This window comes from Aquarana catesbeiana, linkage group LG02 (genome assembly GCF_042186555.1).
Source record: "Aquarana catesbeiana isolate 2022-GZ linkage group LG02, ASM4218655v1, whole genome shotgun sequence".
NCBI lineage: Eukaryota > Metazoa > Chordata > Amphibia > Anura > Ranidae > Aquarana > Aquarana catesbeiana.
Genome location: NC_133325.1, coordinates 554,876,279 through 555,020,457, shown reverse-complemented (window position 1 = coordinate 555,020,457; position 144,179 = coordinate 554,876,279). Strand labels below are relative to the sequence as shown.

The window sequence follows — 144,179 nt, the reverse complement described above, 5'->3', positions numbered from 1 at the left end:
TGGTTGCTAGGAACGCCCTGCATCCTAGCAACTAATCAACTGCTGGTTAACTTTAAAAGTTAACTCAAGCAGCTCCCGCTCCTGCAATCCATCCAGAAGTGTGCTGCCTCCTGACAGCGGTGGAGACTGAAGGAAAGAATCGGCTCCTAAATGAAGTGACTTGGTCCGGATCCAGGTCACGGTCTGCCATTTAGTGGGTCTTTTTAACTTTCCAGGAAAAGGCCAATACTAAGTTTCCTTCACAACAACTAAGTCATCTTCCCTCCATTTCCCAGATACACTATTTCATGGGAAGAATGTATTTATTTTATTTTTATTTATTGCAGGAGTCAATGTTAACTGATTAGCTAATGTTTGATAGCTGACTTCTTAGCCCAAATAAACTCAGGAATATCAGATCCCTGACATCTTTTACTGACAGCTATACTGTATGTACACAGTCACCATACTCACTCAAATCCCCTTCTCTTCACAACATTCTATTTGCCTTTAGTAAATTTATGGGTTAATAAATCAGTCCCAATGGGTGAAATGTATCAGAAATTAATGTTGCTTTCCTGCAACATGGTAGTGGTTGAATTAATTCAGGCGAGGCTCGAGATTTGGATGTGTCAGAAGCAGTGCTTCTGCTTGCTCTGACTTAAAATTTTAGGTTTACGGTTACAGATTTTTACTTTTTATTTTATTTTTAAACTTGAAATTAAGACTCCATGCACACTAGCTTAAAAAAACGCCAATGTTCTTGGCAGAAAAACAAAAACAGATTTTGAGCATTTTTGTACTAGCGTTTAGGAGCATTTAACGTTTTTTTCTGCAAGAAAAACACTTTCAAAAAACGCAAAACAGAAGGTTTTTTTTTGTGCCTCTAAACTCTGAGCTTAAAAAATGCCTCTAGACTACCTAATGTGCATGGACACATAGGATAATATTCGTTGCTTCTACAGGCAAAACGCTAAACTCCTCTAGGAGCAGCCTTTTTTTAAAGTGGTTCTAAAGGCAGAATCTTTTGTGTGCAGAAGCCCCCCTAACACTTACCTGAGCCCATCTTGATCCAGCGATGCTGCAAGAGAGACTCGACTGTCTGGGACACACACAGTGGGGGCGGGGTTAAACCACAGCTCCGTGTCTGAATGGACACACAAAACTGCGGCTCAGCTCGGTTGCCCCCATTGCAAGCTGCTTGTTGTGAGGGCACTCAACAGGAGGGAGGGACCCAAGAAGAGGAGGATCTGGGGTGCTCTGTGCAAAACCACTGCACAGAGCAGGTAAGTATAACATGTTTGTTATGTTTAAATAAAACAAAACAAGACTTTAGTATCACTTTAAGCTAGTGTGCATGTAGCCTAAGTCTAGATTTGTGGAAAGGATACAGAGGGCCTGATTTCATATACAGTCTATATATTTTCATCATTTAGACAGAAAGGAGAGGAGGAAAAAAACAGACAGAGAGAGAGAAGAAAAAAAACATTTTAACTGAGAGAAGACAACCACTTAACATTGAGAATATGAACCAAGAAAATCTGAAGTAAGTAACTATACTTTCAAAGTATCACTATACCAACAAAAACATACATTTTGATGTTTGTATTAAAATAAGTTATCAATTCCTCCCACAATCATGTTAACCTATGTCAAAAGGAGCACAGATTAAGCCACCGTCTGGCTTCAATATTTTATGATGACCACTAATGGAGATCTGTGGATCTCCTTTTGCTGTAGTCGAGTTGTAAACTCTACAGAAGGCTTTGTTGTGATATAATGTCTCTGTGGCACACCACACATATGTGCCATGTGTTTATGGGAGAATTTTGTATTGTAAGAAAGAGGAGGACATTGCACCACTAACACTGACAACCAAAAAGCAATTTGTTGTGTTGCAGCTTACCAATTCTTAGATGTGTAAGGGTCCTTTCACATGGGACGGATCCGTGATGATCCGCCCCGTGAATATCCGCTTGCTCAGTGGGGATGGCTCAGTTGATCCCAGCTGAGCCGGCGGATGATAGGGCGGTCCCTACACTGTACAGGGACCGCCCTGTCAGATCTCCCCTCTCCCCTATGGGGGGATCGGATGAACACGGACCCTCTGTCTGTGTTCATCCGATCTGCTCTGCAGACGGATAGAAAAATAGGATTTTCCTCCGTCTGCAGAATCGGACCATAGCTGACACCCGCTATCCCATAGGGATATCCGAAAACGGATGGCTGAAATACGGACATACTGTCCGCACATGTGAAAGGGGCCATAGTTTTGTTTTTTTAGGCTTTCTTTCTTTTATTTTCACCTGGTGATCTTTGCAGTAAGTCGAATGTTTTTCAAAAGAACAAGTTTTGTTGCAAATATATCAGTTGTGTTTAGACAAAGCACATTTACCTCTTACAGGAGTGCTAACAATGATCAGTTTTATTTATTAATTTAAAACCTTTTTCCCAAAAGAAAAAAAAAATCTGTTGCTGTAATTGCTTGTAGAACTGCAGTGTTAGCTAGAGTCTGGCTTAAATTTGATAGTGTATTTATATTCGCTTGTACTTACACTCCCCACCCCCCAGACTGACATGCTGCTGTTCCAAGGTGCCCCTGTGCTCCTTCATCCAGAGTGGGGGAGCTCTAATACAGGAGGTGTGTTACTGGCTAGATAACTAGGTGAAAACAGAGTGAAAAAGCTGAAAAAAAAATTAATGCAGCCAGCACATCTAATGATTGGTAAGCTGCAATATATTGATTTTTTTTTTTTAATTTTGGGTTTAATACCACTTTAACTGTATAAATGCTGGTGTTAACCTCCCTGGCAGTATTCCCGAGTCTGGCTCGGGGTGGAATTTCAGAACCAAATGCGGTAACCCCAAGCCAGACTCGGGATCTCATCGCAGGATCCAGGAAGAGCTTACTTACCTTGTCCCCTGGATCCTGCGATGTCTCCCCGCAATGTGAGCGGCTCGTCCTTCGCTTGATTCATCATGGAGCCGAGCTCCGTTCCCTGCAAGCGTTGCGACGCACGGTGACGGAGTACGGCGCCAAATTCAAAAAGTGAAACACACACAATACATACAGTATACTGTAATCTTACAGATTACATTACTGTATGAAATTATTTCACCTCCCTTTTGTCCCTGGTGGTCTGTCCAGTGCCCTGCATGCAGTTTTATATTATAAAAACTGTTCTTTCTGCCTGGAAACTGGAGATTGTCCATAGCAACCAAAACCGTCCCTTTACATCAAAAGTGGTTTCAGAGCAGCTAGAAAACAGCGATAATAAATTAGAATCACTCGCAGAATTGAGCGATAGTGATTTGTGTGGAGATCCGTCATCAAACACTGAAAAGTAATGACAGCGACAATTCTGCAACTGAGCAAATTTCAGTGTTTTTGATTTGATTACATTATTGAATCATTTTTATTATTATTATATTATTATTTGGTATAATTATTTATAGTTATTTATTATATCATAATGTATGATTTCGTGTTTCAAACTTTATCATACCCGAGATGTCTACTAGACTCTTGTTTGGACAGATTTAAGTGAGTTATTCCTAAGAATTACAGGCCTACAATATAAAACGCCAAATTTCCATGCAAAATAATTGTACCGCTTTCAGCATCAAAAATATGAAATAATCATACCGCCAGGGAGGTTAATATTCAGGAAAGGACACGGTACTAAACTTAACACATGAAATGCTCTGCATTTGTTTGTGATCTTTAATGCATAATGAGACAACTGAAGGTAGGTCAATGCAACAGGAAAGTTATAGAAAAGAAAGAGGAACCTATAACAGAACTCACATTATAGTGCATGAAAAGAGAACTACTAAGCTGGATTAAAGAAGTTCTTTCCAACACCACCAGAATTGAGGACTGTGTAGTGATTAAGACCTTTTGCTACTAGCTGTGTTGAGAGAACCTAGTTAGTAGACCTGCTATTTTATATGTCTATTGAATTGTCTACGTTTCAAAGCAGCAACTTCCCTAATATCTGGTCCAGTTGAACATGGCTGATCTCAGGTAATTGCTTTAAACTACCCTTAATTTTTATCATAGTAGTCAATGAGTTTAACTGGAAGTTAATAGACTGAGGTCTGTAAATCACTTAACACTGCCCCTCCCCCCCTCCTCCAGTGGAGTTTGGTGGAGACACTCTTCATTAAAGTGGAACACTTGTCAGAATATTAAGTCCTGCTAGATCCTTTCATGCTGGCCCCTGCAGGTATAACTTTGTAAAACATTAAACATAAATGCCTATACTGTTTAAAATCCAGTAATACCCTGTCTCACCCTGCTCTGCACATGCTCAGGTGCTCTCCTTTTTTGGCATTGTGTCAAAAATCAGAGTCACTAAATGCTGATCTGCTGACAGCCTAAAGATTTACTGCTTTTCAGGGGCTTTGGGCTTCAGCAAAATGGCAGCCACTGGCAAAAAGAAACAGGAGTGATGCTGTAAGCAATTTACAGCACACACTAATTTTGGTAGCATAATTATTATTGTGGAATGTATTTTCCTTGCTAAAAAAACTTTATTTTGCATCAAGTTGTTATGGGTAAAGTTCTGTTTTAAGGTAGTACAGTATATAATGATGTATGGCAACCCAGAGCAATACCCTAGAAAATGATTACTTAATGGCTATTGTGGGCCAATTCATAGTACACATTGTTATATTTGCATATCTTAAAAGACATGCATATATTCTGTAGATAGCACCATATGAGCTGCCATTTCTACCAGCAGGAGGAAGAAATAATAGCTTACACTTGGTTCATTATTTTGCTAACTTTTAAGATGGTTTTATAAATAGACCAGTGGTATTAACATGTAGTACAAAGGGTCAAACTTGACATTTGTGTGAAATATCACCTGACATTAAAATGTGATGAGGAGGGTAACTACCTTATGAAATTTGAGTACTGTTGCAGTAGGGCTATATGTTAGAGGGGATCCTTTATGATACAAGTGCAGATTATGAGACATGGACATATACAGCTGATCTAGTATACTTCAAGTTTGTCGTTATATAATCATGTGGTTTCAAGGCAAAAAAAGGCCATGGAGTCATAATTAAAGTGTGTACTGACCCAATCAGATAGTTTCTGTAAATAGCTGACTTGAGTTGTTTGCAATGCTCTTAGTAAAGGTATATAAAACACTTGGTGATCATGTCAGTTTCTGTAGTATATGACCTTCCTTAAATAAGCTGACAAACATAACCACAGGCTCTTGATGCTGTGGTAGCACCAGGGCTTTTTTTCAGTGGGAACGCAGTTCCGCACCTCCAGCACTGAATGTATGTACTGGCAAGGGGTGCTGGAAGGTCTATTGTTGCTGGCTGCTGGGGTATCTATTGTCACTGATGGGGATCTGTTTTTGTGTGGTGGGTCTATTGTTGCTGGGTAAATCTACTGTTGCTGGTGGGGGGGGGTCTTATCTTGCTGGGGAGGTCAATTGTTGCTGGGTGAGATCTACTGTTGAGGGAGAGGTCTATTGTTGCTGACTGCTGGGGGGTCTATTGTTGCTGGGGTGTTTTTTGTTGTGGGGGTTCCATTGTTGCTGGGATGGTACTTTGTTGTGGGGGTCCATTGTTGCTGGGGAAAGCAATTTATTGTGTGGGGAATCTGTTGTTTCTGGGGTGGAGTCTATTGTTTCTGGGGTGGAGTCTATTGTTTCTGGGGTGGAGTCTATTGTTGCTGGGGTGGAGTCTATTGTTGTTCATTGCAAGGGATCTGTTTTACTATCTTTCTTGTTTTCATTAACAAATTTCATAGAAATTACTGAGCAGCAAAAACTACTTGGTTCTGTATTCTCTGAAAGGTGCTGTACTGGGAGGTGGGTAGATGGTGGAGAGAGACTGAGCAAGGGATGGTGCTCAGAGACGGGTAGGGGGCGGAGACGAAGGGTAACTCGGAAGGGTAGAGTTCCTGTACTTATTCCCTGAGAACAAAGCCCTGGGTAGAGCTGTAATCCTCCCTTGTTCTCTCCTGCATAGGGAATACTGGATGTTGTGCTTAGGCACAACTTGCCTGCAAGGTGTTACTAGCAGTGGGAATTATTAAAAGCCTGGGACATAAAGTCCTGAACCTGACAGTGATGTGACAAGCACTTCAAATCTGCTATGGATTTCACCACCCTACAGCCCTGGCCCTGCAGACTAAAAGGCATTTTATTGTGATTTCACTTATGAAAAGTAATACTCATAGCTCCCAACTGTCCCTGATTTGGAACAGAGAGGTTGATTTACTAAAGAGCAGAGTAAGGGCTCTTTCACACGGATGATCCGTATGTCCGTTTTTCATCCTTCCGTTTTCGGATGAAAAACGGACATACGTGTATCCCTATGGAATAGCGGATGTCAGCGGATGAACGTCCGCTGACATCCGACCCACTCCGATCCAAAAAAGTGTAACAGAGGAAAACCCTACTTTTCCATCCGTTTTCGAATCGGATCGGGTGACGATGGACTCTACGGTCCATCATCATCCGATCCCCCATAGGGGAGAGCGGCGCCCTGTCATCTTCCTGCTCAGCAGGGATCGGCGGAGCGATCCCCGCTAAGCAAGCGGGTGTTCACGGGGAGTATCATCACTGATCCGCCCCGTGTGAAAGAGCCCTAAATGAGATAAAGCTTCACTTTGCAAAGAGTACCCAATCACGTGCAAGGAAGATAAAAAAAACAGCATTTTTGCTTGCACATGATTGGATGATGGAAGTCAGCAGAGCTTCTGCTCTTTACTAAGCTTTGGAGCAACTGCACTTGCAGAGTTGCAAAGTGCACAGTCTTTTTGCCTTTAGTAAATCAATCCCAAAGTCCCTCTGTCCCTCCTACCTCCTCATTTGTCCCTCATTTTGGTCTGATCAATATACACTCAAAAAAAAATTAAGAAACACTTTGATAACACATCAGATCTCAATGGGGGAAAATATCATGCTGGGTATCTATACTGATATGGACTGGGTAATGTGTTAGGAACGAAAGGATGCCACATCGTTTGCAGGTTGATAATTTTCATTTCCATCAGAGGGCTGAATTCAAAGACACCCTGAAAATCAAAGAGAAAAAACAATGCTGCAGGCCAGTCCATTTTGCTGAAATTTCATTGCAGCAACTCAAAATGATACTTAGTAGTTTGTATAGCCCCCACGTGCTTGTATGCATGCCTGACAATGTTGGGGCATGCTCCTAATGAGTCGGATGGTGTCCTGGGATATTTCCTACAAAAAGAAAAGAAGGAAAAGGGGGCGCACCGACCTAGTGCATTACCACTGATAGCGTTTATTAAAAAAAAGGTAAAACAGCAAATGAATACTCACAAACGAGCATGAATGACAAGCATGAACATTAACTGCAGGTGCGCAGTAACAGACATCAGAAAGAAACCGGGACCTTCTTTCTGATGTCTGTTACTGCGCACCTGCAGCTAATGTTCATGCTTGTCATTCATGCTCGTTTGTGAGTATTCATTTGCTGTTTTACCTTTTTTTTAATAAACGCTATCAGTGGTAATGCACTAGGTCGGTGCGCCCTCTTTTCCTTCTTTTCTTTTTGTAGCCCATGAATACCCAATATTCTGAAGAGGGCTGCAAGACGGCAGATACCACTGAAGCATTCTGGCCTTACCACACATTGAGGGTCTAGATACCCGAGCGCAGGAGAGATTTTTTTCTGGGATATTTCCTCCCAGATCTGGACCAGGGCATCACTGAGATCCTGAACAGATTGAAGTGCAACCTGGTGGTGTTGAATGTACTGAAACACAATGTCCCAGAGGTGTTCTATTGGATTTAGGTCAGGAGAGTGTGGGGGCCATTCAATGGTATCAATTCCTTTATCCTCCAGGAACTGGCTGCATACTCTCGCCACATGAGGCCGGGCATTGTCATGCACCAGGAGGAACCCAGGAGGAATTACTCACTTGCTCTTAGTTTCAGTCAATTCCCTCTCCCTGCTCAGTGTTCTCAGTCTGGACTCACAGTGCCTCCAGTAATGGCTCTCCTGACATGGGGACAATGTTTGCACATCTCACTAAAGGGACAGTTCGTCCCCTTTCACTGGACTGACCTGGCTGACTTTCTCCTCCATTCCAGTTTCTTCCTCCCGACATGGATCTGCTTAGAGGAATGGGCGGAGCTGCTGCACCAGTCAATGAATGCTCACTCAGGCACAGTTTACATGACTGTTTGTTTCCTGTAGCTATAAACGGCGAGCAGCATGCAGAGTACGGCGCCCCCCCCCCTCCCAGAGTACTGCTTTCAGCTCCACTCCATGCAAAGAATGGAGCTGCCGACATTACTTCCGGTTTTCGTCTATTACACGAAACCCGGAAGTAACCTCGAAATTGAAACCACAATGCTCCCGTCAGTAGTGATTCTACGAGCGGAAGCTAATCGGCGCTTTCGATTGCACCGCAAAGCGGGTTAAGAGCATGCAAATGAAGAGCCACGTCTGCAATCTCGTGATTGCATTGACATGGCGCTTCCCATAGTGCACTTTTTTGGAATGTTTTATTTTCTTAAAGGGGCCGTTTTTAATTTTAATTTTTTTTTTTTTTGGTGACTACAGGGGGGGGGGGGGGGGGGGTAGCGCCCAGGTGCCCCCTATGGATGGGCTGCCACTGGCTTATACAGTATCTCACATAAGTGAGTACACCCCTCACATTTTTGTAAATACTTTATTATATATTTTCATGTGACAACATTGAAGAAATGACACTTTGCTACAATGTAAAGTAGTAAGTGTACAGCTTGTAAATTTTCTTTCCTCTCAAAATAACTCAACACACAGCCATTAATGTCTAAACCACTGGCAACAAAAGTGAGTACACCCCTAAATGAACATGTCCAAACTAGGCCCAAAGTGTCAATATTTTGTGTGGCCACCATTATTTTCCAGCACTTCCTTAACCCTCTTGGGCATGGAGTTCACCAGAGCTTCACAGCTTGCCACTGGAGTCCTCTTCCACTCCTCCATGATAACATCACTGAGCTCGTGGATGTTAGAGACCTTGCGCTCCTCCACCTTCCGTTTGAGGATGCCCCACAGATGCTTAATAGAGTTTAGGTCTGGAGATATGCTTGGACAGTCCATCACCTTTACCCTCAGCTTCTTTAGAAGTGGCAGAGGTTGTCTTAGAGGTGTGTTTGGGGTCCTTATCATGTTAGGATACTGCCCTGTGGCCCAGTGTCCGAATGGGAGGAGATCATGCTCTGCTTCAGTATGTCACAGTACATGTTGGCATTCATGGTTCCCTCAATGAACTGTAGTTCCTCAGTGCTGGCAGCACTCATTCAGCCCCAGACCATGACACTCCCACCACCATGCTTGACTGTAGGCAAGACATACTTGTCTTTGTACTCCTCACCTAGTTGCCGCCACACACGCTTGACACCATTTGAACCAAATAAGTTTATCTTGGTATCATCAGATTACAGGACATGGTTCCAGTAATCCATGTCCTTAGTCTACTTGTCTTCAGTAAACTGTTTGCGGGCATTCTTGTGCATTATCTTTAGAAGAGGCTTCCTTCTGGGACAACAGCCATGCAGACCAATTTGATGCAGTGTGTGGTGTATGGTCCGAGCACTGACAGGCTGACCCCCCCACCCCTTCAACTTCTGGAGCAATGTTGGCAGCACTCATATGTCTATTTACCAAAGACAACCTCTGTATATGACCCTGAGCATGTGCACTCAACTTCTTTGGTTGACCGTGGCGAGGCCTGTTCTGAGTGGAACCTGTCCTGTTAAACCACTGTATGGTCTTGGCCACCATGCTGCAGCTTAGTTTCAGGGTCTTGGCAATCTTCTTATAGCCCAGGGCCATCTTTTTATAGAGCAACAATTCTTTTTTTCAAATCCTCAGAGCGTTCTTTGCCATGAGGTGCCATGTAGACCTACCAGCGACCAGTATGAGAGAGTGAGAGCGATAACACCAAATTTAACACACCTGCTCCTCATTCACACCTGAGACCTTGTAACACTAACGAGTCACATGACACCAGGGAGGGAAAATGGTAATTGGGCCCAATTTGGACATTTTCATTTAGGGGTGTACTCACTTTTGTTGCCAGCAGTTTAGATATTAATGGTTGTATGTTGAGTTATTTTGAGGGGACAGCAAACTTATGCTGTTATAAAAGCTGTACACTCAATACTTTACATTGTAGCAAAGTGTCATTTCTTGTCACATGAAAAGATATAATAAAATATTTACAAAAATGCAAGGGGTGTACTCACTTTTGTGAGATACTGTAAGTGTCCCTCTTTCCCATTTCAGAAAGTTGGGAGGGATTGAATATTAATATGAATATTATCACATTAACTGATAGAAAACAACTTCCTGTATCACAATGAATTTAGTGTGAAACGTGTTTATAAGTTGTAACAACATATACAATTTCCATGTTTCAGCATAATTCATACAGTCCATTACAATCATATTTGTGTAGAATGATGAAAATTCACTCATCACCACCCACCAACACAGGCTTAATCACATGTTATATTCTTATTTTTTTACATAGAGCACAAGCTCAGTCTCTATATGACCGGATATATCAACTGGAGGCTGAGAAATTTGACCTTCAAGAGAAATTCAAACTGCAGAAATATGAGGTAAGCTCTGTATTTGCAAAATCCTATAAACCAAATAATAGTAATATTTGACTCATAGAATCCTACGAAGTGTAAGGGTGTTTATTATTACATAGTTACATACTAGGCGAGGTTGAATAAAGACACAAGTCCATCAAGCCCAACCTATGTGTGTGATTTTATGTTGGTATTACATTGTATATCCCTGTATGTTGTGGTTGTTCAGGTGCTTATCTAATAGTTTTTTGAAATTATCGATGCTCCCCACTGAAACAACCGCCTGTGGAAGAGAATTCCACATCCTTACCGCTCTTAAAGTAAAGAACCCTCTATGCACTTTAAGGTTAAACGGCTTTTCTTCTAGTTTTAGTGAATGGCCACGTGTCTTATTAAATTCCCTTTCACTGAAAAGTTTTATCCCTATTGTGGGGTCACCAGTATGGTATTTGTACATTGAAATCATATCCCCTCTCTTAAGCGTCTCTTCTCCAGAGAGAACAAGTTCAGTGTTCGTAACCTTTCCTCATAACTAATGTCATCCAGCCCCTTTATTAGTTTTGTTGCCCTTCTCTGGACTCTCCCCAGTTTCCAGCACATCCTTCCTGAGGACTGGTGCACAGAACTGGACAGCATACTCTAAATGCGGCCAGACCAGAGTCTTCTAGAGTGGAAGAATTATCGTTTTATCTCTGGAGTTAATCCCCTTTTTAATGCGTGCCAATATTCTGTTTGCTTTGCTTGCAGCAGCTTGCCGTTGCTGAGACTGTGATCTACTAGGACCCCCAGATCCTTTTACATCTTAGATTCCCCCAGAGGTTCTCCCCCCAATCAGCAGATTACATTCATATTTTTGCCACCCAAATGCATTATTTTCCATTTTTCTACATTAAACCTCATTTGCCATGTAGTTGCCCATCCCACTAATTTGTTCAGATCTTCTTGCAAGGTTTCCACATCCAGCGAAGAAGTTATTGCCCTGCTTAGCTTAGTATCGTCCGCAAGTACAGAGATTGAGCTGTTTATCCCATCCTCCAGGTCATTTATGAATAAATTAAATAGGATTGGTCCCAGGATAGAACCCTGGGGGACCCCACTTTCCACCCTGGACCATTCTGAGTACCCCCCATTTATCACTACCCTCTGAACTCGCCCCTGTAGCCAATTTTCAATAGATTGGTTTGGCAAGAATGATTCTTCATGAATCCATGCTGATTACTGCTAATGATACTGTTGTCATTACTAAAATCTAGTACATAGTCCCTTATCATCCCCTTCAAGAGCTTGCATATAATTGATGTTAGGCTAACTGGTCTGTAATTCCCAGGGATGTATCTTGGCCCTTTTTTAAATATTGGTGATACATTGGGTTTTCTCCAATCAGCTGGTACCATTACAGTCAGTACACTGTTTGTAAAAATTAGAAACAATGGTCTGGCAATTACTTCACTGAGTTCCTTAAGGTTCTCTGTTAGCCATGAGGGTGCTTCCTGTGATGTGTCATGAGGATAAACATTGCAGTTTTGGTTACAGAAGCCCCCCCGATTCCCTTGTGAAGGCTGAGGAGAAGGATAAATTCAATACCTCTCCATCCTTAGTAACTAGATTCCCTTCATAATTCTTTATGGGACCAATGTGATCTGACCTCCCTTTCTTACTATTTATGTACTTAAAGAATTTCTTGGATTTTTTTTTACTCTATCTAAACAAATCTTTTTCCTTCTGCAGATTAATGTTTTGATAAATCGAGTCACTGACCACCAGAAACAGAAACTGTAAGCAATTTTAAGTTAAATTTTTAAATACTAAAATAAATTCATATACAGTATATGTATGTATATGTATGTAATGTATATATATTGAATATATTCAGTATTGTTTCATGTACAAACCGTATGTGTTGCTGACATATTACACATCACTTAACATGGTATACAGAATTATTTGCAGTGTACATTGAAACCTGGTTTCTGTGGTTCCTATACACCCGAGGCAAATTTTATCATATGCCATTTAGCCTTTTTGTTGTAGCTTAACTGTTTTCACAACTAGAATAAGCCAATGCAAATATTGGGAAAGCATGCAAACTCTATGTAGAAAATATCCTGATAAAATTCAAACCCAAGACAACAGTACTAATCAATAAACCACTTTGTTGTAGTGGTTACATGAAAACAAGCTTTTGAATTATCAGTTCACTGCACCATATTTAAAGCAGCACTCAGACATAACATGCAGATCAATTTTCTCTACTGTACAATTCATACATTTATACATCCCAGATACTACAGCTTGTGCTGTTATTTCAGCTTGCTGTAGCTATAAGAGATATGGCTCTCATACATGGAGAAAATGGGGCCATTTATTCACCTGTCCTCTCCTCTTGGTCATTTGCAGCTCTTCATGTGTTCTGTAAATGGGTCACAGATTACACAGTGTTCTGTAGTTTCTGAACCATTCAGCCAAAGTGGCCTATTGTCATGGTTATGCAATAGAGTTTTGTCTGTCAGCCTACCTACCAGTGTTCATCTCTAGAGACCGTGTATTGGAAGGGGTTTGGTCCTGAGGAGAGGTCGTGGATCAAGGCTTCTGAGGTCTTTGCACCTCGTCTGTTGAGGAAGTTTCATTTGAAGTTCCCCTCTAAACCTGGTCCCAGGCGGGGAAGGGGGAGGCCTCGTAAGAGGGGGGGTACTGTGATGGTTATGCAATAGAGTTTTGTTTGTCAGCTTACCTGTCTCCATGTGTTCATCTCTAGACCAGCTGACTGCTTTTATAATCTTTCCTCTAGCATGGCTCCACCCCAGCTCCTATCAGAGAACTCTATAACATCTGCACTGCAGGTCAGCCCTACTGATCAACCTTGAGTGTTCTCAACTATTCCTGTCTGCTCGTGACCCTGACCTTTGGCATGTCCCCGACTATCCCTGTTTGCCCGTGACCCTGAACCTTGGCGTGAACTCTGTTGTCCTTGTCTGCTTGTGGCCCCAAACTCTGTTGTCCTTGCCTTCCTTACCACCCTGACTCCCATCCGCAGCAGTCAGCCAGTGCACTCCTGATCCCAACGGTGTGCATCTGTCACCTAGCCTTAAGGTGACCTGACAGTTTGATCAGCCATGGATCCGGCTGATGTGCTGCTTCCTGCAGATGATCCATTGCAGGGCATAGTTCGCAGACTTGAGACCCAGAAATCTAATCAGACTCGGGTGATGCGATTCCTTCAAGATCTAGCTTCCCGCTTCGAGCAGCTCCAGGCCTCCTTGGGAAACCCGAACCTGCAGCCTCAAGTACAATCAGCAGCTGCACCTATCGCACCAATCGCAGCCACACATTCATATTTACTGCCAGCTCCGTCCCATTTCTCAGTTTCTTCAGCGGCTAGTGCTCTTTTATGTCTTCGCCAAGAATCTTGTTCAGTGGGACAATATGCGCTTCAGTTCCGTATCCTCACAGCTGAATTGAGCTGGAACAATGAGCCCCTGGTCGCAACCTTTTTACATGGCCTCTCTGACCGAGTGAAGGACAAATTAGCAGGAAGAGCCATCCCCGCCGGTCTGGACGATGTAATTTCCTTGTGCAATCAGATTGACGTTCGTTTCCAGGAGAGGTCCCTAGAAAAAAAAGACGCCAGCACCCCCTAGGTCCTAGTCAGCCAGAACTCTTCCCCCGTCGCCCTGTGGAGCATCCTCTGCCTGCTGAGGAACCTGTTCAGCACCAGACTAACCCCCGAAGAACGTGCTAGACGCAGAACTCTGGGCTTGTGTCTTTATTGTGGGGGCAAGGGTCATTTTCGTGACTCCTGCTCGCTTCGTCCGTGAAACGCTTGGGTCTAATACATTTGGAAGGTGGAGTATTGGACCCAGAAACATCACCTTCTCGACTTCTTCTTTCAGTGTTCCTCCATGTAGGCCCTTCTCTCCAATCGGTCCTAGCATATCTGGACTCCGGGGCTGCCGGAAATTTTATGGACTGGAGAACTGCTTCTTCTATGAAACTTACCCTTTCTCCCCTCACTACACCACTGATAGTCTCGGCAATTGATGGTACTGTGTTCAAAGGGGGCCCTATTCGTTTCCAGAGGCTACCTATTAGGATGTCGGTAGGGATACTCCACCAGGAGTGAATTTCCTTCCTCATTCTACCCAAGGCCTCTACCCCCCATTGTATTGAGCCTTTATTGACTACAGCTTCACTCTCCACATGTGGACTGGGTCTCTGGGCAGAGCCTGGCTTGGGGTCCTTTGTGTTTCTTGTCCTGTCTTCTCAAGGTGGCCCCCAAGGAGAGACTTTACATTGCTACCACATCCAAATCTTCTGATCTTCCCATGGCATACAGGGATTACCGGGATGTGTTCTGTAAGAAGTCTGCAGAGGTGTTTTCTCCCCACAGATCTTTTGACTGTGCCATTGACCTTGTCCCTGGAGCAACTCTGCCCAGGGGTCGTACCTACCCTCTGTCCATTCCAGAGACCCAGGCCATGTCTGAGTATGTCACCGAGAATCTGGAGAGAGGTTTCATCCAGAAATCCTCGTCGCTTGCAGGAGAAGGGTTCTTTTTCGCTGCCAAAAAGGATGGTACCCTCAGAAAAAAACCCCAAAAAACGATACCCCTTACCTCTAATATCTGAGCTATTCGACAGGTTGAAGGGGGCTTTAATTTCCACCAAGTTGGAGCTCAGAGGTGCATATAATCTCATTAGAATACGGGAAGGTGACGAATGGAAGACTGCGTTTAACACTAGGGACGGGCAATACGAATACCTGGTTATGCCTTTTGGTTTGTGTAATGCTCCAGCTGTGTTCCAGAACTTTGTCAATTAAATCTTCAGGGATCTACTGCACCAGTTTGTTGTCATCTATCTGGATGACATTCTCATCTTTTCCGAAAATCTGCTTGCTCACAGAAACCATGTCCGCACCGTACTTCAGCGCCTTAGAGAGAATAATCTCTATGCCAAGCTGGAGAAATGTTCCTTTGAATGTCCTGAGGTCCTATTTCTGGGATGTTTTGTTTCTAGTTTGGGTCTTCGCATGGATCCCAGAAAGGTCTCGGCCATTACCAACTGGTCCCTTCCTGCTAGCCAAAAGGCCACACAGCACTTTCTTGGCTTCACAAATTATTATAGGCAGTTCATAAGCAATTACTCTTCCATTGCCACGCCTATTATCGCTTTGACCAAGAAGGGTGCGAATGCCAAAGACTGGCCTCCCGAGGCTGTCTCTGTGTTTCACGATCTGAAACAGGCCTTTATTTCTGGACCTCTCTTGAGAAAACCAAATCCTGGGGACCCATTTTTTATTGAAGTAGACGCTTTTTCGATGGGGGTGGGAGCTGTGCTTCTTCAGTTCTTTGATAAGAGACGTCAAAAATGTGCGTTCTTCTCCAAAAAATTTTCTCAGGCAGAGAGAACTTATACCATTGGTGATCTGGAACTTCTCACAATTAAATTGGCTTTGGAAGAGTGCCGTCATCTCTTGGAGGGTTCCCCTCACTCCATAACGATCTTTACTGATCACATGAATCTACAATACCTACAGAATGCTAAATGTCTGAACCCCAGACAGGCCAGGTGGAGTCTCTTCTTTTTTCGTTTTAAATTCATTATTACGTACAAACCTGGTTCCTGCAACGGTTGGGCTGATGCGCTCTCTAGGTCATTTGCCACTTTGGACGAGGCATCTACCCCTGATCCTGAGCCGATCATTCCGACCTCATGCATTGTTGCCCATTCTACCACCCTGGAATCAAAAATTCCTCCTGGCAAGACCTTTGTTCCCACAGAACTAAGAGCTAAGATCCTTTGTTGGGAACATGATTCCAAGGTGGCAGGTCATGCTGGGTTCCTCCGATCCTTCCAGCTCTACTGGTGGCCTAATCTCCGCTCGGATGTTAAAGATTATGTTAAGGCTTGTCATGTTTGTGCTCAGTCTAAATCTTCCACACAAGCCCCTGCTGGTTTTCTCATGCCCTTGCCCATTCCTAAGGAGCCCTGGTCTCACATCACCATGGATTTTATCACCGATCTTCCACTGTCGGAGAATAATACGGCCATTTGGGTGGTAATCGATCGGTTCTCCAAGATGGCTCATTTTGTTCCTCTTCCTAGTCTCCCTTCTGCCCCTGTCTTGGTTCCCATGTTTGTATGAGAGATTTTCCGCCTTCATGGTGTTTCTTTCCATGTCGTTTCGGACAGGGGTGTTCAGTTTACGTCACGTTTTTGGAGAGCCTTTTGCAAATCCCTCAACATTACCTTGGATTTTACCTCTTCTTACCATCCCCAATCCAATGGCCAGACAGAGGGTTAATCAGGCGTTGGAGGTCTTTCTCCATACCTTGGTCTCAGCTCATCACGATGATTGGGCATCACTTCTCCCGTGGGCATAGTTCTCCCACAATAATCATGTCAACGTCAGTTCTCAGAAAACACCCTTTGTCACTGTTTATGGAAGACATCCTCAACTTCCTCTTTCTATGACCTGTTCTTCCGACATTCCAGCCTTGGCTACTGTTCAGGAATCATTCAATTCCACGTGGGCTGACGTTCATGATTCCTGAAAGCTGTCAACAAATTCAAGAGTTTTGCTGACCATCGCAGGTGTAAGCCGCCTTCTCTTCAGCCAGGAGACAAAGTCTGGCTCTCCACCAGGAACATCAGACTCCGGGTTCCTTCTCTCAAATTTGCCCCAAGATTCATTGGTCCATACACCATAACTTCTAAACTGAATCCGGTTTGTTTCAAGCTCCAGATTCCCAAAAGCCTCAAAATCTCTAACTCCTTCCATGTTGCCCTTTTGAAGCCTTTAGTCCTCAATAAGTTCTCTCGTTCTCTCTCTACCGCAGCGCCGGTCTCTGAGGATAATCAGGAGTACGAAGTTAGCCAAATTTAGGATTTTCTACTCTGTAGAGGCATTCTCCAGTACCTCGTGTATTGGAAGGGGTTTGGTCCTGAGGAGAGGTCGTGGATCAAGGCTTCTGAGGTCTTTGCACCTCGTCTGTTGAGGAAGATTCATTTGAAGTTCCCCTCTAAACCTGGTCCCAGGCGGGGAAGGGGGAGGCCTCGTAAGAGGGGGGGTACTGTGATGGTTATGCAATAGAGTTTTGTTTGTCAGCTTACCTGTCTCCATGTGTTCATCTCTAGACCAGCTGACTGCTTTTATAATCTCTCCTCTAGCATGGCTCCACCCCAGCTCCTATCTGAGAACTCTATATTAACCTCTGCACTGCAGGCCAGCCCTGCTGATCAAACTTTGTGTGTTTTGGCTTCCTGTTTCCTGCCTGCCGTGTGCTCTACGTTCGTTTCTGTTACCGACCTTGGCATGTTCTCAACTATTCCTGTCTGCTCGCGACCCTGACCTTTGGCGTGTCCCCGACTATCCCTGTTTGCCTGTGACCCTGAACCTTGGCGTGAACTCTGTTGTCCTTGTCTGCTTGTGGCCCTGACCTTGGCTTATTTCCTTACTATCCCTATCCTCCTGTTGCCTACTGTGGGTGTAGGCTGGGGAACCCTGGGGGTCGCGACCTGGAGCCAGTTGCAGCCCAGTCCATCCTCACCACTAGAGGCTCTGGTGAACACCTGCTGACTCTTAGACTCCGCGCCCCAGGGAATCTTACACTCTAACCCCGGTGGGATCCATGTTGGTGTTCCAGTGGCCCTGCCTTCCTTACCACCCTGACTCCCATCCGCAGCAGTCAGCTGTAGGGTCCACTACCTTGTGGTGCACTCCTGATCCCAACGGTGTGCATCTGTCACCTAGCCTCAAGGTGAACTGACACTTGTTGATTAGTGCTGGGGTCTCGAGTTTGATTTGGCGTTACTGCAGTTGCTGAAAATAGGTATCCAACATATACAAATGTATGAATTGTACAGTAACGAAAACTGACTTGACACCATCCACATGCAGCTTAACTCTTCAATAAGGCACAAAAGTTGACTCCATTGCAAGGAATGGAGGATTTTTTTCCATTCTTTGGAAGTGTAAGAAATCAATGGCTTTCCTAAGCCCCATCTCTGTGCATTACTAACACTGACTGATGAAACCTTTGAAGAAATAGTGAGAGTCTAGCTAAGACTAAGCTAACTAGCACTGAACAGGAAGGGAGGATAGAGGAAGATACCAAAATTACATGAGTAAACAAGTTTCAGTGGCCCAAAACCACTACTAGATGTCAGCCTAGTACAGAAAAATGATCACATTATGCAGTTCAATGCAAGACATAAAAATACACTAAAGTAGGCTAAACGGCTTACTTTTTTAGCCTTATTTGAACTTTCCCATAGAGACACTTCATTCATGTCTCTGCACAGCAGCATGGTGTGTTGTGCTGCTGTGAAATGTAATGCCATCCAGTGTGCTGCAGAAAAATGCAGGCATGCTGCATTTCTTCACACTACACCACACCACTAGATATGGGCCAAATGACCCCCTGTGCGGTTCGCGCCAGAACTTTCGAACATCTTGAAAATTCAGAGCCGAATAACAAACCCCATTAAAGTCTATGGGACCTGAACTGGAAAAATCAAAAGTGCCCAACTGCCCATTTTGAGGGCTTAGGTGCAAGTTATTGGGCATACAAAGGGTATGGGAGTCCGGGTACTGCCCTGGGGGACATGTATCAATGAAAGTTTGTAAAAAAACATTTTTTAAATGAGCATTGATTTACTGATGCTTAAAGTGAGATAATAAAAATAAAAAATTCCTTTAAATATAGTGCCTGGGGGGGGTCCCCCTTAGTCTGCCTGTAAAGTGGTGCATCTGTACCATGTATAAAACCTGCTGCAGCAAAAAATGAAATTTAAAAACCAAAAAAAAATTGACATTTTCCCTGCAAGCTTTCTTTATTTTATAAACAACAGCTTGGGGAGCCAGTCTATATGATGAGGCCACAATTTAGTGCACTCGGAACAAGATTAGAGATTTTTTGGATAAATTCTGGTCTCTGTTTCGCAGACTTTGGATAGAAGAAAAATTGGGCTTTGGGTGTTGGCAGATTGGGTGTTGGCAGACCCTTCACACCGTAACCCTCTTAATGAAAGCAAGAATTGGACTTCCTGTCAAAAATTTAAATGCTAAGCACCTGTCAAACAGGTGCGGAAAAATTGGTCCTTGGGTGTTACTTGTGCTCATGAAACCTATACCAAAAAGGACGCGCACTTGTATCTGACACAAAACTTCCAGCAGCACTAAATGTCCCTTTGGAAAGCAAACTGAATGCAGGGCAACCCAGCAGCACAACTGCATACTGGCCAAGTTCTGGCCAGTGGTCTATTCTCATGACCCAGTAACCCAGTGGATCATCAACTGGAAAGCTCTCCATATCTGTTTTCGCCCCTAGATAATCTCCCACCATATGATGCAGACGCTGTCAATAGGATGCGGAAGCCCTGGGTGCCGAGGACTAAGAAAATTTTAAAATGCATTACAAAGGCAGCCCCCTTCTCCACCTCTCCTCTCTTGACCAACAGAAGCCTCAAAACAAGCATTTCCATGAGGCTATAACCTAGCAGAGTCTGGAAAGGCATTACGTAAGCTCCTCTTTAAGGTGTCCTCAAGATATTTCATCCTCTGCTCCATCTGTGAGGACGGGATGAGTTCTGAGACTTTCCCCTTGTAATGATGGCCAAGAAGGGTTGCCAACCAATAGTGATCTTGATCCTTGATGCTAAATTCTCGGGTCCTTTCGCAGACTTTGAAGAATGAAGGAGCCTATGCACTGTAAGTTTGTGGATGCATGAGAAGCAGAGTCCTTGGGGTCAATGAGGATTACAGTATCTGGAACTGCCTCCTCCCAGCCACGTACAACTCCCAAGGGTTCTGGGGAAGGAAAACCATCTCTTAAGGTTTGGCATATAACTTCCTGTGCTTCAATGTCTACAAAACTGCCATAATACTCCTCTTCTTCCTTTTGTGTGTTCTGTGATGTTGCAAGAATGGTGTCTGCATAAAGCGAGCCTTTGGTGGAGGAAAGGAAGTCCTCCTCCCCCCCCCCCGCTCTGCCACAAGTGTTCTGTCCATAATGCCACGCAGAGTCTGCTCCAGCAGGAACACAAACAGGGATTGTGGCACTGATGCATGCATGCATTGTCATTGCTCACCATCCTTGTCGCCTCCTGAAATAGTGACAGTACAGTGCATGCATCCTTTATCAGTAGCCAATGGCATGGGGAAAAAAAGCCGAGCTGGCCTGAGACTGTTGTTGTGCCATACTGACACAGGTACTATTTGATGGCCCTCTGCTGCATGTGCAGCCGCTGCAGCATTGCCAAAGTTGAGTTCCACCTGGTAGGCATGTCACAAATCAGGCGATTTATGGGCAGGTGGAATTCCCGCTGAATTTCAGCCAACCGAGCACTGGCTGTGTATGACTGCCTGAAATGGCTACAGACTCTTCTGGTCTGCTACCCTGGGTACCTGTTTAAGAAATGCTGCACCACCAAATTGAGGACATGTGCCAGCCCTGGCACATGTGTCAACTTTTCCTGTCTAAGGGCCGACAGGATGTTAGTACCATTATCGCACACCACCATTCCTGGGTCCAGGTGGGGTGAACCACCTCTGGGCCTGCACCTGCAGAGCTGAAAGAATCTTTGCCCTTGCGTGGCTCCTGTTCCCTAGACAGACCAGCTGAAGCACTGCATCTTTTAGACTGGCTCGTTGAATAGCCCCTTGAACGCTTAGGGGGTAACTGGTGGTTCATAGGACTATTCAGCAGAGGAGGGCATAGAAGAGGGGGTGGGGCTGACAAATCTCGCATTACCACCAGCTGTACAGAGACATAGCAGGAAAACAAGCTGCTGCATTGAGCCCTGCCCTGCATCCTTCTGAGTTGCAAGCAGCGTTACCCAGTGTACTGTGAACAAAACATAGCATCCCTGACTATGGTTGCTGGACCATGTGTCAGCAATAATGTGGACCTTGCAGCTGACTGCCTTGTCCAACAATGCCACAACATTGCCTTTTACGTGATGGTACAGAGCTGAAATGGCTTTACGTGCAGAGAAATAGCAACTGGGAACCTGCCATTGTGGTACAGCACATTCTCCAAAATCACAGAAGGGGGCAGAATCCACCAGATGGAAAGGCAGGAGTTGTAAAGCCAGCAGCTTTGACAAGCTTGAATTTAGACGCTGGGCATGTGGGTGGCAGTGACTGTATTTTTTTTTGCTGCAACAGCTGGGGCAAAGAAATATGCCTGCTACAGTCTACAGCTGGTGGTTTGCTGCTGGCAGGTGTGCTGCAAGGACCTGTGACACCCTTCGCTATACCATCATCTCTGTCAGTGGAGACTGCTAAGAGGTCATGAGATTTGCTTAACTATTTGTGTGGCTTTCACGTGCACTTGCCAACGTGCTGAGTGGTGGAAGGTTAAATGCCTTGTCAAGCACGTGGTACCCAAATTGCTGGTGTTTTTGCCATGCTTAAAGTTTGGAAATTGCAACAGTGCAGTCGGCTGCACATGTGCAAAAAAAAGGCCCAGACAGCTGAGCTGTGGAAAGTGGGCCGGGAGATAACAGCTCCACAATGAGATGGAATAGGGTGGCTGACCACCACCTCCTCTGCATGCTGTGGCTGGATAGCATGGGCAACATGACTAAACAGAGGAAATGGTGCGATGCCTGAGGACAGACCACGTCCACCTTTGCCTGTGGACACAGACGCTGCTGGCCCCCTCACAGTGTCATGGGAACGTCTTCCCCTCCTTGTTGGCCTCCCAGACATGATGGAGGGGGCTTATTACTGAAATGTAATAGAGAAGGGGAAATGTGTACTTGGATGCACTTTATTCAATGGAAAGTGGTGTTTGGTGCACTTTAACTTGAATACTCACTCACAGACACACTTCACTGAGACAATACAATATACTGAAGCAAAACTGCACTGATGCACTTCAATATACTGCAGTAAAACTGCACTGACGCACTTCAATATACTGACATAAAAGTGCACTAAGGCACTTCAATATACTGCAGTAAATGTGCACTAACGCACCTCAATATACTGCAATAAACGTGCACTAGCGCACGTCAATATATTGCAGTAAACATGCACTAACACACCTCAATATATTGCAGTAAACCTAACCTGAAAAACTAAACTGACACTAAAGTAAAAATGAATGGTCATACTATAGTCATCATTACTTTCTCCAATCATGGCTCTGACAGTGTTCTGTGCCCTGATTGGGCAAATCATTCATTGTTTCAGCCAATCAGAGTTTCTAATGCACTGTGGGGCACGCAATGCATTGTGGGGCGCTCAGCAGACTGAACAATTCAGGTGTTCACTGAACCGGTTCGCCCCGAATTTATGCTCAGGCCGAATTGTTCGCTTATAACTACACACCACACATCACACCAGCATTGTGGTTTCCAGGGGCCCTAGGGCACAGTGTGAACAAGCCCTTAGAGTCTTTGCTGTGATTTTGGGGGATCTTTAGGAAATACTTCACATTAAGAAAAAGACTTTACTTAAAAAAAAATTCACATTAAAAGCAACTAGAGAGATCAGGGGTGGCCTGTTTAATGCTCTTCTACTGCTTGTTAAGCATATGCAAATCATTTAAAACCTAACTTCAGGTTTTAGAGAAGTTAAAATTGTTTGGACCAAGCTGGTCCAAACAAACTACTTCATGAACAGATGCAGAGGCTGTGTGTGCTATATAAACGGTATGTAGCATCAGCTACATACAGTATACAGCACTGTGTTTCAGCAGCGGGATGGGAATTTCCTGTCTGGCTCCTGTAACAAAACATTTACAGGAGGCTTCGTATTTTCTGAATGAATACAGGGTTTCCCCTGATTGGATGAGGTGGACAGCCTGGCAGATGACATGACAATCTCCTGTATTCATTCATAGAATACAAAGCTTACTGTGAATGGTTGGGCAGTACACAGCCTGACTGAATTTTGGCCCAGGAACAGAACTGAAAGTTCCTGTCCCACTGCTGGAACTCAGTGCTGTATAATGTATGTACACAACTCCTGCATCTCTTGGAAAAAGAAACAAAGCTGGATGGCCGCATTCCAATGCAATCGCCTTTACACAGCTAACACATTTCACACCGGAACTGGTTAATCATAGCTATGATTAAGCACCAGTTCTGGTGTGAAACGCATTAGCTGTGTCTGTTAGTTCATCACTATTTGCTGTTGATGTTCTGCTTTTATTACACGGAATAGAGGGCATTGCATTAGAGTGGGGCCACCCAGCTTTGTTTCTTTTTCAATGTTCCTGTTGCAAACAGGGCCGGTACCCACCTTATTGCAGAGGCAGCTGAATAACGAGAAAGGTGATTGTCCTGAAGCGTTGTGTTTCTTTACTCCTGCATCTCTTAGTGAGGGAAATCGTTTGCTTGGAACATCCTGCTCCAAATGAGTTATTTAAAGTGTTTAAAAAACAAAAGGTTGTATTTTTTATTAAATAACAAACATGTTATACTTACCTGCTCTGTGCAATGGTTGTGCACAGAGTATCCCTGATCCTTTTCTCTTTGGGTCCCCCGCCAATGATCCTGGCTCCTTCCCTCGGCCGAGCAACCCCAATAGCAAGCCTCTGGCTATGGAGGCACTCAAGCAGGCTCACTCCTGAGCCGTGCTCCTGTAAATGCACAGGCACATTGCTGGATTGAGATGAGGCTCAGGTAAGTATAAGAGGAGCTTGGGGGGGGGGTAGCTGCACCCAGAATGTTTTTTTACCTTAATGCATAGAATGCATTAAAGCGGAGTTCCACCCAAAAGTGGAACTTCCGCTCATTTGTCTCCCCCCCCCCTCTGGTGCCACATTTGGCACCTTTCGGAGGGGAGTGGGGAGCGGATACCTGATACCCCTTTCACACTGAGGCGCTTTTCAGGCATTTTAGCGCCTGTAAAGCACCTCTCATGCCTCCCTATTGTGAAAGCCCAAGTGCTTTCACACTGGGGCTGTGTGCTTGGAGGACGGGAAAAAAGTCCTGCAAGCTGCATCTTTGGGGTTGTTTGGGAGCGATGTATACACCGCTCCCAAAATGCCCTGCCCATTGAAATGAATAGGCAGCGCTGCCAAAGTGCCTGCAAAGCGCTTCGGCAGAGCCGCAAAATGGGCGCTTTTAACCCTTTCTTTGACCGCTAGCGCGGGTTATAAGTACCCTGCTAGCGGGTGAAAGCGATACTAAAACAACGGTGCGCTTTATCACTAAAGCACCCTGCCCCAGTATGAAGGTAGCCTAAAAGTCAGCAGCTACAGTATGTGTAGCTGCTGGCTTTTAATTTTTGCAGGGGTGGGCGGACCTCCGCTTTAAGGTTAACCTTCTGCCTTTAGAACCACTTTAAACTTTCCTAAAACCTGGAGTTGGACTTTAATGTCCATGGACTTTCATTTTTTCTTTTTCCTAGTTGACTGTAAACTTTCTTTAACTTATTTCTAATTTGTGTGACAAAAATGGATTACAATTCGATTTTTGCAAAATAAACACCTCTCTCTCTCTTTTTTTTTCTTACTGTCTCTAAACTGTCTTTTATTTTACCTTTTTTCTCTCCACCTATGTTCTTATCCTCCCCTATCTCCTTGTTTCTTTTTTTAACATGGCTGCTCCCAACAGTAAAAGGTAAGTTGTTTCCATTGTTAAATTAGTTACTTGAATTTAGTTAAAATTTACATAAATTACTGGTTAATGTGTAAAATAAAAGACTGTTAATGGAGCATTTTTGAATTATTACTGTTATTAGATACCTGTTAATAAAACAATTTACTTTAAGCTGATTTCCTTATGGGTTGAAGCCCATTTGAAAGTAAAAAAAAGAAAATTGTGATTAGAGAAGGGGCATGTGAATATTACACAATCTCCCCTTGTCCAACCATAGAACTCCTTGTATTCTTTAGAAAGAATACAAGATGTTTTCTTGATGGAGGAGCTGTACAGCGAGCGACCCTCTGTGATTGCTGTGCAGTGTCACCTCCAGAGCAGCACCGTCATAGACTGCATGTAAGCACAGTCTCTTACCTGCCATTCAGTTGCAGAAAAGAATCACTGTTATATATATGTGGAAGTAGCAGTTTCTTTGTGGTGATCCAAAATGCCTAATGCTGGGCCAGAGCAAAAGGGGTGCACTCAGTGTTGCTAATTGAAGAGCTCTATCTCTGATTCAGTAGAGGACATATTGGATGCTGCAGGGAGACTGCTGCTTTCATACATATGCTCTACCTCCTGTTTAGTAGGACTGCACAATAAACAGTAGCAGTGCCTTATTAGCCCTTCAACCTTAGTGCAAGTCTATCAAAAAGGTTTTGTTCAAATAAAAACAATAGACACTCTGCAGTCATTAATCCCTTCTTGCCCCTTCCCGGTGGCCCGTTAACTGGATCTTAACGCCGGGAGGTGGGACAAACTTCTCTGTCATATAATTACTGTGATTGGCTGTGTAACTGAAAATGTTATAAAATGCATCAACCACTGCCACAACATGAACTGTAAACAGCATTTAAATATAACATTCTTTAGGTTTAAGTTTAACAATAGAAGCAGTACATAGAAATTAAACATGGCAGGGATTATTTTTTGTGGAAGGGGCAGGGATTGGGAAAAAATATTATCAGAGAATCATGGGATTTTTCATTAGTAACCTTTCTTTCTGGAAGTATGTAGATTAGGATTTCTGACTTCTATGTGATTTCCTAATCTGTGTACTTGTTCTGGGTCATTAAACCAAGGAATTTCATATGTGATGTCAGCATTTTTGATCATGGGGTATTGGATGACTGGTAATCAATTTTACTGAGGACACTCAAAGCTGCAATACATATATATTTTAGATAAAATTACTCTCTAACAACTACCTGAAATTTGTTTGTTTATCTGAGACATTAGTCTGACTTATTCCATCCTGGCGGCATTTGTGTACTTCTGACTTTGAATGAACATGAACTTAATTACGTCTTTTCAATTGGTTATATTTGGTCAGTGTTAGGTTTGAGAGCACAAATATCTCCTTACTGGGCTATGTCTGAATGATGGGTCCAGATTATATCCTGATAATGTCTAATGTATATATGATACAAGAGAAGAATATTAAGAATTATATTGTCAAGGAAACTGTATAAGCTTACAATTTATACTTTTTGTTTATACTGTAGCGCTAAGGTTCCAAGGTCTGGCAAGGGAATCCTAGGAGGAAGATGGAAATAATCTGGAACGGACAGATATGGAAAAGATTAAGTGGAATCCTCCTGCAATTCAAGCTTGTGAATCCACATTTTACTCTCCTCATGACACATAAATGTTCATTGCACATAGATAGCTTAAAAATTAGCTTAAAATTAGCTTAATCTACAAATGAAAAATGGTGTATATTAGTAGAAAAAAGACTTTATAGGTTAACCATTCCAGCTGCAATTGGCAAAATAGGGAATGGAGTAAAATATTTATACCAGAGAACCCCTTTTCCTCTCTACCCCATCATGGCACCTGGAAGAGGGTGGCCATCACTGTAGCAGCTCAGGCTACTACAGTGATTTGCAGCTTCCACAGAGTCAGTTCAGGTTTCACATATGCATACTTATATTAGGCTAAAATATATCACTGCTGGAGTGAATAAGTAGTGACCTATGGCAGCAATGGGGGAAAGAGAAAGGAAAGGGGACAGGAATGTGGGAAAGGGGTGATTAAAGAATAATAGAACTGCCCTTAATGGGTAGAAACCAGTTTTCCAACACCTGAAATTATTTTTGTATTCCACAAAAACCAGGGCTGGACTACTAATTTGTTTATTTTCACTTTCCCCTCTGCTTTAATATAATAATCATGCTCTTAAGTCCTCTGGCATTTGAGTACCATTAAATATAACACGTTCCATGACAAAGATAGGCTCTAAAGGTGAAGATGTAATTAGAGGGGTCCATATATCTAAATAGGAAACAAGAATGTTAAAACATCACAGGCTACAAAAAATCTTTTTGATCAAATCCACTGAAGAGATGAACAGTTCATCTTAGTGTTGCTACCCAAGAAAGAATCTCCTGACCTTTTCCTTCCATTGCTGTCAACAACTAGAAACAAATTCTAAGGTCACAGTATTCAATTTTGCTCTAATGTCATCATTGTTTTTTTGTTTTTGTGATAGATTTCATATAATATATAATGATTACCATTATGAACTTGGGGTGTATGTGTGCATTGTGGTGTTTAATTTTAATTGTAAAACAACGATAAAGAAAATATCTGTTTTTTTTTTTTTTTTTTAAAGCTGAGCAAGCTGAGCCAATCTAGGTTCACTTGTTAGGTAGAGTGCCTGTTAGCCATAAAAGTGTCATGCTGATGGGAGGGGAGAGCAGACTCATAGGGGTTGATTTACTAAAACTGTGCAAAATCTAAAGCAGGTGTGCATGGAAGCCAATCAGCTTCTAACTTCAGCTTGTTCATTTAAACTTTGACTAAAAAAAAAACCTGGAAGCTGATTCGTTTCTATGTAGAGCTACACCCGTTTTTGCACTCTCCAGTTTTAGTAAGTCAACCCCATAATCCCATCAATATGCTGTAATTCCTTCACTGAACAGTCACCGGCCAGATGAGAACTACAGCAGCCATTTATTTTAATAGTCACCAAATGTATTGAACTACGCTTACAGGAGAGTTTTGCGGTAATACTAAACTAGAACTTATATATGGTGTGTAATTGAGATTCTAAAATTAATATTTTCCCCTCAGTTCTGCTTTAAGGCTGAATTCTTATGTCTCTTCTCACTTCGTATTTTAATAAACGATTTTACTAGCAGAAATTGTCTTTACTTTTTAAAGTTATACAAATAGTTTATATATAGAGATATCTGGTCAGGTTGTAAATTAATAGAAGACACACAATAATATATTATTTGCAATTGAAATGTCTATTTGATTGTGAGATGGATAATTATTTGTGCTGCAGATTGCAAATCAGTTCTCAGGAAATGTGCAGGTCTCCTTTATTGATTTGTAAGAATAATTATTTGATCCATTCTCTAGTGTATAATAGCTAGTTTCATTCACTATACTTGGGGTGAGCTTTATTTCCAATTACCACTTCTTGCAAAGCTTAGTTTTTATGTTTTGCTCTAAAATTGTGCCTGGAAAACATTTTAACTGCAAGCATGAAAATTATGAATAAAGGTGGCTATATATACTGTACAGTAGTTTTACAAAGGGGTCCTAATAGCCACAAATCCCAAGGCAGTTAACTATGCAAGCAGTGACTTCACTCCTTTAAGCCAAGTTTTGGCTCTCCCACTACAAGCTTCACCATATATTGCAGGAAAGGGAATCACCACTCCAGGTGAGACATGGAAATTAATACCACAGCAGGTAGTCCCAACAGCTGCTGGCCCGACTCACCACCGCGATACATAGAAGAACTCGGAATAGGCAACCGCACACCGTAATAGGATACCAAACGTGAACTTCTTAAATGTAGCGTACACAGATAAAAACACAGGAATCTACGGATAGAATAGTTAACGTGTTTCACACAGCTTTGTGCTTAATCATAACATTATGAATAAGCACAAAGTTGTGTGAAACGCGTTCAGTATATATTCCTGTGTTTTTATCTGTCTACACTGCAATAAAGAAGCTCACTTTTTATATCCCATTATGGTGTGCAGCTGTCTATTCTGAGTTCTTCTTCACCAGATATTGGTCCGTCACAATTTCATAATAATTATGAAATGTATCATATTCATGTGTAATAAGTAAAAAAACTGCCCTAGTACTACTATTTAAAAAGTCTGACTGTAGTTGGAAAAAACAACTTACACTTCACAAAACAGAATAACCAGTTAAGAACATAAGTATGACCATCACATGCAATCATTAAGCAAAAATGTTTTTATTTTTTTGTAGCTTTTATACAGGATGATGTCATAGCGCAGTGCAAATGAACTATGTAGAGCTTATAATGTAAGCCTCTAAACATTTTACATGACATATGTAAAGGAACACATGCACAGCAGCCGAATCCCAGTGAAGCTGTGTTAAAGTGCAAAGATACCCTATTATTGAGCCAAAAAGGAAAAGTAAAAAAAAAGCATCTGTATACTGTAAATCTGTAAATAACATCCAACTAATGATACCATATTAATTGTTAATATTATTAGCTGTGCTCTTAGAATGTTTAGCTTATCCAAAAAGAAAGGAAATAATAGAATAGCAACTTCTAGCCTGTGTTTGGCAGTTATAATCCAATGATCATACATGACAGAATATAAAATACCCTATAGTATAGGAATCCTGTACGGAGAAAAATATGTAATGCCTTTACTGGCCTCCGTCTGAAAATTTTAGTGACCTGGTTATATCTGGATCCACTACTTTCTGTTTTATGGACCCAGAACTAGTGTGGTATAGTCAGGTGTATTCAGTACTCCTGACCTGCATATTTGTTTCCAGTCAGTGACTTTGAGTATTGATTGAAGCTGCGTCCTTTTGCATTACATCAATACAACTGGCATCTTTAGGAACAGGCTGGCAATGGCAACCTGTGTTTTTCCTAAGATGTTTTATTTTAAATACTTTTATTTAAAATATTATTTTAATAATTACTCTAATGGGGGAGACATGAAGAATGCTGTTTGTTGACTTCTTTCAGCAATTGCCTGTTGCTTTGTTTTCATTTTAACTCTTATACTTCAATAGTTTGAGTCGCTAATATAGAAAAGATATATAGATAGATAACAAAGTTCTGACTTTCCTGATATGCATACTAGTTCTGGATCATTGATACAAAACGAACTGAAACCAGGGTCAGCATAACAGCCAGTCAACCAGTATTCTTTGAAGGAGCTCAACAATGGCAGCCTCCATATTTGTCTTAGGTTTAAATTCACACCATTACAATGCATATCTTTTTATCACTATCCACAGAATATGGTATGTCCACTTAAAAGCAGGGCTACTGCATTTCTTATTTACTCATGCTTGCATAAACAAATGTTACCAGAATGGATGTTTTTAAGACCTATTAACTACTTCCAGCCCGGCCTATAGCAAAATGACGGCAGGGCGGTGGTTTAGTTATCCTGACTGGGCGTCATATGACATCCAGCAGGATAACTGCCGCCGCGCCCATGGGGGCGCGTGCGCGACGATCGGTGGTGCGGTGTGTCAGTCTGACACACCGCTACACCAATCTCAGTAAAGAGCCTCCAATGGAGGCTCTTTACCATGTGATCAGCCATGTTCAATCATGGCTGATCACGATGTAAACAGGAAGAGCCGTTGATCAGCTTTTCCTCACTCACGTCTGACAGACACAAGTAGAGGAGAGCCGATCGGCTGCTCTCCTGACAGGGGGGTCTGTGCTGATTGTTTATCAGCGCAGCCCCCCCCCTCGGATCCCGCCCAGGACCACCATCATGCGGCCCAGGACTACCAGGTTGGCCATCCACACTGGACCACCAGGTATGCCCCCCCCAGACCACCAGGGAAATGCAAATCTGTGCCAAGGCAGCTGCCAATCAGTGCCCACTCACAATGCCTGCCAGTGCCACCAGGGATGCTTATCAGTTCCGCGTATCAGTGCCCAGCAGTGCCACCCATAAGTACCCATCTTTGCAGCCTATCAGTGCCCATCAACCAATTCCACCCATGATCACCCATCAGTGCCGCCTACCAGTGCCCATCGTCAGTGCCCGCTCATTGCTGCCACCTCATCGGTGCCACCTTATCAGTGAAGGAGAAAACTTACTTATTTACAAAATTTTATAACAGAAACAAAAGCAAAACGTATTTTTTTCAAAATTGTCGGTCTTTTTTTATTTGCTTAGCAAAAAATAAAAACCGCAGAGGTGATCAAATACCACCAAAATAAAGCTCTATTTGTGGGAACAAAATGATAAAAGCTTTGTTTGGGTACAGTGTAGCTTGACCACAATTGTCATTTAAACAACAACAGCGCAGAAAGCTGAAAATTGGCTTAGGCAGGAAGGGGGGGGGGGGGTGCCTGGTACTGAAGTGGTTAAAAGACGGCTACTAATTTTACTAAATTTAAACCCGATGTTTGTTGACTTACATGCCAATATATGTACTATTACACAATCATTTAGCTCTGTTGTGTATTGGTACAGTTTTAATTCCCTGCAAAAACTAGCTCAACTTGCTCTTGAATACTGTTCATAAATCCATTATTCACTGTTACATCATCAGGTTCCCATCAATTATCTGTCTCACAAACATGTTTGTTCAAATTTTTTTAATGATCAGTCTTGGTACTGTCCTGACTTGCTACGCCATCCTCCTGAGTTGCTTATCCCTGTATTTAATCTGACTGTTCTTCATCTGAGGGGCTGATTCTCTATATACGATACACACATTCATAATCACACATTTAGGCTTTATAGAATTCATGTGAACCGAAATCTACTTAAATATCAAGTGCTCCGAACTGTACACTAGTCAGAGGTAAAGCTTAAACAAATTTAATAAATCAATAAAATTTTGCCTTGATCTGCAGATGATCTGTGAGCACAGATGTAGCACATAGATTCAACAACAGTCTATGTTTCCACTATTGCGACCCCCAAAGTCTCGCAATTTATAGTGGAGTGCAGCTTTGATCCAACTTTATACTCACTGCATCAAAGTAGCGCAGGCACCTTTTCAAAGTCACTTAGATTGGAACGGGTGCCGTTGAAATCAAAGGGCTGTGACTTGTCATGCGGACACATAAAATCGCATGACAAGTCCCACTAGTTGAAACGGAGCCTAACGGCCCAAACACATTCTGTTTGCCAAATCAAACACAAAACAAGCAGTCAGTCAAAAAAGTAATATATGTACCAAAACACTGTGCAGATTGCTTGCAACAGCAATACTGGAAACACATCCGGGAAGCTGGTTTTATTAATCCTATCATCCCATCAAGTGTATATCAGGGCAAAAAAGAGAACACATGCAACACATCGCTGCCATACACCCAAGTTCCTCATGCTTTATCCCTTTACAAATACTGCATGTACAAATAAGTGCATATCCTTACATACTGCAAAGCCTTTTAAGTGCATAGTTCTAAAACCATAGGTACAAACATCCTCTGGCTAACATTTGAAAGAGTTTACTGAATGAAAGCAAGAAAAATAGAAACCCTCTTAAGCTATAAATAATGAGACATACTACATACATTTCCATTATAATAATGTCTACTTGGTGTTGTCTCAAAAGCATAATGAAAATTATGATTGTTTGAGAAAAGTGACTTTCGTCATGGAAAGCAGTTAAAGTGACTAATCGAACATTAAGAAATCTCTAGCTCTGCATAATAACTACAAAGTGCTTATAGCCATAGTTCACACTACATAGTATTTAACAGATTTGTAAAATTTGGTTATACCCCCATCCAATGACTTGTTGCCACCTTAGCCAAGACCCTAGGATCATCTGGACAACTTCTGCATACCAACACATAGTAATAATGTATGTACTTTATCAAAATGTATGTCCCAATTTCTGCCTATTTCGGCCTCACAGAGCATGCAGTCTAACTAATAAAAGTGTAAATCCCTGTACAGCAGTTTAAAGTGAATATGTAAACATTTTACTTATAGGATCCTGAATAATCAATTAATTACATTATCATTGTACTCATATTTTCTACAGAGAACACATTCAACAAAATTATAGAAAAAAATGCTTAACTACAACAATTAAACTTTTTATGTCATTTTTAAAACCGTTTTTTCTTCATACATTCTATATAAATTCCTATATTAAAAACCTTCTTTCTCCAGGCCTTGCATTGTGCAGAATTCTGACTACACAGTTTGCTGGCTCTTAGTTTCATATCAACAGATGTTGGACTTGCTGATGGAGTTGATGGAGATCCGCATCGCCAAAGCTAATAAATTATTTTGCTTTTTGTTATAAAATAATAAATCACATGACATTTCACTTAGTAACTCATTTTTCAAAAATACCTTTTAGTACTACAAATATTTTTTAAAAAATAGATAACAAATTAATAAAAATGTTTTGGTCTAGTTAACTACTGGTTAGGCGAGGGGTTCGAAGAACCAAATTAAAAACAGTAAAAAACAAAAACATAAAACACACAAATGTAATACTTTCACATTTGCAGTTAAATGGATGGAATATAAAATAAGTGCTTTCCTTTTTTTTTTATTACAACTTATCTCAAATAATTAAGGCTGCTTTCAGCAATGTGCAAAGTCATTAGGAATGGTTACAGATGGTATGTGTTTATATTAGACAAGTGGTACGAGTAAGAATTTCCTAGGATCGGTGATTCAGTGTATAGGCATGCCAACACTTAATCACGTTGCCTTCTTTAAAGCAGTTAAAAAAGAAAATGTGTCCATAGCAGTTATGATACTGACAACTTTTTGCTGGTAACTATCATAACATAAGAATATTTTAATAAAGCTGAAAAGGAACTGGCATTACTGCATTGAGGAATATTTATTTTCCTAGCATAACTGTTATGCCACGTACACACGCTCGGGATTTCCATCAACAAATGTTCGATGGAGCCTACACAAGGTCGGAGTTTCTGACAACAAGCTCCCATTGGACATTTGCTGTCGGAATTTCCGACAACAAAAATTTGAGACCTGGATCTCAAATTTTTCAACAACAAAATCTGTTGTCGGAAATTCCGATCGTGTGTACACAATTCCGACGCACAAAATTCCACACATGCTCGGAATCAAGCAGAAGAGCCGCACTGACTATTGAACTTAATTTTTCTCGGCTCGTCGTAGGTGTTGTACATAACCGCGTTCTTGACGTTCGGAATTTACGACAACATTTGTTTGACCGTGTGTATGCAGGACAAGTTTGAGCCAACATCCGTCGGAAATAAATCCACGGTTTTGTTGTCGGAATGTCCGATCGTGTGTACGGGGCATTAGAGTATGTGATAAACTTTCAAATTACACAATTTACACACATAATCTGCATCAACACCTAAATATGTTTCCAATGGAGTTTGGACTAAGTGCATCCCTTGATGAATCCTGTTTAGCCCGAATAATGTGTCTACATGTAATTCACTAATAAGCAATTCTGTACAGTTCAGACAGTTACAATGTCCCTCCACCTGATTAACTAAAAAATAATGTGAAGTTGAAGGTAAAGGTAAGACTGGAGTTTGAAGAGATGTAACTGGAGGTGTGGCCCTCTTTATAAAAGCCAAGGACCACACTGCTACTTGGGAGTTTGCTTGATTACAGAGCAAAACAAGATGTTGCTTCAGAAGACATTAGCATTCATAAAAGACCCTGTATAGGTATATTGTTTTGGTAGTGGCACAAGTCATGATTTCATCAGACCCATCCCATATTGCAAATATACAAATATGACTAAGAAAAAAGCTAAAATATGTACATATATTTTAAAACCCATGTAAAAGTAGCCTATTGCTAAATAATATTTAAAAGCATTGGCTGTAACATACTATGGGAGTCGCTGACAATCTTTGATCTTTGCACTTTGTTTTATTGTCTGTAAAAAAAAAAAGTCCCAGTTTGCAGATCACGTCCCAAAGTAAAGTGTGGCATTAAAAAAATATATGTTATCCAAAAGGCAATTTTTTGAAGTTTCTTAAGGAGGTGGCTTGTCTTTTCATCACCCCAGTACTTCTGCAGATTACTCAGTACAAGTCTCAGTTCTGTGCAACAGGAATGGGAATCTGCTGAAAAATAGGAGAGGAAATAAATTAACCATCTAGTGTTATAAAATCAATTGTAAACCGCTCAAAACGATACTATTGTTAACAACTCTTTCAGTCTATTTGTGAAAATTGGGGAAAAAGAATTATAGGAACAAAAGTGGACAACAAGATCAAAGTAATCAATTAGATCTCAACGTTTATTCTCTAGAAAAATGAAACAAGGAATCTGATTGGTCACTATACCTAATACATCACTTAAACTGGACCTTCACCCATAACAACTTGATAAAAAATGTTTTTTAGTGAGGAACGTACATTCCACTTATAATTTCAAATAGGAATAATTACAAATAATTATGCTACCAAAATAATTGCGTGCTGTAATTGCCTCCAGCATTGCTCCTGTTTCTTCTTGTTAGAGTTGGGACTTTACAAGTGCTGAAACCTCCTCCTAGAATAATTCGCAATACAATAACATAATTTTAAAATGTACTTTTTATTATATACCATAAAAAATGTCCATTATATATATCCCATTATGTACATCCCCCAGACATAGTAATTCCTCCCCGAGGAAAAGATGTAAAAACACTCAATAGAGATACCACTATATACAAGGCAAAGTGATAATGCACATAAGGGAGGAAAAAGACACAATACGGTGTGTTTCGCCTTGTTGGCTTCTTCAGGGGCTTGAGAGGGGTTGATACAGTTGAGTTGGAATGAATATTTAATAGTTCTAGGAGGGCCTTTGAAGGCGTTTCATGTTGACATCAGATGGGCACTCCACAGGTACCTGCCATATGGATAAGCAGGCCAGAGAGGAGGAGCTCCCCCTCCCCCCCACACACACAGACCCTGTGGGTCATTCTTAGAAGGTACTTTGGAGAGCAGCAGCTAAGTGTGTAGTGGACATCATGTGACAACAGCAGAGCTTACTTTGCCTGACAACATAAGAATAAGACACTCAGTATATTATCTTTGCCACTAGGACCTGTGTATCCTCTATGACAACTTATTTTAGTGCCTCCCATCTACGCTTTTGGACCCAATAGCCTGGGTTGCTAGCTCCCAATCTTAGATCAAATCAGTGGCCCCTCATCTCTGTGTGTGGGGGAGGGGGAGCTCCTCCTCTCTGGCCTGCTTATCTATCCAGGGGGTACCTGTGGAGTGCCCATCTGGTGTCTGACAGCTCTGAGGGAAACATGAAACGTCTTCAAAGGCCCTCCTAGAACTATTACATATTCATTACAACTCAATTGCATCATCCCCTCTCAAGCCCCATAAAAAGCCAACAAATGCGTCGGATTTTGTGTTTTTCCTCCCTTATGTGCATTATCACTTTGCCTTGTACATAGTGGTATCTCTATTGAGTGTCATTTACATATTTTCCTGAATGTCTGGAGGATGTTTTGTGATACACTAATGAGTTGTGATGAATTTTTCTTGTTTTTAAGAGGTGTCCATTAAATATAATAGACAATTTTTATGGTATATAATAAAAAGTAAGTTTTAAAATGATATTATTGTATGATGAATTATTCTGAGAGGCGGGTTTCAGCACCTGTAAAGTCTCAACCCTTCTTTCTTGTTTGTATACTAAATTTATGGGGATGTGGTTCTGATCTTCAACTGAACTCATGTTCTTTTTGATGACATTTCTTTTTGTTAGAGGCTGACATTTTACTGAAGCCCAGAGCCCCTCAGTAGCAGTAAATCTTTAAACCCTGTACACACGGGCCAAACATTGGGAGACAACGGCGGGTTAAAAAAAAAACTCTGATATTTGGCCTGTGTGTGTGTGGGTTGGTCTGTCCGACAGGAGTCGGCCGTTTCACCGGCTTCTTTTGCGCATGCATGCTGGAAAACCAGCAGCCAGCCGACTCCCAATCGGTGCTCTCAGCCAATGGCAGAGTGTGCTGATCGGAGTGTTCTGCTTGGGACGGGGGTGTCCCCTTGTCAGAACAAAACAAAACAGCTCAGCGGGGGAAATCACTGGACTAATATTGCATGGTTAGTACAGTGGCTCTGATGGGAACTGTCTGGTTTTTTTGCACAAAAAAAAAAAAACTGTAGTGTGTACCCTGCTTTAGGCGGTCAGCAGATTGACCTCTAGCAGCTCTGCTTTTCGGCACAATGCCAAATATGGAGAGCAAATGAATGTGTGCAAAGCAGGAAGAGACAGCGGGGTTTATTTACAAAAGGCAAATCCACTTTGCACTACAAGTGCACTTAGAAGTGCAGTCGCTGTAGATCTGAGGGGGACATGCAAGGAAAATTTGTTTGCACATGATTGGATGTTTAGAAATCAGCAGGGCTTCCCCTAAGATCTACAGCAACTGCACTTCCAAGTACACTTGTAGTGCAAAAGTGGATTTGCCTTTATTAAATCAAACCCAGTGTATTACTAGATTTTAAACAGTATAGGCACTTATTTTTTATGTTTTACATAGCTATACCTGCAAAAGGAGCCGGTATGAAGTGATCTAACAGGACTTAAGTTTATGACTAAATATCCATCTCTCAGATGTTTGTAAACTGGGTGTAATAAAAACCCAGAAGATAAGGTATTTGGATAAGGCTAAGCACTCACTTATAGTGTTACAATCGTCTAAAAAATAACTAATTTGCAAGAATGAAATTCAGTCATTTTGAGCCTATTTATAAAAAAAAAGATATCTATATTTTTTTTATTTCATGTTATTACTATACACATCTACTGTACATATACACAGCTATTACATAAAAGATAATAATGGGGCACTATGGGGTTGATTTACTAAAGGCAAATCCACTTTACAAGTGCACTTGGAAGTGCAGTCGCTGTAGATCTGAGGGGACGATCTGAAATGAGGGGAAGCTCTGCTGATTTTATCATCCAATCATGTGCAAACTAAAATGCTGTTTTTTTATTTTCCTTGCATGCCCCCCTCAGATCTACAGTGACTGCACTTCCAAGTGCACTTGTTGTGTACTTGTAGTGCAAAGTGGATTTGCCTTTAGTAAATAACCTCCAGAGTGTACCAAACTCATTTACAATGGATGTGCTTTGAAGGGGCATACTGATTTCCTCTAGCAAATGACAACATCTCAAAATTGTTAAGGAAGCTCACACACTTTCCTGTGCAGACTACCCGGGCACCATGTATATGCTTGAAGCAGAACTAAAGGTTTATTTAAATTTTCATGCAATCACTGTAATATAGTTAGGGAAAATTGTCCATGCATGTTTACCTGCAAAACCTTCTTCCTTGTGGCTGTATCAAAAACCCACCATATTACAGAAACCTCCTCTCTTAATTCTCCTCTAAGGAGGTGCCATCAAGGAGGTGCCCACATCATCAGAGGGCAGTGATATTCTTTTTACAGGATACAATCCCTAACAACTACTTTCGTTGTTTCTGCTAGCCACTGCTGTGTATTAAGGTCGTTCCACCACCACACGATCTTTCCTTCTTCCTATGCATCTTATTTAAAATGTGTGGATAGCTACAAAGCCAGCACTTCAGGTGTTTAGTGTTTTTATTTTCAGCACATTACAGTAATGCTATTATAGGGGCAATTTGCAGTGACTCACTGACTGAACAGAAGAGATGTGTAGATAGAAAGTGCCAAAGCTGTCAGAAAACGGCAGAGGCTGGGAGGAAGATTCAAGGAACAATTAGGGTCTATCTTTTTATCTCTAGCTATAGGCTGAACAGGAGTAACATACACTGGTGGGGGGAGTCTAAGGTACCTGGGTTTGCTTTAAACAGGGTCCGGTAAATATTACTGAAGTTCAGGTGCCCAATATGATCTAGTAAATCTGTTAATGGGGGGTTTAAAAAAAAATAATAGGCGTGGGGTTCTCTCTACACCTAAGGTTATCCTAGTATCCTACGTTATTCTTAAGGTCTGGTATAGATGTCAAGGGGGAACCCACGCTATTTTATGGGGGGGTGGGGTTGCCCTTCAGGACTGGTGTGTATTTTACAGGGGAACCCCACATTATATACTAGAAAAAAAAAGCATGGTGCCCCTCAAAATCCATACCACACCCCTATATGAGCATACCGTCTGTCAGGCCAGGAAAGGGGGGGGGGGGGGGAGACACCACACTTTCTGATAAGCCCGTTATTTAAAAAAAAATGTAAAAAAAATCCCCAAAAATGTCCCATAATGTAAATCCAACCTTAATCACATTGTCAAGTAATTTGTCACATTTATGACGAAGAATGACCTGCGCTCTCTTGCTGAAAGAAAAAAACCTGCCAACCACCTGACATGCTCTATCCTGTCGCTGAATGACAGCTCTCTGACCTGGAATGTAACAATGTTTCAGGGATGGTGGCTGTAATCATTGACTGGGCAATAATGTCAGCCACTATTCCTGCCCCTTTGTTTAGATGGCCAAGAATTCCCAGCCACTAGTTGCTAAAGACACTGTGGGTCCTGGCACCTGCTACTTCCTTAACCATCAACAGCAGAAGGAAGAAGGAAGCTGTCATATACTGTATAGTAGCAGTAAAAAAAACTAATTATAGAGTACCGTGCAAAAGTTTTAGGCAGGTGTATAAAAATGCTGTAACTTATGCTTTCAGGAATAGAAGTGGTAATAGTTTATTTTTATTAATTAACAAAATGGAAAATAAATAATCAGAAGAGAAATCCAAATCAAATCAATATTTGGTGTGACCACCCTTTGCCTACAAAACAGCATCAATTCTTCAATGTACACTAAGGCCTCATGCACACGAGATGCTGTTAAATGCGCGTTCAGAGTCAGTTGGACACTTTTTTCAACTGCCCCTGAACTCATTCAATGTCATCCTATGTGTCCATGTACACAGTCTCGTTTTTTGGCGTTTTTAGGCAGTTGCGTTTAACCTCGTTTTTCCAGAAGCAAAAAAATGGGTTCAGACGCAAAGGTTTTCCACGTTTACGACGCCAAATGCGGCTAAAGGCAGCTAAACCCGGGTACTGCGTTTAACCGCATTTGCGTTTATAAGTGTTTTTAAAGGAACGCTATTTTTTGGACCAGAAAACACAGAAATATGATGGTAAACTGCAGCAGAGAATGACATTTTGCGACTCGACTTTGTGGCCCCGTATCTCGGGGCCACTTGGTGCTAGGAACCCAAATTTGATGTGCAAACACAGTGGAACTAGCACTACAGCATATCCAATTGGGGTTCCTAGCACCAAGTGGCCCTGAGATACGGGGTCCCAAAGTCGGGTCGGAAAATGTCAAGCACTTTTCTGTAGCAGTAAATGACATTTTGCGACCCGACTTTGGGGCCCCATATCTCAGGGCCACTTGGTGCTAGGAACCCCAAATTTGGTGTGCAAGTTGACTAGCTCTGGTCTATTTAAACACATCTATATTTATTTACATCTATCTGTATATTCATATATTTTCATGGGCACCTACTGCAACATGTAACCACTCCTGCAGGAAAAGAAATAGGGAGCTTCTGTCAGGAAATGTCCTCCAGTGAACTGTACAAGATTGTCACATCAGCATCAACTTCAACATCAAGGTTAAGGGGAGGAGGAAAGACTGGGGTTGGGAACTTGCAGCAGCACTTCAGGTAGAAGAAGCAACTCTGGAGAAAATCAAAGTAAAAAACAGAAGGCGCTTCTAAGTGCAGTATTAGGGAGTATTTATTCATAAAAAGCTTTATTCATTAAAAACACTTACAATGTGGTAGATCAAATGAGCATCTCAGTCAGCATAATAGGCATCCGGTAGAGTCCTTCACCTCCAGGGGAGGGAGAGCTAGCCAGCAGCTGTGAGAGGAGAGGGATAAGCGAGGAAGCAAGCTAGCCGATGGAAATGTATGCTGACTGAGATGCTCATTTGATCTACTACACTGTAAGTGTTTTTAACCGCATTGTATGAATAAATACTCCTTAATACTGCACGTAGAAGAGCCTTCTGTTTTTTACTTTAGTGCTGCGGCATCTCCCCGATCCACTGCATAGTGACAGCAAGCGAGGGGGGGGGTTGGATCTTCTTCTCCCCATGCTTGCTGTCACTATTTAAAAGAAAAATGTGGCCATGCGGGGCTCTGAGTTCTGTGAATGGGAAACTACAAGTACCAACAGACTTTGCGGTTGTGGGCTTTTAGCTCTCAATGAACTACCAGGGATGTAGAACGCTCTAGGTAGTTCATTGTCTCTGCCTGTTAGTGTGTAACTGCCTGCCCATATGGGGCACCAGCAGAAAAATACACTGACAAGTCTGCAGCAGTCCTGCATGGCATCTGCGATCTGCTGATCGTAGGTGCAATGCTTTTCAGGCTCCTAGTAAAAAAAAAAATTAATAAATGCACATTTTTTTACCTGCAAAAAGATGTGCATTTATTTTTATTTTTTTGAAAGGTGAACTTATCCTTTAAATAGTTTAAACACATTGCTAGAACTTAACATTTTTTTTTATACCCTTTTATAGCGGAGGCATACATAGCCAGTGGAAAGTTTGTGTTGCTTGGAAGAACATTTCTTACAATGAATCAGAAGCAGAAATGGGCAAAAAAAGTGACGAAGACAAGGCACAAATAGATGCGCACACAAGTGAGTGCGAGCAGTCACACAGTGCTAGCCAGGTTTTTTTTTTCTTAACAAAATAGATTAATCCATTTGTCAGCACATTCTATTATTGTTGTGGTCACTGACTTTTACAGATGCATATTTAAAAAAAAAGGTAAAACATATGAAGAATGTAAATTTTTAATGTACAGTTGCATAGATTCACTGTTGCATAGATTCACTGTTGCATAGATTCACTGTTGCATAGATTCACTGTTGCATAGGCACATTACCTAGATACAGGGCTTTTTTTCCTCAAACAATAGGTGCTGGAACTCAACCATGACCCCCCAAAACCCCTCCCCCCACACACACCCTCCAAATCACATCAAATAGTGGGTGTGGTCATATTTCACAAACAGTAGAAGGGTCTTAAAGGGGCATTAAATATCAGGATTGTATTACATACAGTGTGCAGAGTTCATGGGGGTTACAGAGCAGTTACAGAGTATAGAGCTGTCACTTGTAAACACAGAAACCAGACTTCTGTGTTTACAAGTAATTGTGGTGAGCAGGCACCAAAGGGTCTGAGCCAGAGGTGGTGGAACTGAGTTCCACCAAGTTCCCCCTGAAAAAAAGCCCTGCCTATATATATATAGTGGTTGAAACATTTTGTATTTTCCTAATGCCCTGTACACACGGTCAGATTTTCCGATGGAAAATGTCTGATCGGAGCGTGTTGTCAGAAATTCCGACCGTGTGTGGGCTCCATCGGACATTTTCCATCGGATTTTCCGACACACAAAGTTTGAGAGCAGGCTATAAAATTTTCCGACAACAAAATCCGTTGTTGGAAATTCCGATCGTGTGTACACAAATCCGACGGACAAAGTGCCACGCATGCTCAGAATAAATAAATAGATAAAAGCTATTGGCCACTGCCCCATTTATAGTCCCCACGTACGTGTTTTACGTCACCTCATTCAGAACGATCGGATTTTCCGACAACTTTGTGTGACCGTGTGTATGCAAGACAAGTTTGAGCCAACATCCGTCAGAAAAAATCCTAGGATTTTGTTGTCGGAATGTCCGATCAATGTCCGACCGTGTGTACGGGGCATTATAGTTGTCCTTTAGCTTAGACTTGACCATAGGTCAATGAATGCAGCCCTTTGTACAAAAACACTAACCTTGGCAGCCCTTTGCTAATAAAAGTCTCTCCTGATCAATTTAAGAAAACCTGTACTGACAGAAATAAAGAGCCTTCTTGAAAATGCTGCTTGCCTTGCTAACTCTGGTAACTGCTTATATGTATACTTGTTACACTAATGATGGCCATACACTATACGAAAAATCGGCTGAAATTCGGTCATTTGGCCAGTTCTTTCTTTTTTCATCAAGTTAATGGACACAAAATCAATAATCGTTGGGACGTTTTTGAGCTGAAAAAACGAAGAACAAGTTTGGAAATTTTTTGCCGAACAAACGATAAATTGGAATGGAAACACATTAACCTTTCAAACTGTTTTCACTAAGTATATGTAAAAACTAACAAAAAATTGATTCATTTATGTCCACTGATCGATTTTTCAGTCATTACATGATGGCACTATCGTTTGCTCTCGCGGCCGAATGTCCGTTTTTCGAAAATGGATTTGGTCGATTTTTCGTATAGTGTATGGCCAGCATAAGTCAGTGACTTAGTGCAAAGATATTGGGTCATCAGGACAGGCAGACAACTAATATTGTAAGAAGGAGAGGTCAGCAATTTGTGGTTTTCTCTTGGTACAGGCTTCTTTAAACACACTTTTGTGCTTTGTCACAATGACTTTATTGGACAATACTCAGATATGCACAGACGCAGTAGTATAAAAGGTAAGAGATTACTGGAGGACGTTAGTCAACAAACTGTGTATGGCAATCTTAGAAAGCTGTTCCTTTACCTCACAGATAGGATGTCCATTAAATGTGAATTAAAAAACCCGGGAAACTGTGTTTCGAAGAGCAGAACTTGCTAGTGATCCCATGAAACTCTTATCCAGTCCTTGCTGTGGTGGGGAAAAAAAAAGTTTGTTAGTTTATGGTAACATGGAGGTGCAAAATCTAGCAGAAGCAGAGTTCTTTAATAAGCCAATGGTAAAGTGAATCCTTAATCTAAAAAGGTTTAAAGGGGTTGTAAAGGTAATTTTATTATTTTTTTTAAATAACATGTCATACTTACCTTCACTGTGCAGCTCGTTCTGCACAGAGTGGCCCCGAACCTGCTCTTCTGGGGTCCCTCGGCGGCTGTTTCAGCTCCTCCCCGCAAGAACTAACCACCTTAATGCGAGCTCCCTCGCATGGTGGTTAGTTATTGCGGGCGCGCTCCCGTGATACAGCCGGCGGCTATATCACTGTATCACTCGGCCCAGCCCCCGGCGCGCCGCGTCATCGGATGTGATTGACAGCAGCGCGAGCCAATGGCTGCACTGCTTTCAATCCATCCACTGCAGCCAATCAGCGACCAGGCTGAGCTGCAATAGAGATGACGGGAACGAGCAGCGGAGATTCGAGGTGTCAGGTAAGTAAAACGGGGGGGCTGGGGGCGGGGGTATTGTCAAAAGTTTTTTCACCTTAATGCATATAATGCATTAAGGTGAAAACATTTTTACCTTTACAACCCCTTTAAGCCATTTACCAAGCAAGACCAGAGATAATTCCTGATTGTTGCAAACTGCTCATTATCTTCTAAAATAAGCCAAACAGTGTATCTCTTTGGGTACATAGTACCTTAAACACATTAAAATAAGTAAAATATGTGGCAATTAAAGCAAGCAAATAAAACACGTATAAACTTCTAGATAGCCTGCTGTTTGTGTTTTTTTGCCAACTAACTGAAGAACAGGAAATGACTGAACCAGCTCTGTTTTATCAATGGGTGCACATGGGACAGTAATAATTTCTTCACCTGTTTAAGTATTCCTTGCAGCTCTCTTTGGGACCACATATCTGTCAGGAAAAGACGAGCAGCTTCTGCAGCTTTGGGTGAAGCTCTGTAAAACATGCAGAATTGTAATAAGCCTTTTTCTTATTTGTAACAAGCTAAAATGAATTCTTTTGACTAAAAACACGTGTTGTCTACTGAGCTCAATAGCTAATGTTCATGTAACACATGACTAAATAAGCCACAGGAGTGACTTATGCCCCCCTCACCCTTTCTCTCTGCTGTAAAAAGAAATTCAGTTGAAGAGATAGGGTCCAAAAGCAAACAACTCTCTTTTAGAAAACCCATAATGCTCAGTAACCACAGTGGCATTGATGAACTCTGTATTAAATATTAATTTTTAAAATTAAGTTTATATAAACTGTAAAAAAAATATAAAATAGTTTCAAATCATAAACTTAAAAAATCCATATGTATTAAAAAGTGATCTGTTTATGAAACAATCTTTGTACCTTTGGAATGCTTATAGACTGTTCAGGAGGACATATGATCCAAACTAAAAAAAGGCTGGCCATACATGACTTAACCATAGGAGGAGATGGGACCAGTTCACTTGCATCACTTGCAAAAACTGTCCAGAGATTTGGTACTGAGCATTTGAAGTCACTTGGGGTTATTATACAGAAAGTAAAATGTTAACATGTTTTAATTTTTTGTGATTGATTACCAATCATTTTAATTAAAGAAACCGAAGTAATGGGTCCTGCATTATGTGAGTTGTTTGAAGACAAGCATACACTTTATCCCCACATAATTTTCTGTAAAACATTTACCATCTATGACTCACATACATAGGCATCTCATTTTCGTTTCTTAAAATGTTACTAAACCCAGGACCCTGCATTCACTATATCTGGTCTCCCACAGTGCACAGAACATCTATCTGGACGGTGCTGATTGGCCCTGTGCTGATCACATGCAGCCTCCCAAAAAAAAAAAAAAAAACAACTCTCTAGCAATACACACCAAACTGAGCATGTACTCTGTACTATCAGCAGATGTATTGGGGACAGTCAAATAAGGGGAGGATCAGAGAAGACCAGATCAAATCTTGTTCTTACACAATGCAGAGGATTAATCCTTTAGGTTCCACAGGGAGTATAACAAGCATGCTTTACTGCATATAGACTGAATACCCAGTCATGTGCAAGAGAAATAACATAACCTTAAAGTGTTACTAAACCCACAACAGTAAAATCAAAGTGAACACAGCCCAACCACCAATAGCCTCTATTCTCAACCAAAATATGTAAATAAGATTTACAGTTGGGACAATAAACTATCTATGATCTATGACTATCTAAATCTATGAATCTGTCTCAAAATCCTTTCTTGGATTGCACCACAGTGTCAAAATGTTTCTAGCACGTCTCCCTGACTTTTTTTCTATATAGGATATATAGCTCAGAAACCAGTGGTGTTGATTAGTTTATAATTCGTTTACTCTTGAAAATACTGAGCATCCTGGGAGATTAGCTTGTTTGTTAGTAACTGGTATGGACAGGCTAAAAGAGAAAAAAAAAAACATGTTTTTGCCTTAGGCCTTTGTGTAGCTCCAAAAGAACAGGCCATGTAGCAAACAGGCAAATGGGACTCAAGTTGTAATTTATTGAAACCCACATAAGACTTGGCAAGTCCTGTGAGTGGCTCTGTTTTTTGCTATATGCAGTTGTAAATATAAATAACCAACTATATGGTTAGGGAGCAAAATCTCTAATCCACTGAGAATAACAGACAGAAGAGATATACTGTATATAATGATATAATGTATATACTGCAAAAACAATGTCTTCCTTCAAAAAAAAATGTAAATTTTAAGAACATATATGGCCAGCATAAGGCTCAGTTCACACCTATACAGTTTGCTTTTTGCTGTGCGATTTTTCTGCGATTTGCTTTTTGCATCTTTTATGCTTTTTTTTGGCCAGTTTGATGTTGGGCAGATTAAATAATGCAAATTTCTGAAAAGACGCACTACATGCTTTTCTTCAGCTTCTCCATTGAAGTATATTGAACCAAAAAAAAAAACACAGTTTTGCGTTGAAAAAAGTCCTTGACCATTTCCAAATACGCAGCAGCTGATAAAAGCATAGATATTGAATGTGTCCCATAGGAAACCATGGTAATGAACTGTAGTGTGTTTCTGCAAAAAGCACCAAAAAACGCATAGGTGTGAACCAGGCTTAAGACCTTTAGTAGCAGTAGCATGCTTTTTTTTGTATCACCTGTCATCATAGGGTTAAAAAAACTAAAATGAGCCCTTTATAGTACAAAAAGACAAAAAGAGCAGATAATTGCTACTATAAAAGGTTCATTTATACTGTGAAACAGTGAAAGTAAACATATTAATTACTCAGGGCTCAAAATTTCAAGTCCTGAGCTACTAGCCAGGCCTCAAGGGTTACTCGCCACCAGTTGCCTCACCCAACCCCTACCCTGCCCCCCCCCCCCCCAATTCTGCCCCTAATCACGCCCTCATTAATTATTTAATGAAATGACACTTAAATGTTTTATGCAAAATTAAGTTACAAAAATAAATATTAACAACTTTATCAAGTCCCCTCAGCACATCCTCACCAGTACCTATCAATGCAGGCTCACCTATGCCCATCAGTGCAGCTTGACCTGTGCCCATCATTGCAGCATGACCTGTGCCCAATATTGCAGCGTGACCTATGCCCAATATTGCAGCCTCACCATGCCCACCATTGCAGACTCACTGTGCATTTCAGCCTCACCGTGCCCCCCATTGCTGCCTTACTGTGCCCCCATTGCAGCCTCACCGTGCCCCCATTGCAGCCTCACTGTGCCCCCATTGCATTCTCACCATGCCCCCATTGCAGACTCACTGTGCCCCCATTGCAGACTCACTGTGCCCCCATTGCAGACTCACTGTGCCCCCATTGCAGACTCACTGTGACCCCAATGCAGACTCATCGTGCCCCCATTGCAGCCTCACTGTGCCCTCATTGCAGACCCACTGTGCCCCCATTGCAGACTCACTGTGCCCAACATTGCAGCCTCACCAGGGCAGAGAAAGAGAGAGGGTGGCCGGATCATGACTGGAGGAAGAGGAGAGCCATGGGATCACAGAGTATGAATAGCATGCGGTTACAACTTACATTGAAATTGCCTCTGCTCACCGTCACACACAGCCCTGCCTCCTCCCAACCCCGCGCCTGTGATAGACAGAACATATCTCAGCCTTGGACCCGCATTCTGTCTATCACAGGCGCGGAGTTAGGAGGAGGTGGGGCTGTGTGTGACGGCGAGCAGAGCGGAGGAAATTTCAATGTAAGCTGTTACAGCGTGTTATACCGCTCGGGGATCTCGTGGCTCTCCTCTTCCTCCATGCTCTCTTGCACCGGGGCGTTCGCTGGGAGAAAGGCTCCCGATCAACCCCGCCCGCCGGCGGTACTCACCCCTCCCCCACTCCCAGGCAGCCCAGCTCCTCACCAGCCCTCAAAAATTTGAGGGCTGTATTACTTATATCATATACCGTATTTATCGGCGTATAACACGCACAGGCCTATAACACGCACATTCATTTTAAGAAGGAAGTTTCAGGAAAAAAACCTTTAATTTTAAATAAGGAACTTTGGGTCAGTGCCCATCTGCAGCCTCACCATTGCCATCAATGCAGCCTGATCAATGCCCATCTGCAGCCTCAAAAGTGCCATCAATGCAGCCTCATCAGTCCACATCAATGCAGCAGCCTCGCCATTGCCATCAATGCAGCAACTTCACCATTGCCATCAATGCAGCAGCCTCACCATTGCCATCAATGCAGCAGCCTCACCATTGCCATCAATGCAGCAGCCTCACCATTGCCATCAATGCAGCAGCCTCACCATTGCCATCAATGCAGCAGCATCACCATTGCCTTCAATGCAGCAGCATCACCATTGCCTTCAATGCAGCAGCATCACCATTGCCATCAATGCAGCAGCATCATCATTGCCATCAATGCAGCAGCCTCACCATTGCCATCACTGCAGCCTGATCGATGCCCTTCTGCAGTTTAGAGAGGACAGGGAGCGGGGCAGGACGAGCACCGACAGATTACATACAGTGAGAATCTCCTATGATAGACAGAACAGTGGTCCAATGGTGTCCCAGGAGAGGGGGCTTCCTATTACAGAGGCCGCCAAGTAAACAGGAGATTCTCACTGTATGTAATCTGATGGCGCTCGTCCCGCCCCCCTCCCTGTCCCCTCCGAGGCAGCTAAAAATTGAAGTATTGGCATATAACACGCACATGCTATTTGCACCCGATTTTCATGGTGAAAAAGTGAGTGTTATACGCCAATAAATATAGTAAATAATAATAAATACATCCAGAAGTAGGATATATGGGCATTATAACTAAGAGTCAGACATGAAGCTATATGAAGGGGGAAGGGAGATATAAGTCTTTTATATTATAGTACTAAAAGCTGAGACTTTTTTTTCACGGATATAATCATTTTAAATATAATGCACAATACTGGTAAAAGTTTACATTAAATGTAATTGTAATGCCTTCTATTACTTCCAGTCTATCAGCCTACACCTTCTCTGAGTTCAGATGCTGATCTTCCCTGCAGAGTCTTTAAAGTAATTTTTTTTTAAACAAACATACATGTCAAACTTTCCCACTCTGTAATGGTTTTGCACAAAGCAACCTTGATTCTCCTCTTCTGGGCCCCCACTGACGCATCTGGCTCCTCCTGCCTTCAGAATGCCCCAATAGCAACCTGCAAAGTATACCATGGAGCACCTCTACAGCAAGGTAAAAAAACTTCTGCCTTCAGAACCACTCACTTCCTGCCCAGGACTACATGTCCCATGAGGCATTGCTTCTCACACATTTACAGCATTCACAAGTTCTCAGGCATGTACTGAAATGTATAGATGGTGTACTGAGCTGTATGTGTGCTGCACTGTATTTCCTGATATGTAAACAAATAATGCATTCTGTATGCACGCCAACTAATCGGCTGGCCGATTAATCGATTATGAAAATAGTTGACAACTATTTTCATAATCGATTAGTTGTCGATTAATCGATTATTTGTTTTTTCAGCCCTATATTTTATTACACCTTTTCATGCGACAACACTGAAGAAATGACACTTTGCTACAATGTAAAGTAGTGAGTGCACAGCTTGTATAACAGTGTCAATTTGCTGTCCCCTCAAAATAAGGCAACACACAGCCATTAATGTCTAGACCACCGGTAACAAAAGTGAGTACACCCCTAAGTGAGAATGTCCAAATTGGGCCCAAAGTGTCAATATTTTGTGTGGCCACCATTATTTTCCAGCACTGCCTTAGCCCTCTTGGGCATGGAATTCACCAGAGCTTCATAGGTTGCCACTGGAGTCCTCTTCCACCCCTCCATGACGACATCACAAAGCTGGTGGATGTTAGAGATCTTGGGCTCCTCCACCTTCTATTTGAGGATGCCCCACAGATGCTCAATAGGGTTTAGGTCTAGAGACATGCTTGGCCAGTTCATCACCTTTACCCTCAGCTTCTTTAGCAAGGCAGTGGTCGTCTTGGAGGTGTGTTTGTGGTCGTTATGTTGGAATACTGCCCTGTGGCCCAGTCTCGAAGGGAGGGGATCATGCTCTGCTTCAGTATGTCACAGTACATGTTGGCATTCATGGTTCCCTCAATAAACTGTATCTCCCCAGCACTCATGCAGCCCCAGACCATGACACTCCCATCACAATGCTTCACTGTAGGCAAGACACACTTGTCTTTGTACTCCTCAACTGGTTGCTGCCACACACACTTGACACCATCTGAACCGAATACATTTATCTTGGTCTCATCAGACCACAGGACATGGTTCCAGTAATCTATGTCCTTAGTCTGCTTGTTTTCAGCAAACTGTTTGCAGGCTTTTTTGTGCTTCATCTTTAGAAGAGGCTTCCTTCTGGGACGACAGCCATGCATACCAATTCGATGCAGTGTGCGGCGTATGGTCTGAGCACTGACAGGCTAACCCCTCACCCCTTCAATCTATGCTGCAATGCTGGCAGCACTCATACATCTTTTTCCCAAAGACAACCTCTGGATATGACGCGGAGCACATGCACTCAACTTTTTTGGTCGACCATGGCGATGCCTGTTCTGAGTCAAACCTGTCCTGTTAAAATGCTGTATGGTCTTGGCCACCGTGCTGCAGCTCAGTTTCAGGGTCTTGGCAATCTTCTTATAGCCTAGGCCAGTGATGGCAAACCTTGGCATCCGAGATGTTTTGGAACTTCATTTCCCATGACCAGAGGTGTCGTCAGGGGGTGGCTATTGGGGCTACAGCCCCGAGCCTGGGGCCAATATCCCAGAGTCTCTTGTCCCGGTCCAGAATGCAGGGACAGGGGAAGACTGAGCTGTTGGTCACTGGTTGCTATAGCCGCCTAGCGGCTAGCAACCAGTGACTTTACTTCCCACTGTGCCCATACTGCCCAGCATTCAAAGCGGAGGAGGATTGCACTTCCTCCTCCTTCGCGCTAGTGCTCATGGGGCCTGAGTGTCCCTCCAGTGGCGGCGTCAGTGCAGAGCAGCAGGGATGGGGATACCTGGGCAGCCGGGAAGAGCCCAGGAGGGAGAGAGAGAAGACACCGCCACCCTGAGCAGCATCCCCAGCATCTCCCAGAGCCTGCACTCCACCTAACAGGAAGAAGGCGGGAATTGTAATTTAGCCGACGTGCGACATCGATCTGCGCTCGGGCGGGCGGCTCTCCTCCTCTACTCTGGCTGCCTCACACACCAGCACACGGCTGAGCTGCTGCTGCAGGACCTGGACATGTGAAGTCTGTTTCCTTCTGGTCTGGTAGGTCAGTCAGTGTGTATATGTCAGGTACCAGGTCAGTGTATGTAGGTCAGTGTGGGTCAGGTAGGTCAGCGTATGTCAGGTAGGTCAGTGCATGTAGGTCAGTGTATGTCAGGTAGGTCAGTGTGTGTCAGATAGGTCAGGTAGGTCAGTGTGGGTCAGGTAGGTCAGTGTATGTCAGGTAGATCAGTGTGGGTCAGGTAGGTCAGTGTAGGTCAGTGTAGGTCAGTATAGGTCAGTGTAGGTCAGGTAGATCAGTATATGTAGGTCAGTGTGGGTCAGGTAGGTCAGTGTGGGTCAGGTAGGTCAGTGTGGGTCAGTATAGGTCAGTGTAGGTCAGGTAGGTCAGTGTAGGTCAGTGTGTGTAGGTCAGTGTATGTCAGGTAGGTCAGTGTGTGTCAGTCAGGTAGGTCAGGTAGGTCAGTGTGTGTCAGTCAGGTAGGTCAGTGTGTGTCAGGTAGGTCAGTGTATGTAAGTCAGTGTGTGTCAGGTAGGTCAGTGTGTGTCGGGTAGGTCAGTGTATGTCGGGTAGGTAGGTCAGTGTGTGTCAGGTAGGTCAGTGTATGTAGGTCAGTGTGTGTCAGGTAGGTCAGTGTATAACGGTCAGGTAGGTCAGTGTGTGTCAGGTAGGTCAGTGTATGTAGGTCAGTGTGTGTCAGGTAGGTCAGTGTATGTCAGGTAGGTCAGTGTATGACGGTCAGGTAGGTCAGTGTGTGTCAGGTAGGTCAGTGTATGTAGGTCAGTGTGTGTCAGGTAGGCCAGTGTGTGTCAGGTAGGTCAGTGTATGTCAGGTAGGTCAGTGTAGGTCGGTGTGTGTCAGGAAGGTCAGTGTATGTATGTCAGGCAGGTCAGTGTGTCAGGTAGGTCAATGTGTGTGTGTCAGGTAGGTCAGTGTGTGTATGTCAGGTAGGTCAGTGTGTGTATGTCAGGTAGGTCAGTGTATGTCAGGTAGGTAGGTCAGTTTAGTGGTCAGCATTGATGGGCACTGGTAAGCCAGGCAGCAACCAGCAAGTGAGTTTACCCCCCGCCACACAACCACACAACCCCTCCGCCCAACCAAAAAAACCCAGCACCACTAGAGGCCCCCCCCCCGTGCCTGCCTTGGACTTCGGGCTGAAGCCCCTGGTCTTTTTGCCACCTAGCAACACCCCTTCCCATGACGCTAATGCACTCTGCAGTGTAGTTGAGCATCATGGGGTGCCAAGGTTCTCCATCACTGGCCTAAGCCATCTTAATGTAGAGCAGCAATTCTTTTTTTCAGATCTTCAGACAGTCCTTTGCCATGAGGTGCCATGTTGAACTTCTAGTGACCAGTATGAAAGAGTGAGAGCAATAACACCAAATTTAACACACCTGCTCCCCATTCACAACTGAGACCTTGTAACACTAACGAGTCAAAAATGTGAGAGGTGTACTCACTATATATATATATATATCCAACATCTGGCATGCCAAAATATGGAATTGAGGTAAAAGGAAGGCTAAGAAATCTAAGAAGCCACCAAATACTTTAGATGTATATTCCTTACCCACTCTTACACATGTTGACTAAATTTCCCACTATGTTGGTAGAAAGGCTCTGCTTTGCCAGTTGAGGCTGGGACATAACAAGATTTCTCATGGTATAACAGGCTGATGACAAGATATCTTCTGAGTTTGTTGCACTTGTAGAGGTTTGGGACAGGAGGCGAGAAACATCTGGAAGCACCTGGGTACCTGATGTAAGAGGTAAAGTGGCAAAATGAATAAGCAATATAAAAGAATGAACGTTAGAGAATTTGTGAAAACACATTTATGTTGCACTTACCCATGCTTTTGTGAAGAGATGGGTGGCGAGACATATTGCTTAGTAGAGATGCTCCTGTTTTTACTACATCTGAATTTCCAGATTGAAGCAATCGTGTAATTTGCGAGAGTCCATTTTCTTTCACACCAATAATCTGACTCATCCCATTAGACATCTGGAAATAAAAATAAAAGTAAGAAAGGTTTATTATAAGATTAACAAAAACGGAAATAAGCATCAATAAGCATGTGACCCACACTGCATGGATGATCGTCTCTGGTTGACAATAGGGGGATGATCGGTGCGGCGGGGGGGGGGGGGCAGTTGCACGCCCTAAACTCCCTGTCTAGCTTTTAATGAAGCAGCTGATAGCCGCTTCTCCTCCTCTCCCTCCCGCAGCTGTCAGCCAGCTGAAAAGCTATACAGGGAGATTGGGGCTTGCAACTGTCTACCCCGTTGCGCCGATTGTCCCCATCTGTTCCCCGTGTCCATCTCCTGGCAGATATTGTTACAAAATCTTTACTATACACAAAAAAAGATACCAAAACAAAACACACAATTAAAAGACATGCCAAATGCCCTTGTTCTATGATAGATATGATAACACACAAAATTACCTTAACGTAATTGTAAAGTCTTTTTTTTTTAAATAAACAAACAATGTTATACTTACTTGCTCTTTGCAGTTGGTTTTGCCCAGAGCAGCCTGGGTCCTCCTTTTCTTGGGTCCCTCTTCATTGCTCCTGGCCCCTCCCTGCTGTGGCGTGCCCCCAAAGCAAGCAGCTTCCTATGGGGCAGCCGAGCCGAGTCACAGCTCCCTGTGTCCTATCAGACACGGAGCCTGATTGGCTAACTGACTTTGATTGACAGCTGCAGGAGTCACTGCTGTGTCTCAGCCAATCAGAAGGAGAGCCCCGGACGGCTAAGACACGCATAGAGAGGGATGGGGCTCAGGGAAGCAATTAGGGGTGCTGGGGAGGCTGCTACACACAGGTTTTTTTTATCTTAATGCATAGAATGCATTAAGATAGAAAACCTTCTGCTTTTAAGTGGTCTAAAGGACTCAATCTTTATATATATCCAGGATGTAAATTAAGCCTGAAAGAATCATCATTTGAGAATGATAATTTTATTGGGGGAAGTGATTTGGTCAATTTCATAAGGTTCCATAATAATAGCTTAATATATGAACATTTAAAGTATTCACCATGTGCTCAAGATATTCTCACTAAGGGAGGTTGAATGTGGCTGTTAACTATAATATTACTGCTAGTGAAGGGTACATTTTTTTTGGAACAAGCAACAGCTTAATCACCTCTTCTGGACCACAGTGACAGTCTATATACATGATGTCTATTCAGGTGGCACAGTAGCCATACAGTAATATTTGAATGCCTGATAGGTTTATCAGTGACTTTATATCTTCTCATTGAGATTTGAATATTGTTTCAAGTGCAAGGGGAGTTGATCAAAGCTGTAACTTACATCACCATCTTATGTGAATGGACTTGATTCCTAGGAGAATTTGGGTTCTCCTCCTCTTGACCATAGGGACACTTTATATACAATACACACAGTGTTTCATCAATTACCCAATAATTGAACAGCAAGAATATCTTGAGCACATGGCGATTCCTTCAAATGTTCATATATTGAGCTATTATGGAACCTTATGGAATTGACTAAATCACTTTTTTTATTTAATGTGAGGACAAGGCCCATATTGGAGATGTTCCCCAATTAAATTACTATTATCAATTGATGATTCTTTCAGGCTTCATTTACATCCTGGATATATATGAAGATTAAGTCCTTCACACCAATTGAGGTCATATTGTGTGTTATATCTATAATAGAACAAGGGCATTTGGCATGCCTTTTAAATGTGTGTTTTAGGAACGTCACGCAAGCGCCATGCCCGAGTGTGAAAAGTCACAGTGGAATGAATGGGAGGCGGTTTTGAGGCTCTTAGCAGAGCGCCTGAAAACCGCCCCAGTGTGAAAGGGGTCTAAGAAAGAAAATATTTTTTTTCACAAATATGCAGAGCCATTTTGTCTGGATACTTTAAGCCATGTGCCGCTATATTAAACAAGCTCTGTATCGAAACAGACGCATGTTGTAACTAGACTGGCAGATCTGTACTGCAATCTCAGCAGAGGTGTAAACAGAGTCATTTCTGAGTAGACCCTTTTTCATTTACAGTATACATGACCAAGAACAAAGTTATTGGAAAAAACTGATGAATTATTGTCCTGCAGCAATTTCAATTAGATTGAATCAGACACATCCTCAAAAGCCAGTGAGCACTGAAAGATCAGTTAGTGTATGTCTCTAAGTGGGGAGGAAATTCAGGGCCAGGAAGAAGCTAAACACGGTTGCCCCCCCACCCCCCCCCTCCCCGTCACACTGATGTGACTTGTCATGTGATTTGAAAGTTTCAAATCACAAGACAAGTCACACCCTATTGTCCACAACGGAAGCGGTCAAATCTCTCAAAGACTCTGTCGCACCGATTTTGAAAGTAGTTCTTGCACTACTTTTTGCAAGTTCAGGTGTGACTTGCATAGACATCTGTGCATGAACTTGCACAGATGCATGAACTTGCACAGATGCCTTACAAGTCGTAACTTAAGTCGCACTGACATGCGACTTATAAATCGTGCGATTTCACTGTCACTATATTTAGGAGCTAGCTTTGGGCATACAATTTCAACTACTCACACGGTACTTTAAACGGTATTAAATCCAAAATCAAAAATGTATTCGGCTGCATTCCTTTTGTTTTGTTTTTAGGCTGTATTCTCTGTGGTTTCACCTGATGATCTAGCTAATAACACACTTCTTGTATTAAGGTGTCTACACTCTGGATGAAGGAGCAACAGAGAGCAGCATTAGGAGAAGGGGGGTCAGTGGCGGCTGGTGCTCCATTTTTTGGGGTGGTGGCAAACAACCCCCCCCCCGCTAGGTCCGCACTTACCCCATCCAGGTCGTGGCTTCCCTGGCTTTTTCTTCACCGCTAATCAGGTCTTAAGATCCGCCTCCTGTCCTGATTGGCTGGGAGGAAAAGCCGGAAGACAAATGGGTGAGTTCGGGGCGCAATGCTCTGTGCCCGGAGCCCAACATTTTTGAAGCCTCAGACTCTAATCATGTGCTTCCAAAAAAAAAAAAAAAAAAAAAAAACTCATAGAAACATATGAGTCAAGCAACCTGCATGGAGATTAGGGGGCGGAGCATGGGGATTAGGGTGGCGGCACCACTGCACCCCTTATGGATTGGCTGCTGCTGAGGGGAGTGTTAGATGTATTAACAAATTTATATACACTAACAAATTGAGTCTAAACTCCAGCTAACACTTTATACGCAGGTACAGCAACATTTTTTGTTCCTTTTGGGATAAAGGCTTTATAAAAATGAATAAACGTTGATCATTGTAAGCACCCCTGTCAGCTGTAAATGGTTTGTCTCAACCTTCAAACTGCTATATCTGCAAGACAGCTAGTTCTTTTGAAAAAAAAACAGTCTTACAGGCAAAATCACCAGGTGAAAAGAAAAGAAAGAAAGCCTAAAAAAGAAAACTAATACAGCCATCACATCTAAGAATTGTTAAGCTGCAATATAATAAACATTTGTTTTGGGGTTTTGTACTGCTTTAACTTCCTTTGTATTTCAGTTACTCACCGGCCCCTTGCTTGCAGTGAGGTTCTGAAGAGCTCCAGCACTTGCTTCCAGTATGGAGTCCTTCTTACTCTGACCCAGAAGAGACAGGTATGTCTTTATAGCGCTGGAGTGAGACAGCAGAGCAGATCCTTTAGGATTAACATCTTCTTCTGGAAGTGGCAGGTCAAAGTTATTATTCTATGGAAAAAGACAATGTAATTGTAATTATATACTAAATTAAATTTCTCCTCCCCGTAGGAGTATTATGCAAAGGTTCTAGGAATATTTAATATTTTTAAAGATCATTTAGAGTTTAAGTTTAGGCATGCATAATTTGCATAGTTACATTGGTCCAGCTTGCACCAATATAACTGTGTACTGTATACCCTGAAAGACACCTGCGGAAGCTGGAAATCACTGGAGTAGGGGTCCTATGTTGAGCAGCTACCCTGCTGCATAGTGAACACATGTATGGCAGATTCATGTAGTTCCTGCAGAACTGATTCTGAGAATAGTCAAACCTTAAAAGGGGAACAATAGTGGAATATGGGTCAAAATACAAAAAAGTCCCAAGGAGACGTTTATATAGATTTATCTTTTTCCTGGGAGCACCATCCCATACAACAAGATGCTTAAAAAGTACCTGAGTGTGAAAGAGGAATACTCACAGGAAAGCATCAATAGACCAAAACACCTATAGATAAACATACATTTTTATGCACATATTGACCATAAAATCTCCTTTTCCCAGAGATGTAACATGCATAAAAATTCTGATTATATCCATCGACCATCCATTTATAGTAGTACTGCCCTATTTCATTGATGGTAAAACATCTTTAGGACTGGGCAAAACACAACACATTTAGGTTTTCAAAGAACTAATCCATCTGTAAGTATTTTGATATTATCCAACCATCCTCTTGAGTCCAGGTGTAGATTCATACAGGGGCAATAGAGTCAATAGAACTGTAACATAACAAATGCCAAAAAATAATAATAAATAGGAGTATAGATTACCACCAAAGAAAAAAACCTCAAAGTTGCTTCTCAGGACCATATGGCTGGCTCAGCTTCAGGGAGGACCAAAAAAGGAAGCTGTTCACCCAATAAAGGTATAGATTAAAAGGTAATACATTATATGTGATTCACAGGTCTCAAGCGGCATGCAGTCTATAGACAGAGCTGGCTCAACATCATTATGTGACAACACCAGATCGTAGATGCATTTTCTATGTGTATTTGCCTTCAACAGCAAAAGGAAGGGGAGCAAAAGGCATGTCCTAGATCTATCAAACCGTGTCATCCTAGATCTATCGAACTAGGAGAGCAACCCGCAGAAGTCCTTAACAACAGCCACCAGGGACCAGCCAACACCGAGGCCAGACATTCTTTTAGATAGGTAAAATGTACTGTGACCAATGCATTAACAGAGTGGCACTACACACTGGAGATCATGTTCTTGTAAGGGATATGTCAGAAAGGGGAGGTCTAGAAAAACTAACACACTGGGAAGAGGAAGTGTACAGAGCAGTGCAAAAGCATATCTACAAAGAAAAACCTGAAAATGCCAACAAACCAGCAGGAGCAATTCATTGCAACTTGCTAATGATTTGTCTTTAGAGGGTATTACACCAGACAGGACAAAAAAATAAATAAATAAATAAATACCATTAGGACTATAACAAGAGTGGTGGATAACAACAACCCAGAGAGTACACATTCAGATACCTCTGAAGAGCAGTACTATGTGAATTGTCCTGAAATCTTCCAAAACAGTGAACAATGTATAGAGCCCTATATGTGAATTGAAGCTGAATAAGGCTTTACTAGACCCTAATCCTTCTCCTGAACAGCTGGAAAGGCATTAACTGACTAAATAAAGTAGTTTTGAAGCCTTCCTAAGAAACTTGAGGAAGAAAATGAAGCAGAATCGTCTCAGAGGGGGGGCAGAATTACAACTAGAGGATGAAACAGCTGCACCAACCCACCATAGACCAATGAGAGAGGGAAGCCTGTCCTCTAAACAAAATTATACTCAAAAAACACAACAATCTAAGGTAAAACTAACATATGAGACATTGGCTATCCCTCTTTTCAAATATGTTTGAACAGCACTGTGACCCCAGGCATTGAATGGGCTAGTTAGAAATTCCCTCATGTTCATATTTCCTGCCAGGAACATATACCGGTAGTTATTTACATGACACAGGCTAGGAATCATTTTCAACTATACTAAATGTCAGGAGTCATTTATTTAAAAGGGGGAAGTATAATAGCAGGTACAAATAGACCTCTCAACAATATTATTAGGCTACAGCTAGGGGGGGGTGCTAAGGTTCAGAATGTAACAACAGGAGAGCTATACAATCAGAAGACAAATGAGCAATGCATGTTCTGTGCTCTCTTTTGCCTAATACAATTACTGCAAACTGCATTCTTTTTTATACCTTGCACTTCGACTACTGTCAATCCCATAATATGTCTGTATCCAAAAAAGTGTTATATACCGTAAAATCAATTAAAGTTAAGTTTAAGTCAAAAGGTAAATGATTCTTGTTCTGTACTACCAAGTACTGTACTGAGCAAGTGCCCATACATTTCTACATTTTTTCAGTAATGGTGTGTACAAGCTTCTAAGCTTCTAAACTTCATGTTGCATTAGGCTTAGTTGGCTTCAGAGAATGAGACTAATGTAAATGATCTATGTAATTTGTAAAACAGTTTGGAATTTGTGGGTGCTACATAAATTAATAAAATAAAAGATGGGACTCTTATGACAACTGATTACGTTATGGTATCACCATAACCGATAAAACATCATAAACAGTTTGTCGCAAGACTAGGCATAGCAGACCAAGTCCAAACAGTCATTTCCCCATTTTATGTCACTACCAAGGATGACAGTTTGAAGTTGTTGTTTCAGTAGGAAATTAGTAGAATGTATCTCTGCTTTTGAAGTATATGGATACTGTAAATGTGAATATTTTACCTGTATCTTCTCACTCTTATTGCTGAAACAGCCAGTGGATGTTTTGTCTGTTTGTTGGTTGCGCAACATTTGCTCATTCAGCTGGGAATACTTATTGGGCACCTCCGAATCCAAATGGTAAGAGAGATTGTGCAGAATACAGGCACAGTTCTCCACTGACTAGAAAAGCAACATATTAGCACAAAGTTGAAGTATTTGCAAAGATAACAGAAAATAAATATTGTCTAGCATTAACTTAACAGAGCTCATTCAACCAATACCTTATCGTCTGGGTTGTTATTTGCCACTTGTTTCTGGATGTAATACATCAGAGACTCCACCAGCCCTGGGGTGTTACGCATGGTTTGACGACCAACCTCTGCCGAACTAAGATTCCTGAAGATAATCAAAAGTTACATTATAGCACAAACAACAAAAGGAAAAGTTTGATGGCATTGTTCACATTACACAAGCTAATAAGCGCCAAAGAGCACAATGATTGTGTTTGACATCTTACCTTAAACACCCAGTGGCATTGAAAAATATTTCAGGGTGTAGGTTACTTTTCTGACCAGGCACTGAATTCTCTGTCCAGCCAGAGAATGGAATCACTACACATTCATTCAGGACAGGAAGAGCTTCCCTAACAAGTTCCTCTTTAAGTTGGTCTGTAGAAGATAAATTCCACAAAAGACCTGTATAGTACAAAAAGAAAAGTTGGTGTAAATCAGCTGTCGGTCACTTATGAGGGATATAAAGTTAGGCTGTTTTTAATTTACATCATTACTTCATTCTAAATCCTCATGCAGCATTCTTAACAACATGTATAAAAATATTTCAGAGAGCAGCAATTACATTTGGCTGCTATAACAAAATTAGGCAAGTTAATGGCCTCTCCAAGTATTAAACAATTTTGGTCACTTGTGTAGCACCTTCTAGTGTGCTGGAAGAATAGTACATCTTTGTGAGAGTAGGTAAATTTCCAGGCTTGGCTGGAAGCCAAGCCTTGGTGTGTTTTGATCTGGGCTGAGTGGCTCAGAGTAGTGCTGGGTGACTCACAGATAGCATCACCAGGACCTCCCACTTCTTTCCAGAATGTTCTGGTGTTTTCTGGAGAGAGAGGTGGAGAGGGGAGGTGGAGCTGCCTGGGGTGTTCCGAGCAGGGCTGGTGCAATGATTTTTGACACCCTAAGCGAAACCTCATTTTGCTGCCCCCCCCCTTGCTCCACTCCTGAATCCACTGCCTTTGCCCTACCCATGTATCCCCCACCTTTTTAATGAAGCGCCCATCAAATGCAGCCTCACCAGCGCCCATCAAATGCAGCCTTACCAGCGTCCATCAATTAATGTTTGCTTGCTTCCATTCATTCGGGAGTTGGAGCACAGACACAGTCCTCCGCCGCGCCTCTGACACTATGTGTGAATGGAGCAGCAGCTGCCTGCTAATGCTAAGAGTAGGAACACGAGTGACCGGGTGCCCTAGGCAAGTGCGCCCTAGGTAGCTGCCAAGGTTGTCTAGTGGTAGTACCGGCCCTGGTTCTGAGGAGCCCTGACCAATCCCCAATCTGAATTGGCAGGGGGCAGGCCTCCTTAAATACCCAGGGTCAGCCCAGCTGGGGAGGAGTTGATTGGGTGGAAGATGGAGATGGAGTGTTAGGCTATTGGGGCCTTTGAGGGAGCTCCCCAGTCGGGGGGGTGACCTTGGGCCTGGGCTCGGATGTGGCTGGGACCCTCTTCCAACCCACAGGGGCGTCCTGACCAGGAGGCACAGGAGGAGCAAGAGAGGACAGGAGGAGAACAGTGCCGGGCAAGTCTCCAGGAGTTCCACAGAGGCTGCCAAGAGGGCTGGTGAGTGTTCACACAGTCGGGAGGACTGGGAGGCACACCAGAGAGGACTGAGATGCAGCAGTCTGGGATGGGTGCAGAGCCAGTCTAAAGGATTGTGGTGGCACGGGCAGTGTAAAGGGGGCAGCTGCAGCCAGGAGGGCTGGCAGTGACTGAAGAGGTGGTACTGGGAGCAGTAGCCACAGGGACAGCTAGCACTGGGACGTTCTATTTTTTGCTACATCATAGGGGCCCACAGTCCCTGCCTGCAGAGGTCATCTGCTTTAGGCCTGGCTGAGCCAGTGTAAGGCCTACAGTGCTAGCTGGTGAAGTGAGGAGTAATAGTCTACAAGCAAGGAAGTGCAGGAGGAGAAAACGAGATTGTATATACCATGGTGTATATAGTTGGTCCCAATTTTGACTTTCAATTATCTGGGCATCTCATAAGTTACCTATCCCTATCCAAGTTAAATTCCCCTCAATAAAGAACAATAAAAACAAGTGCAAGGACTGCTTTCATGTCTCTGGATGCTTGAAAAGTGTGTGCCTGGCTGGGCAGGGTGACAGACGGACTACTACACTCAGCAGCACCTACGGGCGTACCGCTATACTTGTAAAAAAAGAACAATATATAGTTTTTTCACTCAAATGCGTGTGTTTGAATAGAAATTGCACTATTTAACAAGAAAAGGCTGTATTTGTCTTGTTTTGCCTGCAGTTTAAAAGTACCTTAGTAGGAAATGCTGCATTTGAACAAATTCAGGGCAACGCAAAGCAAGTCAAACTCAGCCTGTGAATTGTCAGGTGTACTGTTCCATTGGATTCAATAGCAATTTGCTGACCTGCGTTTCAAACACACATAACACTCAGGAAAACGAACCCCCTATACATGAGCTCTAACACTTCATAGAAGACACTCTAACTTCCAATGAAACATAATATATTGAGTCACTAGGACTGGTTTAGGCACACAGCATGATCTACTCAAGTTGAAAAGACACCAGAGCACAGATAGACTGTTCCTCAGGACTGTAAATTAATACTGCTAACCATCTAGTCACCATGCTCTCCGAACTGTTATAAGAGTAAACAATTATTTTGGTAATGACTCCAAAGACCAGCATTTACTGAATATAGAAACATGGGTTCTTTAATCTACATGAAAATGGCACAGACAATGTTCCTGAGATGTGACCCTGTGTAAATACACAACCACACACTGATTTGCTTATGCATAGAATTTAATAAGTGCACCTTAATTTCACCCCTGCAACCACCTACACAGAAAATTCCTAAACATACTAATTATTCTTAAACGTTCATAAGCTATTTTGCCTGCTTGTGGCTTGGACATGGTTTCAGACTTCTGATACTTCTATAACTCAGTTTACAGAAATTCAGTTTATGTGCAGGGGGATGTCATTGAGAATAATGACAGTCTCCACCACTAGCTGGAATCATGTACTAGCCACAGCTATTATTCTCTATTGCGCCTTCAGGTGCATACACTTGACTGCAAAAGGAGCAATGAGGCCTTCAGAGGCCTCAAACACTGCCCCAGCCTAGGCAGACTCAATAGTGAAAACTGCAGATTATTTACAGTATCTCACAAACGTGAGTACACCTCTCACATTTTTGTAAATATTTTATTTTTTATTTGCTACAATGTAAAGTCTGAGTGTACAGCTTGTATAACAGTTTAAATTTCTGTCCCCTCAAAATAACTCAACACACAGCCATTAACGTCTAAACCGTTGGCAATAAAAGTGAGTACACCCCTAAGTGAAAATGTCCATATTGGGCCTAATTAGCCATTTTCCCTCCCTGGTGTCATGTGACTCTTTAGTGTTACAAGGTCTCAGGTGTGAATGGGGAGTTATCGCTCTCACTCTCATACTTGTCACTGGAAGTTCAACATGGCACCCCGTGGCAAGGAACTCTTTCAGGATCTGAAAAAAAGAATTGTTGCTCTACATAAAGATGTAGACCTAGGCTATAAGCAGATTGCCAAGACCCTGAAACTGAGCTGCAGGACAATGACCAAGACCATACAGTGGTTCAACATGACAGGTTCCACTCAGAACAGGCCTCGCCATGGTCAACCAAAGAAGTTGAGTGCACGTGCTCAGCGTCATATCCAGAGGTTGTCTTTGGGAAATAGACTTATGAGTGCTAAGCATTGCTGCAGAGGTTGAAGGGGTGTGGGGGGGGGGGGTCAGCCTGTTAGTGCTCAGACCATACGCCATACACTGCATCAAATTGGTCTGCATGGCTGTCACCCCAGAAGGAAGACTCTTCTAAAGATGATGCACAAGAAAGCCCGCAAACAGTTTGCTGAAGACAAGCAGACTAAGGACATGGATTACTGGAACCATGTCTTGTGGTCTGATGAGACCAAGATAAACTTATTTGGTTCAGATGGTGTCAAGTGTGTGGCAGCAACCAGGCGAGGAGTGCAAAGACAAGTGTGTCTTGCCTAAAGTCAAGCATGCTGGTGGGAGTGTCAAGGTCTGGGGCTGCATGAGTGCTGCCGGCACTGGGGAGCTAGAGTTTATTGAGGGAACCATGAATGCCAACATGTACTGTGACATACTGAAGCAGAGAATGATCCCCTCCCTTCGGAGACTGGGCCACAGGGCAGTATTCCAACATGATAACGACCACAAACACACCTCCAAGACAACCACTGCCTTGCTAAAGAAGCTGAGGGTAAAGGTGATGGACTGGCCAAGCATGTCTCCAGACCTAAACCCTATTGAGCATCTGTGGGGCATCCTCAAACGGAAGGTGGAGGAGCGCAAGGTCTCTAACATCCACCAACTCTGTGATGTCATCAAGGGGAGTGGAAGAGAATTCCATGGCAGCCTGTGAAGCTCTGGTGAACGCTATGCCCAAGAGGGTTAAGGCAGTGTTGGAAAATAATGATGGCCACACACAAAATATTGACATTTTGGGCCCAATTTGGAGATTTTTACTTAGTGGTGTACTCACTTTTGTTGGCAGCGGTTTAGACATTAATGGCTGTGTGTTGAGTTATTTTGATGGGACGGCAAATTTACACTGTTATACAAGCTGTACACTCACTACTTTACATTGTAGCAAAGTGTTATTTCTTCAGTGTTGTCACATGAAAAGCTATAATAAAATATTTACAAAAATGTGAGGGGTGCACTCACTTTTTTGAGATACTGTACAATTGATGTAATTATTTATTTAGAGCAAGGGAGAGGACACTACTCACTAAACAAATAGGACATGTTACATGATTAAATGTTGAAGTGAATTTCACATCAGTTCACCCAAATGTGAAAATTGAAGCCAGAGTTAAAACACATACCTGTTAGTTGTTTCTGAGTTTCTTCATTGGTAGTCTTCCTCAAAAGATTGACAGCTGCACGGACACCTCCTTTCTGACTTGTTTCAATTTTATTTGGGTTATTTTTGAAGACAAGATTCCTTAGTGCACCAGCTGCTGCTTGCTGTACATTTTGATTGGGGTTGTCTAACAGAGCGATTAGCTTCGGGATTCCATTGTGCTGGTATACCTGGACAGATACCATGATAAACATTAAGGCATGATTTTGGAAATATAAAGGCTCATAAGCACAGTCACCCTCATGGTCATCTTTCTTAGAGATTCAAAAAAACATTATAATTAAGAGATGCCAGAAGAAAACCATTATGCTGTTATTAGAGTTTTATTTAAAAAAAACACAACAGTAAAATCAGTGTGTATATGCATTAAAGCATGCTTGTTATACTCACTGTGGAACCTAAGGGGTTAATCCTCTGCATTGTGTAAAAAGGCTGCTTGATCTTGTATGCACAGATCCTCCCCTCCCTGTATTGTCCCCCTGGACAAGTCCGGATAAGACAAAGCCTTTGAAATCAGGCTGCACATGCTCAGTCTGATGCGTATTGCTAGAGAGGTTTTTTTTCCTTGGGAGAGTGTATGTGATCAGCACAAGGCCAATCAGCACTGTCTAGATATGTCCAGACAGAGGGTCAGGAGCCCTCCAGCCTCATAGAACAGCTCAGTGTGGTATGAAAACTCCTCCTACAAGCTTCACCAGGAACTGATAGAACTCGACTCGAACATTGGTTGTTCGTTTGCTCGCAAACGAACCGAACATATGGGGTGTTCGTGGCAAATTTGAGCGCCGTGGAGCACCTCATAATGCACTGCGAGACTGAGGTGCATTGACGGCTGCTAAATAATAAATAATAAGTAGATAATAATAATAAATATATATACACACACAGTGTAGACTATATATACAGTGCAGGTAGTGTCTTAATATTTATATATATATATATATATATATACACACACACACACACACACACACACACACACACACACACACACACACACACTGCATTCAGTGAAGACTATATATACAGTTCAGGCAGTCTGGTATAGATTTTGAGGGGAACTCCACGCCAAAATAAAAAAAAAAATTAAAACAGTGTGGGGTCCCCCCCAAAATCCATACCAGGCCGTTTGGGTCTGGCATAGATTTTAAGGGGAACTCCATGCTAAAATTTCAAAAAAAAATGGTGTGTGGTCCCCCCCAAATCTATACCAGGCCCTTATCCGAGAAAGCAGCCTGGTAGGCCAGGAAAGGGGGGGGACGAGCGAGTGCGCCCCTCCTTCGGAACCATACCAGGTCACTTGCCCTCAACATGGGGAGGGTGCTTTGTGGTCCCTCCCATGGAGGCGGAGTATTTTCAGTTTTTTTCCCGAAAAATATATTTACCCGATACCTATTCACATGGGGGGGCAGGATCTAGGGGCCCCCTTGTTAAAGGAGGCTTCCAGATTCCGATAAGCCTCCCACCCGCAGATGGCCAGGGATGTCGGAACGAGGCCCTTGTCCCCATCAACATTTTACATTTAGGCGTGGAGTTCCCCTTAAAATCCATACCAGACCCGAAGGACCTGGTATGGACCGGGGGGGGACCCATGCTGATTTTTTCCTTGATTTTTATCTATACTGCCGGGAGCTGGCAATACATTACAGCCGCAAGCAATTCTAAATTACATTTTTTCCTTTAGTAATGTCAATGCGGCAATGTAATACACATCACACAGATGCGCCACTTTACAGGCAGATTAAGGGGACCCCCGGGCACGATATTTAAAGGAACATTTCATTTTTGTTGTTTCACTTTAAGCATTATTAAAATCACTGCTCCTGAAAAAATGGTAATTTTACAGGATTTAAAGCCTGTCATAGAGAAAATGGAAAACGAAAGTGTATTTGTATACAGTATGAATTTGAAATATTATATAGGTGGTTGCAAGCATGTTTAAATAAAGTATTTATTTTTAACTCCAGTGTACTGTACTTGGAAATCCTATCAATGAAATCCCTCAGGCAGCAATTAAAACCTGATAAAATCGTAACACTTTATGACTCTATCTAAAGCTAAGAATGGGCTATAAGTATAGAATTACTGCTAAGGGGACTCTGGATCATATCTCAAATCTGGGCCCATGCGTATCAAGCTAAGTCAAAGCACTATACAATCGATTATCATGTAGTTTGTGTCTTCTTGCATGATCGGCTGGTTGTGGTCTCCTCCTCCCTTGCCTCTCTCCTTGGGAATACGACTGGCCCTGTGGCCTGGTGGGTATTATCTTGAAGTCATCCCCTAATTTTTTGTTTTTAACCTGATATTGGTGTTTATTTTATGTTTTTTTTTTTTTTTTTTTTTTATCCAGTAGGTAGTTGGTCCTCCTCCCAGGGGGAGGTGTAGTGTGGTTAGTGGTCCCTAGGCTTTTGATCCTAGATTTGGGTACTAACATAATAAAGATATGTAGTATATCAAAGATACTGAATATTATGTAAGTTTATTTGGTTATAATTTTGAGGATGTTGACAACATAAATATACAAGATTCCTAAAGCTAAGAATAGAATATGCGTATAGGATTGAAACCTAGGGACCCTGGATCATATGACAAACCTGGGCCCATGTATCTCAGGCTAAGCCAAAGCACTAGACAAGTTACCATCATGTAATTGGTGTCCAAAGGCTGTGACAGCCAGGGAAAAACAGCTGATAACAGTACAGGAATGGGGGACATTTTCACAGATTCCGTAAATAACATATATGCTTTGCTAAGTGAACAATTTGCCATTTTAAATATTTCCAAAAAAGTACTAATTTCTAAATGCTACTTCCTAGGTGCAGTAACTGTTCAGCAACCAGTTAGGATTCAGCTCAGTTAAAACCATACTAGGGCAAGATGAATACTGATTTATCACTATAGGTGCAGTGAACAATTAGCGCTAAAGAATTGGAATTTTTATTTTAAAAAGTTGTAGATGTTATCTCCTCTAATTTATGTACATACCACATTCTTAGCATTCTCATCTTGATAGCATGTATGTTGTATATAGTTTGCTCCAGAAGTCTGGTATTTGTCATAGGATAGAAGTTCCACTGCCTTTTCTATGGTCATAGGTGTTCCATCAAATTCATCACGGGACTCCATCCTAATTTATATGTGCATAAAATAAAACATTAGTAGAGAAAAAAGTAGTATTAAGCCCAGGTTCACACTGAGCTGCGGGAATGAAGCTGTGCGAGCTCAGCTGAACTTGCACGATTTTATGCAAGTCCCGATTTCGGCCGTGATTTCAGAGACAACTGTGCAGTTTTCTGCACAGATGTCAATGTAAATTGCAGCCCGAAATCACAAAAATTAGTACAGAAACTACTTTTTGAAATCGGTGCAGCGCCGTAGATGTGGCGTCGCACTGATTAGGACAGTGCCATTGACGGCAATTGCTGCAGATTTGACATGCAATTTGACATGTCAAATCGCATGTCAAAACACTCCAGTGTGAACCAGGACTAAAGGACATTTGTACTTTAAAACAAAGTGCATTTATCCATAAAGCCCCCTTCCCTGGCTGAACCTAAACCAATCCACCCTTCCTCTCCACAGATACATACTTAAGCCTGGTACACACTAAGGCCTCTTTCAGATGAACGATCCGTTCAGGTCCGCCTGTCAGTTTTTTAGGCGGACCTGAGCGGACCCTCCATAGACATCTATGGAGTGTCGGATGTCAGCGGTGACATGTCCGCTGACATCCGACCCCCTCTGATCCGAAAAAGTGTAACGGAGGAAAAACCTACTTTTCCATCCATTTTCAGATCGCATTGGGTGACGATGGACTCTACGGTCCATCGTCATCCGATCCCCCATAGGGGAGAGCGGCACTGTGACAGGTCACTGTGCAGCGACGGACCTGTCATCGGCCTGCTCAGCGGGGATCCACGGAGCGATCCCCGCTGAGCAAGCGGATGTTCACGGGGCGGATCATCTCGGATCCGTCCCGTGTGAAAGGACCCTAACAGTTTTTTTTTTTTTGTGCGACCAAAAACTGACAGCTCTGATCAGAGTCGCTGTACTAACCATCCTGTTGTGTTTTGTCAGGGGAACAGCCCCCCTCCAGAACACTCTGATCAGCCCTCTCAGCCATTGGCAGATCGGGAGTCGGTTGGCTGCTGGTTTTCCAGCATGCTCGTCTGACAATGGTAGCTTCTGTCGGACAGACTGACATACACACGGATTGAATGTCTGCATTTATTTTTTTAACTAGCAAATGTCCCCCCCACCCCCCCCCCGACATTCGACTACACGGCTGTGATCCAATGGGTGCCGTTCCATTGCTTGTTTACATCATGTGATGTTCAACTGTCCTGGGTTTGCCTGTGCTTAGTGCATCAAAGACTTCTATGGAGCTGTGCCCCATAGATGATCAGAAGCAAACCCTTAAAAGTCTATAGGGCTGTTATGCACAGGCACAGCCAGGACAGTGATGATTTGCTGTGTTGGATGAACACAAACAGCAGAACCATGGCTGTTGGATTAAGGTAAGTATACAGCTTTGGATGTTAGGTCAGGAGAAGAGAGCAAAAAGGATAAGTGCTTTAAAGAAGAAGAAATAAAAATAAATGATAAAATACACAAAATTAGGATGAAAAACAAAAAGTGAAATGTTATAGTATTGTGCAGGAATAAAACCCAATATGACAACTGTTTTTATTTAAAAACCACACCCTAGAAAAATGTCAGCTGAAGTCTGGATGCTTGTTGCAGAGAATAAAACTGCCCCTTCAGACATAGGGGTTTATTTACTAAAGGCAAATCCACTTTGCACTGCAAGTGCACTTGGAAGTGCAGTCGCTGTAGATCTGAGGGGGACATGCAAGGAAAATAAAAAACAGCATTTGTGCTTGTACTTGATTGGATGATAAAATCAGCAGAGCTTCCCCTCATTTCAGATCTTCCCCTCAGATCTAAAGCGACTGCACTTCCAAGTGCACTTGTAGTGCAAAGTGGATTGGCCTTTAGTAAATCAACCCCATTGACTTAAACATTGCATTTAGGGCCCGTTAAACGCACCATAACAGACCACTCTGGTGTGAACAGGCCTGTATAAATAAAGCAAAGGGTTGCTTTAAGGTCACCACTAAAGACTCAGGAGGAAAATACATTTAACCTCCACATATAAGAAAGGTGCTCTCCTGTAAAGCTGGCCATATATGTGGTTTTTCTACAATTTTAAGTATTTTAGTTTAAGATGGAACCTAAATCTTGAGCAACTGAACGCAAAAATTTGTTTTGATCAACTACAAGGAGATGGGTTTGAAATTGCCCTAAGCTGGGTTCACATATGAGCATGCAGCGGCCCACAGCAGGAGTCCGGTGCGTCCTCGTTCACCGTTTCGTGTCCGATTTCAATCTGAATTTTTGGCAGAATTCGGACCTAAAACGGACCAAAAGATGCACAGTGTGCAAATCGCACCTGGATCCGCTGCGGAGGAATGTGAATCAGCTCCAAAGAGAGCTGGTCACAATCTCCTGCTACTAGTGTGAACCCAGCCTTAATCAAACTTTATGGTTGCAATTGAATTTGAAATAACCTTTATTGAACCTGTTAATTTATAACCCAGTTGGATCAATCAATGTCACAAAGATCAGGTGATATATTAAGCTTTTGTAGGGTAGATTGCTTGCTTTCAGGCAATCACTTTCGATCCTATCTTCGAAAAAAGCAAAATAGTCTTCCTCAGGAATAGGTTCTAGTAGGTTAGGAAGATTTATGTGTTGCATTTACTATATGTGTTACTAATTGCAATATTACTAGCTACTAATATAAACAAGCTACCAGATAATGTTGACCAGGGAAGCTATATGATTAACTTTGGAACCAGAAAAAAAAAAAAATTCCCCTTAGAATGTGCAAGGTTCACACTGCTGCGGGATTGAAATTCTGCGAGTTCAGCTGAACTCGCACGATTTCATACCCGCATGTGGGTCCGACCTAAGGGGCGATTTCAGAGACATCTGTAAGGGTTTCAGCACAGATGTCTATTAAAATCGCACCCGAAGTCACCAAAAGTAGTACAGAAACTACTTGTGGGAATTGGTGCGATGCACCGATTCGGACGGTGCTATTGCCGGCAATAGCATGCCAGATCGCATCAATATGAACCTGGGCTTAATCTGTCTTTGTTCAATCCTTCTATCAGAGAAGCACTGAAAACATATGGCCGGGGGCAAACACATCCAACCTTTAATAGTAGGATTCCTGTGGACTAAAAGAAAGCGCACCGCTCAAAGTTTGGCCCAGTGTCACAGTGATTGATGGCCATGATTGAAGGTGGGTGTTGTCCTCAAAAATATATTGTAACACCAATTATATATATATATATATATATATATATATATATATATATATATATATATATGCAAAAAAAGGGTGATGTGATTGTAAAGGATAAATTGTAATATGTAATAAGTAATTAAAGAGCTGATTGACATGATTGCTGCTCTGTGAAAATGACATGGACACACCTAATAAAACTACCAAATAAAATACCATGCCATCATCACAAATATCCTTCTCATTCCACTTCTTTTTTACAAATAGCACAACACATTTCACATTTTTGAATTCTTCCAGCTTCTCTGCATTTGAACATATCTTAAAGCCATGAAGAAGAGGCAATGCCCAGTTGAACTTTCAGTTAAAATGAGCTAAATACAATCCAGATGCATTGAAACAAAAGTTGAGCAAACACTTTGTTTATTTTAAAAGGCAACCGCAGTCTGAGTAGATAATCCTAATCCTGGGTCCTGCTATCATGCTACAGAGTGAGACCATTTCTCCCTGTGTGGAAGGAGTAATCTTTTTTTTGCAACTGCCCAACAGGAGTCAGAGCCAGAGCTCACCAATTAGTGTAAGCTCTGTAATGTGACCACTGCTTCCACACCAAGAGCAAGGGTTTCTATTCTGCTGCTACTGGCAAGGGAAGGACTTTTCTACTCTGTGGGTGCTTTTGAAAAAAGAAAAAGATCCCATTTGACCAACTTAAGCATAAGCTTCCTGGCTCATGGTCAATGAAAGGCTCTCGGCAGTCTTGAATGACAAAATAAAGGTTTTCAAAAAAGCTGATCCATGGACCCCAGACTATCTGACTGGAGACCCCCATACGGCTCTGGTCTGGGGGACCTGCGGGTGGTGCGGACCAGAACTTGGGGTCTTCCCCCTTCCCCTCCCTCTCTTTTTTCTTCTTTCTTTGCTTTCTTCTCCCCGCTTTCCATCTTATTTGTTTAATAAGGAGCTTGATGGGTACCATCTATGTACTAATAAAAAGTACACATTGTCTTTTTATTGACAAACGAGCATCCTGTACAGTGCAAATGATATAATATTTGAATATCTTGCTATTGTTTTTTTTACCTAATGTGAAAACGTTAATAAAAACATTGAAACAGAAAAAAAAATAAAAAAATCAGTAAGATATCTCTAAATGAGGACTGAATAGGAGCGTTTGTCCACTCATGGCCACCAGCCCAACATACTGTATATTATTCATTAAGGCCGGGGGGGGGGGGGTAAATATACCATTGTCTCTTTGCCTAGTCCTTCTCTGATAACTATATCACTTTTTACATATTAACTCCATATGTATGCATTACAGTATTCGATTACTAACTCACCTGGATGGCATTTGTGGAGGTGCATAGGTTTCCTGCTTCTGAGCACACCCTGATTCATATCTCTGCATAGTGGAGTAAAGTGGCTGACGTTGTCCAGTCGAGATGGAAGATGGTGTGCGTGCTGGCATGTTTGCTGTCTTCCACTGTGAGCTTTGCTGACTATAGAAACTTGAGTTATTGGTACTTCCTCTTACAGAACGGCGTTGTTGTTGCTGTGGATTCTGGTACTGAGCATTATAGATGGTCTGACGGCGCTGGGTGGGTCTTATACTGGGACCTGTAAGGTCTGGCTCACTTCGACTGCTTTTAAGGGTTTGTATATAGCCATAGTCACTTCCTGGACTGGTAGGGGCTCCTACGGACATGAATTGCTGTCGACCCCAGTTGTCAAATTGACTTTGTGAGCTAAAGCGCTTGGTTTCCTTTTTTAGAGTGCCATTATACTGAGGCTGCCAATGAAAGAAAACATTACATAAATGTATAAAAAAGAAAATAATGATTTGAATATATTATTAAAATTCATTACATCATATTCATCTAGAAATTTTGTGTCTCTTAATATGTTCATTACATACTACAAATATATAAAACACAGTTGGTATTATGGAGGAACCAATTTTTCTATAAGGGATAATTATTTTCATTAAGATTCATTTTTTATAATGTTTATTTTTGACATTTATACATTCCCCTGTTCATGTGCATTAATATACATAGTTTATAAGACTTTGAAATAGTTTTGAAATCCATTATTCAATAGGAAAGTGTGCATTTATAAGCAAGCTGTAGCCAATTACAATTCATTTCTAAACTAAACTGACAAAGGGACTAGGAAATCTGATTGGTTGGTATATTGTATAATACTGCTGGCTAAAATTCAGTTGGTTGAATTAAAAAATAAATCAGAACCATGACTGGTGCCTTTTTTTATAGTAGATAATAAATCAAAGTGTGCACAGCAAAAAAAAAAAAAATCATGTATTCCTAGCTGGAACTTTCCCAGGATAATTTAATAAGTGTAGGGAGCCCATTCTAAGTGCAGAAGTCTGTAAAATGCAAAACCCTGAGGAATGTCATGTTTTTTTAGCAGCTACCAAAAGTTCACTACTAGCACAATAGTAGTGATCAACTTAGCAAGGAAGTATAGGCACATTAAGTTCAGCCCCTGGAATGTCTGGAAGATTGAACAATAGATATGTTTATGCAAATTTGCTATTATTATTTAGTTGATAGTTATTTGCTAAATTAGTTATTTAGTTGACAGTTTACTATTATTTAGATTGGGTATTAAAATAAAAGCATTATAATCTCATCTTGGATAGACAGGTGCTAAACAGAATTATGCTGATTTGGAAGCTTTCTCTATCAGCTCCTTACCTGCTTGGCTATGCAACAAACAGTTGACATTTATTGAATGAAAGATTGCGATGTGGAAAAAAAAAAATTTTTATGGAAAATATTATTGTAACATACAGATAAGATCAAGCTGTTTTTGTTTTGTCCCATCTAAACATACATTCTTGAGTGTTAGCAAATTGAAATAGGAAGCTGCAGTTGCCAGAGCATTGTATTTCCCAGTGTACTGAATAACAGGTTAGCAAGCCAAGGAGCTGATCTTTTCAGATCTTGGGCTAAGTGCTGGATCACAGCTGTCACTGACAGGCAGTGGTTCCAGCATTACAATGTTACATAGTTAGTCAGGTTGAAAAAAGACACAAGTCCATCTAGTTCAACCTGTAAAAAGGGAAATATATATATTTACATATACACACACACACACACACACACACAATCCTAAATCAACAGTTGATCCAAAGGAAGGCCAAAAAAAAAAAAAAAACAGAAAAGCATGAACCAATTTGCTCCAGCAGGGGAAGAAATTCCTTCCTGATCCCCCAAGAGGCAATCGGATATTCCCTTGATCAACTTTACCTATAAATGTTAGTATCCAGTTAGGTTATGTACATTTGGGAAAGAATCCAGTCCTTTTTTAAAGCAATCTACTGAGCTGGCCAGAACCAGCTCTTGGGGGAGTCTATTCTGCATTTTTACAGCTCTTACTGTGAAGAAACCTTTCCATATTTGGAGATTAAATCTCTTTTCCTTCAAACGAAAAGAGTGCCCCCTTGTTCTCTGTGATGACCTTAAAGTGAATAACTCAACACCAAGTTCACTATATGGACCACTTATGTATTTATACATGTTGATCATATAAACCCTTAATCTCCTCTTCTCAAGAGAAAATAAATTCAGTTCCTCTAATCTTTCCTCATAGCTGAGCTCCTCCATGCCTCTTAGCAGTTTGGTTGCCCTTCTATGCACCTTCTCCAGTTCCCCGATATCCTTTTTGTGAACTGGTGCCTAAAACGGAACTGCATATTCCAGATGAGGTCTTACTAGTGATTCGTGCAGTGCAATTATATCTCTATCTCGAGTCTATATCTCTCTTAATACAAGAAAGGGTTTTGCTCACTTTGAAAACTGCAGCTTGGCTTTGCATACTATTATTAAGCTTATGAACTACCAAAAACACCCAGATCCTTCTTTGATTCCCCCAGTTTTACTCCCCCTAGTATGTATGATTCCTGCAAATTCTTAGCCCCCAAGTGCATAACTTTACATTTATCAACATTAAGGCCCCTTTCACACTGGGGCGGTGGGGGCGTCGGCGGTAAAACAGCGCTATTTTTAGCGCTGTTTTACCGTCGTTTTTTGCGGCTGTATTCGGCCGCTAGCGGTGTGGTTTTAAAAGCCCTCGGGCTTTCACACTGAACAAACAGCGGAGGCTGTTTAGGGGCGGTTTGCAGGCGGTATTTTTAGCGCAATACCGCCTGCAAACCGCCCCAGTGTGAAAGGGGCCTAAACTTCATTTGCCACATACTGTAGTTGCCCAATTAAACGGTGCATTGAGGTCGACTTTTAAGTTGGAAACATCTTGTAAGAACCTTATTTCACTGCATAGCTTGGTGTCATCTGCAAAGACTGAAATTGTACTTTTAATCCCAGACCCTATATCATTTATAAAGATATTAAAAAGTAAGGGTCAGGGCCGATCCTAGGGTCACAGACGCCTGGGTGCAGAAATATTTCTGGCGCCCCCCACGTGGGCATGGTCATCTTAACAACTCCTCCCCTTTACAAATGTTTCTATGGCAATGACTCAAACACAGAGGTGCTACCCTAAAAAGTCTTTGTTACACTAGGATCCTCCCATGATCTCTTAACAATAAAGCAAATACAGGAAGAGCTTACACTAATGAGACCTGGAGGGGAGTCTCTCTGATGCACACAGAGAGGGCTTCTGTTAGAGAGTCTGTTAGAGAGAGCCCCCAGAAATACTACAGACATAATACAGGAGATGGTCAGAGACTGTAGACATGATACAAGAGATGGTCAGAGACTGCAGGCATGTTACAAGAGATGGTCAGAGACTGCAGACATAGTACAGGAGATGGTCAGAGACTGCAGACATAGTACAGGAGATGGTCAGAGATTGCAGACATAGTACAGGAGATGGTCAGAGACTGCAGACATAGTACATGAGATGGTCAGAGACCGCAGACATGATACAAAAGATGGTCAGAGACTGCAGGCATGTTACAGGAGACGGTCAGAGACTGCAGACATAGGTGTCCGTTTATGAAGCAGTGAAATCTATTCACTGCTTCATTCTCCGGCATTCACAGTGAAGATTTTTCTCCTCTGTGTGCCAGTTTATGAAGCTTTGTAGATCGCTTCACCTTTGGAGGAGTGAAGAGATCTACAAATGCTTTCAACAGTGGAGAAAGGCTCCTGATACTGGAATCTCGTGAGACTTTACGAGATTACAGCACCAGAAATACAGAGATGTCAGTTTATTAAGCAGTGATAAATTATCACCGCTCAATACACGGACAGACGGCGTGAATTACTGTTAATAAAATAATGAGTCCCCCTACATTATATACATATGTATACACACACACACATTATATATACATGTATATACACATACATTATATATATATACACATATACACATTATATGTATATATGTATACACATAAATATGACAGGGGGACATGCTTACAGTGTTGGGGGGTCTGAACGAGGCATAAGGAAGTTAAAAATCTTCCTCCTTCCCCCTCAGATCCCCCCAGATTTCCTCTTCACTCCCAGATTCACCACCTCTGAGCTGGTGAACCTGGGAGTGTGAATTCTGACTCAGATCACCAGTGAAGCGGTGAGATCACCGCTTCATAAACTGGCCCTTTCTGTGTCATTCAATGAGGATTCTCCGTGTGTAGAGATAATCGGAGGGAAAACAAGTTCAAACATGTTCTCCCCCAATTATCACTGTTTCATAAACTGTTTATGGACTGTGATCAGCGGTGATCCTCGGGATCACCGCTGATCACTGCTTCATAAACGGACACCATAGTACAGGAGATGGTCAGAGACTGGAGATATAATACAGGAATTGGTCAGAGACCGCAGACATTATACAAGAGATGGTCAGAGACCGCAGACATGACACAAGAGATGGTCAAAGACTGCAGACGTTGCAAGAGAAGGTCAGAGACTGCAGACATGTTACAAGAGATGGTCAGAGACTGCAGACATGTTACAAGAGATGATCAGAGACTGCAGACATGTTACAAGAGATGGTCAGAGACTGCAGACATGTTACAAGAGATGGTCAGAGACTGCAGACATGTTACAAGAGATGGTCAGAGACTGCAGACATAGTACAGGTGAGGGTCCCAGCACTGAACCTTGGGGTACACCACTGATAACCTTAAACCATTCAGAGTAAGAATCATTAACCACTACTCTCTGAATTCAGTCTTTTAGCCGGTTTTCTATCCATTTACAAAGTGGTTTATCCAGACCTGTAGACTTAACCTTACACATTAAGTGCATGTGCGGGGAACTGTGTCAAACGATTTTCCAAAATCCAAGTATACCATGTCCACAGCCGCTCATTTGTCTAAGGTTTTACTTGCCTCCATATAAAAAGAAATCAGATTTGTCTGACAACTTCTGTCTTTCATGAATTCATGCTGCCTGTTACCTAAAATATTTTTTTCCAGCAAGAACTCGTCTATATGGTCTTTTATTAAACTCTCCAGTATCTTCTCAACTATAGAAGTTAAACTAACAGGTCTATAGTTACTTGGTAAAGGCTTTGGTTCCTTTTTAAATATAAGCACCACGTTGGCCTTACGCCAATCCAGTGGTACTATGCCAGTTATTAACCCCCCTGGCGGTATTCCCGAGTCTGGCTCGGGGTGGATTTTACATACCAAAAGCGGTATCCCCGAGCCAGACTCGGGCTTGCATCGCAGGATCCAGGAAGAGATTACTTACCTTGTCCCCTGGTTCCTGCGATGTCTCCCCGCTGTGATCGGCGAGCCGCTGTGTCTCGCTCGATTCACAGTGCCGAGCTCCGTTCCCTGCGAGCGTTGCGACGCACGGGGACGGAGTTCGGCGGCAAATTCAAAAGTGAAACACACAGTATAGATACAGCATACTGTAATCTTACAGATTACAGTACTGTATCAAATAACTACACATCCCCTTTGTCCCTAGTGGTCTGCCCAGTGTCCTGCATGCAGTTTTATATATATAAAACTGTTCTTTCTGCCTGGAAACTGGAGATTGTCCATAGCAACCAAAACTGTCTCTTTACATCAAAAGTGGTTTTAGACCAGCTAGAAAACAGCGATAATAAATTAGAATCACTTGCAGAATTGAGCGATAGTGATTTGTGGGGAGATCCGTCATCAAACACTAAAAGTAATAAAAGCTAAAATTCTGGAACTGAGCAAATTTCAGTGTTTTTGATTTGATTACATTATTATATAATTTTTATTATTATTATATTATTATGTGTTTTAATTATTTATAGTTAGTTATTATATTATAATTTTTTATTTCGTTTTTCAAACTTTATCATACCCGGGATGTCTACTAGACTCTTGTTTGGACAGATTTAAGTGAACTATTCCTAAGAATTACAGGCCTACAATATAAAACGCCAAATTTCTGTGCAAAATAATGGTACCGCTTTCAGCACCTAAAATCTGAAATAATCATACCGCCAGGGAGGTTAAAGAGTCCCTAAAAATTAGAAAATGGCTTTGAAATGACAGAGCTCAATTTATTATATGTGGGTGTATGCCATCCAGTCCAGGTGCTTTATCCGCATTTATTCTGTCTAAATATTTCTGGACCATATCACTTTTGAGCCATTGTGGGTCATTTGGGACTGTGTCAATACCATCCACATAATGGCCATGAGCTCCCCATGTTCTTTTGTATACACAGAGCTGAAGAAGGTATTCAATAAATTTGCCTTCTCTCTGTCCCCAGTCACCCACTCTAGATTATTTTGTAAAGGGCCTACATGCTCAGACCTGACCTTTTTACTATTAATATATTTGAAGTTCTCTGGTTCTGAATCGCAGCCCGAAAAACACTGAACTGAATTGCTGAGCTCTTGCTGGACTCTTAGATTTGATAGATATAGACATATCTGTCTAAAACCCCACAAGCTATTATTATACTACTCAGATCCAATTTACATTTATTTAAATGATTAAATAGTTTTACAGAATAGGTAATTGGCCAAATAATCAGACAAAGATTAAAGTCCAAAAAAAAAAAAAAAAACTGATCCTGTTCCCTTAAAGTGTAACTTTTGTTTTTTGTTGAGAAAAAAACATTCCCCTCTGGGTGATCTATGTACATTGCAAGGATTATAACAACCTTTGTTGCAGATTTCGTAAATGGAGAGAATTGGGACTTTATATGAGGCCTCTGAAGTCATATCAGAGGTACCTCCATCCCGGGTTTTGCGCAGCAAAGAAAAGGAAGGGTTTGTTGCAGATTTCTACCTTTTGTTATTCTGAAGTAATCCATGTGTGTTTGTCTGTGCCTCTGTACTGAGTGGGTCTAATGGGACTGGTCTCATAATTAACTGTCAGGTGTGCAGCTGCAGGGCACTAATGAGGAAATCTGCTGGGCCTGCATTCCTTTAGACGTGCTCCTATTGAAAGTATCTCTCCAAAAATGACTTGTTGCAGAAGAAGCCTGAAATCTGACTTGTATTTTAGGCAGACTCCTTGGAAAATTGGTGAGCCAAACACAAAAGCAGGAAATTATGTTTCTGGGTAGTGGTCAGTACACACTCTGTGTACAGAACAACTTCATGTAGCCAAATTGAAATGCATTCTCCGAAAATTACAGTGGCTGCAGATTGAAAAGGAAAGGTAATTTTTAATAACATTCAATTACAATATGATTAGTGTTGCAATTACATGTGCTATATTTTTTCTTTATTTGCAATTTTTTTTTCCCATGAAAGTGGAGTTACCATTGAAAGCATGTAATACAGCACAGTTCTTGTGCTGTGTCATTTAGCCCCCTGTAATACCTAAAAATCTGGCTGATCCTGCCAGTTTCTACCCTCCCCTCTCTGCGCTAACTCCGATGTATCAGGGCTGCTGAGCACTGACACTGGTATCATCAGTACGTGTCTCCGTCATCCGCAGCCTGCTCTGTGCCTCCTATGTGCTCTCCCCCCTCCCCTCTCTGCCTGACAGCGCTCTGATCCTCTCCTGCTCTAAAAAAAGTATTTTTCTTCTATAGTTGCCTCTGATATAGAACACTAAGCTCCCCAGTGAATGTCTTTTTTTTAAAATGTGCTGTATAATAGCTTACTTCAGAGCGCTGTGCGGTGCTCATGTGACTTCCCACCTCTCCCCCCACTTCTCCTCTTCTCGGCTGACGTCAGTGAGGGTTTCCCAGCACCTCACCCTGCAACTATCGCAAAGGGACACCAGTGGGCAGTCAGCTGCCTGCAGAATGGCGCTCTGAAGTAAGCTATTATACAGCACATTTTTATAAATAACTGTAGTTTACATTAACAGTTTAACTGTAACTTGCAGTTCAAACAGGTGAAAAGTTAAAGTCAATATTGAAAAACACAGTCTTAGTAAGTCAAAGAGCATGCATACACTGCAGAATAATACAAAACACCTAAGGCCCCTTTCACACTGGAGCGGTTTTCAGGCGGTATTGCGCTAAAAATACCGCCTGAAAACCACCCCTAAACAGCCTCCGCTGTTTGTTCAGTGTGAAAGCCCGAGGGCTTTCACACTGAAGTGGTGCGCTCGCAGGACGGTAAAAAAAGTCCTGCGAGCCGCTTCTTTGGAGCGGGGAAGGAGCGGTGTATTCACCGCTCCTAAACCGCTCCTGCCCATTGAAATCAATGGGACAGCGCGGCTATACCGCGGTAATACCGCGGCTATAGCCGCGCTGTACGAGCGGATTTAACCCTTTTTCGGCCGCCAGCGGGGGTTAAAACCGAACCGCTAGCGGCCGAATACCGCTGCAAGAACGACGGTACAGCAGCGCTAAAAATAGCGCTGTTGTACCGCCGACGCCCCCACCGCCCCAGTGTGAAAGGGGCCTGAGGCTTCATGTACACGGGACTTTGTTTAACCTCTCCTGAACGATTTAACTTGACAGCTAGAAACTGGCATCTAAAAACATCCGTTTAGCTGCGTTTACATGCTGCGTTTGCGTCTACAGACGTTTCGCTTCTAAAACGCTTCTAAACGAAATGCTGCTAAACGCGAGTTACCACGTTTAGGACCATTTACAGGATGTTACAGGCATTTGCCATTTCAAATGCCTATGAACATCTGTCCTGAACCCATTTTTTTGCATTCCAAAAACTTAACTGCCTAGAAATGACTATTAACGACATTGTGTACATGTACTGATAAAATAACATGGAGGAGAGTTTAGGGGCAGCTGAAAAAAAGGCCCAACTGCTCCTAAATGTCCATTTACCAGCAGCAGTGTACATGAGGCCTTATGGAAGCTGAACAAACAGCGCTAACTGGACTGCTGGGTTGTAAAGGGGGCAGGAGCAGCTGGCTCAGGCTCTTAGCGGCTTGCTGAGAGACCGAGCCAGCTGCCAGTCAAGGCATCTGGATGGATATGGTTGGGATCTTTTCAGAGCCTGGACCAGCTCTGTGACATCAACCAATAGCAGGCCTTAGCCCACTGTCAGATGAAAACGAGTAACAGGAGTGCAGAACAAACTGCTCTACTGTGATCCATAGGAGAAGTACACCAAAACAAGCTTTGACTATACTTCTCTTTTAAGTAGTGATTTTCAGCTAGACTGTGTTTTTTTTTTAGACTCATATAGCAACTATGCTATGCAGCCATATGTTAGCCTGATTGAGCCACAGAGGCATTATTGTGAAGAGCCCATGGAGGTGCAGAGAAGAGAGCCAGTAAATTGCAGTCACCAGCTTTCTGCAGCCTGTAAACCGAGAGCTGAGCGATCAGTGGTCTTCGATCGCTCAGTTTTTGGTCTTAGAGCCAACGGGTGATGGATGCTGTCTCTACTTATGGGAGTATAATTTTTTCTTTTTACTGAACCTACTCTTTGAAGCAAAACAGTTCAGAACACAGCTACTTGTGATTATCCTTATAAACAACATCCATGCAAGTGCACTATGCTGGTAGCAATTGGGGAGCTGCTTGTCACAGTAGCTGGATGTTGTAGAAAAACTGCACGCTATTATACTCTTGCCCAGCATGCTGGTACTGACAGTGGAGGGGCTCTCACCTGGCAGCAGAGCTCATGCCCAGCTACCTTTGCCTCATAAGAGCTGCTGAGGGAGGTAAGCTAAATTAGTATTCTTCCCTAGATTTGTTCTGGAGTCCAGGGAATTGTGGGAAATCTACTTAAAGGTGACAGAGCCTGCATCTGAGCATGTTGAGTAAATAGGTACCCCTATTCCTTTCACTACAAAATCTCCCAGTCTTAGTGCACATACTAAAACTACTTTGAAATTGCATGTAAATAACGATACTTGGTTGGCAGTTAAAGTGCAAGCCACCATACTGCTCCACTGAGAAGGCACCGATTTATAAAATGTACAGTATAAGAAAATGTAAGTGAAATTGTAGGATTTATAGAGGGGCCTCTATTAGAACATAGTTTAACACTGGAAGAATGGACATATTCAGAAAAAGGATGAACAAATAAAAAAATTCCTACACTGGGTAAGGCCGGGGGGGGAGGGATTTTTGGTTTCTTTTAGCCCACCTCACCTCAACCTTTACAATTATACTTTCTCATTGTTCCCTAAGCCCTACCCCATAGAAGCTATTTTTTGCATGCATCGTATGGGTGTCAGCCAGCAAGTGTAAATAAGATGTGTATAGAACAATGTTAAAATATGGCTGTATCTGTGCTGTAAACTGGCAGTTATGGATGCACAGTGGGCCCAGGGGCATAAACAAATGATTTTCCTGCGTCCACCCACCATCAGTGATGAAATTGAGACATGGAGATATCTTTTGTTTTATGAAGGCTCTACTGTGCTTCTAATGAAAATAGACAGAAACAACACATAGTGGGAACTTTAATATATATTTATTTTAAAAAAATCTTATGAGAGCATTGCTGATACAAGCTTCGCTCTCAAATCTCTGAATCACCTGAAAGAGTAATTTATAAATAGGTTTGGTGCGTATTATAATATTGCTGACACATAATATTAGCTGAACATAAAGCTCTTGGAATAAAGAACAAGGCGTTGGGCCAATGTGACACATGCTAATAAAACAGGTGGATCATCTTAATAAAATATGTTTTATGTGAAACTTTGTCTCTTCAGCTTTACTTATTAGTCATATATATTATTTATGACAATGATCATATAATTTAGCTAAAGCTGTAAAACTTCAACACAGAGAGAAATTCATATTCCAGTATATGAATATATATATGGCAAAAACTAAATTCTATCCAAAATTTTATTTCTGCTATGGCTATACACTAAAGCTGCGTACACACGAGCGGAAAGTCCGATGGAAGCTTTTCATTGTCTATTCCGATGGTGTGTATGCCTCATCTGACTTTTTTTTTTTTTTCGAAAATTTTGACGGACCTAGAAATGGAACATGTTCTAAATATTTCCGCCGGAACCAATTCCTATCGGGAAAAACGCTCGTCTGTATGCTGTTCTGACGGACCAAAAACGGTGCATGCTCTGAAGCAAGTACGAGATGGAAGCTATTGGCTACTGGCTATTGAACTTCCTTTTCTAGTCCCGTCATACATGTTGTATGTCACCTCGTTCTGGACGGTCGGAATTTGGTGTGACCGTGTGTATGCAAGACAGCTTGAGCGGAGTTCCGTCGGGGAAACCTTCTGAGTTTATTCCGACGGCAAAACCGGTCGTGTGTACGCGGCATTACTGGTGTCCTGCATTACTTGCTAACTCTATCATCTTGAAATCTCAGCCCTGCCTCCTTCATAGCATCTGTTTCATTTGCCAGTATCCACCAAAACAGGAGATTCGGACTGTCCGTTCTGTGCTTAAGATACAAACCTTGCCAATTCTTCCTGTTTTTTTTTACTACTAATATACAGAGTTTCAGTTCTAGTTTGTATATTACGCATTCCCAAAAGATCACATGTGATTCTACCAAAAACCTTCCCAATATTTCCATGCATGAGTCTTTATGCATTTGCCTTATAGTGCCAATAAACAACATGAATACTTAAAACCTACATCCACAAATAAGTTTCATAATTTTAGAGATAATTAACTTCAGTTATGAAGATAGACATAGTACACACTGCCATGTTTTAAATTGTGCTTAACACACCTAAATCCAGTGTTGTGCATTAAAGACTGTTTTATTGTAGAGCATAGTAAATCTGCATTATCAGCAGAAATTATTACCTCTAAAAGGGAATGGCAGCAAAGTTGTAATGCACACATAATAAAAATAAGCAATACAAATGTAATGTTAATTCCATTTCAAATAACTAATGGGCACACTTTGCATCTAGAGGAAAATAGGTTTAATCTCTGTATATTGAAAGGCTTCTTTACAGGAAGACCTGAGAAAAAGTAAGTTGTTTTAAAAAGGCTAGATGTGTTACTAAATGCACAGAATATGACTGTTAGACTCATGCCATTTTCAATCTGATTAACCATGTAATGCAAAACTCAGCTGAACCACCAGAGGTCAGCTGTTGGGATTCATATACTGTTAGTTATCAAGTGATATTGTAAAAACTGTATTAAACTATTGAAAGAAAAATAACTTGCATGCAATTGGAAGAAAATAACCAGCATGTAATTAGAAAAAGATAATTAGAAAAATACTTCTGCTAAACAATATAATTACTATGCACATGAACAAGGAATATATTTATGCTTGCCAAATGCTATGCTTATAATACAGCATAAATAGAAGAGTAACACACAAAATATAAAAATGACTGAAAACGAACAGAAGTATTTATAGTGCCGAGCTTATAGATAACCCATAGAGGGCACCATCATCTAAGAATTGTATAGCAGAAAACACACAAAAAGCGGGGAAAGAAATGTTGTTTTGACAATATACAGTGGGGATAGAAGGTATTCAGACCCCCTTAAATTTTTCACTCTTTGTTATATTACAGCCATTTGCTTAAATCATTTAAGTTCATTTTTTTCCTCATTAATGTACACACAGCACCCCATATTGACAGAAAAACACAGAACTGTTGACATTTTTGCAGATTTATTTAAAAAGAAAAACTGAAATATCACATGGTCCTACGTATTTAGACCCTTTGCTCAGTATTTAGTAGAAGCACCCTTTTGATCTAGTGCAGCCATGAGTCTTTTTGGGAAAGATGCAACAAGTTTTTCACACCTGGATTTGGGGATCCTCTGCCATTCCTCCTTGCAGATCCTCTCCAGTTCTGTCAGGTTGGATGGTAAACATTGGTGGACAGCCATTTTTAGGTCTCTCCAGAGATGCTTAATTGGGTTTAAGTCAGGGCTATGGCTGGGCCATTCAAGAACAGTCACGGAGCTGTTGTGAAGCCACACCTTCGTTATTTTAGCTGTGTGCTTAGGGTCATTGTCTTGTTGGAAGGTAAACATTCGGCCCAGTCTGAGGTCCTGAGCATTCTGGAGAAGGTTTTCGTCCAGGATATCCCTGTACTTGGTTGCATTCATCTTTCCCTCAATTGCAACCAGTCTTCTTGTCCCTGCAGCTGAAAATCACCCCCACAGCATAATGCTGCCACCGCCATGCTTCACTGTTGGGACTGTATTGGACAGGTGATGATCAGTGCCTGATTTTCTCCACACATACCACTTAGAATTAGGCCAAAAAGTTCTATCTTGGTCTCATCAGACCAGAGAATCTTATTTCTCACCATCTTGGAGTCCTTCAGGTGTTTTTAGCAAACTCCATGCGGGCTTTCATGTGTCTTGCACTGCGGAGAGGCTTCCGTCGGGCCACTCTGCCATAAAGCCCTGACTGGTGGAGGGCTGCAGTGATGGTTGACTTTCTACAACTTTCTCCCATCTCCCGACTACATCTCTGGCGCTCAGCCACAGTGATCTTTGGGTTCTTCTTTACCTCTCTCACCAAGGCTCTTCTCCCCCGATAGCTCAGTTTGGCCGGACGGCCAGATCTAGAAAGGGTTTTGGTCATCCTAAACTTCTTCCATTTAAGGATTATGGAGGACACTGTGCTCTTAGGAGCCTTAAGTGCAGCAGAATTTTTTTTTGTAACCTTGGCCAGATCTGTAACTTGCCACAATTCTGTCTCTGAGCTCTTCAGGCAGTTCCTTTGACCTCATGATTTTCATTTGCTCTGACATGCACTGTGAGCTGTAAGGTCTTATATAGACAGGTGTGTGGCTTTCCTAATCAAGTCCAATCAGTATAATCAAACACAGCTGGACTCAAATGAAGGTGTAGAACCATCTCAAGGATGATCAGAAGAAATGGACAGCACCTGAGTTAAATATATGAGTGTCACAGCAAAGGGTCTGAATACTTAGGACCATGTGATATTTCAGTTTTTCTTTTTTAATAAATCTGCAAAAATGTCAACAATTCCATGTTTTTCTGTCAATATGGGGTGCTGTGTGTACATTAATTAGGAAAAAAAATGAACTTAAATGATTTTAAGGGGGTCTGAATACTTTCCATCCCCACTGTATATTTTTGGTTGTGGGGAAGTGCTTACCCCCCCCACAGGTGTGGTATTTAAGCCTTTTCTCCCCTTTCTCTATTTTCTTTCAGCCCTGTGCTTTTGAGGGTTTTACCCTAGTTGTGCTTCCCATGTCCACCATGGGGGAGGTTTGTGGGTGCTCTGGTTGTTGGGTCGCCTCCTGGGCTTTACTCTTAGTCTGGGTAAACGGACACCTTGTCTGTACTATGTATGATAATTGTGACCCTGTATTGTACAATTTATGTTATATTGTATTCATTGGTAATTTTCATGTGTATTTTGTTGTAGATGATTTAAGGCTCATTCCTGCTGATGAAGCGATAGAAGTTGCAAAACATGAAAAAGGATTTACCACATTTTACTTTCCCATCCTCTCCATCCGGAAGCTCTTTTTGTGGACAAGGACGAAAGAGAAAAAATGATCTTTGGGATCTTTCTGTTACTGGATGCTACACATCATTTGGGAAAATTCTTCTCATTCTTGTACAATGTCATAGTGATTTTTTTAACTATGTGTTTTTTAACCACTTACTTACTGGGCACCTAAACCCCCCTCCTGCCCAGCCCAATTTTCAGCTTTTAGCGCTGTCCCTTTTTGAAAGACAATTGCACAGTCACACAACACTGTACCCAAATGACATTTTTATAATTTTTTTCCCTCACAAATAGAGCTTTTTTTTGGTGGTATTTGACCACCTCTGGGTTTTTTTTTGTTAAAAAAATGAAAAAAGACCAGAATTTAAAAAAAGAAAATACAAAACCGTTTTATATTTTGGTAATAAATTTTTCAAACAGGTAATTTTTCTCCTTCATTGATGTACGCTGATGAGGCTACACTGATGGGCACTTATAGGCTGCATTGATGGGCAGCACAGGAGGGCATTGATAGGTGACATTGAAGGGCACTAATAGGTGGCACTGATAGCTGGCACTGATGGGCACTGATGGGTGGCAGGGATGGGCACTGATTGGCACTGGTAGGTGACACTGATAGGCAGCACTGCTAGGTGGCACTGATGAGGCACTGATTGGCACCAATGGTGGGCATTGATAGGTGGCACTCATTGCTGGCACTTATGTACTGGTAGGCACTGATTTGTGGCACTGGCAGGCGGTACATATGAGGCGGCTTCACCTCTTCCTCTTAGGGACCAATGTCCCTTCAACAGAAGCCGGTGATTGTTTTTTTTTCTCCTCATGCTGTCAGCGTGAGAAGAAAATAAAAACGTTTACCAATCTTCTGTTTACATCACGTGATCAGCTGTCATTGGCTGACAGCTGATCATGTGGTAAGGGGGCACGGGATCGACCCCTTACTCCGATTTGTGATCACCCATATCTCATTGACTCGGTGATCAGAGCGTGCGCAGGGGGGCACGTGAGGAGCGTGCAAAGGGGAGGACGTCTATTGATGACCTCCTGGCAAATCAGATCCTAGCTGTAGCCGTCATTTGGCTATAGCGCGGATCTGAAGGGGTTAAAATAACGATTTTATAATAAAAATTTAATTTTTATTTATTTGTAGTCCATTATTGGGATTTCTTTCCCCCTTTTTCTGATTGAAAACAAATTCTACATAATATGCTTAAAAGTAATACTTTTGGGGTTTACCTAAGAATCTGTCTATATGGCTGGCTCCAGAGGCACTGGAAGACCTTTAAAAATTGGCCTACATTGCTAAACACAAAAGATGCTATTGTTGCTGGCACTATTATCAGCATATAGATACAAGTATATTAAACATTGTTTTATAGATACACAGGGATTGATTTACTAAAACTGGGGAGTGCAAAAACTAGTGCAGCTCTGCATAGAAACCAATCAGCTTCCAGTTTTTTTTTTTTTGCCAAAGCTTAATTGAACAAGTTGAAGTTAAAAGCTGATTGGCTACAATGCATGCTGCACCAGATTTTGCACTCTCCAGATTTAACCCCATACTGTTGCATCCAAATAGCCAATGCAAGATTAGTTCATTAAAAATATTAAGCAGGTTAAAACAAAATCTTCTACTAAAATTGATTTATTTTAGTGAATAATGTGCTAAGTATACTGTAATCTTAGAAATTCAATAACAGTGTCATAGACATTCATTAGAAATCAGTTCCCAGTCCATGTAACAAATGGCACAACTTCTGATAGATATATGTAACCATTGGTAAGGTGTATATCTGCCGCATCTCCTGCAGGATTACCTCACTCAGAAATTGGTCTCGGACACAAAAATTATACATGTAGCTTATTCCAGCTTGGAAGAGGGCATGTTTCTTAGCACTAATATGGCGGTATTTCCTAATGAATTTGTCACAGCTATAGAGCCCGAATGTAAAAGTGTTAAACAAAAGAACTACCTGAATTCATCACAGCATCGGAAATAGCAAGAAAATGGTCACACTACTTTCATAAATTTGATGTAGTATTATTCTTAGCAGTGAAATATTTGGTACCACTAATTTATTGGTTGAACTGAATGGAGTCATTTTTCCTTGTCAAAAGAAGTTTATTGAGTATACAATGTTATAAAGATACATAAAGTAAGTTTACAAGGATCTATAAAGTAAGCTCAATGGAGTCATTTTTCAACCAGACTAACTATGTAACTATTTTCTCCAAAGCAATGCAGAAAAATGGTGGTTAAAAAGATAAAATAACCATCTGTATGCCTAGCAATTACACTGCTCATTCTAGCTGTAAGAATACAGGGTCTATTTATGTGGTGAGAACAAGTATGATGAAACACAAATTTTATGCTCTGCAAACTTTGTGAGATGTCCCGCCATAGGAGTCATTTCCCAACATTTTTCCAATGTTATGAATTGAGTTGTTCCCAAATAAAATCACGTATACAAAATGTATACAACGTAGATACTGTTTACCCATGTCCATGAAAGGAGACGTAAATAGGTGGGAAAAAACAATGTTTTACCTCTTTTTTTTCAAAATCAAACAGTAATCAGCAGGCTAGATAAAGCCATTATGAAGTCATGTTTAATATTTTTGTTCTCAAATCTTCCACCACTTTGCACAGAAAATTGTTGCAATTACAAATGTTTAGGCATTCTCATGTTTATTTCCTTTGTTTGTATTGGTATGATACAAAAATGTGGAGAAACAAGTCAAATCTGGCACATTCCACATTTAACTCCAAAAATGGACTGGACAAAATTCTTGGTACTTTCTCAAAATTATAAGAAATAATTGCATTTTAGGGTTGTGATGCTTCTGTAATTAATTTGTAATTACATTCACCTATATCAATTAACAGGTGCTGACAATATACTGCAGAAATCACTCTGGCAACCAGTTAAAATGGTGAAAAATGTACTCAACCTTTCTGTTGTAGGTATCTGTGTGCCACACTTAGCATGGAGAAGAGAAAAAGTAGCAAAGAATTGTCTGAGGATTTGAGAACAAAAACTGTGGAAAAGCATGGACAAGTCCATCTCCAGTAGGGATGAGCTTAAAGTTTGAGTCGAACGTAAGTTTAACTCGAACATCGGGTGTTCGCCCGTTCGCCGAATAGCAAATTTTATGGGGCGTTCGCGGCAAATTCGAGCACCCCATAATGCACTGCAAGACCACAGTGCATTGCTGTATGATGATTGGCCAAAGCATACACCTGACCTGCATGCTTTGGCCAATCACAGCACGCTCCTCAGCGAAAGCCTTAATTGGCCAAAGGCAGGGTGCCTTTGGCCAACCATGACCCAGGGGGACTAAGTCCACGCCCCACACTATATAAGGCTGCTTACACAGCGCTCGTATAGTGTGTTATAGTGGACGGAGATAGAGAGATTGAGCTAGATTAGGCAGGCAGGTTAGTTAGTGGCAGTGTATTTGATTATAATATATATATATATATATATATATATATATATATATATATATATACACACACACACACACACACACACACACACACACACTCTGCATTCAGCGTAGACTATATATGCAGTGTAAACGCTATATTCAGTCAGTACAGGCAGTGTATTTGAAATTATATATACACACACAAACACACACACACACACACACATACATACGGTGTACCGTTTCTAATACAGTGCAGGCGGTGTACACAGTATATAATACAGTGTGTATGGTTTCAAATACACTTCAGTGTACACAGTATATAATACAGTGTAGTGCGGTGTTAAAAAAAAAAAAAATTACCATCATGTCCGGAAGGCCTCCAAAGGAGAGGCAGACGCTCACAGGCCACTAAAAGAGGGCAAGCAGCCCCTGAAATAATATTTAACAGCAGGGACAGTTCCTGCACCCAACAAGAGTAACTGTGAGCGGTTACTGTGTTCTGCCACCACCAACACCTAAGGCCCAATTTTTCAGCAGAGTATATAGTGCAGTCTGTATAGTATATATACACTGCAGTTCAGAATATATAGTGCACTCAGTGTAGTATATATAATACAGTGCAGGGTATATAGTGCAGTGTACAATATATAATATAGTGTATTGAAGTGGTTAAGGGGAGCCCTATGACAGAATTAAGAAAAATGGCATGGGTTCCCCCTGTCCATACCAGGCCCCTTGGGTCATTAAAAAAAAAAAAAATTTGATGTGGAGTTCACTTTAATATCCATACCAGACCCGATGGGCCTGGTATGGACTGGGGGGGGAACCCACGCTGTTTTTTTAAATTATTTTGTATGTATATTGCCGGGAATCTTGAAATACATTACAGGGGTGAGCAATTTCAAATAACATTTTTTCCTTCAGAAATGTCATTTTGCTGTGGTACTTTTCTAAACATGGGAAAAATGTGCTACTTTACAGGCAGACTAAGGGGACCCCCCAGTCACAATTTTTATTTAAAGGAATATTTCATTTTTATTGTTTCACTTTAAGCATTCTTAAAATCACTGCTTCTGAAAAAGCAGCCGTTTAAAAACTTTTTAGTTGCATTGATACATGTCCCCTGGGGCAGTACCCGGGTCCCCAAACACTTTTTATGGCAACAACATGCATTTAAGCCTTTAAAATTAGCACTTTTGATTTTTCACGTCCCATAGACTTTAACTGTGTTTTTGTCTGTTCGCAAGTTCTGGTGCGAACCGAACCAGGGGGTGTTTGGCTCATCCCTAATCTCCAGAGATCTTAACGTTCCTGTGTCCATTGTGCGCAACATTGTTAAGAAGTTTACAGCCCATGGCACTGTAGCTAATTTTCCTTGAAGTGGATCAAAGAGAAAAATTGATCAAAGAGTTTGCCAAAAACCTTTTGGGAGAATGTGCAATGGACAGACGAAACAAAAATTACAGCTTTTTGGTAAAGCCCATCATTCTACTATTTTCAGAAAAAGAAATGAGGCTTTTAAAGAAAAGAATACAGTTCATACAGTCAAACATAATGGAGGTTCACTGATGTTCTGGGGTTGCTTTGCTGCTTCAGGCAGTTTGAAAAACGAAATCATAAATTATAATATAATAACTATAAACAATTATAACAAATAATAATATAATAATAATAAAAATTATTCAATAATGTAATCAAATCAAAAACACTGAAATTTGCTCAGTTGCAGAATTGTCGCTGTCATTACTTTCAGTGTTTGATGACGGATCTCACCACAAATCACTATCGCTCAAATCTGCAAGTGATTCTGATTTATTATCGCTGTTTTCTAGCTGGTCTAAAACGACTTTTGATGTAAAGGGACGGTTTTGGTTGCTATGGGCAATTTCCAGTTTCCAGGCAGAAAGAACAGTATTTATAATATAAAGCTGCATGCAGGGCACTTGACAGACCACTAGGGACAAAAGGGATGTGAAATAAATTGCTACAGTAATGTAATCTGTAAGATTACAGTGTACTGTATATGTATTGTGTGTATTACTTTTTGAATTTGGCGCCGTTCTCCGTCCCCGTGCGTCGCAACGCTCACAGGGAACAGAGCCCAGGCACTGTGATAGATCGAGAGGAGGACGGCTCGCTCAAACTGTGGGGAGACCTCGCAGGATCCTGGGGACAAGGTAAGTAAGCTCTTCCTGGATCCTGCGATGCGATCCCAAGTCTGGCTCGGGGTTACCTCTTTTGGTACTAAAAATCCACCAGACTCGGGAATACCGCCAAGGAGGTTAAATTGAGGGTGCCAATAATTTTGTCCAGTCAATTTTTGGAGTTTGCGTGGAATAATATAACTGAATACTAACATTTATATGTTAAGTTGATCCAGGGAATATCAGTTTGCCTCTTGGGGGATCAAGAAGGAATTTTTTCCCCTGCTGGAGCAAATTGTATCATGCTTTTGCTGGGGTTTTTTGTCTTCCTCTGGATCAACGGTGGGTATTATATTGTGTATATGGGAGTGTATATAGATATAGATATAGATATAGATAGAGAGAGATCTAAATATAGATATATCTATCTATATATATAGATAGATATATCTATACATATATATATATACACACACACACACACACACACACACACACACACACACACATTTTTCTTTCTCGTTTTCCCTTTTATAGATTGAACTAGATGGACTTGTGACTTTTTTTTCAACCTTACATAGTTACATAGTTACATAGTAGGTGAGGTTGAAAAAAGACACAAGTCCATCAAGTCCAACCTATGTGTGTGATTATGTGTCAGTATTACATTATATATCCCTGTATGTTGCGGTCATTCAGGTGATTATCTAATAGTTTCTTGAAGCTATCCCGCTCCCCGCTGAGACCACCGCCTGTGGAAGGGAATTCCACATCCAACCTGATTAACTAACTATGAATGTGTCAGATTTGGTTTTTTGTTTCGCCACTTTTTTGTGTCATACCAATACAAACAATAGAAATAAACATGAGAATGCCTAAACATTTGTAATTGCAACAATTTTCTGTCCGAAATGGTACATTATCTGATGGAAATGCATGGGTGCCAATATTTTTGGCCATGACTGTATGCTCTCCTTGTGTGCTTATAGGCTCCAGTTTATTGTTAAATCTAGGTAAACTTTAAATCACCTGAGTTTAGTCGATAGAAAGTCAATAAAAAGGTATATAGGATATAAGTAATATATAAGGGAAAAATATTTTGTACGCTATGCTGGACAATTTGCATTATTGATATAAATTTATTCAGCTATATCATCCTATTTGGAGATGTTCAAAATGAACCTACAGAGCTGAAACAATAATAAATACAGCATAAGGCAAGATGCAGGAGAACCCTTCCTGTAATAGTTTATAGTCTAAAGAAGAATGGATCGCTGAAATGGGCCTGATTTACTAAACATTATGTGCATAAGTCACTGCACTGATGCATTAAATTTAGCAACAAATGTTGTTTGCTAAGAAGTGTGTACTTCAGTGAGCCAATGTAAGTGGTGGCATACTAAAAAAAGTTATATTCTTTGTTTTGTTTTTTTTTTGCACTGTTTGAAAACTCTTTTTTTTTTTTTTTGCATGTGCATTTCATGCCACAGTCAATAGTGTGCAGAAGGTACCCCAGCGCCTATGAATGTAACATAGTGTACATGCAAAGAAGTGCAGACTTTGACCATGATAAGCGATATACATACTTGTAAATGGGGGTTCCAAAAATGAAATCCCATAATTACAGGTTACAAAAACCTGTACTTCCACTGTTAGCTTTATCAGCACAGAGTATGTGTTTTCTGGAGCTGCTTCCTTGTTTGGAGCATGCAAAAGCTTTACAAATTCCTTAATCCATCTTAGTGGAATACAATGCAGAATATATACAGTGTGCCCATTGCATACTTGGAATAATTTAGAAATATTTTTTAGCAGTTTAGTAGAGGGACTGGGATTGCTGAGTAAATGTACAGTCACACACTCATATGAACCTGCATAGCATGCATAGCTTTACAACAATTTCTCTCTACTCTTAATTTGAGTAAATCTGTAGTACTCTTAATTTGCTAGTTGTAAATTACATTTGTAAGAAATTACAAAACCTGGTACTGTGTGGTCTAAATAGAAACAAGTAATTAAAAATGTCACTGACATGTAGTTTCACGTTTACATTGCCTGGGGATTTGCTCCCTACCAAACATGTCAAGCGGGCAACATTATTACCATGTAACAAAAGGGTTGTAGCCCATTCCTGTACTACTGCATAATACTGATAAAAATTCTAATGTGAAATGGTGTAACATAACAGTATAAATACTGTAAAATACATTTTTGATCAGCTGTGGGGCCCTGCCATTATCATTTGTGGGCTCAGCAGAACATGCAAAACTTGATAGGCAATATCGCTTAATTCATTTTCATACAATACATTATGTGCGGGACACTAGGATATAGTTATAGTACATGTAACCCAGTTCTGTTTCTGTAATAGCTCTGCTACTAATGTGCATGTAGCAAAGTTGTTCACACAGCTTTTGAGCTGGTCACCTAAGTTGTTCAGGGTTTTGACAATGAGAATATATGGCAATATGAAGATTTTTAATGTTACTTTCAAACTTTTACAAAAAAGTCCACTTTTGGGGGTCTGTATACGTTTAAACAACATTTGAGATATGCTATCAGCTAAATAGAGAGTGTAGGAAGGAGCAGTACTTTCACACCTTTGTGTAGCACTGTAAAGCTTGAAGCAGAGCCTGCATATTTTATTTATTTCAGGTACTTATATAGCACCGTCAATTTACGCAGTGCTTTACATATACATTGTACATTCACATCAGTCCCTACCCTCAAGGAGCTTACAATCTAAGGTCCCTAACTCACATTCATACATACTAGGGACAATTTAGACAGGATCCAATTAGCCTACCAGCATGTCTTTGGAGTGTGGGAGGAAACTGGAGTACCCGGAGGAAACCCACGCAGGCACAGGGAGAACATGCAAACTCCAGGCAGGTAGTGTCTAGGTTGGGATTCGAACCAGTGACCCTTCTTACTGCTAGGCAAGAGTGCTACCCACTATACCACTGTGCCGCCCAATATGTAATTAACTAAGAGGAAGACACTCTTGAACACATATAAATACCAGGCAGATAAAAAAATTTTAACCCACTTATATATATAAAAAAACCTGTTTTGATATACTGTAAGCAGTAAGCCATCTTTAACTTGTTGCTGCAAGACTTATGCCCTGTACACACGGTCGGACATTGATCGGACATTCCGACAACAAAATCCTAGGATTTTTTCAGACGGGTGTTGGCTCAAACTTGTCTTGCATACACACGGTCACACAAAGTTGTCGGAAAATCCGATCGTTCTAAACACGGCGACGTAAAAAACACATACGTCGGGCTTATAAACGGGGCAGTGGCCAATAGCTTTCGTCTCTTAATTTATTCTGAGCATGCGTGGCACTTTGTGCGTCGGATTTGTGTACACACGATCGGAATATTCCGACAACGGATTTTGTTGTCGGAAAAATTTATAGCCTGCTCTCAAACTTTGTGTGTTGGAAATTCCGATGGAAAATGTGTGATGGAGCCTACACACGGTCGGAATTTCCGACAACAAGGTCCTATCACACATTTTCCGTTGGAAAATCCGACAGTGTGTACAGGGCATTACACTTATGTGTGGCAGCATGGCAATGGGCTTTAACACCAAGCTACTACACATATACACCTGTTTTGTGTTGGGAGCGGACAAACTCATTGGGGGTTATTTACTAAAGGCAAATCCACTTTGCACTACAAGTGCACTGCATGTGCATTTGGAAGAGCAGTCGCTGTAGATCTCAGGGGGACATGCAAGGAAAATAAAAAACAGCATTTTAGTTTGCACATGATTGGATGATAAAATCAGCAGAGCTTCCCAGCATTTTAGATCTTCCCCTCAGATATACAGCGACTGCACTTCCAAGTGTTCTTTCAGTGCAGAGTGGAGTTGCCTTTAGTAAATCAACCCCATTGCCTCACCACTGTCACCGACAATGCCCGGTCACTGTTTACACATGGGAGTCAGAAGTCACTGTTTACATACGGGAGCCAGAATGATGGGTTCTTGATCACATGATTAAGATCACATGTTAAATGCTTGCATGTTCAGTCCTAAAATGCAATAAAAAGGCAAAACCTTTTTTAGTTTTGGATGGAATAGTGAAAACCTAGACCCCCTGTCAAGTATTTATAGCTGTCTAAGTCCCTGCTGGGCAGATTCTACCCTCTATTTTTCCTGGTAATTTTTGTTACAGGAACAGAAGCAGAAGTAAGGGGAAATTCCATATCTTAGAGTTGTCATGTGAACAAGAGGCAAGGGGAAGTTCTAAAATGGCAACATTGGTGCTGATGACAACTGCCCTGTTCACACCTGTGTATCTGTGTGTTTAGGTATGGTGCATAAAAAAAGTCCCACTGGGGGGAGAACCTCTGGGGGAATCTAGGATGGAAAAGGACCTGGGGGTCCTAGTAGATGATTGGCTCAGCAATGGCAGGCAATGCCAAGCTGCTGCTAACAAAGCAAACAGAATATTGGCATGCATTAAAAAGGGGATCAACTCCAGAGATAAAATGATAATTCCCCCACTCTACAAGACTCTGGTCCGGCCGCACCTGGAGTATGCTGTCCAGTTCTGGGCACCAGTCCTCAGGAAGGATGTACTGGAAATGGAGCGAGTACAAAGAAGGGCAACTAAGCTAATAAAGGGTCTGGAGGATATTAGTTATGAGAAAAGGTTACAAGCACTGAACTTATTCTCTCTGGAGAAGAGACGCTTGAGAGGCGATATGATTTGAGTTTACAAATACCGTATTGGTGGTGACCCCACAATATGGATAAAACTTTTTCGCAGAAGAGAGTTTAACAAGACACGTGGCCACTCATTAAAATTAGAAGAAAAGAGGTTTAACCTTAAACTACGTAGAGGGTTCTTTACTGTAAGAGCATCAAAGATGTGGAATTCCCTTCCACAGGCGGTGGTCTCAGCGGGGAGCATTGATAGTTTCAAAAAACTATTAGATAAGCACCTGAACGACCACAACATACAGAGATATACAATGTAAAACTGACATATATTCGCACACATAGGTTGGACTTGATGGACTTGTGTCTTTTTTCAACTTCACCTACCTAACTATGTAAGTCTTGCATGCAGCATCTTTGATGTGTTTTTGTCAAAGTTCACATTCTATAGGGGTCAATGTTATAGCAACTACAATGCAAGTAAAACGCACCTTTTGTTGTCGGAAAATTTTATAGCAAGCTCTCAAACTTTGTGTGTCGGAAATTCCTATGGAAAATGTGTGATGGAGCCTACACACGGTCGGAATTTCCGACAACAAGGTCCGATCACACATTTTCCATCGGAAAATCCTATCATGTGTACAGGGGGCATAACAGGTTATTTCCATCAAACTGATCTTTTTTATAGGTTTATTTAAAACCCAATGGAAACAATTCCCCATAAAGTATATTCGTCCTAAATGACTGATTTATAAAAATGCACTGCTTCAATCAGACCAGATGTACTGTAGTGGAAATCAGATTTGCACTGGAAATTGACACTTGGAAAAGGAGTCTGAATCTGCAGCTGTAGAGTAGCAAGATTCATAATTGCAAAGTGAAATGTAATGTGAGAGGTGTAACCCTGCATTCAAAATGACCTTCATTACCATCTACACTCTGTGCTTTGTTGCTGCAATTGTAAAAGCGAAATATCTTTTAAAAAAGCATTTTTCATTTTGGGGTTGGTTTACAAAATGTTTACTTATAAATAAAGCCTATTTACTTTTAGCTCCCCAATGTGCATAAAAATGACCCCTTTATTTTTATTTTATTTCTCTCTTTGGTAAAATTTAGGAATGATCCCTTTGTGAGGACACAAAGATCACTCTTCAAATGTAGGGTTAATCCCTTGTAATTTTATGATTAAGTAGTAATGTGGGTGTGGTTCCAATAGCTCAAGGCACAGGAGGGACACATTCTTCCTCTCTGTCTGTTACTGGGGAAACAGCAGTGAAAACAGGCAAAAAGCAGGAGCAGCTACAAAAGCAATAGGGTGTATTATCGTATCTCATACTTAACGCCCCTGGGTTACTGCTACTATCATCACAATATATGATGAATATAAATACTCTTTGTTGTATTCTTTCGGAGGGTTTGCTGCACTTGTGTTGCCAAGTCAAAAGCATTAAATATGCTACGGAGAAACTATGGAAACAAAATGCAAAACAGTATATACAGCATCTCAAAGCACTACTTTTTTCACTTTTAAACCTGCACCTGGAACAGGTATTTGACCAGGCAGGCAGAGAGAAATATTAAACTCTTTATGTTAAAACTGGAAAGGGAATGTTTTACCTATAGCAACAAAAGTCACAATCCACTTGATACAGACATACCCCACTTTTAAGTACACAATGGGGTTTATTTACTAAAGCTGGAAAGTGCAAAATCAGGCTCACTTCTGCATAGAAACCAATGCGCTTCTAACCCCAGCTTGTTCAATTAAGCTTTGGTAATAAAACCTGGAAGCTCATTGGTTTCTATGCAGATGTGAACCTGATTTTGCACTTTCCAGCTTTAGTAAATAAACCCCAATGTGTACTTAAAAGTGGGGTATGCCTGTATATTATTTTAAAGACAGGTTTGAAAATGAATATGGGTGCACATTTTCTTTCCTAGCCATCAGCTTTTCTGTCTTTTTTATTATTGTTCAAGCTTGGACTAATTTATATAAAATCTACGGCAGCGAGTGTGCACAGTGAGAAGGCAGTGGTTTGGCAAGCTTGCATGTAGAATTTTGCAAAGCACGTTTAACATTACAGACAAATGGGTAAAACGACAAAATTGACAGTATTCTTTCAGGGAATTAGCCAAAGGCACATGTATTGGTAAAGCAGAGTTTTTTTGAGAATTCGGTTGCCATTAGGCTCTGAGAGTGTAGGGCCCGTAACTTGTCTGCAGATAACTTGCCCAAATACCTCTGTCTTATAAGGTGTGGATTCCCTGAGTTTCCGAGAGAAGGAAGCAGTAAAACATACCTTACCTGGGCATATCAGGGAGTTGTGGGGGAAAAAAAAGGAGTTAAGGGGGCCTGCGCCTGCATCTGAGCATGGTGAGTAAATTGGCACTCTGCTACATTCCACCCCACTTGAACAAACTAACCCTGGCAGATTTGCAAAACATTCAAATTAATCTTGCACAAGGTGTACTGTACATGGCGTTTCCTGAAGTTACACAACTCTTGAGGCACATCTAGAAACCTCAGTTCCATCCTCTGTGACAAAAGGCAACATGTCTCTGTTCTCAGGCTTGCCAGAGGATGGTGGTTTAGAGCAGTGGACATAGTTACATAGTAGGTGAGGTTGAAAAAAGACACGAGTCCATCAAATGTGTGTGATTATATGTCAGTATTCTATTGTACATCCCTGTATGTTGCGGTTGTTCAAGTGCTTATCACACTATCAGATTTTCTGCTGATGTTTGTCTTCAGATTTACCAAAAAAAAATGTAGTGTAAGGGCCTGCCTGATTGCATACAAATTGAAACTCCTCAAATGACCTCATATTATATGATTTTGGTAAATCTGAAGGAAAAAATCAGCAGAAAATCTGATAGTCTGTATGGGGCTTATCAGTAAAGAATCCTCTTCGTAGTTTAAGGTTAAACCTCTTTTCTTCTAATTTTAACGAGTAGCCACAAGTCTTGTTAAACTCCCTTCTGCAAAAAAAGTTTTATCCCTATTGTGGGGTCACCAGTACGGTATTTGTATACTGAAATCATATCCCCTCTCAAGCGTCTCTTCTCCAGAGAGAATAAGTTCAGTGCACTCAACCTTTCCTCATAACTAAGATCCTCCAAACCCTTTATTAGCTTTGTTGCCCTTCTTTGTACTCGCTCCATTTCCAGTACATCCCTCCTGAGGACTGGTGCCCAGAACTGGACAGCATACTCTAGGTGCGGCGGGCAAGAGTCTTGTAGAGCGGGAGAATTATCATTTTATCTCTGGAATTATTCTCCTTTTTAATGCATGCCAATATTCTGTTTTGCTTTGTTAGCAGCAGCTTGGCATTGCATGCCATTGCTGAGCCTATCATCTACTAGGACCCCCAGGTCCTTTTCCATCCTGAATTCCATCCTGGCCCACTAACAGACCAGGTTTTATGTATTACCTTGGGTAGATGCAGACTAGAATACTGCAATCACTGAGCAGCAAATGATATCACCTGTGATGTATTTCAGTTATCCTGCAAACCTGGCCTGTTAGTGGGCCCTGAGGACAGGATTGATGACCACTGGTTCAGAGGGCTCCACAGGGTGATCTATAGCTGGCAGTGTAATTTTGTCAGGATCTATGGCTTCTTCTGGGGATTTGGAGATAATTCTGGAAGAACAGAGGTCAGCCACCACTGAACTTCTAGTGGCAGAGACGTGGAATACCTAGAATGTTGCACCTATACCTAGCCTGTTGTAGGACAACTTCAGAGGCCTCTTTCAACTGTGTCTTCAATTTCCTTATTTACGTGTAACATTACATCAGACTAGCTCTCTATCTCTAGGTTTATAGTTGGACCCCTTTCCCATTGAGGCAGGTTTTAGGCATTTTAGCGCTAGAAATAGCGCCTGAAAACTTCCTCCCATCGGCGCCAGAGTGTGAAAGCTCGAGTGCTTTCACACTGGGGGATGTTAGAAAAAGTCCTGCAAGCAGCATCTTTGGAGCAGGCACCCTGTATGTTTCGCTCCCAAAACGCCCCTGCCCACTGCAATGAATGGTCAGCGCTTCTGAAGCGCCTGAAATATGCTTTGGAAGCGCCGCAACACTGGCATTTTTAACCCCTTCTTTAGGGTTAAAAACGCCCGCTAGTGGCCAAAAAGCGCTGCTTAAACATCGGTAAAGCACTGCTAAAACGAGCGGCACTTTACCACTAACGCCTCAGTGTGAAAGAACTCATACAGTAATATGCTTCCGACTTGCCTGTTGTTTCTATTCTGAAATTCAGGAAATAGGGAGCTGTTCAAACTATTTTGTGAGCACTGGGTCCCATAGGTCTGTGGGCCGTCATATGTATGACAAAACTATGGCAAAACATAACATGGTAGGGTGGGCCTTTCAAGGAATGTACTGTATAGCTGTATTTCCATATCACTTTGGCTAGGTAATGGGTCCATTTCATGCATTTCTTGTGAGCTAAGCCTCTCTGCAGTTGCATCAGAGTGCAACTGAACCTCTCACCTGCCCCATTGCCTTGTGTGTGCGCAACTTCTCAAAGTGGTTGTAAATAATGTCCTAACATTTGTATCCCACCCCCTCAGGTCCTCACTCGATCCAGTGCTGGGCCTGTCTGTAGCGGCTCATTCACAGAACAGAGGCAGTAGCGGGAGCCATTGGCTTCTGCTGCATTTAAAACCTGTGAGGAGGGAAGAAGGGACAGGGTTGAGTTACACTGTGTGTATAGACGCACACAGCCTCTCTAGGGAGTGAGCCCGCAGGTGTGCCACCATAGGAGAGAGCTTCCTATGATGGCACACCAAGAAGAGAAGCAGCCAAGAACACTGGCAGGGGACCTCAGAAGAGAAGGTTTGGGGCAACTCTGTGCAATAGCATTGCACAGAGCATGCAAGTATAAACCGGTTTGTTATTTTAGTTAAAGACTTTACAATCACTTTAATACCTACTAAGTGACACCATTGTTACAAGAACTTTCAAAACAGGGTTGCTGGCCTAAATGTATCTCCTGGAGAAAGCCATAAGGAAGGCAGATGTGCTTATACACCATCTGGGTGGCAGTCTGCTTGCAGGTCGGTACTGCCACTGCAAACATGGTAACGTGGGGCAACCTGACCAGTTCATGATGGTAACTGTCTGACAAGTGAAATGTAAGAAAATCGATGGACAGCACTCCAGTGGAGCAGATGTGTGCCAAGTCAGAGGGAGAATTTGGACCTCAGAACCCTTTCACACTGAACAGACCATACAGGCTTTCCTCCAGCCAAGTCAGGGATTTTCATCTTTTCACCTTCATTCAATCTTCAGTTCCTAGATGGAGAGTTGTTCCACTTTGCCACCACACTACTTGACTCCTAGTTGCAAGGTGTTTTAGTTGATTGACTTTCACTGTGTATGGTTGGGGCAGTCTCTCTGGAAATGGCCCAACTTGACAAAAACATGGGGACCTTGCATGCCTCTGAGGTAGTGTTCACCTTTTCCACAACGGAGCATCCCCTCCTTGACCCTCAGAGATGTATTCCTATCTACTTTTCAATGCAAATTACTGTCCAGAACATTATGGTATCTGTCTTCTGATATTACTAAGTTTAGGAAAGTCAATGGTCTGTATTTCCAGTGGAACAGATGTGTAAGAGGTGGAATTCAGACCTCAGCTCCTCTTTGAACAGACGCCCACACATGTCTTGTCTCATGAACTAGTGAATGTTTTATAGACATCTCAGTTTCCCCTTTTTATGTGGATTCTACCTTCCACAGAGAGGGCCTGGGTCACTGACAGTATAACCTGCCAATTTACTGACACGCCACAGGGTAATATTATTCTGTGGTACAGTGTACCTTCCTTAAGAACAAGAAAGGATCACTCACTTAGCAGTTTGTTGGTTTTTGGTAGTAGTTTGGATCCTTTTCTTAGGGGAAAGCACTGGATCCTCTTTCTGTATGAATCTCTTTCCAGTAATACTTTTCCAATAAATGGATGAGGTTCACCTAAGGCCTACTCATAGGCCTTCCTCCAGTAAATAGATGGATTTCTGTCTTTCATCCACATCTTTGCTTTTATATAGGGAATCATTCGGCTTTCCTGCCCCACTGCTTGGCACCTGACAGCAGGGCATTTTAATTTATTGACTTTCATTGTGTAGGGTTGGGGCTGTCTTTCTGGAAATGTTCCAATTTGACAACTTCTGCATGAAGATGATGACTTTGCCTGTCTTGGCTGCCTCCAAGGCTGTGTCCACATGCTCCAATGCAGGTAGCTCTGTCTAGAGTGAAGGCATCCCACATTTATGTTAGTAATATTGTGGTTGGTAGGAGACAATATTTACTTGTTTTCCAGGTACCTCTTTTTCCAGCAAGTTGGTTTAAGTGACAAAGTCAGTTTAACAGGCTTATTGTAGTAGTTAATCTACCCTGCATCTAGTAACTAATCTACATACCTCTACATTTTACTAAAATAACAAAAAAAGAAATGTAAGAACAAGCTCTTAACAATGTAAAATGATATACATAATTATTTTAAAGCCCAAACAGGATACTCGTAAATAAAGGCTAAGTGCGGGAGTTGTTTCATGCTAGATGTGTGCACAGATCAGGAAGAAACACACAAAGAATACCAATATTCAACGAAGAATAAACATGGTGCTCATATTTAAATATTATTGTAGTATTATGAATACATTATTAAGTCAAAAATATGTGCTCACCAAAACTGTGCTATGCTCTCCATTTAAAGGAAACCTGTTCAAAAATAATTAATGGAAGATGCCATCTCTGACATTTTCTCTTGAAAATGGTAGATACCCAGCTTTGCTGATTCATTGGCTTTGATGCTTCCTGAGTTACTGACCCAGAACCAGTGTGCAGATCAAGCATTCTGAAATCACTTTCTGAAATTCGCTTTTATATTCATCTCAGTACACTCCACTTAGTTGGAGATGTACCTGTAGAGGTCGTAGTTCTACATTTATTTATCTGTACTTATACCCTTTGCGCGGATTTATTTATACATTGTCTGAAATCACTTTAATTTTTTTCCTGTGTTGCTAACTTAAAACAAGCATTCAACCAACAAAGTTTGAGACTGCAAGGCAACTAGCATTTTCAGAAAGAGGTTATCAATGCCAATCGCATCCTCCCTAACGGAGAGTGGGAACACTTAACATGTTATATAGGCAAGGAGATGGCTTCCTGGTTCCTTTAAAGGTTCATTAAGTTAAAGCAGTAGTAAACTGCTGGGTGTTTTTTTTTTTTTTAAACCTGAAAGGCAATGTCATAATGTGCTAGTATAATATGTGAAACCTTCCTGAACACGAAGCCTTCCAGCGGCACGCTGTCACCGCTGAAGGTGCTTCCATCTTCACCTGGTCTTCCTTCCAGGTTTGCGGACTCTGGCTGTGTGGGTGGCCAGAGCCGCAATAACATCACTCCTGCGCATGCATGTGGGAGCCGCTGTTTACGGCACAGGACTCTGAAGGAAGGAATGCAGTTATGAGTTTCTCCAGAGCGCGTGCAGCATTGACGTCACTGGCTGCATGTACAGTAAATATCTCCTAAACAGTGCATGTTTAGGAGATAATTAAAGTACATATAAGTAAGCCTTATTTTATAGGCTTGCCTATAGGTAAAATTCATGCATGGGAGTTTAATCCCACTTTAAGCGCAGAAAAAGACTCATAGTGCATCATTGCAACCTTCTTAAAAAGGAAGTTAAAAAAAAAAAATCTTACTAAGTTCTTGACCTAGCAAGCAGGATAAACAGACTGTCTCTCAAATGCTGTACGAGTGCTAAAATTCCCATATTACAAATTCAGTGCTTGTAGAACCCTTTCACTTGGAAGCCATCCATCTACCTGCCTATCTAGCGTCATTAACCGCATGCCGACCAGCCGCCGCAGTTATACTGCGGCAACATGGCTCGGCTGCGCAAATCGCCATCAAGGTATGTCAGTACCATAGACGGCCACTAGGGGGCGCGTGCACCCCCTGCTCACCCACAGAGCCAATGCAAGCATCTTCAAGTTGGATAGTTTGCGCTTGTGAACAGCGATCTTTAAGTTTGACCACAGATTTTCTATTGGATTGAGGTCTGGGCTTTGAGTAGGCCATTCCAACACATTTACATGTTTCCCCTTAAACCACTTTAGCAGCGTGTTTGGGGTCATTGTCCTGCTGGAAGGTGAAATTCCATCCTAGCCTCAAATCACACACAGAGTGGTACAGGTTTTGCTCAAGAATATCTGTGTATTTACCACCATCCATCTTTCCCTCAACTCTGACCATTTTCCCAGTCCCGACTGCTGAAAAACATCCCCACAGCATGATGCTGCCACCATCATGTTTCACTAAGGGTGTTCTTTCGGTCATGTGATGTGTTAGGTTTGCACCAGACATATCGTTTTCTTTAATGGCCAAAAAGTTAAGTTTTAGTCTCATCAGACCAGAGCACCTTCCTCCATACATTTTGGGAATCTCCCACATGCCTTTTCGCAAACTCAAAACGTGCCATTTTGTTTTTTGCTGAAAGTAATGGTTTCTTCTGGCCACTCTGCCATAAAGCCCAACTCTATGGAGCGTACGGCTTATCGTCCTATGTACAGATACTCCAGTCTCTGCTGTGGAACTCTGCAGCTCCTCCAGGGTTACCTTAGGTCTCTGTGCTGCCTCTCTGATCAATGTCCTCCTTGCCCAGTCCGAGAGTTTTGGTGTGCGGCAGTCTCTTGGCAGGTTTGCGGTTGTGCCATGTTCTTTCCATTTGGTTATGATAGATTTGATGATGCGCCTAGGGATCATCAAAGATTTGGATATTTTTTTATAACCTAACCCTGACTTGTACTTCTCAACAACATTGTCCCTTACTTGTTTGGAGAGTTCCTTGGTCTTCATGGCAGCGTTTGGTTAGTGGTGTCTCTTGCTTAGGTGTTGCAGCCTCTGGGGCCTTTCAAAATACGTGTGTATATGTAACGACAGATCATGTGACACTTAGATTGCACACAGGTGGACATCATTTCACTAATTATGTGACTTCTGAAGCTAATTGGTTGCACCAGAGCTTTTTATTCATTCATAACAAAGGGGGTGAATACATACGCACATGCCAATTATCAGTTTTTTATTTCTGAAAATAGTTTTATGAATATATTTTTCTAATTTTACTTCAATAACTTAGACTATTGTGTTCTGATCCATTACCTATAATTCAGATTAAAAAAACATTGAACTAAAGGCCATAATGTAACAAAATAGGTAAAAAGCCAAGGGGGGTGAATACTTTTGCAAGGCACTGTATATTAATTGTGTTAAGTGTCAGTACTTTTTATCACTGAGGGAGGTTATACAGATCTGATGACCGTTAAAGTAAAAATCATATCAACTTGTAGTTTTACCACTGTCTTATATTTATTTATTTTTTTGTATTAATATGTATTGGATTCAATGTATTTATTTACAGGGGTTAAAATTGAATCAGATTGTGAGTGCTGTATTTTTTGAGTGTTGTATGTTTCAGTCCAAATAGGATATTCATACAGCTGCTAGTTTGGGGGAGGAGACTGTAGATTAGGAAGTGCAGAAATTTGGAGGGTGCTTGCACTGTGTATGGTTTACTGGCAGTTTACATGACAGGGTCCTTTTAGGTGACTCAGTAGATAGTCTCTAGCTCAATAGAAAAACAATAAATGAAAATCTATTAACTAGGTGTTATTCACCAATGTGCAAAGAGAATATACAGTAGTATAACTTATGTACACACTACATACTAGCCTGTGCAGAACAACCTGCTACAGAAGCGTTTTTTTTTTCTGAAACATCTGCAAATTTTTAAGAAGGCTCACTTAAAGTGTAAGTAAACCCTCCTATCGTTTTCAGCCAAGGAAGCTGCCATCTTTGCCTCTGTTTAATCTACAACTGCCATGATGCTGCACATGTGATCAGTTATGACACCAGCCATTGGATGGTTTGACAGTTTGATTGACAGCACAACCAATCGGAGTGTTACATTTCTGGCACGTGCCGGAAATGAAACTGTTTTATGGATGGGTTTACTTCCGCTTTAATTTTTTATTTGTTTTTTTTTTTTTTTAAGATGAAATTGGGCTTCATGGGACAATTTATTTGAATACATTTAATACGGAGAAGTAAAGTTACATCTTTAGAAAACATGCCAGGCTTTATCTTGTTTTAATAAAAATGCTTAAAAAAAAAAATACATGTTAGCATTATTATTTTCAGATAACTAAATGAACCCTTCCACGCTGATGAATAGAATAACAATTGTGAGAAATTTTTTTTGCAAAACTGTGAAACAGATAACTTATTCTTCTACCAATACCCAGCTGCTGTAAATAAATATAACCCCCTAAGTGATCTAACAAAATGAAAATTACAGTGCTGATTCAATTATATAAATTATTCTTTGTGAAAATTCATGCACAATAAATTATTCAATAACTATTGTGATCAAATAAAGTCCTACAAATAATATATGAAATATTTTTAACCAAAATTAATTTCCAATTAAATAAGTTCAAATAAAACAATTCACCAGTGTAATGACCAAAAAGTTCCCATCACCAACATGATTCTTCCAAGTGTAAAAAAAAAAAAAAAAATCTTGGATCCAAAGTGACCCCCACCACTAATACAGGAAAATGCACGTACCCGAAGTGTGTGCCTATCTCACTACAAAGATTAGGCAAACATAGCTTGTCCTTTAAAGAATTCAGAACAGATAAAACATGTAGGGTGAACCTGATGCTGGGAGTAAGTAGGAATGTGTCCTGTAATTTTTGCTCTTTTTGTGAACTGGGAAGGATTGGAGGGCTGGCGGCTTCTTTGTATATCTTTGCCTACACATCTATATGCTTGATTCTAACTTTTACCCCCTTCCTACCCATGCCAATTTTCAGCTTTCAGTGCTGTCGCACTTTGAATGAGAATTACTCAGTCATGCAACACTGAATCCAAATGAAATTTGTATCATTTTTTTCACACAAATAGAGCTTTCTTTTAGTGGTATTTAATCACCACTGGGTTTTGTTTTTTTTTTCAGTACAAATGAAAGAATACTGACAATTTTGAAAAAAAAAAAAATTTTTCTTAGTTTTTGTTATAAAATTTTGCAAATAAGTAATTTTTCTTCATACACTTTGACCAAAATTTGTACTGCTACATTTCTTTGGTTAAAAATAACCCAAATCAGTGTATATTATTTGGTCTGTGTAAAAGTTCTAGAGTCTATGGTACCAATCATTGAAAACTAATCACAGCTGATGTACTGATGGCCTCTTTCTTGAGGCCCTAACATGCCAAGACAGTACAAATACCCCCAAAATTACTCCTTTTTGGAAAGAAGACAGTCCAAGGTATTTAGTAAGAGGCATGATGAGTTTTTTGAAGTTGTAATTTTTTTCCCACAATTCTTTGGAAAATGAAGAAATTATTTTTTTTTTCACAAAAATGTCATATTAACAAGTTATTTCTCATACACGGCATGGGCACACTTGCAACTACACTCCAAAACACATTCTGCTATTTGTCCTGAGTATGGCAATACCACGTTTGAGACTTTTCCACAGCCTGGCCACATATAGAAGCGCAACATCCACAGAGTATGGGCACACCGACAGATGTTTTGTGCACTGGCACAGATGTTATGGGGCACTGTGAAAAATGTGATGAGGTACTGTGACAGATGTTGTGTGCACTGGTACTGATGTAATGGGACACTGACAGATGTTTCATGCACTGGTGCAGATGTGAGTGGATACTGACAGATGTTTTGTGCACTAGTACAGATGTTTATGGGGACAGGGACAGTGGTGCTTGGCGTACTATGTGTGGGGATGTGTGACAGCTATGTGGGAAAAATCATCCCTTACACACAGAGCTGTCACAGAGTTTGCAGATTCCCCTGCTTTCTGTGTAGGCTGTGATTGGACACAGCCATCACATGATCAGGAGGGCAAATCACAGCGCCCATATCCTGATCTCATCTTGGCTGGGTCCTATGATCACAGCCATTACAGGATTGTGCGGCCCTGAGCAGGCACATGTTCTGAGGGACGTACGGGTACGTCCACATCCACTCAGAATGGTCAAGCTCAATATATATAAATGGTAGGGTGGGAAGTAGTTAAGCAGCCTTTGTGAGTGCCTTGATTATGTGTGTCAAATATATTTGGATGTTTAAGATAGTACACTTTGGGAGCCTGTTTTTTTGTTATTTTTTTATGCTGGCTATAAAATCTAATGGGGAGAGGACAGCAATGGAGATCAAGTCTTAAAGTGGATTGCACCACTTTGGAAGATCATCAGAATCAAAGAAACAAGCTGTGTTTTCCTAATCTTGTAGTGAGAGGGTCACACACTTCCAGTACCTGCGTTTTCCTATATTAGTGGTAGTGGTCACTTTGGATCAACATTTGAAAGAATCATATTGGTGATGGGAACGTTTTAGTCATTAGACTGTTGGATTGTTTTATTTGAATTTATTTGATTGGAAACTAATTTTGGTTACAATTATATTCATGTATTATTTGGTGGACTTTATTTGATCACAATATGCATTGAATGATTTATTGTGGATGCATTTTCACAAAGTATAATATATAAATATAATTGAATCAGCACTGTAATTATCATATTGTTCAATATCAATAATGCTAACTGTAAGCGATGAACAGGTAATATAAAGGTGGACTTCAAAATACCAAAAATCCCTCCACTAAACTATTATTCTTCATTTGAAATGAGTGTGTGGAGAAATTAGTTTGGCCTAAAATGAGCAAGAAACATTCATTTATTTTTTTTATATCTAATAGAAGTGGTTTCTTCTCTGAACTTAACCCCAACATGAGCCCAACTGGTAAGCCTCCTACCCAGTGGCGGCTGGTGCTCAAAATTTTTTGGGGGGGCACAACCAAACTGAAAAAAAAATCAATTGCAGCCACTGTGCCCATCAAACACAGCCACTGTGCTCCTCAAACGCAGCCACTGTGCCAATCAAACGCAGCCACTGTGCCAAACGCAGCCACTGTGCCCATCAAACGCTGCCACTGTGCTCCTCAAACACAGCCGCTGTGCCATCAAACGCAGCCACTGTGCCATCAAACGCAGACACTGTGCCCATCAAACGCAGCCATTGTGCTCCTCAAACACAGCCACTGTGCCCATCAAACGCTGCCATTGTGCTCCTCAAACACAGCCACTGTGCCATCAAATGCAGCCACTGTGCCATCAAACGCAATCACTGTCCCATCAAACGCAGACACTGTGTCCATCAAACGCAGACACTGTGCTCCTCAAACGCAGCCACTGTGCCATCAAATGCAGCCACTGTGCCATCAAACGCAATCACTGTGCCATCAAACGCAGACACTGTGTCCATCAAACGCAGCCACTGTGCCATCAAACGCAGACACTGTGTCCATCAAACGCAGCCACTGTGTCCATCAAACGCAGCCACTGTGTCCATCAAACGCAGCCACTGTGCCATCAAACGCAGACACTGTGTCCATCAAACGCAGCCACTGTGCCATCAAACGCAGTCACTGTGCCATCAAACGCAGCCACTGTGCCATCAAACGCAGACACTGTGTCCATCAAACGCAGCCACTGTGTCCATTAAATGCTGCCACTGTGCCATCCAACGCAGCCACTGTGTCCATTAAATGCTGCCACTGTGCCATCCAACGCAGCCACTGTTCCATCAAATGCAGCCATTGTTCCATCAAACACAGCAACTGTGCCATCAAACGCAGCAACTGTGCCATCAAATGCAGCCACTGTACCCATAAATTGCCACCACTGTGCCCATCAAACGTAGCTATTCACAAAAAAAAATTGGATGTTTTACACCAGAAAAAAAAAAAAATAGTTTTTTTCAAAATTTTTTTTATTCATACCGCAAAAAAAACAAACGCAGAGGTGATCAAATACCACCAAAAGAAAGCTCTATTTGTGGTGAAAAAAAGGACGTCAATTTTGTTTGGGTACAACGTCACACACCCGCGCAATTGGCAGTTAAAGCGGCGCAGTACAGAATCGCAAAAAATGCTCTGGTCAGGAAGGGGGGGTAAATCCTTCCGAGGCTGAAGTTGTTAAACAGGGACCTGGACAATGCCATACACAGTAGTGTGTGAAGGAGAGGGACTGTGTACTGTGACATGCTGTGTATACAGTGGGGGAGGTGTCTCAGTGTAGCACACACACAGGCAGTGGAGATGTACAAACATATACTGACAGGTTAAGCCCTCTCCACCCTCCTCTCCCCTCCTAAGGACTCTCAAGATCCCCTCACAGCCAGGTGTGATTGTTCCAGAGACCCTGGCATTCCAAGCAGGCAGGTTAGGGAGAGGGGGAAGTGGAGAAAGTGAGTGAGAGGAAGTAACAAGCTGCACATGCACTGCTGGCTTCATTATCTAACCTCTCTATACAGCGCACTTGTTTCCCGATCTCTCACCTGACATTATCTTATCTCTAGAGCAGAGGCTGGCAGTTCCTCTTTGAAGACACTTAAGAAGACCATACATGGTCCAATTTCAAACGAAATTTCTTTTCAAAATCAGAAAGTTCGTTTTTTTTGTGATCCGATGATGCCACCATTGATTTTCGAAATTCGGCCGACCAAGCCTTCAATTTCACCTCATGTTGCTACAGAAAAGAATTTTTGTGGGCGGGAATCTTCTTTTCTCTCTGTAAATTTTCTTTTCTTATTACATTTCTTGCACGATTCTCCCATAATTGATTAGAAAATCATTCGTTTTTCAAAAAATTTCCAACATGTCCGATTCCTCAAATTTGATTGCCGTACGAAAATTTGCCATTGTTGCAGCCCACTAATGGTGCGAAATTCGTACGAAAATTCTTTGATACGAATTTCAAAAGAAAATTCTTTCAAAATTCGAACTGTGTATGGCCAGCATTTACTGTGTGATCATTGTCCTGCTGCGGGCTGCTCCAGGGGAATTCAGTCCCATGCTGTGAAGGGTCAGGTGCCCAGAGTAGCGTCCCAGGGAGGTAAAAAATGAGTAGAAACTCCAGCATGTTTCTACGCAAAGCCCAGTGAGCCGAAAAACAGAAGTGACTCACAAAAAGGACCGCCCACCGTCCTCCGGTCCCCGCCAATAAAAATAAAGAACAGGCAGCCAGAAACAAATCATTGAAGAGTGGGAGTGTTTGCGGGCGCAATGCTTGCGCCCTGCACACGCCCTGAACACGGGCAAATCAGCTTCCCAGCTTCCAATCAGCTGATTGGAAGCTGGGAAGCTTCCCATAGACTGCCGTGTGTCTGGCGCCTGGTCACTCTTAAAGTGACACTTTTTTTTTGTAAATGGCTTGGGGGGGGGGGGGGGGGCAGTGCCCGCTACGGATGGGCCGCCACTGCTCCTACCTAATTTCTAAAAGCTCTAAGCCACAATTACAAACCCATTTAGTAAAAAAAATCCTCCCATATGGGGATAGTGATAGTGACAAAATTTGGCAGAGGTTCTCTAACCCCTCTCCATTCTGTAAGATAAAAAAAGAGATTAATTCTGGAGTTCTATTTTCATTTTATTATACCTTTAAACCACAGTGCTTAACTTTAAAATCTACAATAATATAACCCAAACACATTGTTGTGGAAATTTTATTAAGATGTATTTTTTATGTATTGTTACAGTGTCTCCCAGTGTTAGTTCTCCTGCAGCCCGCTCTAAAGAGTGGACTGGGGCAGACTGACTCTGGTTGAGACCTGTTTTGTTAGTGGAAAGCTTCTTGAGGATGCAGAAGTGTTTGCAAAGTGGGGATATGTCTGCCAGTGAAGAGCCCCTGACGATATTCTGGGGGGGATGTGTTCACTCTGCAAAGCCATTATCGGTTATGGGGGATGTACACTCGTGTCGCTCTGTGTGTCTGATCAACACGTGGGGAGCAGCGGCGGCCCGTCCATAGGGGGCGCCGCCCAACCCCCCCCAGGCAGTCACAAAAAAAAAAATTTTAAACATGGCCCTTAAAAAAAAAAAAAGTCCTTAAGTGCACTGTGTTTGGGCGCCGGACACAATGCACTATGGGAAGCTTCACGTCTATGCAATCACGAGATTGCAGACAAGGTGCTTCATTTGTGGGGCTTGGAGCTGCTTTGTGACGCAATCCATCACGCTGAACAGCATCCGCCCGGCGCCCGTAGTGTGTATCATTACGGTCGGTGCTTTGTTCTTAGTGTGAGAACAATGTCACTTCCAGTGGGCTACAAAAAGATTGAACACACGAAGAAAGCCAGGAACTAGCTGCCGCTGACGGGGAGAGACAGACAAGGCATGAAGGAGGGCTGTGCTGCCGGGGGCACAGATGTGAGGAGGACTTTGCTGCTCTGCTGATGGGGACACAGATGTAAGGAGAGGCTTTGCTGACGGGGACACAGATGTAAAGAGGGACTCTGCGGACACAGATGTAAAGAGGGACTCTGCGGACACAGATGTAAAGAGGGACTCCGCAGGCACAGATGTAAAGAGGGACTCCGCAGGCACAGATGTAAAGAGGGACTCCGCGGACGGGGACACAGATGTAAGGAGGGACTCCGCTGGGGCACCTGATGTAAGGAGGGACTCCGCTGGGGGCACCTGATGTAAGGAGGGACTCCGCTGGGGGCACCTGATGTAAGGAGGGACTCCGCTGGGGGCACCTGATGTAAGGAGGGACTCCGCTGGGGGCACCTGATGTAAGGAGGGACTCCGCTGGGGGCACCTGATGTAAGGAGGGACTCCGCTGGGGGCACCTGATGTAAGGACGGACTCCGCTGGGGGCACCTGATGTAAGGACGGACTCCGCTGAGGCCACCTGATGTAAGGACGGAATCTGCTGGGGGCACCTGATGGCATCTGGTGGCAGGCGACGTGGCAGGTGACATGCTCAGGGCTCCCATTGATTCTGCATTATGGTGAGTTGAATGATTTCACTTTATATTACAATGTAATAGTAGTAATAATGCGCTTCAATCATCGGGACACCATAACAACTATGGTGCCAGGATGATTTAAGCACTAACACCAGGTGTTTGGAGTATCTTTATCTGCTGATTGTTAAACTTTCTAGAATACCCATATTTCTATTGTTGTGTAGGATCTGGGCCTGCTGTCCCTCCCCCCCTCCATCCCTCCTTCATCTCAGACGCTAAGCACACCCCCTTAGAGGCACACTCTTTAAGCCATGCCCACTATTTCGCTGAAACCACGCCCATTTTCACCAAGTGGGAGGGGTCAAAAAGGAAGGGCGGGGTCTGGCACCCCCCCCATCCTAAAACTTCACCAGCCACTACTGGTGGGGAGGCTATAGCGTCTCTGCAGATAATCTCCCATCCTCAGGAATGGTAGAATAATCCGGGTATGCGTTGTTCTCTGAACAATTCAAAATAAGAATTCACGCCAACGGTAAAAACGGCAGTCTTTGAGTGTGTTATGGTCAGGGACAGCGTCCATGATTTCAACGCCAGCCATGCGGCTTCCTTTGTCTTACTGGAGAGCATGACTTACAGGTACAAGAGGCGGGAAATTATACACACTTCCCCTGCACGCCCATACACCGCCCTAGTCATTGTTTGAAATCTATATAACTCCTCCTGTTTGTCTGTGCTTGATTGGCTGATTTGTGAAGCAACCAAGCTCTATTGTTATATAAATAAAGATTGCTCCCATTATCAGGAAGTCTGTTGGTGGAGCTAAGAAAGTGAGAATGGGGGTCATGTCTGTTTTCTTGGGAAGATACAAGGAAAAGGGGTTGCTTTAAGATGCATTATACCAAAAGGCTGAAAGGGCGCTTTATTAGCGCAGGAGACATGGATTGCGCGCAGTGTATAGTGAAATTTCCACATCAACATGATTTTTAAGGCTGATGTACACTTATGATCCTGTCACTGATGAGAACTCCTCAGTAGCAGGACACAGCAGGAAACTGAAACACTCACGGATTTGCATGTGTTACTCCCTTATTGGCTAGATGAGCGAGGCATCACTGTCCCACCAGTGACTTATATATGTTAGAGTCAGCAGTGAAGGAATGAGCGACAGGATCGCAAGTGTGACTTCAAGCGGTAATAAACCCAATACCAAAAATGTAATATATTGCAGCTTACCAATCATTAGATATGGCTGCATTAGTTTTCTTTTTTTAGGCTTTTTTCACCTCTGTTTTCACCTGATGACCTGGCCAATAACACCTCCTGTGCTAGTGAGCCACCACTCTGGAGGAATAAGCGCAAGAGGCACATCAGACAGCAACATTGTCATTCTGGGGGGGAGGGGGGGGGAGTAGTACACGTACTAGCAGATTTGGATGTACTAACAAACTGAAGTCACATTCCAGCTCATGCTTTATAATCAGTTACAGCAAACAGTTTGTTTTTCCTTTTGGGATAAAGGTTTTACATGAATAAAAGCTGATCATTGTAAGCACCCCTGCCAGTGTTAAATCCTTGTAAACTGACACATCTGGAAGAGAACTTCTTTTGAAAAACAGACTTACTGGCTGGATCACCAGAGGAAAATAGAAAAAAGAAATCCTAAGAAGAAAACAAATGCAGCCATCACATCGAAGAATTGGTAAGCTGCAATATAATAAATGTTTGTTTTTAATACTGCTTTCAGCCTAAAGAAAAATCCTAATCTATTAAGGCTTGGTTCACATGTTGTTTAGGCAGGGTTGCTAGTAAACGTATTTGTCAATTAATAGTTGCCTTGGCCAATTGATAAGAGGTCAATTGATTTCACCCTAATTCTGGAATTGCAGTACTTATCTCTTTTGCTATTAGATGGCCGGGTATCTGGTGGCTTTAGATAAGACAAGAGCATTGCAAGGTCAAAATAGGATTGAGTGGGGTGTCTCAGCCAATGGGCAGGGATTTTCTTAGGTCCCTTGGCATGCTGGGAGAGCCTATTTATTTAAGGTGAGGTCAGGTGATCGGGGTTCTGTGCCACCTGGTTGGCTGCCTGGGTGGATGTGTGTTGTGCTTCCCCAGGCTGCTAGGCTAGAGCCTGAGGCCTATCCCAGGGACGTCTGGCTGCTAGGCAGTCTGAGGGCCTATCCAGAAGCAAGAGAGCAGCGTTCAGTTGGGATTGCAGCTTGCAGTCCAACCAGAAGTGACGGTTCTGCCGGCCAGAGAACCTGTTGTGGTTGGAGGTAGAAGGGAAGCTGTCGCCACTAAGGGAACATCCACTTTACTATATCACCAGTGGAGTTTATGGGCTGTTTTCTAAATGCCATAAAATCACGTTTGGAGTCGTTCTTCTGACCACAAAAAGTGCCAAACGCTCATAAACGCTGATGAACGACGATAAATGCTCAAAGACTTGGCTCACCAGCATTTAACGTTTTTGATCCATTGAAAAAAAAAAAAAAAACACTAAAAAACACTAACGCGGAAAAACACTAATAGACGCTTTTGCAAAAACGTTAAAAAACATTGAAAGACTCACTGTAAAGTTACTGCAGTTTTTATATTGTTATTTTAACGTCCAATGTGCATGGAGCCTTAATCACTCCTTGAGGAAACATTATCAGACTAGCTTTCATAATTTTTTTTTTTTCATGCCGAAAGTTATAGCAAGGACTAAATCACACTTTTGCAAAGAATAAATAATAATTAATAAAGGACAACAACTGTGTTCCATAAATACAATCTATGGGGTTTATTTACAGTACTTAGAATTTTTTTCTTTGAATATCCAATCAAGTTCAAAAACAATTAAAAATTGAGTTTTAATGGATTCAATGATTGAATTAAGCTAGGTAAACATTTTTCAAAATTATTGTTCTCTACTTTTTTTTAGTAAATGAACCCCAATAAGTCAGGGAAATATAGGTTCTAATTACAAATGAAGTTGAACAGCTTCTGTTTAAGGATGGTTTATATAACAAATGCAAAATGTGCTTAAAGAGGTATTAAACCCAAAAACAAAAATGTAATATAATCCAGTAGAATATTCTCAAGTCCTCTTCCCCTGGATACCCCCGCAGCAGTAATCTTCTGGTGCTGCAGGGGTTAATAAAAGCAGCTACACCTGTGACGGGCACGAAAAGTACTGACTGTGCCCATCCTTTCTGCCCTTATGCTGCATTTATGTTGTAGGTTTCCACAATGCAAAGCGTTCTGTGAATGGAAGATGAGCAGATGAATGAATTACCTGCCTCCTCCAATCACAATGTGCTTTGCATTGTGCAAAACTACAGTATGGGTGGTATGAATGGAGCATGGGGCAGAAAGGGCAGTCCTAGTCGGCACTTTTGATGAAGGCCTGTCGCAGTTGCAGCTGCTGATAGTAACCCCCACAGCACAAAAGATCACTGTTGTAGGGGTGCCTGGGGACAGAGGACTGAGGATTTCTACTGGAAACAGCAGTCACCAACACAACACTGCATTGCAGATAAACACCGTCTCTGCTTATATCTAGGGTACACATAGTATTTGAATGCTCTTCATATCCATTTTTAGGTTTCATACTTTTATACACCTACTGGAATGTAACAGATTAACGTAATGCTTTTATATAAAAGTTGTGCCTGCAGGTAAGAATTTGTGCTCAGCAAGGATGCACAATAGAGACCTTTGTAAAAAAGTATAGACTTTTTAGGTAACTGGCGATGAAAGAAATGCACTCATAAACACTCCTGTAATTCTACCTTCCTTTGTTATGCAAATTTTCGTCTCTAAACACAGCACCACAGCATCACTAGCCTGCATTCAAGATTGGATATTCTCTTATGCACAGTTTTATCCACACTCATCCACCCAGATTTAAGCTAAATTTTGTTAGGTAACATGCACCGAGGTCAGTAAAGTACCTGCACATGATCATGCACATAAACATGTTCAGAAGCCTATGTAGTTGCAGCATAAGAATGGCTATGCTCTGGGCAACCTTGATTCCAGGGTCCTATGTATGAAAATGGTGCTACCATGGACATGTCCAACTGTCATTTCTACAGTCCCTGTTTTTTCCACTTCTTAGCCCAGTAACAATTCTGGTCTTTATGTCATGTTATGTCTTGCTCATAAGCAAAAGAAAGCAATAATTAAAAAGGCAGGTAATGTTTAGCCCATAGAGTGATCTTAAAATGAAGAACCATGACATTCCAGCCAAATCAATAAAAGAAATACCACAAACAAAGCTCAATGACTTAAGACCTATTTATGTGTATTTTAAGGCTCTATATTGTTCATGGAATAAGTTCAAATACAGCTTAATGTACAACACATACTGTATGTCTGTACGTATGAACTCTATCACGCCTGTCTTTTGCTAGATGTGTTTAACATTGTAATAAATGGAAATCCATCAAAATGCATGTCCAAACATATGTATGTTTAATGCAATTTACATTTCAGTGTAATAATATAAGTCAATATATATATGAGAACATAATATTTCATGCATACACATGAGCTGACACAGTAAGGTGTTTGGTTGATTTCAATACAAAATGTATCTGGAAAAAATGGGCAAGTATGGTACTCTCCTTAATAGAGTACAAACCTAATTTCTAATTGTACATAATGTACTGTAATAAAAATACCCCATGCATTAAACTAAAGTTATCCAGACATGGTTAATAACAGGTTCCTCCAGCTACATAAATTAGGTGGATAGAGGAATTCCTCCAGCTTGGACAATGTATTCTGATAATGGCACCCACCGCTGTCAGAGTACACTGATCAGTGGCTGCAGCCACTGATCAATGGAAATTGTTCTAACATTTCTCTTCGACAGAAGTTGATTAAACAATCGACTTCTGACAACTGGGGGAACCCACACACTGATCAAAATTCAGCCAGTCCCCACTGGACTGGCTGAATTTCAATCAGTGCATGGCCAGCTTTAGTGAACTGACCCCATTTTTATTTTACATAGAAAAAAGTATTTCTTTCTTGCCCTGCCCTGTGAAAAGACTATTGTTCCTGAACAGCCAAGCATAAACAGTCTAAATCACATGATCTCTATCAATCATTATTGAGAGTCTGTTACATTTTTCAGCAGTGAGATGAGAAGACCAAAAAACTGCTACATGTTTACAAATAATCACTACACTACCAGTCAAAAGTTTTAGAACATCCCCATTTTTATATTTTTTTTATTGACATTTACACAATTTAATGTCCCAATGTATTCTGAAAATAAAGCATAGAACAAATAAACAATAGGACATAAAAAAATAAATAATTTAACCATTTTCTTTAACAAAATGTAATCTAAATTTTTGACTCATCAAAGTAGCCACGTTTTGCAGATATGCCAGACATGTGCGTGGAATTCTTTCTACAACAGAAATCAAATAGTGTTCACAAAGTTCTTCCCAACACTGTTGCAAAATTTACCACAAATGTGTTGCACTTGTAGGTTGCTTTGCTTCACCGTTCTGTCCAGTTTATCCCAAGCCAGCTTGATGGGGTTTAATTTGAAGCCTACTGTCTTGTTCTTTTCTTCTAAGGTAACTCTGACACAGTCTGGAGATATGTTTTGGGTCATTATCTTGCTGTAGGATGAACCCCTGACCAACTGGTATATTCTAGAGCAGTGGTTCTCAACTCCAGTCCTCGGGACCCACCAACAGGCCAGATTTTAAGTATTACCTTGGGGAATTGCAGACTAGAATACTGCAATCACTGAGCATCAAGTGATATCACCTGTGATGTATTTCAGCTATCTTGCAAACCTGGCCTGTTGGTGGGTCCTGAGGACTGGAGTTGAGAACCACTGTTCTAGAGGATATTGCCTATCACTCCAAAATGCTATGGTAGTAGTTTTGATTTAGGGTGCCGTTCACTCTGTGCAAGTCGCTGGCTCTGCATCCAGCAAAAGAGCCCCAGGCCATCATGCTTCCTCCTCCATGTTTGACAGTTGGTGTCATACACAAAAGGAATCATCCTTTCCCCTACTCAACAGCATACAAAAACTCTGCGTGATAAACCAAAGATCTTAAATTTTGATTCATCCGTCCATAAGACCTTCTTACAATCTCTTGTAGTCCACTGGCGGTACTTCATGGCCCAAGCGAGCCTCTTTGTCTTATTTTGCCATTTTAGCAATAGCTTTCCTACAGCTAATCGATCTGTCAAAGTTGCAGCTGGAAGTCTTCTCTTCACAGTTGAAACTCAGGGGGTTATTTACTAAAGGCAAATCCACTTTGCACTACAAGTGCAAAGTGTATTTGAAATTGCACTGAAAGTGCACTTGGAAGTGCAGTTGCTATAGATCCGAGGGGGACATGCAAGGAGAATAAAAAACAGCATTTTAGCTTGCACATGATTGGTTAATAAAATCAGCGGAGCTTCCCCTCTTTTCAGATTTACCCCTCAGATTTACAGCGACTGCACTTCCAAATGCACTTTCAGTGCAATTTCAAGTGCACTTTGCACTTGTAGTGCAAAGTGGATTTGCCTTTCGTAAATAACCCCCTTAGACTTGCTTATTTCAATCAGTGTTAAGCTGTGCTTGAACCTGTTGTCCTGTGAGCCATCTGTCACACAAGCTGTTGACCCTCAGAAACCTGTTTTCTGATTCTGTTGTGGTTTTAAGCCTGCCAGACCAACTCCTGTCAGAGTTTCCTCCAGTTTCCAGGTGCCTTTTTGATGGTTTAAGAAACTTTTTCCTACTGATACCTTGGCTTTCTTTGGAATCTCTCTAAAGGGTTATAATGGTCTGTCTTCCTTTGTTAATTGCCTTTTTCTCACCATTTTGAGAGCAAATACTTCCTGCAGTACAATACTGTTCAAATCTAAGAGGGTGTTGTAACACAGTCGGCTTCAACACTGCTTTTTTACAGATGGAGAGCTTGTAAGTAATCAGCAAAAGTTGGGACACGTGTAGGAATTGTTAGCATAAACTTTCAAGGATTAATTACTTACATTGCTGTAGAACAACTCAGCTGTTAACTCATTAACTCTGAAATGTACATTATTTTTCCGTTTTTATCCTAAATTGTTTTTTAACTTCTGGCAGTTGCAGTTCACCACCTTTGAATCATTTCAGGTTATTTACTGGACTTGAACTGTTTAAAATTTTAATTAAAAAATCTGTAAAAATGGGGATGTTCTAAAACTTTTGACTGGTAATATATGTAACTATACACACTGTATATAATATACAGAAGCATAAAATCTAAAATCAGATCAAAGTTTCAGAAGAGAGATTAAATTTAAACTTAGAATAGCACAGTTCTAATATATATATATACACCAAACTTACCTGGTACCCCCAGGTGCTTCCACTCTGGTATTTAGAATACTGATTGCCTGCACCTGAACTATTACGATTCATATTGTAAGAATCTTCCAGGGTTTCATATGCGGAAACTATCAAAGAGAAGTGTAAAAAGAATTAGTTTTGCAGTAGTACACATTCCAATAAATAATTACAGCAGCAAAAAAAAAAAATTAGGAAAATAATTTGAATGTAAACATTTTTTATAAGTAATTATGGCTTGTTCTCCCCTCCTCTCTGAGTACAGCCTATCCAGTAACCTTCAGTCCTGATCCAACAATGTTTGCTGTGTAGTCCTGCTATGCCCTCTCTGGCATTCACAAAGAAAATCTCTAGCTGGCTTTTATTTTTCCTGAGCATGCGTGTCACTGCCCCATTCATGTCAAAAGGAAGGCCATATTATTATTATTATTATTATAATAATACAGGATTTATATTGCGTCAACAGTTTGCACATCGTTTTACAACATTAGGGCAGACAGTACAGTTACAATGCAATTCAATACAGGAGGAATCAGAGCGCCCTACTCGTTAGAGCTTACAATTGAAAAGGGAGGGTCAAGCGATAAAAAAAAGGTAATAACTGTGGGGGATGAGCTGATGGAGAAAGTGGAAGTACAGTTGTTAGGTGGAGGTGGGATAGGCTTCTCTGAAGAGAAGGGTTTTCAGGGAACACCTAAAAGTGGACAGGGTAGGAGATAGCCAGACAGATTGGGGTAGAGAGTTCCATAGAATGGGAGAGGCTTAGGAAAAGTCCTGGAGGTGAGCATGGGAGGAGGTGACAAGGGAGCTGAGAGCAATAGGTCTTGGGAGGAATCAAGAGAAGGATTTGGTTGTTTTTTTGAGACTAGGTTAGTGATGTAGCTAGGGGCCGAGTTGTGAATGGCTTTGTAAGTTATTGTTAGTATTTTTAATTTAATTTGTTGGGAAAGTGGCAGCCAATGAAGAGATTGGCAGATAGGGGTAGCAGACACTGAATGGTTAGTAAGGTGGATGAGTCTGGAAACAGAATTCATGATGGACTGAAGGGGGGTAGCCTATGTAAAGGTAATTCAAGGAGGAGGGAGTTGCAGTAGTCTGTGAATTAGAAGCTTTGTGGTGTCATTGGATAAGAAGAGGCATATTTTGGAGATGTTGTGAGTTGAGGCAGCAAGCTTTTGACAGTGACTGGATGTGGGGGCCAAAAGAAGAGTTCAGAGTCCAGGATTACACCTAGCACTCTGGCATTGGGGGACGGGTTTATGGTTGTGCATTGATCTTGAAGGAGAAGTCAGGGGAAGGGGCACATGGGGGAGGAAATATTATGAGCTCGGTTTTGGATAGAATGAGTTTGAGTAAGTGGCGTGACATCCAGACTGATATGTCAGTCAGTAAATTAGTAATGCGTAAAGAAACTGATGTTGTGACCTGAGGGGTAGAGAGATATATTTGGGTGTGGTCAGCAAAGAAATTATATTGAAAGCCATGGGAGGCTATCAGCTGGCCCAGGTAGGAGGTGTAGATTGAGAATAGGAGAGGTCCAAGAAATTAACCTTGGGGAACCCCGACGGAGAAAGGAAGAGGAGAGGAGGAAGTGGAAATGTAAGTGACACTGAAGGTGCAGTGGGATATGTAGGATGAGTACCAATGAAGAATACATATTCCACAAAACTGCTGGATGCAGCCATTAGTATGATAATTTCATAAGAAAACATGGTGCTGCCATGTCTATGCGCGGTATTAGGTGGAGCCTGCTGGAGGTTATTTTTTGCGAAATCTATGAAGCCATCCCTGATTTATTTAACTGCATGTAATGTGAATTAATTCATTTTTAATGATCCTGAAAGAGCACATCAAAGACTCTAAAGTAGGGTTTTGGCCACTTTCTAACAGCTTATAAGTGCCTGGTGTTAGTTTACATTATAAGGAGTGGCAGGCTACCAAGAGTCTATTCTCAATAGAAAATAAAGGGGAAAAGAAACATGATTTTAGTGCCGCTGTTGTGAACATTAAAGATATATTTCTCTACAATGCCTATACAGTAGCTGCAGGGGTGATTGCGGGCTTGTGTGCAGAATGTGTAAATACGTAAGTGTACAAAGGCTGAGCAAAGATTTACTTTAATGTGATTCTGGAGAATGGGGACGTAGGGGAACAGATAGAAAGATAAGTAGATAATGCCAATTGTGCTTCCTGGTTATTTACCTACTATAGGAAAAGTTCAGATTCACTTTAAGCACACTGCAGTCATGAATAAAAAAGACTAAGTTTATTAGGAAATCTGCACACTTGCAAACATGTGAACAGTACACTGCAATGGAAGCTAAAAGATCTTTAAATGCACTCAGGGGACTAAGCCTATCTCGACATGGCTTACACTTCTCATCAAGGCCTGCCACTACCTTTTGTTATTACCTGCTGATCGGGAAACTCCTTTTTGCTTACCCGTTTGTAATGCTAGAAATGTATTCCCAATATGTAGTATCTTTGTGGCCTTTTACATACAGAAAGTCTGTTTCAAAAGTGTTTGTAAGGCCACGTACACACGGGCAGACTTTTCGATCGGACTGGTCCGACGGACTTTCCGACGGACTTTCAACTGACTTCCGACGGACTTTTTAACGAACGGACTTGCCTACACACGATCACACCAAGGTCCGATGGATTCGTACGTGATCATGTACACCAGACTAAAATAAGGAAGTTGATAGCCAGTAGCCAATAGCTGCCCTAGCGTCGGTTTTTGTCCGTCGGACTAGCATACAGACGAGCGGATTTCTGGGTCCGGCAGAATTACGACGTAAAGATTTGAAGCATGTTCCAAATCTAAGGTCCGTCAGATTTTCGACTGGAAAAGTCCACTGAAGGTCCGATGAAGCCCACACACGATCGGATTGTCCGCCAAACTCGGTCCGTCGGACCAGTTTGGTTGAAAAGTACGCTCGGGTGTACGCTGCATAAGACTTTTTTTACTGACACCATTCAGATTCAAAACAGCCATGGAGTGTTGATAAAGCAAGCAGAAAGTCCCACTATACGCTGCCTGCAGAAAACAAAAGGGGGGGGGGGGGGGGACAAGACCAGTCATCATGCACAAGGAGAGAAATCAGCAGTGACTGATCTTATTACAGAAGCTCCTGCCCAAAGGAAAAGTTTCTTATTTGATAACAGCACAGATCTGGATCTGCATTACGTTGCATCCTTGCTGCCTGTTTTAACCCCTAAAAATCCAGCATAAATCCATTTAGTAAAGGGTTACATCTGGTGGGCCGTACTGCCCACCAATTATGACTGGGGGATAATTTTTGCCACATCACAATGCAAAGCATCATAGCCAAGGCATGTGTGTGCACCCCTACCTATTGCCTTTGCGGCTTTAGGCTGGCCATAGATGAGTCATTTTTTTCGTTAGCAACTAGGGTGAACGAATAAAAAAAAGTCTTAATTTCCCCATTCACACATTCGAGGTTGATGGGGGGACCCACCCTGCTGAGCTAGACTTTCTCACCTTTAGAATACACTGATCAGCACTGGTGGCTATAGTGGGCGCCGCTGATTGAGTGGCAAAAATCCTACTGGGCGGCTGTACAGAAGTGGATCAGCAGATCCACTTCTGTACAATCATCCTGCCCATACATGGGTCTAAATTGGCCGGCACCTTCTCAACTGGCCAAATGTCTTTCCAAATTTCAGTTGTTGGGCAGTAAAAATTCAGCTCAGCTGCCTATTTAGACGAACATAGCCTAATTAACTGGATTTAAGTATAATTCCATTCAACAAGAGAAAGCAGTTAGTGAGCTGATGCATTCCATCTAAGGCCCCTCTCACATGGGGCAGACTCTGCCTGTAGTCCGCCTGTTCAGCGGGGAATCTGTCTACTTAGTATTGACATTTTTATATCAGATGAGACCAAAAAGTGACTTGTGTGCTTCTACAAGACCACTGCAGATATTCATCACTTCTTAGTGTGTAGAATACCTACTTTGCAGCCGCACATTGTGATTCATCTTGCCAGCTCTTATGTCACTACAGGAAGTTAAATCCAGTGATAGGAACCACAATGAGTGGCAGGGGATGGGTTTTGGGCTGGGCACAGGGTGGGCAAATACCTGCAGCGCATGGGTTCAACCAAAGTGGTGATATTTCACATGGGCCTCCAGAAAAATAAATATATTTCTTCTTTTTTACAGGGCTCTCATTGTGTACAGGTGTTCCAAAAGTCACATAAATGATGATGTCAGAAAAAAATAAAATGTTTGCCTGGCTTAAAGTGGTTGTAAAGCCTTACAAGCCACTTTTCACTACAAGTAAGCCTATATTAAGGCTTACCTGTAGCTACCGTGGATATCTCCTAAACCTGCACGGTTTAGAAGATATCCCCTGTATCATCATGTGCCATCATCATCGGCACATGCGCACTGAAGCAATGGCTCGTTCGTGCCGCTGCTTCAGCTGACGTGCCGTCACTGGCGGTTCCTCACAGCTCCAACCACTCACAGCGCCGGAGCCCGCGATACCTGGAAATAACTCCGGGAGACATGTCACCGGGCAGAGCAGTGTGCCGGGACCGCTGTGGGGGCTTCAATCTAAGGTGAGTATTTTATAATGAGCTAGTATGCTATGCATACTAGCTCTTTATGCCTTAGTCTTGCAGGTTTTTTTGTGGATTTACAACCACTTTAGGCTGGCCATACGTGGATTGAAATTTGGCAGCTTCACCAAGGACCGGCCAAATTTTGATCCATGTGTGACCATTGTGGTTAAACAGAAGTCGATCTACTGATTGACTTCTGTTCAACAGGGATGTCGGTATACAGTATTCTCGCCTGATCAGCACTGCAGGCAATAGCCTGCAGTGCTGATCTGTATTCTGAGAGCAGGGGAGTCTCTCCGCTTTCAAAATACAATGACACAGCGGGGAGGATTGCTGATAATTATGTACCTGTGCTTGATAAAAATAACTAAGAGCTGCTACATCAGGCACCCTCTGGTATGAATAAATCATATTATATACAGTATCTCACGAAAGTGAGTACACCTCTCACATTTTTGTAAATATTTTATTATATCTTTTCATGTGACAACACTGAAAAATGACACTTTGCTACAATGTAAAGTAGTGAGTGTACAGCTTGTATAACAGTGTAAATTTGCTGTCCCCTCAAAATAACTCAACGCACAGCCATTAATGTCTAAACCGTTGGCAACAAAAGTGAGTACACCCCCAAGTGAAAATGTCCAAATTGGGCCCAAAGTGTCAATATTTTGTGTGGCCACCATTATTTTCCAGCACTGCCTTAACCCTCTTGAGCATGGAGTTCACCAGAGCTTCATAGGTTGCCACTGGAGGAGGATGCCCCACAGATGCTCAATAGGGTCTGGAGACATGCTTGGCCAGTCCATCACTTTTACCCTCAGCTTCTTTAGCAAGGCAATAGTCATCTTGGAGGTGTGTTTGGGGTCGTGATCAGGTTGGAATACTGAGCTGCAGCCCAGTCTCCAAAGGGATGGGATCATGCTCTGCTTCAGTATATCACAGTACATTCATGGTTCCCTCAATGAACTGTAGCTTTCCAGTGTCGGCAGCCTCAGACCATGACACTCCCACCACTATGCTTGACTTTATCAAGATACACTTGTCTTTGTACTCCTCACCTGGTTGCCGCCACACACGCTTTACACCATCTGAACCAAATAAGTTTATCTGGGTCTCATCATAACATTTACACTGTTATACAAGCTGTACACTCACTACTTTACAATGTAGCAAAGTGTCATTTCTTCAGTGTTGTCACATGAAAAGATAGAATAAAATATTTACAAAAATGTGAGGAGTGTACTCACTTTTGTGAGATACTGTATATAAACATTCCAAGGACCAACAATTGCAGTGAACAATTTCATAAATGAGGATTACTGCTGGAATCAGGGAGAGCTAGAAACTACCAGTCTGTTTACATAAATATGCCAACTTCAATTTCTTATTCCCAATATGTGCCTGCTGCACCATGCACTTGTATAAAAAAGGATCCTGTTCTCTTTAATTTGCTTACTTTGTGTGAAATACCTGGTGTTCCTACTAGTCTCTTTGCTTTCTTATTAAAAACTGACTACCCAAGGCATGAGAGCACAACGTGGTCAGTTTTCTAGCTGTGCTGAAAACTCAGAGTGCTGTCCTCCAATGATCAGACTTCTGCTGGCATGCCCCCCCCCACCCCGCACAGCCATTCACTGGAAAGACCAGAGTGCTGCTGCTTTTCCTCCTCTAGCTCTCTATGGTCCTTATGCTTCTAAAAACAGAGGGTATGAGATTACATATAAAAAAGGCAAAAAGGTATTTGTATTTATAATGGCTTCTAACCAGTTCAGTGCTATAGCGATTTTTTTTTCTTCATTTTTTGCACACATGTAAAAATCTTAATTATTTGGCAATAAAATTACTTAAATCCCCAGAACACTGTATCTTTTCTGAAAGCAGAGGCCCTGTAGAATATAAAGCTGATAGTTTCAAATTATAAAAATATAATAAAATTAAATTTAGTGCAAACACACACAATATAATTGTGTTGATTAAATAAAAACCCAACATGCAAAGTTTTAAAATTACATGCGCCTTTGAAATCGTAAAAAAACTATGGTGCCCAAAAATCTCCATAGGTGATGCTTTAAAAGCTTTTACAGCTCATCAGTTTAAATTTTACGAGGAGCTTCCATACTAGAAATATTGCTCTTATGCCCTGTACACACGGTCGGATTTTCCGAAGGAAAATGTGTGATAGGACCTTGTTGTCGGAAATTTCGACCGTGTATAGGCTCCATCACACATTTTCCATCGGATTTTCCAACACACAAAGTTTGAGAGCAGGATATAAAATTTTCCGACAGCAAAATCTGTTGTCAGAAATTCTGATCGTGTGTACACAAATCCGACGCACAAAGTGCCACGCATGCTCAGAATAAATTAAGAGAAGAAAGCTATTGGCTACTGCCCAGTTTATAGTCCCGACGTATGTGTTTTACGTCACCGCGTTCAGACCGATCGGATTTTCCGACAACTTTGTGTGACCCTGTGTATGTAAGACAAGTTTGAGCCAACATCCGTCGGAAAAAATCCATGGATTTTGTTGTCAGAATGTCCGACCGTGTGTACAGGGCATAACTCTGACGTTCACAGTGATATGTCACAAGTGTGGTGTGACTGTGATTTACATATGTGTGCACACCCTGGGCTGAATTTGCACGTGTGTGCGGGGCAACAGGAGTTACGGCAATTATTTTTAAAAAAAGGGTTTAAACATTTTAATTTTTTTACTTTTATTCATTTATTTATTTTAACTTGATTGCTATCACAAAGGGTTAATAAAACCCCATGTGATATCACTGGGCAGGTGACAGGTACTCTTTTTGGAAACATTAGAGGTCTAATAGATCCCAATATCTCTCCTGCCCTTAACACCATCTAACCTAGCACTGATCGACTCAGTTAGATGTGTCCCCTGGCTGTACCGGCCAGGAAATGGTGGATCTGAAACTGGAAGTGACAAAATCATTGTCACTTCTGGTTTCGTTGTTTGCATGTAAGATTAAGGCATGGATTTGCTTCTGCCTCCCATCTCTCTCTCCCCTGAAGCCAGGGGTTTTGATCCAAGGGTGGAGGGGGCCTGCTGGCAGGAGGGGATGGAAGCGCGCCACCAACTCCATGAACGTGTTTGGCGGCTAGACAGCCATGGCATCACTTTCACCTGGTTGAAGAAAACCCACACAAGCTACTGCAGCCATCAGCTTGTAATTAGAGGTTCACTCTTTGGACATACATAGTATGTTACAAGAGCTTAACTAATAAAATTGAATGGGTTGTTTTTCAAGGTGAGGGTTTACATAGATTTTGACTATAGCCTCATACACACGATCGAATTGTTGGCCAACAAGACCGTGGACTTTTGTTCAAAGGGCGTTGGCCCAAACTTGTCTTGCATACAAACGGCAAGGAATTGTTGGCCAACAAATACGAACGTAGTGACGTACTACGTTGTTTTTTAGCTCTTTAGCGCCACACTTTGGGCTCCTTCTGCTAATTTCGTGTTAGTAGAAGTTTGGTGAATGTTGATTTGCACTTTTCATTTCGCACTTTTCATCTTGCACATTTCAGTTCGTTCCTGAACGGCCGTTCGTCAACTAGCCATGCTGCAAAATCGGAGGCGATAACGTGTTATTTATTATTGGCCTTGGAGTTATTGCTTTGACATTATTTTTTTGGTTGAATAATGATTTGATATATTTTCTATATTTTTGGATGCATAGAATGCATTTTTTGGTTAAGTTCTATTGGCAGATAGCATGTCTAATTTTATTTGTTTTCTTTTTTAATGTACAATAAAAAAAATTGTGGAGAATAATACTTGGCTTGACAGTTTGGGAGTAGACAGTTACATTTAAAATACAATGTAAAATTGACAAGGGACACAACATAGTTGTATCTTTGATCTTAAAAACTATGGGATAATGGTGTTGCCCAAAAAAAAAAGAAAAAAAAAAAAAAAAAGCATAATAATATTATTCTTGATATCACTAGAAAAAAAAGCATTTGAAAATTTGTTTCCAATAACTCCATCAGTATCACCAGCAAAGCAGCTTCATTATCACCCCATTAAAGAAGAAGAGAATTTGCGCTGGATTTCGAGATTTCATAATTTGCCACGTCACGAATGTTAATTCTCCATTACGAACGCTAGTTTACAAGACAGACCGCTTCTGGCTCGTCCTTGCTTCCGAGCTTTTGTCCGATGGACTTGTGTACACACGCTCGGAAAACAGACATCGCGGAAAATTTTAAAACCTACGATCCAACATTTGTCTGCAGAAAATCCGACAACAATTGACCAATGGAGCGTACACTTGATTGAATGTACCGCCAACAGCCTGTCATCGAACATTTCCCGTCGGAAAGTCCAATCGTGTGTACACAGCTTAACTTTTGTACAGGTTTAATAACAGCTTGAATATAAAAAAAAAAAAAATTAAAAAAAATGTAAAAGAATGCAAACAGCAGACACAAAAGGTATTCATTAAATAAGTCTTTAAATAGCCACTCACTGCCAAAAACTTGAAAAACTTGAATTTTTCCCCAGGCCACAACAATCATAAACTTTACACTGCCTCGTAAAATGGAACAAAGAAGGAAAAGTGAAGGTGGAAGAGGAAAAGTCAGAACTTAGGAATTATGAGAAATGCCATGGGGTTTTACAATTTATTCAATTTTAGTTTATATACTGCATAACAGATCTTCTTTATCTGGTATACTGTAAACACTGTATATATTTTGAATTATATTTACTGTGAAAAAGAAAACATTTTAACTAGGGTTGCATCAATGGTACTTGTGAAAATGCTCCGAAACCAATACCTTTGCAGGGCAATTTGAGCCCATACAAAATGAATAGGTTCAAATCGCACTGCAAAGATTCACATGCGATTTGAACAGGAATGTGGAGCGATTTCTGTCCGAATCGCACGCGGTTTCCCACACTGCTCCTGTGTGAACCCAGGCTTGTCAAAGTGATTTCAAACTAAGTTCACACAGCAGCGGTGCGTGAAACCTGCATTCCTGATCAAAACGCAAGTGATTCTTTGCAGTGTGATTTGGGACCATTCATTTTGTTTGGGATCAAATCGCACCACAAAGTTATCAGTGCTCAGTATCAGTGAGTACTGTATTGGAAGTACGGGTACTCATACTCACCGGTAAAAAAAAAGTTTTTGATGCAACCCTAATTTTAAGGCAATTTAGCAACTAATCAGTGCTGATAAATCATTGCCCAGATGGAATAAATATCCCCCTGTGGTATGAGCTACACTAGTAGTAGCGATAAATTGCACACTGCTTTAATTGTGACCAATCAAAACTAATTGTAAGCTTTACAAGAACAATTAGAGTCATTTAAACATCTTTATATTGAGCAGTAGTGCAACTGAGCTACTGAAGCTTTACCCTAGTTATGTCTAACAATTTTGACAGGGGCTCCCACTTCCGCAGCGAAATGAGCCGGTAGTTTGGCCCCTCCTTCCCCCGCAGCCTTCTGGGACACTTCACAGGTCCCAGATGACTGCAGTCCGTTCACAAAACTAAGCATGCTTTGTGCATGTGCAGGAGGAGATCGGCTGTGATTTGTAGCTGCTGACTTAATTTTGTTTTCTGCGGGATTTCTCTTTAAGTGGATTTGTTACCTCTACCGTTATTGTTAGTACATTGCAGTCCTACCTTCTCACAAATCAATGCCAGGGATATATCGCAAAGATACCTGTTTCATTAAAAATATTTATACAGTTAACATCGTGGATCGCTATAAGCGCCCAACACTACAGATGCCAAATTAGTTTATTGATCAAGGTTCAATGTAGTTACTGTGAGAAGCAGACTTTTAGTAGCCCTATGTAGAAGAATAAATTGGTCTCTCTTTAGCACCATCTAGCCTCCTAGCAAGTTTACGTCATCACTGTTAAGCTGCTTTACAGACATACCCCACTTTTAAGTACACAATGGGGTTTATTTACTAAAGATAGAAAGTGCAAAATCAGGCTCACTTCTGCATAGAAACCAATGAGCTTCTAACCCCAGCTTGTTCAATTAAGCTTTGGTAATAAAACCTGGAAGCTCATTGGTTTCTACGCAGAGGTGAACCTGATTTTGCACTTTCTATCTTTAGTAAATAAACCCCAATGTGTACTTAAAAGTGGGGTATGCCTGTACTTACTTTCCCTATGATGTCGCCAGAACTGATAAAACTGTCCTTAACCGGTTCCCGACCGGCGCACGCCAATGTACTTCGGCAGAATGGCACAGCTGGGCAAATGGGCGTACCTGTACGTCCATTTGAATTCCCCGCCATGCCATTGCGTGCGCGCCGGCCGGAAGCTCCGTGAGTCGGGTCGCGGGTCCCGCGGACTCGATCGCTGCGGGGATACACGCGATCGCCTCACGGAGAGGACGAACGGGGAGATGCTGATGTATACAGCATCTCCTCGTTCTGCCTAGTGACAAGTGTCACTGATCACTGCTCCCTGTCATCGGAAGCTGTGATCAGAGTAATGACACACACAGCCCATCCCCCCCTACAGTTAGAATCACTCCCTAGGACATACTTAACCCCTCCCCGCCCCTTAGTGGTTAACCCCTTCACTGCCAGTGTCATTTACACAGTAATCAATGCATTTTTAATCGCACTGACCGCTGTATAAATGACAATGGTCCCAAAAATGTGTCAAAAATGTCCAACATGTCCGCCATAACATCGCAGTCACAATAAAAATCGCTGATTACTAGTAAAAAAAAAAAATATTAATAAAAATGCCATAAAACTATCCCCTATTTAGTAAATGCTATAACTTTTGCGCAAACCAATCAATAAACGCTTATTGCGATTTTTTTTACCAAAAATATGTAGAAGAATACGATCGGCCTAAACTGAGGAAAAAAAATGTTTTTTTATATATTTTTGGGGGATATTTATTATAGCAAAATGTAAAAAAAAAAACGCGTTTTTTTTCAAAATTGTCGCTCTTATTTTGTTTATAGCACAAAAAAAAAAAAAAAAAAGAAAAAAAAAAAAATCGCAGAGGTGATCAAATACCACCAAAAGAAAGCTCTATTTGTGGGAAAAAAAGGACGTAAATTTTGTTTGGGAGCCACGTCGCAAGACTGCGCAATTGTCAGTTAAAGAGCGACGCAGTGCCGAATTGCAAAAAACGCTCTGGTCAGGAAGGGGGTAAAATCTTCTGGGGCTGAAGCGGTTAAAGCGGACCTTCAGTAATTTTTTCAACTTTCCATCTTTTAAATCTTCTGCTCTTGTTGTTTTAACTTTGGATAGTAAAACATTTTTTTCTGCCAGCAAATACCTTATACAGCCCACTTCCTGTTTCTTGTCTGGTAAAAAGCCTAGGCTTATGACATCATCCACAGCTCTCTTTCTCACTATCATGAGAGTTTGCCAGGAAGGGAGGGGGGATGAGTCATAAGAGGGTCAATGAGAGCTGCAAGGCTGCAGAGCTGGAGGTGAGCCTCTGTGTGTGTGTAAATCCAGGAATCGGACAGACAGCAGCTTCAGCTGCCAACAATTAAAATGACTGCATCCAGATTTAGTGGATGGAGATTTCTGCAGCATATTTGGCAAGTACAGAATCACAGTATATATAAAATAATATGCAAAGTGGTTGGAGGGAAGCTTCAGAATGGAGGGAAGCTTCAGATGTTTTTATTACAAATTATGTGAGCAGACTGCAGTTCCTCTTTAACATGGTTTTATCCTTTTGCAGTGCTCACTTGCAGGGGCATCTGCCCTTCCTAGGGTTGCCACCCATCTAGCATTATGGTCAACTGAGCTGGCAAGTATGGAGGAAGGGCTAGGGTTGCCACCTTATCCCTTTAAACCCAAACACATATTAATTATACAGGTTCTGTGGCTGATTAAGGTGGTAATTATACTCACTTAGTGCCTTATCTGCATTAATTAATATGTGTAATTAATATGTGTTCAGGTTTAAAGGGATAAGGTGGCAACCCTAGCCCTTCCTCCATACTTGCCAGCTCAGTTAACCATAATGCTCCCCTTCGTACCGCAAGTTGAAGCAACTCTAGCAATTCGAACTGTAGAATTCAGTGACCTTAAGCATGAGGGGCAATGCTGAGGTTGTAATGCTCACACCTGGTTATGGCTATAAAATTTTAATCTCCGTTCTGTTACTAAGACTGCTTTCACACTGGGGGGGGAGGGGGCGAGTCCATTACGGTAAAGCGCTGCTAATTTTAGCAGCGCCTTTACCGCTGTTTAAGTGGCACTTTAGGCTAGCGGGGCGCTTTTAACCCTCAAGAAGGGGTTAAGTGCGCCTGTGTTGCGGTGCTTTCGAATCGCTGCTCATTCATTCCAATGGGCAGGGGTGGTGTAGGAGCAGTGTATACACCGCCCCAAAGATGCTGCTTGCAGGACCTTTTTTTTCCCCTCCCACAAGCGCACCGCTTTCACGCTGGGGAGGCATGAGAGGTAGTTTTCAGGCGCTTTACAGGTGCTATTTTTAGCGCTAAAACCCCTTGAAAACTGTCTCGGTGTGAAAGGGGTCTAAAAGTACCCTACAGACACCCTATGTCCAATTAAGCTGCAACCATTTGCATTGAGCAATGGTTGTATGTTTGTAAGTGCACCTGGACAGCTATTCCCTGGCTGGGCATTGGTTGAATGGATTTCTCAGTTATTTTCCCCTAATTTAAACCGGCAGTAGGAATGTATCCATTGCCATTATGTTAAATAGGAGTATTGACTGATTACTAACTACTGTGCTCCTCCTCCTTTCTCCATAGTCATAAATATGCCTACTTGGCTCAGCCAAATGTGCTTTCAGTGGTAAGAAGATATCAAACAATGCATTGTTATAAAATGAAAAAAAAAATTAAAAAGGTGTATGCTATCCATTGAATCTAATACCCATGTCGTCTCCCTAAAATTAGGGGGGGAATTCTGTCCGTTCAGCACATGCTGATAAAAAAAGAATCCCAAAAATGAGTAGAGCAAATAGGAAACAATTGCACCGCAACCATCTTGACACACTACTTTTATTCTTTGTTTTAAAAGTATAAAAGGCGCCTTCCCATGAAGAACGCCACATAAATACCTCCATAAAAAAGTGTGCTAACAACCAGCACCAACTTTATGCATGCTTCGGCATTTTTTGAATGCATGCAAGAGACTTTCTAAAAAACGGTCTGCACCAATCTTTATGAATTCCAGGGTACATTCACAATTAGAAATTCGATTACTTTTGAAATCAAGCCCAGTGAGTCTAAACAGACTCATGAAAAACGTAGTGCTATCATAGGCGTGCGCAGGAGGTATGCCAAGTGTGTCTGGGCACACCCTAATCACTCTGTGCAGTGGCAACTCCCCCTACTGCTCGGGCTTTCCCCCATATTGCGCCCCCCACCGAAGTGCTGCTTGCTGGCTTCCCTCTTTCCCTCTCATCTCTCCCTGGCTGCTGTGGGGGATGTTTCAGGATGTAGAGTGGAGGAAGGGGCTAATCAATATGTCATTTACCTGTTTCTTCATTTTGTAAATGAACACACTCACTCACTGTGTTAACTCATAACTGAAACATAGCAAACTGTGTTTACTATGCTTCAGTTTGTGAATGAACAGGATGCCGCTTAGCACAGAGCACTTCCCATTCATTCATTGTCCCATGCAGCTGAGGCTGCAGAAAAAGGCATGCGTGTTTGAGCTTTGGGGTGCACACCCTAATGCAATGGGCTGCGCACACCTATGAGTGCTATAGATTTCACTGGAAAGCTCTGTAAGAGTTGATTTACAAAATCGAGTGCAGCTGTGCATGGTAGCCAATCAGCTTCTAACTTCAGCTTGTTCAATTGGGCGTTCACAAAAAAAAAAAAAACTGGAAGCCGATTAGTGTCTATGCAGAGCTGCACCAGATTTTGCACATCAACCCTTGTGATCCTTACATAGTTACATAGTAGGTGAGGTTGAAACAAAGACACAAGTCCATCAAGTCCAACCTATGTGTGTGATTATATGTCAGTATTACATTGTATATCCCTGTATGTTGTGGTCGTTCAGGCGCTTATCTAATAATTTCTTGAAACTATCGATGCTCCCCGCTGAGACCACCGCCTGTGGAAGGGAATTCCACATCCTTGCCACTCTTACAGTAAAGAACCCTCTACGTAGTTTAAGGTTAAACCTCTTTTCTTCTCATTTTAATGTGTGGCCATGTGTCTTGTTAAATTCCCTTATGCAAATTCTTGATCCTATTAGATCAAGAATAAACACATTACCTGTCATACTGCAGAACCCAAAGTATTCGTCTTCATCAAACGTAAAAATAAATAACATTCGAAGATCCCTGTAACCTAAATCTATCAAACAAGCAAGCCCTGTAAATTGAAGTGCAATATACTGTGCAGTAAATTGTTCTCTTGATCAAGTACTAGCTGAATCAGTGTGCTGTTTTAAAAACAAATTCATCAAACAGACAGTGGAACACTTTTCTACAGTCTCACAATGCTGATTTCGTGTTTCTATAATAATAGAGTAGGTGATTCTTGTCTCTACCTGCAATGTTAAAAGTAAAAGCAGTAACATTCACAATGCCCCAATTCACTTTCTATTTCTATTTTTATTTTCAATTTCTAGTAGCTTGCCATTCTCTTTTTCAAAAAGTATCTATGTCATTTAAAGGACACTTATTTTCATAGTTTCCTTAGTGTATATATTCCTTCAATATGATGCACATACTTTTTTTTTACTGTAAAGAAGCAGTGGTCTTACCTCTGTTCCCATAATTCATTGTAGAAGACTGAGAAGATCTTGGCTTTTGCCTCTTGACGGTCATCATGACTTGTTCTTTGACCCGTTGGTCTCTGCTCGTCCCACTTTTAACATGCATGTCCGAGGGCAATGCCAGAGAAGATTCATTTTGCCACACAAAGACTTCCGATGCTAAAGCCGTCTTCATCGGGGATGGTGAATTCAACATGGCCAGAGTCTTTCCTATACGTCTATGAGCAGAACTGTGTTCTTTTTCTATGTTTATGAAACTACCTGTAGAATTGTACAAGACAAAATCCAGAGAAAATGGATACTTGCTCTCCTCTACACTTCCAAAGGTGTCTGGTTCGGACAGCTTCCTGAAAGCCTGTACTGGTTTGAAAAGGTGTATCTGCTTTTGTATGACACACCTCAATACTCCCAACCCCGCCCTGGTTGTGACTAAAAACGAGTTCATACAAAATACTGCTGCTAAGGAGAATACATCTAATTTCACAAAATATTGGACGGATGGATGTGACAGTTATATATATGCTAGTAAAGAGATTGCTGCAGTAATGTCCTGAATGCACTGTGAATTAGTAATGTATACAACCAACTAACACGTAATTAGCTCTTACAGTTATTCTATGCTGATTTCCTTTTTTTTTTGAGCAGATAGATATGTGCTGTATCTTATACGCACATAGAACGCATTCAAGCTCTACAGGTAATTTGGTTATTAGGTAACATATGGGTGTCAGTTTTACACATAATGCAACACATTCATATGTTGTGTCTCATAGTTTGTTGGGCATTCAGTGCTGTACACACACACCCAGAAGTCATATGCATGCATAATCATGCTGTCATACACGCTTACTTAGTAGACGAAAAGCCGCACCTCAGACACAACACAGACTTCAGACCTGTTCTCTCATATAACCTATGCCGTACCAGTGCTAGATGATCGCTTGCTTTCTTATCATTTGTTTACTATCATGCTGTCTTCTGTTACCTTATTCAGAATTGTCAGGTAGAACGTTCATGTCATATGAAAGATCTTCCTGTCAAAGCAGGGTATTTAAAACATTTTTGAGGTCAAGGTGGCACCAGGTAAAACATTTTTGGTAGGCAACAGACAGTAATAAAGTGCCCAGATAAGGTAAAAGAAGGGGGCAGTGTTGAATTGTTATGCCGCGTACACACGATCGGACTTTACGGCATACTTGGTCTGGCGTACCGGATTTCGTCGGACAATTCGATCGTGTGTGGGCTCCAGCGGACTTTGTTTTTTCAAAAGTTTGACGGACTTAGATTTGAAACATGTTTCAAATCTTTCCGACGGACTCGAGTCCAGTCGAAAAGTCTGCTCGTCTGTATGCTAGTCTGACGGACAAAAACCGACGCTAGGGCAGCTATTGGCTACTGGCTATGAACTTCCTTGTTTTAGTCCGGTCGTACGTCATCACATACGAATCCGTAGGACTTTGGTTGATCATGTGTAGGCAAGTCCGTTCAGTCGTAAAGTCCGTCGAAAAGTCCGCCAGGTAAAGTATGCTGTAAAGTCCGGTCGCGGCATAAGTCTTTTAACTTGCTGCACATTCTCACTGGCAAGTTGTATACTTGCACAACACTTGAAGCAGTTCTAGTTGACACTTTTCCAATTTGTAGCAAATTTGCATGGCAAGTCTCTAGCAAGAGCAAAGTTGCAGTAGTGAGTCTACAGCAAGAGCTCTGCAAGTCTACAGCATGAAAATTCAGCCACAGTGACCCCTGTGGGTTAAAAATATTGCACAACATAACTGAATCAGAACTTGTAGCAGATTTTCAGAATGTTTGCAAAGAAAGTTGATCTGGAGTCATGCAATGCGGAATTACTGCAATAGTGCAACAAACTTGTGAAGCCTGGTAAGTCTAGCAATAGCTTAGCAAGCCATTTTCAAACTTGCAGCTCAATTGCTTGCTAAGTGATGCACTATTCTGTTATTGATGACAGCTTCAAACATTTCTGCTCATGTGGCTAGAGTCTGCCACCCCGGGATGAATTTATTTGCAGCTTAATGTCAATGGAACATTGAAGCACTGTGGAATTCCATGTATCTTGATGGCAAACTTGCAAAGCATAGATGCTCCCTAGCCAGGACCAGCCATAACCTATAAGCACCACCCTCCATTTTGAATCACCTAGCTTGAAAATAGAGCCTCTCACATGCTGGAGAATTATGTCCTTTACTAAATATTGTGGCACTATAAAGAGAACCCCCCTTTTTTTTAGGGGGGGGTATATTTTTACTTTTTGTAAATATTTTTTTTTTGTGGCAACATAAATTTAGGGTCAAAAACTTCCAACGGTTTTTATGGTCATTTGTTGCCCACTGACTTCATATATAACTAGCAGAGAAAACAAGCAGTCGAACTATTGACACAAGCAACATTGGTCACAAAACTGAAGTAAGCAGCTGATTTGTTGATAAGGGCAACTAATATGATCATATTAGTTACAGTGGATATAACAAGTCTAAACACCCCTGTTAAAATGTCAGGTTTCTGTGATGTAAAAAAATGAGACAAAGAAAAATAATTTCAGAACTTTTTCCACCTTTAATGTGACCTATAAACTGTACAACTCAGTTAAAAAATAAACTGAAATCTTTTAGCTGGGGGGAAGTAAAAATAAAAAAACGAAAATAATGTGGTGGCATAAGTGTGCACACCCTCCTATAACTGGGGCTGTAGCTGTTTTCAGAATTAAGCAATCACATTCAAACTCATGTTAAATAGGTGTCAGTACACACCTGCCATCATTTAAAGTGCCTCTGATTAACCCAAAAAAAGTTCAGCTGTTTTAATAGTTCTTTCCTGACATTTTCTTAGTCGCATCCTACAGCAAAAGCCATAGTCCACAGAGAACTTCCAAAGCATCAGAGGGATCTCATTGTTAAAAGGTATCACTCAGGAAAGGGTACAAAAGAATTTCCAAGGCATTAGATATACCATGGAACACAGTGAAGACAGTCATCATCAAGTGGAGAAAATATGACACAACAGTGACATTACCAAAAACTGGACGTCCCTCCAAAATTGATGAAAAGACGAGAAGAAAGCTGGTCAGAGGCTGCCAAGAGTCCTACAGCAACATTAAAGAAGCTGCAGAAATATCTGGCAAGTACTGTCTGTGTGGTACATGTAACAACACTCTCCCGTATTCTTCATATATCTCAGCTATGGGGTAGAGTGGCAAGACGGAACCTGAAGCAAACAGAACATGAATAAAAACATCCAAGCCCGTCTAAATTTTGCAAAAACACATCTGAAGTCTCCCAAAAGCATGTAGGAAAATGTGTTATGGTCTGATGAAACTGAGGTTGAAATTTTTGGCCATAATTCCAAAAGATTTGTTTGGCGCAAAAAACACTGCACATCACCAAAAGGACACCATACCTGCAGTGAAGCATGGTGGTGGTAGCATCATGCTTTTGGGCTGTTTTTATTCAGCTGGAACAGAGGCCTTATTCAAGGTAGAGGGAATTGTGAACAGTTAAAAATATCAGTCAATATTGGCACAAAACCTTTGGGCTTCTGCTAGAAAGCTGAACATGAAGAGGAATGTCATCTTTCAGCATGACAACAACCCAAAGCATACATCCAAATCAACAAAAGAATGGCTTCACCAGTAGAAGATTAAAGTTTTGGAATGGCCCAGCCAAAGCCCAGACCTGAATTCCCTTGAAAATCTGTGGGGTGATCTGAAGAGGGCTGTGCACAGGAGATGCCCTCGCAATCTGACAGATTTGGAGTGTTTTTGCAAAGAAGAGTGGGCAAATATTGCCAAGTCAAGATGTGCAATGCTGATAGACTCATACCCAAAAAGACTGAGTGCTGTAATAAAAGCAAAAGGTTCTTTAACAAAGTATTATGCCCCATACACACGTCAGAAATTCTGCCAGCAAAAGTTGGATGTGAGCTTTTGGTCAGAAATTCCAACCATGTGTATGCTCCATTGGACTTTTGCTGGCAGAATTCCAGCCAGCAAAAGATTGAGAGCAGGTTCTCTATTTTTCGGTCGGAAAAAGTTCCTGTCCAAAAATGCATTCATCTGTATGCAATTCAGATGCGCAAAAAATTGCGCATGCTCGGAAGCAATTCGACGCATGCTCTGAAGCATTGAACTTCATTTTCTCGGCTCGTCGTAGTGTTGTATGTCACCGCGTTCTTGACGGTCGAAATTTCAGAGAACTTTTGTGTGACCGTGTGTATGCAAGGCAAGCTTGAGCGGAATTCTGTCGGAAAAACCATCCAAGAATTTCTGAGCGTGTGTATGGGGCATTAGTTTAAGGGTGTGCTCATTTATGCAACCATATTATTTTATTTTTTTTTATTTTTACTTCCCTCCACCTAAAAGATTTCAGTTTGTTGTTCAACTGAGTTGGACAGTTTATAGGTCACATTAAAGGTGGAAAAAGTTCTGAAATTATTTATTTTTGTTTCTCATTTTTTTACATCACAGAAAACTGGTGTTTTAACAGGGGTGTGTAGACTTTTTATATCCATTGTACCTGGCGTATTGTGAAAAACAGTATTAGTGCTATGCTCCATTAATAAATACAATCTTTGGTCTAAGATAAAGATTTTTTCACTTGTTTGAAATTCTCAAAAAAACAAATCATACTACACAAGTTCCACATAAGGAAAGCATTAAGGTGGATGCATGGTGAAACGGTTATTCATGTGAAACAATAGGTACACCCCAAGGAATTTTCTGACTAAGATCAAGATATGGATCAAAGAGCTTGATTTAAATAGTGCTTACAGAAAATGTTGCTATACTTAAGCAAATTACATACATTTGACATGGTATATTCATTTTTATGATCTATATGAAAGAAAATGCAGATCCGTCACATGATAAAAGAAAGTACACCTCTTCATTTGCCACCACTTTAAATCCATGAAATTAGAATTGGGTGCTCCTGATTAGATAAAAACAATTAAAACCTTTTTCCGGGGAGTGCTAGTGGAATCTGTCTTATTTAATAAGCTTCAGATATGTAGGGTCTGATGCTATCATCATGTCAATATCAACAGAGCCTTTAAAGCGGAGCTCCACCCAAAAGGGGAAGCTCCACTTGTCTGCAACCCCCACCCTACCCCCATCCCCTGCCACATTTTGGCACCTTTGGGGTGGGGGGGCGGGGAGACAGGTACCTAGTTTTGACAGGTACCTGCTCCCACTTCTGGGTGAGTTCGCTGCCGGAAGCTCTGCCCCCCTTCCCCTGGACTCATTGCTGGCCAGTTCAGTACTCTCCAGCGCTTTGCCTTAAACCATATTTGGGTGCTTTTTGACCTGTGCTTTGTGTCATTGTCCTGCTGTAAGACCCATGACCTCTGATGGAAATCCAACGCTCAGACACTGGGCCCTACATTGCACCCCCGAATTCTTTGATAGTCTTCAGATTTCATAATGTCATGCACACAGTAAAAGCATCCAGTGCCTGAAGCAGCAAAGCAACCCCAAAACATCAGAGAACCTCCACCATGTTTTTTTTTCTTTAAACATCTCATTTCTTTTTCTGAAAACTGTAGAATGATGGGCTTTACTAAAAAGCCATAATTTAGTTTCATCTATCCATAGCACATTCTCCCAAAAGGATTTTGACTTCCTCAGGTACGTTTTGGCAAACTGATCAATTTTTCTCTTTCGTCCATGTCCGGGAAGATTAGCTATAGTGCCATAGGCTGTAAACTTATTGACAATATTGTGCACAGTGAACACAGGAACATCTCTGGAGATGGACTTGTAACCTTGAGATTGTCCATGCTTTTCCACAATTAATGTTCTGAAATCCTCAGACAATTCTTTGCTGCTCTTTCTCTTCTCCATGCTCCATGTGGCCACAGAGACATACAATAGAAAGGTTGAGCCAATTTGTCACCATTTTGACTGGTTGCCGGTGTGATTTCTATATTGCCATTCCCTGTTAATTAATACAAGTGAGGTTAATTACAAATTACAGGAGTATCACAAACTTGGAATGCAATTATTTCTTACAATCTAGTCCCTTTTTAGAGTTTTGTGTGGAATGTGTCAGATTTGGCTTTTTGTTTCTCCACTTTTTTGTGTCATACTAATGCAAACAAAATAAATGAACATGAGAATGCCTAAACATTTGTAATTGCAACAATTTTCTGAGCAAAGTGGTGCACTGCCTGACAGAAATGCAAGGGTGCCAATATTTTTGGCCATGACTGTATAGCAGTGGATACATCAAGGGCATTTTTTCTATGCATGTTCCCTGTGACAATATACACTCTCAACCCCAACCTGCACAGAGATTTGCTAGCTCACGACGGGCAACAATCTAAGTGCTAGCAGACAGAGTGGCTGTCACTGTAGTTGGTTAACTCTGTGGTGAACTCATACACACACTGTAGCCAATGCCACGTGATTTAATAGAAACATACACCACCAATCACAGCAAAATACAGTAAATGTCTGTATCATTAGCTGCCATATCCAGACAGTTTATAACATGGTAGCTTTCTTCAAAGAGGAATTGAAGTGTTTATAAACCTCTGAAATGAAAAATTAGCAAAGCATATCAGTCTATAGTGTGTACTTGCCTCAATCTATCTCACTTATCTCATTTTTCCCTATGAGACTCAGATCTCAGATTGCACACTGCACAGTGCAGAGCAGAGAGTGGAGTGCAAATTCAGATTCCAGCCCCGTGCCTCCTGAAGGCTAGGAAATACCCTTTGATATGTGTATTATGAAAGCTGTAGAGGAGAGGGGGGGTGCAGATAAACAGGTACAGCCTATGTAGGAGTATTTAAAGTATAACTAAATGCAAAACTTTTTTTTTTAGTTTTGGATACAGTGCAGAGGGATTAGAACACCTGTCAGTTTTTCTTTTTTTTGCTGTCTGTGCCCCTGTTAAGGGGATCCCCCTCTCTTTTTGTCTTGTTTACTATTATCATTGAAAGTGAATGTAAAAGACAATCCCAAATTTTGGGTTGTCACCAGAAAAGTAATAGGGGGAAATCTTCCAGTGGGGGACACTAGTTCTGGTGACCTGGGGGTCCCAAAGAAATTCCCTTACTTTGCAAGGATTTGCACTCACTTCCTGTTTGATTATGGGACAGGAAGTGAAAGGAAATCCCTGCAAAGGGACACAGTCGGTGAAAAAAACTCTGACAGGGGTTATAACCCTCCTTTGCT

At 41.6% G+C, this 144,179-nt stretch overlaps 1 protein-coding gene across 2 annotated transcripts; it reads right to left on the bottom strand.

Annotated features, from left to right (window-relative positions):
* Positions 1-29,389: 29,389 nt before the first annotated feature.
* On the bottom strand, positions 29,390-137,468 carry PKP1 (plakophilin 1). 2 transcript variants are annotated; one of them, XM_073615978.1, is made up of 14 exons: positions 136,979-137,468; positions 121,659-121,765; positions 72,784-73,232; positions 68,116-68,257; positions 65,090-65,297; positions 60,446-60,623; positions 60,210-60,324; positions 59,950-60,108; positions 56,979-57,155; positions 53,322-53,475; positions 53,044-53,230; positions 44,659-44,743; positions 43,655-43,759; positions 29,390-35,219 (listed from the first exon to the last, which is right to left on the bottom strand). In XM_073615978.1, exons 1-13 carry the CDS (start codon positions 137,433-137,435, stop codon positions 43,685-43,687), a joined length of 2,493 nt encoding a protein of 830 aa, XP_073472079.1. In that variant the 5' UTR covers positions 137,436-137,468; the 3' UTR covers positions 29,390-35,219; positions 43,655-43,684. The 2 variants fall into 2 exon arrangements, with proteins under 2 accessions (XP_073472079.1, XP_073472078.1); XM_073615977.1 differs by having other exon boundaries at positions 29,390-35,222; positions 136,979-137,467.
* Positions 137,469-144,179: the final 6,711 nt, after the last annotated feature.

Coding starts and splice junctions, on each gene's coding strand:
- PKP1 (XM_073615978.1), bottom strand. CDS start 137,435: ATGAACTCGTTTTTAGTCACAACCAGGGCGGGGTTGGGAGTATTGAGG. Junction 53,476..56,978: donor TCACTGCAAGCAAGGGGCCG/GTGAGTAACTGA, acceptor TTTTATTTCCAG/ATGTCTAATGGGATGAGTCA. Junction 53,231..53,321: donor ATCTCTTCACAAAAGCATGG/GTAAGTGCAACA, acceptor CTCTTACATCAG/GTACCCAGGTGCTTCCAGAT.